The sequence below is a fragment of the Anolis sagrei genome, chromosome 2, assembly GCF_037176765.1.
Source record: "Anolis sagrei isolate rAnoSag1 chromosome 2, rAnoSag1.mat, whole genome shotgun sequence".
Lineage (NCBI taxonomy): Eukaryota > Metazoa > Chordata > Lepidosauria > Squamata > Dactyloidae > Anolis > Anolis sagrei.
In genome coordinates this window covers 268496275-268640453 of record NC_090022.1, presented here as the reverse complement: position 1 = coordinate 268640453, position 144179 = coordinate 268496275, and the positions used below count along the sequence as shown (strand labels likewise).

The window sequence follows — 144179 nt, the reverse complement described above, 5'->3', positions numbered from 1 at the left end:
AATCATTGATATAGCTATATTTAGAATGTATTGATTCTCGAAAGGGTTTATGGTTTTCTGACACAACAATCTATTACATTAGTGTTCATCCATCCAATAAAGACATGAGAATAACAGATTTTTTAAAAATATTTTTTATAATCTCACTATATCTACAGTAACAGTATTATGGGAATCCCAGCTCTTTATGTAATTGAACTACCATCTGTGAAAAAGAATGGAAAATCTAATTTCTCATCCTGTCTACACAATCCTGTGACTCAGGCAACCTATGCAAATCTGTACAAGAGGTATTTACATATTGGATTTAAAAAAAACCTGAGTTCTATCAAAGAAGCTTCCACAGCTCACATCTAATGCAAACAGTTTTCATCTTTGCACATTTTGCAGACAATATATTTATTACATGCTCTGCAGATGACAATCTCTGAGTTCTGCAGGTTATACCTCTCTGCTATGTATTAGATAAAGATTTCTCAGAGGACAAAATGGTTGACTATATGTAACATAGCAAATGCCAAATTTCAGAGGATTCCTGTGTCCAACTGCAACCCCAGCATGATAGGGTGAGGAATATATGCCACCCTCAAGTTGTTCAAGAGACCATCAACAATGCAAAATTATAGCAATATGGCACCACTTTTAACTGCCATGGCACCACCCTATGGAATCCTGGGATTTAGTCGCTTGTGGAACCGGAGCTTTCTGACAGAGAAGGGTAAATGTTTAAAAAAGAACTACAAGTCCCAGAATTCAAGAGCATTGAGTTGTGACTGTTAATGTGGCTTCAAACTGCTATACTTCTGCAGTGTCAATGTTGTTGTTGTTCATTTGTTCAGTTGTCTCTGACTCTTCGTGACCTCATGGACCAGCCCACGCCAGAGCTCCCTGTCGGCCGTCACCACCCCCAGCTCCTTCAAGGTCAGTCCAGCAGTGTGAATACTACCACAAATAGCTTGAATAAATACTATCACTTGAAAATAAATACGTTCTTTAAAACACACACATTTTTTAGTCAAGGTAAAGATTTTCCACAACATTAAGCCCAGTCGTGTCCAACTTTGGGGATCGGTACTCATCTCCATTTCTAAGCCGAAGAGCAAACGTTGTCGGTAGACACCTCCAAGGTCATGTGGCCAGCATGACAGCATGGAGCACCGTTACCTTCCCGCCGGAGTGGTACCTCTTGATCTACTCACATTCAGGCATGTAGCCGGGGGGTGGGGGTTTGGGGGGCTTCAGCCCCCCCCCCCCCGAAATTCTCATGGTGGTTTGCTAAAAGGCCTTACTGGTGCATTATTTAAACTGTTATGTTTATTCATATCATGATCTGATAACCATACTCAATATATCCCATATGCATGGGGGTATTGGGTTAATGATACAAAAGGTTTGCTAGGCTAGACCCTCTTTCACTCAGACTCAGCCCCCCCCCCGAAACTCAGCCCCCCCCGAACCCCCCCTGAAAAAAATTCACACCCCCCCCCCCCCGAAACGAAATCCTGGCTACGGGCCTGCTCTCATTTGCATGTTTTTGCAATGTTGGCAGAAGCTGGGGCTGAAAGCAGAAGCTCACGCCACTCCCCGGATTCGAACCTGCGACCTTTTGATCAACAAGTTTAGTAGCTCAGCGGTATAACCCACTGCACCACAAGTTTTATAGTTTTATGGTTAACCTATTTAGGAGGAAGAATGTGTCTCTTAGCAATCAGAATTACAAATTAAATCCATATTTACCCTCACAAATCAAACCACAGAAGCAGAAAACAAGCTTGCTCCCTCCTCCCTGTGGCTTCCTCTCACATATTTATACATGGCTATCATATCTCCTCTCAGCCTTCTCTTCTTCAGGCTAAATATGCCCAGCTCCTTAAGCCGCTCCTCATAGGGCTTGTTCTCCAGACCCTTGATCATTTTAGTCGCCCTCCTCTGGACACATTCCAGCTTGTCAATATCTCTCTTGAATTGTGGTGCCCAGAATTGGACATAATATTCCAGGTGTGGTCTAACCAAAGCGGAATAGAGGGGTAGCATGACTTCCTTAGATCTAGACACTATGCTCCTAGTGATGCAGGCCAAAATCCCATTGGCTTTTTTTTGCTGCCACATCACATTGTTGGCTCATGTTTAACTTGTCCATGAGGACTCCAAGATCTTTTTCACACGTACTGCTCTCAAGCCAGGCATCACCCATTTTGTATCTTTGCATTTCGTTTTTCCTGCCAAAGTAGAGTATCTTGCATTTGTCACTGATGAACTTCATTTTGTTAGTTTTGGCCCATCTCTCTAATCTGTCAAGATCGTTTTGAATCCTGCTCCTGTCCTCTGGAGTATTGGCTCTCCCTCCCAATTTGGTGTCGTCTGCAAACTTGATGATCCTGCCTTCTAGCCCTTCGTCTAAGTCATTAATAAAGATGTTGAACAGGACCGGGCCCAGGACGGAGCCCTGCGGCACTCCACTTGTCACTTCTTTCCAGGATGAAGAGGAAGCATTGGTGAGCACCCTCTGGGTTCGTCCATTTAACCAATTACAGATCCACCTCACCGTAGTTTTGCCTAGCCCACATTGTATTACTTGACTGCCTTTCTTATTGCCTTGTCCACTTCTCCCCTAATTCTTACCATTGGTGTCACCCCTCTGATTCTCGCACTCCCCCTGCACTCCACTAGTGACACCGCTACGCACACAAAGCACAGTTTTCTGTTTGGCAGTGAAGACAGAAAGTAGATACAGAACAGAGGGTGAGTCGTAGGGCCAATGGTTCCCCTTTCACTACCAACAGTTGGGAATGAAAGAGGAAGCTAAATAAGCAAACGCATCAGTCACCATGAAACTCTTTGTAAGCTACAGTACTTGATTAATAAAGCCTTGTAAATTTGAGCAAGTCTGGTGCTCAAGCTTTTCCCTCTTACCTGGAGTTGACCTGCCAAACATGTCTGACCCACAAAAACTGGAGAATCTTAGGCCAGGACATGAGGTCTAAGAAACTTAACACATCAGAATGTAAGGTTCTAGTCCAGGCTGATCCCAACTGTGATCATTTTTCTGTTTGCAGGAAGATTTTCCATGAATTAGCGTTAGAAAATGTGCTTGATGAAATTAGCTAAATCCATTTTGGATTGTGGTTTTTTTGGGCAATATAGCCATGTTCCTGAAACATTTTCTCCTGACGTTTCATCTGCATCTATTGCAGGCATCTTCAGAGGTTGTGAGACCTCACAACCCAGTGATTCCAGCCATGAAAGCCTTCGACAATACATTAAATCAATTTTATCCCTTCAGGTCTCTACTACTTCATTCGTTAACTATTATTGCATTATACGTGCAAATCCAGTGTGTGGTTAATGTCTTCTAAGCATATACTACTTTAAAATTAAAATTGGGGCAATAAAAATCTATAAAAACAAGAGATAAGCCTTCATCCCTTTTTTGTAGAGTATTCTCAGATCTTTAGATGAAAGAGTTCTTTTAGGATTGCACAGTATTGCACATCGATTGGTGTACTAATCCGCATAGCAAGCAATTATTTTGGCAGGTATAACTGAGCTACCATTACAAAATGAAAAGTTATAGCCATCCAACTATGCACTCACAATGTTGCTGTGATTTAGGAGCACAAAATCCAGTATGATACATAGCTCGGTTTTCCAGAGATTGTAGTTTTGGATGCAACTTCATGGTTGTTTTGAGGCCAACAGAAATGAGACAAACAACTTGTTCTTTTTGCTTGCTAAAGATGAAGTCTGTATCCCATCCCCACCCCCTTCTTTTAACTCTTTTAAAAGGTGAAATAATTTTTAAAAAATAAAACACCCTTTATAATAAAAATAAAAATCAGAAATATGTGAAAATATTTGAAATTGTATTTCCATCCCCATTAACCAAAACAAGGAAAGCTGTATGACAATGCTTCTAAGCTATCAGATGTGAGGAATCAGCAGGGTTTTTCTTCAATGTGTCAGGGATTGTCACCATATTTGTGCCCATTGACTACGATTATTTCTTTCTTTACTGGAAATTTGGTCAGGACTGGTTGCCAATAGCCCATGGATTGATCTGCGTCTGCAGCAAACAGGTCATCAGAGCTGTTTCGGGTTGTTGGAGAGCTCCTTCACCCACCTGTGGTGGAGGAGATCTCTGACGACCCAGCAGCTCGGTGTTGCGATTTCGCACACCATTTTGCAGGCAAAGTTGCCCAGATACGTCTTGAGCTCAACTCCAATTTCATCGCAGTTCCAGAGGAGGTGACTGAGGCATCTGCTTGTGCAGTTTTGTGGGATTCTTTTCGGCTTGTTCTTCCTGAGACCGTGGAGGAGGTCCTTGGGGCTGTGAGGGCGACCACTTCGGCCCTAGACCCTTGCCCATCCTGGCTTATCAAATCTGCCAAGGAGGGTTTGGTTGATTGGTTTGTGTGAATTATTAACGCATCATTGGAGCAAGGGATTTTTCCATCTAATTTGAAGCAGGCTGTGGTCCGCCCACTCCTTAAAAAGCCTTCCCTTGACTCTATGGTGCTGAACAATTACAGGCCGATCTCCAACCTCCCTTTTTTGGGTAAGGTGCTGGAGCGGGTGGTCGCCCTCCAGCTCCAGGGCTTCCTTGATGACATCAATTACCTAGATCAGGCACAGTCAGGTTTCAGGCCTGGTCACGGCACCGAGACAGCCTTGGTCGCCTTGGTGGATGACCTCCGTAGAGGACTGGACAGGGGGAGTGTGACCCTGCTGGTTCTCTTGGACATCTCAGCGGCTTTCGATACCATCGATCATGGTATCCTTCTGGGTCGCCTCTCTGGGATGGGTCTCGGGGGCATGGTTCTGTCGTGGCTCCGGTCCTTCCTGGAGGGACGAACTCAGATGGTGAAGCTGGGAGATGCCTGCTCGGATCCCTGGCCCTTGACCTGTGGGGTCCCGCAAGGCTCTATTCTTTCTCCCATGCTCTTTAACATCTACATAAAACCACTGGGAGAGGTCATCCAGAGTTTTGGAGTTGGGTGCCATCTCTATGCAGATGACACACAACTCTACTACTCTTTTCCACCCAACTCCAAGGAGGCCTCTCGGGTGCTAGACGAGTGCCTGGCCGCTGTGTCTATCTGGATGAGGACGAACAAGCTGAAGATTAATCCCGACAAGACAGAGGTCCTCCTGGGTGATGATGAAGGCCCTAAGACAACAAGTACTTGACCGTGACAGAACTGAGACAACCGAAGATGAATCAGAAGAACCACGAGAATCTGAAAGTGAAGGAATTAACTAAACAAATAAAATGTATCTCTTTAAATGTGAATGGTTTGAATTCTTCTTCTAAAAGGAAAAAATATTTAATCAAATTAAGAAAGGAAACTACGATTTAGTAGCATTGCAGGAAACACACATTTCCCACAGACATGTAGCCCATCTCACCAATGAGAAATTAAGCAAAGCTTTTTACTCCTCTACAGCGGAAAAGAAAAAAGGGGTAGTAATATATGCTAAAGATTACCTAAGAGCAGAACTAGCCTTCAAAGATTTAGAAGGCAGGATTGTAGGAATATTAATAAAACAAGAAGAACAAAACTTACTAATCTGTAATATATATGCCCCAAATGGCCCAAAATGCAAATTTGCCTCGGAACTTAAAAACAAAATTGAAGACATAGAATTCGATCATTTGATTATCATGGGAGATTTCAATGGTGTAATAAATAAATATCTAGATAAGACAAAAATCGCAAAAAAACATGGAAAAGATTGCATAAGCACACTACCCCAAAATTTCTTGAAACTAAAAGGAGAATTCGACTTAGAAGATGCATGGCGAACTCATAATGGAAACAAAAAAGATTTTAGCTTCTATTCCCATAGACACCAAAGCTGGTCTAGAATAGACATGATTTGGACGTCAAAAACACTAACACCCAAAATTGCAGACATAAAGATATTACCAAGAGAATTATCAGACCATGGGGCTCTAGAGATGATTATAAACAAGAGGCAGATTCCGAAAAGATGGAGATTGGATGATAACCTTCTAAAAATAGAAGATGACATTGTGAAAAATAAAAAGTTAATTAAAGAATTTTTTGAAATCAACAACACACAAGAGATAAAAGCAGAGATTCTTTGGGACACATGTAAAGCAGTGATGAGGGGGAACTTCATCCAACAACAAGCAATCAAAAACAAAATAAGAAGACAAGAAATGAATAGAATTGAAAAGAAATTAGAAGAAACAGAGAATAAATTAAAAAGGAACCCAAAAGATGAGCAAATTAAGAGTCAGATTGTAGAAATAAAAAAACAAAAACATCACCTAGAATTAGACCGATGGGCAAAGAATTTAAAATTCTTAAAACAGAAAGAATTCCAAAATGCGAACAAACCTGGGAAATGGCTATCAAGAAAGTTAAGAAAGAAGAAACAAGCAAATCAAATCACAAAAATCCTTATAAACAACAAATTAAGTACAACGGACCAAGAAATAGGGAATGATTTTCATGACTTCTACAAAGACTTGTATGCAGAAGATCTGACTGGAATAGACGAGATAACAGAATATATCGGTAGGCAAAAACTAGAAAAAATAACTGATCTCCAGAGAGAAATTTTAAATAAAGAAATAACAACAGAAGAGATACAGAAGGCAATAAGAAAGCTGAAACCGTCAAAAGCCCCGGGCCCTGATGGCTTCACAGCTATTTTTTATAAGACAATGATGGAGGAGATTACTCCTTATCTGAAAATTTTGATGAATAAGATCATGACAGATCAGAGCATACCGGAGACTTGGAAGAAGGCAAATATAACACTTATACATAAAGAAAATACAGATGAAACAAACATCAAAAATTATAGACCCATATCACTTCTTAATTTGGATTATAAATTTTTTTCATACATATTGGGGGAAAGACTCAAAACCTTCCTGGTGAACTGGATAGATGAGGATCAAGTTGGTTTCTTACCAGAACGACATATAAAAGAAAACATAAGAAACATATTGAACGTAATTGAATATTACGAGACACATCACGAAAAAGAATTGGCCTTAATGACAATTGACGCCGAGAAGGCTTTTGATAATCTAAATTGGAATTTTTTTAAAATTATATTCAAAGAATTAGATATTGGCTACAATTTTCAAAATGCAATTAACGCAATATATAACGAGCAAAAGGCGACAATTTGGGTGAATGGAATGCCATCTAAAGAAATCACAATTAAGAGAGGCACAAGGCAGGGATGTCCCCTATCACCCCTCATTTTTATTATGTCACTGGAAATGTTATTGAGAAACATTAAAGGAAATGAACAACTCCAGGGACTGAATATTGGTAGACAAAAATACAAATATAGGGCATATGCGGACGATTTGATTTGCATAATGGAAGATCCAAAAGAAAACATACTAAATTGGTTGAAGGTTATTGAAGAATTCGGAAGGGTGGCAGGCTTTAAAATGAATAAGGGAAAGACAAAGATATTAACAAAAAATATGTCTAAGGAAAAGCAAAAAATATTGGAAGACCTGTCAGGAGTCCAAACCTGCACAAAAATAAAATACTTAGGAATTTGGTTAACGGCAAAAAACTCTCAACTCTTAAAGAATAATTATGAAGCTAAGTGGTCTGAAATAAAGAAAGACTTGAATAATTGGAAACACTTAAACTTATCAATACTGGGGAAAATTGCAACAATAAAAATGAATATTCTTCCAAAAATGCTTTACCTCTTCCAGAATATACCTATAATCAGAAATAACAAATTATTGGACAATTGGAAAAAAGAGATCTCAAAATTTATATGGAATGGTAAGAAACCAAGGATCAAACACACAAATATGATAGATCAAAGAACCAGAGGAGGAATGGGTCTACCTGATTTAAAACTATATTATGAAGCAAGCGGACTCTCATGGGTAAAAGAATGGATCTCATTGAAAAAAGAAAGAACTTTAACAATTGAAGGTTTCGACCTCAGATTCGGCTGGCATTCGTATTTATGGTATAACCAAACATTAAAAGAAAAGAACTTCAATAATCATTTCATTAGAGCTGCGCTAATAAAAATCTGGAATAAATACAGAACAAGAATGTATTCTAAAACTCCACTATGGGCGTCTCCGTTAGAAGCGAAACAAAGAAGATTGCTGGGATGGACCAATTGGCCAACTTACAAAGATGTAATAAAGAAAGAAAACAATGAACTACAACTCAAGACGAGAGAGGAGATAAATATTAAATTTACAAATGTATCATGGTTCCAATATATACAACTTAAAGAATACTACAACTTAGACAGAAAAATAGGCTTCATGATAAAGGAAGATATGTGGGACCAAATTTTAGGGAAAAAGAAGAAAAACATAACAATAATATATATCAAATTATTAGAATGGGCTACTGAAAAAGAAACAATAAAAGAATGCATGATTAAATGGGCCAAAAATATAGGAAGACAAATACAATATAAAGAATGGGAAGAAATTTGGAAGAAAAAGATTAGATATACCTATTCGACCGACATGCAAGAGAACTGGCTAAAGATGTTTAACAGGTGGTACATGACCCCACAAAAATTAGGCTTGATGTATAACTCCGCAAGAAATAAGTGCTGGAAATGTGAACTTCACACTGGAACGTTCTACCATGCCTGGTGGACATGCCCCATGATCAACACATATTGGAAAATGATAAATCAAGAATGTGAAAAGATTTTAAAAACAAAGATACATATGAAGCCAGAATATTTCCTATTGGGAATAACGGACAAGGAACTGGAGTTAAATCAAAACAAGGACATTCTATTTAACTACTGTGTTACAGCTGCAAGAATAGTTCTGGCAAAAAAATGGAAACAAAAGGAAATAGCTACAAAAGAGGAATGGACAAGTAAAATGAATGAAATCAAAGATATGGACAAATTGACGTTTGCATTAAAAGATTCATATGGAAAGCCAATGAGAAGAACGGATTGGAAGCCATATGAGGAATATCTAATAGAAGAACAAGAAAAGAAAGATTAAGGGGAAAAAAAAAAAGGAGGAAGAATGAATTTGAAGAAGGAAGAAAATAAAAAGATAGAACCAAAGAGAAGGAGATTATGGAAGTCAAAAGACCCCTTTCACCCCCCCCTCACCCCCCCCCCATCCCTATCCCCTCCCCCGGATCCCCTCTATACTCTCCTCCCCCCTCTCCCCCCAACCCTAGTTCTCACCCCTCGCTCCAACCCAAACTACCCTACCAATATCCCTAGCCTTACCTAACCCTTTCCTACCCCCCCCTTTCTTTTTACCTATACACTTGTATGAATATACCTCAATAAAAATTATTTTAAAAAAAAAAGACAGAGGTCCTCCTGGTCGATCGTAAACCAGATCGGGGTATAGGGTGGCAACCTGTGCTGGACGGGGTTACACTCCCCCTGAAGTCACAGGTCCGTAGCTTGGGAGTCCTCCTGGATTCATCGCTCACGCTTGAGGCTCAGGCTTCGGCGGTGACCGGGAGGGCTTTTGCACAACTGATACTTGTGCGCCAGCTACGTCCGTACCTCGCTAAGGCTAATCTGGCCGGGGTGGTCCATGCCTTAGTCACCTCTAGACTGGATTACTGCAATGCGCTCTACGTGGGGCTGCCCTTGAAAACGGCTCGGAAATTCCAGTTGGTCCAATGGGCAGCAGCCAGGATCTTAACTGGGGCCCATTACAGAGAGAGGTCAACCCTCCTGTTTAAGGAGCTCCACTGGCTGCCGTTTATTTTCTGAGCCCAATTTAAGGTGCAGGTGCTTACCTACAAAGCCCTGAACGGTTTGGGACCACCCTACCTGCGTGACCACATCGCTGTCTACGAACCCACACGCTCACTCCGGTCATCTGGAGAGGCCCTGCTCGTGATCCCGCCCGCGTCACAAGCACGCTTGGTGGGGACGCGAGACAGGGCCTTCTCCGTGGTGGCCCCCCGCCTCTGGAACGCCCTCCCAAAAGATCTCAGACAAGCCACTACACTGGCAGTCTTCAGAAAGAATTTGAAAACCTGGCTGTTCCAATGTGCCTTTTCAGATTAGGAATCTCCCACTACCAAATCCCAGAAGCACTTTAGTACCAAATCACCGCACACTGCACACCACACTTATATCATAATCCCACACCCCTCCGATACATCAGCACTTTTAACCTTGTACCCCTACTCCGGCCAACTCAGTTTTTAATAATGTCTTGTCGTATTGCTATTGTTATTGTTTTTTCTGCTTAATTTTTTTATTTGCTAGATATTGTATTGTTGTATTGTGTTGGGCTTCGGCCTATTGTGAGCCGCATCGAATCCTTCGGGAGATGCTAGCGGGGTACAAATAAAGTTATAATAATAATAATAATAATCCTGGGGTTTTTTTCTCATTGTGTGTGATTATAAAGAGTTTGCCTTTGCCTCCTTCTGAAGCTGAGAAAGACTAGCTGAATATGTTCAGAAAGAGCTTGCATTTACCTCTCTCTAAGGTTGAGAGATTTGCCCAAGACCACTCAGTGAGTTGCCATGACAGAGGACTTCATCAGATAAGGGGAAATTAGCATCCTTGGAGGCTTTCACCCCTCTAATGGACGGAACGCCACGCTGGCTATCACATGATGCCATGTGACTTCTGATGGAGGCCTGGCTCCCAACTAGGGTGAAAGTGTCACTGGACCCTTTCCTCACAACACAGGAAGCTTCCCGTGTTGTTTTGGTTCCAATGGAGCCAGCATGGGGCCTCCCCAGGAGAACAACACTTCCCCCATGTGATGGGGAAAGCATTGCTGAGAGGGAGCTGAGCGTGGTGCAACAGATTCGGCCCACTGCCACTCTACCTTCTCAGCAAAGCAGCACATTTGCTTGGCTGTTGTGATGAGGCCCTTAGGTACAGATTCAAACTCTGATTTCCCAGTATTCTAGGACCTCTTCATATGGCCCAAACTTAGTATCGGCAATAGGTTTTTTTCTACTTCAGGCATGGAGCCCGCCGGCTTCGATTACACACTGGAAAAGTACCCATCATATACTAGCTGAACTGCCACAGAAACCCTGCCACTACTGAAAAATTGCCGGTGGCGCACAACGGGGGGGGGGGGGGGGGTCCCTATATTTCCATAAGGAAAGATGGATCAAGATGGCTTAAAAAATCTTCCCTCCATGTGATGAGATAGGGGGGAAGCTGGGACGGTGCAGAGTGACAGGTCCCAATGCCCCCTGAATGGGTGACGCCAGGATTGCCACAATCCGCTTCGATTCCGGCAGTGCATGTGAAAAGGTCCAAAGTCTAACATTCAAACCATTTTACCACTTTATCTCCCTATCACTTTGGCTAGCACCATTCTAAAGCACTCTTCAATGAGGTGCGCAAAACTCTTTGCTCTAAGACTATGGTATGTCCAGGCCAATCAATATGAATTACAACTCTTATCAGTCATTTCTAAAATAAAACATCTGAAAATTCTTCAACCTCTGCTCCTTGGAACTGTCGCCAGTGTTCCTTCATGTCCTGTGAAACATGATGTACCTTTTTGTCTCTACACCAGCCACTGCGTAATCTGTTCTTCTTCATCTTTTTTTCCAAAGGCTTGAAAGAAAACCAAAAAAAGTGAATTCAAGAGAGAAGAAATATTTAATGTATAAAATAGTCTCAATGAGCATTTGATCTTATGCAAGTTTTTACCTGTTGCAATGACACTCTCCAGATTACATAATCTGTGGTCTACAAACAAATCAAAGAAGGAGGCTTTTGTCCCAATCTACCTCAAGATAAAATATGCTGAATTCCTGAATGCCATGGTAGATTTTCCAGTAGATATGAAATATACTTCTCTTGGTCCCATGTTCTCACTATAGATTTAGTGAGATTAGAAAAACAGTTGTTGATAATGTTAATCCCAAGAATCCTTTCTGGCATAACAGCAAACCAGGAGTGTCCCTGGTTTACCAGAAAGGTGGAGACAATTAAATGAGTAGAGTTGTAAGACAAATGAGACAAGTTTCATTCATTCAAAAGCATATTACCTCCTTTGTGATTATGATGGTAGTGAAGTTACTTTAGTGATATCCTTTTGAAAGTACTTTTTCAAACTATAAATAGGCTCTTACAATTAGATTCTTTAGAAGGATACCTATGGACAGGCCCGTAGCCAGGATTTTGTTTTTGGGGGGGGGGGGGCTGAGTTTAGTTCGGGGGGGGCTGAGTCTGAGCGAAAGAGGGTCTACCCTAGCAAACCTGTTGTATCGTTACCGCAATACCCTCATGCATATGGAATATATTGAGCATGGTGATCAGATCATGATATGAATAAACATAACAGTTTAAATAATATACCAGTAAGGCCTTCTCGCGGACCACCATGAGAATTTTGGGGGGGGGGCTGAAGCCCCCCCAACCCCCCCCCCCCCCGGCTACATGTCTGCCTATGGAGGTCTTTGATGTTAATTGTTATTGTCAGCTTTCACTTATGCATGAGAGGCCTTTAAGATTCCCCGTTATGAACAGCCCTGCTTAAATATTGCGCACTCAGGGCAGTCATGACTTTCTTGCATAAGGTCCTTATCAGATGCAATCTTCTCTGTGTCTTTTCTCCATTTTCAGACGCTGGCAAAAGAAAGTCCCACAGTGGCCATCCCACGACTCACAGCCACTTCCGGTGGCTGGTGGCAGGGATCTATGTTGCCAGCACCTGAAAATAGAAAGAATACTTGCCAAAAAAAGGGGGGGGAAGAAGTGGGGAAAACATGAGAAACTAGAGGAAACTATGTGGGATGGGAGGCCATTCCAGAAGAGGGGGTAAGATGGTAAGGAAAGAAGAAGGTCAGTTCCCTCTGCTTTCTCCCACTTTCCCCCGCTTTCCTCCTGTCCGTCTGATGAGGTTCTAAGTCAATAAACTTATATCATGCTCTTCTTCTTTCCCTACTGCCTCATCCTTTACCAAGCATAATTGTCTTTTCTTATTAGTCATGTTGTCTCATGATATGTCCAAATCCTCAGTCTGATCATGTTGGCTACTAGAAAGAATGCAGACTTGATTTGCTTTAGAATCAATTTATTGGTCATGTTGCCAGTGTATGGCAGGGGTTCTCAAACATTTTCAGCTGTAGAACCCTTTTTGAAGCAAAAGTTTCCCACAGGGCCCCAAGAAATGTTTATATATTATAATTATATAATTATATATTATCGGTTTGTATGAAATTTTTATTGGTTTTATTGGTTTTAGCAGGTATAGATGTAATGTATTGTTGTTAATTGCTAATTTGCGCTATTCTGTTTTATTACTGCTGTATGTTACGGGCATCGAATTGTGCCTTGGATGTGTAAGCCGCCCTGAGTCCCCTTCGGAGTGAGAAGGGCGGGGTAAAAGTAAACCAAATAAATAAATAAATAAAATAATATATTATATATGATATTATATATAGTGTATATATCAGGCATGGGCATACGTTTTAATGCATTGCATTTTAAAATTTGACAGATGGGCCGGGCCAGTGGCAGATGTATGGACGTGTTTGTATGAACTAATTGAAAAAAATGAATAAATTCCTTTGCACACTGCACATATCTTATTTGTAATGCAAAAGGAAGGAAGGAAGGAAGGAAAAGAAAGGAAGAATTCAAGATGAAGAACAATTTTAACCAACATAAACTTAAAAGTTTATTCAGTGGAAGACCCCCAAAAGCCATCCAGTCCAACCCCCTTCTGCCATGCAGTAAAAGCACAATCAAAGTACCCCCAACAGATGGTCATCCAGCCTTTTTAATAATAATAATAATAATAATAATAATAATAATAACTGCAGAAACTCCAGGGGCATCCAGTTCAACCGTATTCTGCCATTCAGGAAAAGCACAATCAAAGCACCCCCTGACTACTGGGAGGGAAATCGGGTTTTGGAAGCAAGGAATGTGAGGACGAAAGTATCTGGGTGGTGAGGGAGGTGGGGGAAAAGAGTTTTGGTGGAAAGGGGGTGGGGGAGGGGAGGAGCAGAAAAGAGGAGGGAAAGCCATTGCCACGTGTGCTTGGAGGAGGAGGAAGGGGAGGTGCAGAGCCCCTCAGCATCCTTTGCGGACCCCCAAGGGGTCTACGGAGCACTCTTTAAGAACCACCGGTCCGGTGTATAGTATCTGTGGCTCTCCCCTCCAGTTCCCCATTTCATACAAATTGATCCTTTGGAGACTTAATGTAACAATAGTTACTCAAATGCTTGTGTTATTGCTTTGACTTGAACACTCTGTAAGAAATTTCTTTGAATTGATATGATCTGAGGATTAAGATAAGGCAACCACCTGTATACTTGACTCTTGCCTATCCTGCAAATTTGAGCCAAAAGGGATTGGTAGGTGGGTTTAGCAACTTATTAATACATTGTTGATCCAGCAAACTATTTTTGCAGCCACTATTATTATTTGTCCTGAATAAGCAAATGAAATACACTAATATAATGAGTGTGTACCTAAAATTTACTGTAGTAAGGAAAAGAAAGATGGCAATATGTACCATCAAACAAAAATCGAGTAATTCTTGATTTATGTTAAATAAAGTGAGGTGTAAAATGTTTATGGGCCATTTATATAAACCACCAGCATTTGCTTTCTACTTATTTGTGCCCTTTGCTCAGTCCTGCTGCTTGAAGATAGCTTCTAAATTATTTGGTTGATTATAGGTTTACAAAAGCCAATGTCATCCTCACAAATCTCCCCGTTTATATCAACGTAATAGTCTTTTGAAGGAAGAGAAGTGTGAACTGAGCAATATACAACTACAATGTGGAGCTGTTTTTCTACATGCCAATGGGATTTCCTAACACAAAATTGGTAGTATTGAGAAGATACATTGTGAATGAGCTGGCTCTCAGTGGTACTGGTTTCAAAGAATTCGTTCAAATCCTTCCCTGTATAAGTGATTCGGGAATGGAAGATTTTGAAGTATATTTGTTTTTTAAAGGAGGCTGAGCCTTTAGAGAAAAGAATTGTAAAAGAGAGAAAAACATTGGCAACAGTCCCAGATGTATCAATAATGCTTGCAGGAGGATGAGATGCCAAATAGCAAGAAGCTGAGGTTTGAACCATGCATTTATATTTCATAGTGATAGAGAACAATAATTCATATTCCATTAGTTCCAGCAATTATATTAGTCCTGGTACAGAGAACCGACAATAAATTCTAGGAAGACTCAGCCTAGCATCAGTGGATTCAGTTCACCACACAAGAACAATCAGAGCCTTGGAGATGATATAAAGAAATCCTATATCCTATTGAGATTAACTGAGACTATCCGCTTTCACGGGATTCAGCACATTTCACCAGAAACAGGAGTTCTAAAAAATACTCACCAGGATGGCTGATGATGGAGGGGGAGGGGTCTGAAAGTTGGAGTCCAAAACATCTGGAGACTCACAAGGGCCATCAGTCTTAACCCATGCAAGAATACACAAAGGGCTCCTGTATTTGTTTGAAACCTTCCTAGAAAGAGACTCCAACACACTCCAAAACAGCTTTGCTCCAGATTAAACTTTGCTCCTCCAGATATTTTAAACTTCGGTTCCCAAAACTCTTCACTATTGACCAAGCTAACTAGGATTTTTGGTCTGAAATACTTGGAGGGAAAGGTGGTGAACCTTTGCTCTAAATGAAGGCCTACTAGAACTACCGCTCAAAATATATTACCCAGTATGATGTTATTTTTATAGTGAAAATATTATTGCAAATGTTGATAAATCATGGTAAAATGGGGGGGGGGGGACCTGTTTCTACGGGGTGAGAGTATGGAATGTCGGGACTAAATGGTGATTGGCTGAATGTATTGTCGAAGGCTTTCATGGCTGGAATCACTAGGTTCTTGTGGGGGGTTTTTTTCGGGCTATATGGCCATGTTCTAGAGGCATTTCTCCTGACTTTTCGCCTGCATCTATGGCAAGCATCCTCAGAGGTAGTGAGGTCTGTTGGAATTAGGACAATGGATTTATATATCTGTGGAATGGCTGGGGTGGGGCAAAGAGCTCTTCTCTGCTGGAGCTAGGTGTGAATGTTTCAACTGACCACCTTCATTAGCATTTGAAGGCCTGGCTGAGCCTGGGAAAATCTTTTGTTGAGAGGTGTTAAGATGTGCCTGGTTGTTTCCTCTCTGCTGTTTTGCTGTTGTAATTTTAGAGCTTTTTAATACTGGTAGCCAGATTTTGTTCATTTTCATGGTCTCTTCCTTTCTGTTGAAATTGTCCACATGCTTGTGGATTTGAATGGCTTCTCTATGTAGCCTGGTATGGTGGTTGTTGGTGTGGTCCAGCATTTCTGTGTTCTCAAATAATATGCTGTGTCCAGGCTGGTTCATCAGGTGCTCTGCTATGGCTGACTTCTCTGGTTGAAGTAGTCTGCAGTGCCTTTCATGTTCCTTGATTCGTGTTTGGGCAATGCTGCGTTTGGTGGTCCCTATGTAGACTTGTCCACAGCTGCATGGTATATGGTAGACTCCTGCAGAAGTGAGAGGATCCCCCTTGTCCTTTGCTGAACATAGCATTTGTTGGATTTTCTTGGTGGGTTTGTAGATTGTTTGAATGTTGTGTTTCCTCATCAGCTTCCCTATGCGGTCAGCGGTTCCCTTGATGTATGGCAGGAACACTTTTCCTCTGGGTGGATCTTCATCTTTACTCTCGTGGCTTGTTCTTGGTCTTGCAGCTCTTCTGATGTCTGAGGTGGAGTATCCATTGGCCTGGAGAGCCCAGTTGAGGTGGCTCAGTTCATCTTGGAGGAGGTGGGGTTCGCAGATCCTTTTTGCTTGGTCTGCCAAGGCTTTAATGGTGCTTCAAAGAAGAGCTCTTTGCCCCACCCCAGCCATTCCACAGATATATAAACCCATTGCCCTAACTCCAACAGACCTCACTACCTCTGAGGATGCTTGCCATAGATGCAGGCGAAACGTCAGGAGAAATGCCTCTAGAACATGGCCCTATAGCCCGAAAAAAAACCCACAAGAACCTAGATTGGCTGAATGTTTGGATGTTCTTTTAGAAAAGCCAACATCTGTAGCAGTTAGAGTTAGAGCTGGTGTAGGGTTCAGCCTGTGATTGTCTCTCTGCCACAGGATTCAAAGGAGAATGATCATGACCATTCAGAGATTCCCATGTCTGACTTAAATGATCAAGTTTCTGCTTATTCCCAGGGGTTTGTGAATGCAGATGATGGCCAAGAGGATACAGTTAGCCAGAGTGAAACTAAGGATTCTGGGATCGTTGGTTGACAAGGCAAATTTATCAGGATTGCCACCTGGATTTAGGAAGGAGGCGCTCAGCAAGATTGAGAGAGAAGAGGGGTCAGGGAGCGGTTTCCCAAGGGAAACGGAATGCTTTTGCTATGGCTTTCTGAATAAATATAGGGCCTGTGAATCTATGCTCTTCAGTGAGTCCAACGTTTGGTTTTCATGCCTGCTCCATGCCTTCTTGTTCATACCGAGATTCATGTATAATCTTGCTTTGTATTCATGTTCATGCTGAGATTTTTGTAAGTTGTTTGTTCTGATTTCAAACTCCTGCATTTGGATTGTTTGGTTCAAGTTTGCTCCTGTTTCTCCAAGGGACTTTGGTCTTTGCAACCTTTTGGAAATGAAAGACTTTTTTCCTCTGGACTTGTTTATTGGATTTTGGGACTATTCTGTTTCTTGACTTGGATTTAGCCTGGATATCATTACATTGCTCTATGGATTATTTTGTGGACATTTCCTTATTCCCTTTTTGAATGCTTTTTTTAAACCTTTTTGACTATTGCTATATTAATCTTCAATAAACTTCTTTGCTTATTAAAGAACATTGGTGTGTTTTTGGGTTCAAAGGTGCCAACCGCAGCCTTGGTGTGTAACAGTTGGGTCTGTCAAGGTTAGGATTGGGAATCTGTCAGAATTAGGATGATTTCGAGATGTTAGAGGAGTTATAATCAGAGTAAGTAAGAAAGTGAAAGTTGTAAGAGTTAGTGTCAGAGAGGAGATGCTTTAATAGATTTATTTGATGTTGTGCTCAAGTTGAATATTATATACTTGTGCCTATAAGAACAATACATAAGGGTTATTAGAAAGTTTGATTTCAGACACACAATATCTGATAGAAGCAGTTCATCAAAAGTGGAAGAAACTAGATGAATTGAAGAAACTAGATGAATGTAGTCTGACACAAGAACCATAAGGGCATGTAGGAGCTCCCAACATCTGATGCCATAGAATGGAACAGAAGGGTGTCCTCATATTAATGACAGAGTGGAAGACACCCACACAGCTATTTTATCTTTTCTCTTTGGGCCAGGCTTTAGCACAGCGTGTTAAACTGCCCATTGCAGAAAATCTTGCTGATCAAAAGGTTGATAGTTCAGGTTGGGGTGAGCTCCCATTGTCAGCTCAGCTTCTACTCACCTAGCAGTTTGAAAACAGCAATGTAAGTAGATAAATAGGTACTGCTTTAGCGGGGAGGTAATAAAAGGTCCCCATATGGACATAAAAATCTGGAGAGCATTGAAGGACAACAAAGCTTCTCGGCATGGAAGATGCTCCTGGTGGCCATAGTCAAGCACAGCCTCCAGATGCCAGATAGGAAGCCTTTACCTCTGTTTATGTACTGTCTGTCTTTGTTTAAAAGATGGGAAGCCTTTACCTCTGTTTATGTACTGTCTGTCTTTGTTAATTGTATAACGGCATTGAACGTTTGCCGTATATGCGTACTGTAATCAGCCCTGAGTCCCCTCAGGGAGGAGCAGAATATAAATAAAGTTTATTATTATTACTATTATTATTATTAACTTTTTTCTTTTTTATGTGGACAAAAGGATAGAAAACATAAGGACACAGAAAGATTAGAAAATGATAACATCTATAACAATTCTTCATTTACTAAGGCCCCATCTACATTGTCAAATAATGCAATTTCATAATGAGGTTTAACTACATTGAGCTGCATTATATGGCAGTGTAGACTCATATAATGCAGTTCAATGCAGTTAAACTACAGTATGAAACTGTATTACATGGCAGTGTAGATGGGACTTAAATGCCATGAATTGCACAGTACAGGTTGGGTATCTCTTATCCGAAACACTTGGGACAAGAAATGTTCTGGAGTTTGGACTTTGGTGGTACATATGTACATAATGAGGAAATGAGATAAAACCCAAATCTAAATACAAGATTAATATATATTTCATATACCATTTATATGCATAGGTAATTTTATACAATATTTTAATAATTGTGTACATGAAAGAAAGTTTGTGTACACTGGACCATCTGAAAACAAGGTATCATTATCTCAGCTATCCATGTATGTAGTTTTGGATTTTGGAGTATTTCCTATCTCAGAATTCCTGACAAAAGATGCTCAACCTGTACAACTGCACAGTAAAAGCGTAGTCCAAAAAGCACCAAATGTGTGCAGCTCATTTGGTGAGTTTAACCCACCAGGCCCCCAAGGTGATGTATGATGAAGAAAAGTGTTAAATGTGTGTATGAGTAAAAACGTTTTGAAATAGACTAAAATAATCTTCAGAAATCATTTTCAACCAAAGTTAGTTGAAAAGAAACAGTCTGGGTAGCCACGCCTGATCTGAAGAACCACAGGCTGTGCAAAATAAGACAATCTGCCAAAAATCAAAGCAGATGGAGCCTGTCTGACTTCCCTTAAAAGTTTCTACTCACTTTTCTACAGATATTGCTTATATATCAAGAGGCTTTTAAACTAAATCCTTAGGGAGATTGGAGATGATACCTCAAACGCTTGCCCAAAAGCAAGCTCTAAATACAAGATGTGAATTCTAGAGGCAAAGATGAGGAAAAGGATGAGAGCCACAATGAAACTGAAGACGTGCACAAACAAGATTTTAGATGTTTATATTCACAGAGTGTGGGAAATAAAACAAATGTGAAGTCCTAGTGCAGGGTGGTGAATGGGTATAACAGAGACTTGGTAAGAGGACTTCCATGATTGGAGTATCACAATTGAAGGATTATAATCTGTTCAAAAAGAATACGTGGAGAAGAAAAGGAGGGGGTACCATAATATGTCAGAGACAAATAATTTGTACTGAAATCCACATGAGAGAGCAGACTAGACCAGCTGAGAGCATTTGAGAGAAAATTGAGAAAGGAGTAAAGACAACACCATTATAGCAGTTTACCAAGTCGAGGTGGTGGGTTATGGTTTTTTGGGGGGGAATTAAGTACTAAATATTTTTAAAATATTATGTAATAATAATAATAATAATAATAATAATACACTTTATTTATATTCCACTTTATCTCCCCGAGCGGATGACAATACACATATGCGGCAAACATGCAATGCCTTTTACGCACAGTGAACAAGCGGTTGGTGGGGACGAGGGAGACGACCTTCCCGGTGGTGGCCCCCCGGCTCTGGAACTCTCTTCCTAGGGAGATCAGTCTGTTATCTACCCTGTCCTCCTTCAGCAAGAACCTAAAAACATGGATGCTCCGTTGTGCCTTTGATTAGGCAGTTCCAAAGAATTGGCCCTTTAATACCTACGTTCTGGCACTTTAGCATGGCCCTCCACTCTACAATCCTGACATTATAAAGCCCAAAGATATTACTTTCCCATCCCTGCCACTGAATTTTGCACTTTCCCTTAGCTCTATCTAGGAATTTTGCACAAACTCAGAGCCCTCTGAACTCAGCACTTTTATTGCTCCCATGGTACTGTTTTCATGCTGTTATGTTTTATTGTGATATGTTTCTATTTGGCTATGTTTTGTTTTTATTTTATTGCACTACATTTTAACTCTGTGTCTTCTGGGCTTGTCCCTTTCTAAGAGCATCCGAGTCTCTTTGGGGAGATGGAGGCAGGGTATAAAAATAAAGTTGTTGTTGTTGTTGTTGTTGTTGTTATTATTATTATTATTATTATTATTATCAGACAACACAGTTAAAGGTAAAGACCTTCCCCTTTTTTCCATCTTCAGAGACCGGAGGTGATGCTCAACTCCGGCCCTGGGAAGATGCTCTTGTTCTATTTTTCCATGGCGAGGAGCCTGTTATCCTGTGTTGCCAGCATGTCTGCATATCTGCATGGTGCAACCTTTTACCTTCCTGCTGTGGTGGTATCTATTGATCTACTCGCATTGCATGCTTTCAAATTGCTAGTTTGGCAGAAACTAGGGCTGACAGTCAGGAGCTCAGCCTGAATCACGGCTTCGAACTGCCAACCTTCCAGTCAGCAGATTTCCTGCATAACTGTTCTTTCCCTAGTATACTACATAAATGAGACTTGCCCAGAAATTTGCAAAATCTACAAATATAAGCAGCTAAATATGTATTTAAAATGTAACATTTGATTAGGTACAGGGCTATAATTTGGAATAATAATGTTATGATTTACTTACAGTCTATAGACACTAAACACTCAAATATGTCCAGTGCAAACATTAGGATCATGTTAGTCATACAGTAAAGCTCTCTGACTCCTTGCCATTAAAACTGAATATTCACATAACGGCATTTAGCATGATCCTTTCATTTATTTTAAGTTGTCTGATCTCACCTTTAGTTCTGTGTGTAAACTGTACATTAAGATAAATCATTAAAGGGAAAAAAGCATTGGAAGCATTGTAAAGCAGTGACACAATTCGATTAAAAGGTATTTTCAAGGAAATCATTAATTGCCCTGATGCCTGATAACGTAAGCTAGCCATTGGTTTCAAGAACTTTCAGTCCCACATCTTTCCTTCCAAAAACAGAGAATTAGAATATTGATGCAATGTGATCTACTAACACTGTCCCCTCTATGGCTCTTAGAAGTTGGAGATTCTTTTGGTTCCACACAATTATGGTTGTTGTTAATTATTGTCGAGTCAACTTTGTCTGGTGGTGACTCTATGAATGCGAGACCTCCAGATTGCCCTGGTATCAACAGTCCTGCTAAGCATTTGCGCATTTAGGATTATACTTTCTTGACCGAATCTGCCCACAGGTAATGCAGTTTCCTTCTACCTTGGCAAGCATTATTGTCTGTTCTAATGAGTCCTGTTGTCTCATAATGTGTCCAACGTATGGCAGCCTCACCTATCTTCTTGGCAACTTGAGAGAGTTCAAGCTTGATGCACCCCAAGTATTTTAACTTGAAGTCAACTATTTTGAGCCTTTCAAAACAAGGAAATAAGCCCAGAAATGCAAGTAGTGTTGCTGTAGGACTGCTCACATATTATGCACATTATTCACACATTATCTGTATAGGCTTTTACAAACACACATAGGTGTCTATGTAAAATACTAATAATATATTATTATTATTTTAATCCATGTAGGACTTGAACTTTACCAAATGTAAAATACAGATTGTGTGCCCTTGCATTGAGTATATTGGATGATGGTTGTTTAATGTGTTCTGTGGTGAAGCAATGTATGCTTTATTGAAGTAAGCAGATTTTTTTTCCCCATTAGTCCGTTCAGGAACAGCATATGGGGATTAAAAACAATGCTAAAATACTTCCATTTGCTAATTCTTAGTAAAGCTGAACATTACATGTGCAAAAGCAGAATGCTGGATGCAAAATTATCCATCTGCTTGCAGCGGTTATAGGATGATCCAATGCCAACCATCCACATATTATAACGAGCACAACTGCTGATTTTAACCCATTTCATTTCCTATTCGTTCCATTTTCTTGACCCCATTCAGCTCTATTAAAATCTTCTCCAAAATATTAATTAAGCTGTACAGGTTGAGTATCCCTTATTTAAAAGGCTTGGGACAAGTAGAGTTTTGTTTCTTGGATTTGTCTGTATTTGTAAATAGCTGCATTAGTATATATGAGACGTCTTGGAGATAGGACTTAAGTCTAAATACTTTATGTTTTATGTGCATCTAATACACACAGCTTGATGGCAATTGTATATAAGATTTTTAATCATTTTGTGCATGAAACAATGTTTGTGTACATCAAACCATCAGAAAGCAAAAGTGTTATTATTCCAGCCACCCATTTCAGAATTTGTAGTATTTTGAGTTTTTGAATTCTGGATAAGAGAAGCTCAACTGGTATTAACATCAATAATTAAAATGTATTGTCATCTTTTCCCATATATGCTTCTATCAATTTACCTAGTGTAATAGTTTGAGTATTATATTTGGACTCTGGGAGACCAGGGTTAAATCCGTTCTCAGCCATAGAAACCAAGTAACATTGAGCAAGTCATACTCTCTCAACCTTAGAAGAAGGTGACAACAAACCTCTTCTGAAGAAATCCAATCATGAAAACCATTTGACAGGGTGACTGTAAGTTGGCGTCAACCTGAAGGAACATAACAACAATGTAAGCGGAATTACACCAGTGGTTCCCAGCCTGTGGTCCGCGAACCAGCAATGGGTGTAAGAATGAAAATATGGTTCGCAGCCTCACCATTACTACACCGTCGCCTCGAAACCACGTGGCAATGAGAGCAACTGGTTTTTGGCTCTTATAGTGCCAAGGTAACAAGGATGTCAGGAGTGGGAAGGCGGACTACCTAATAAAGGTTACTACCACCACATCAACTACAGATTAAATATGGTTTTCTATGGACGAGCAGATGGTGACTACTGGATGGCAAATGTTCTGTATCAGAAACTAGAACTGATGTGATCTATCCAATGCAATTTTCTGAATCAGCACCCCAAATAACCAAACCAGATTTAAAGTTGACCAAAAACTGATTTATAACCCTTTTGGTACTAATGTTGAACAGTGGTCCCTGGTCAAAGTGACCCCTGTTCAAGTGGTCCCTGGTCAAAAAAATAAAGATTGGGAACCACTAAATTAGACTGAAGTGCAGATAACACAGTTAATGGATTCTTCATGTTAGTTGATTGCTTGCATAAAATAGAAAGTTAATGAAGAAAGAAAATATATTCCTGTTGTAGGTCAAGTAGCAAAGAATGACTAGCTGAAGATCGCCCAGTGAGTTTTCAAGGCTGTTTCAAGTCTAGATAATGGACACCCTAAGTTTTAAGTCTGACAATCTGTGCTATTTCTCAATGTTCTTTACTTGTGGCATTGTCCCAATATATATTAAGAGTACTACAAGTGCATTAAATGTCAATGGAAATGGATGAATATTGACCCTTGCAACATTAAAAATCCATTTTAACAAGAGTTCATGGGGGAGATATAAGTGCCTTGTTAAAAATACATTCCATACTTTGCATCAAGAACTGGATATCTACAAATGCAATTTTAAAGAGTTCCCATCAGTTGTTTGCTTGCCACTCTCTCTGCCAGAAGGGCATAGATGATGGGGAGTAATGTATAGTCGAAAGGTCATACATTGTAAAACCTCCTGCTGGGTGTACTCTATTTGTATGTGTTCCTATAACAATCAGTGTGAAATCACTCATTAAAATTGTAGCATAGCTTTCTGAAACTGAACTGATAAGCAATTAATGAAATTGTCTTTTTTAATGGCAGGTACATTCTACATAAATTCTACAAACAGAGGGAGGAAACATGGAGGCTGTGACAGACTTTGAATTTCTAGGTGCAAAGATTACTACAGATGCAGACTGCCAGGAAATCAGAAGACACTTACTTCTTGGGAGGAGAGTGATGACCTGGATAAAATAGTGAAGAGTAGAGACACTATACGGGGAATGAAGATCCACATAGTTAAAGCAATGGTATTTCCCATAGTAACCTATGGATTTGAGAGCTGGACCATAGGGAAAGCTGAGCGAAGGAAGATAAATGCTTTTGAACTGTGGTGTTGGAGGAAATTTCTGAGAGTGCCTTGGACTGCGAGAAGATCCAACCAGTCAATCCTCCAGGAAATAAAACCAAATTGCTCATTGGAGGGAAAGATAATAGAGGCAAAGGTGAAATATTTTGGCCACATAATGAGAAGACAGGAAAGCTTAGAGAAGACAATTATGCTGGAGAAAATGGAAGGAAAAAGGAAGAGGGGCCAGCCAAGGCAAGATAGATGGATAGTATCCTTGAAGTGACTGGCTTGACCTTGAAGGAGCTGGGGGTGGTGACGGCCAACAGGGAGCTCTGGCGTGGGCTGGTCCGGAGGTGAAAAAGAGTCGGAAGCGACTGAACAAATGAACAACAACACATTCTACATACTTTTGAGAAGGACTTTGGAATTGCAAATTTCTACATCCAAATGTTTACGGATTTTGTATTTTCCTACCCCATTGCTAAATGCAGTGGCAATTCCCCATGGAAAACAGCCTCATGGGAGTGAACATGCCTTGTAGCTATATTATCATCGCCCGGCTATTCTCTGTGTAGGTCATTGGGTCTCTGCCAACAGACAGATGGGTTTTAGAGTCGTTAGAGTCGTTATTATTATCTGTTAAAGAGAAGTACAAAGAGCTACTGGGAATGCTCTACCTGGAATCCCTGCATTGAACATAGAGCCCTTCCAGCTCTATGGTTCTGTGACTCTATAGCCAAATAGTGTATAGAAAGTGTCATTTTTCATTACTTTGATCAATACTTTTTGCATTGGTTTGGCAGTTAGAAGTTGGGGAAAATATGAAGGCTGGAAACAGATTGGGAGAGTGAATTTTCTTTTCCTACACAACGACTTGCAATTTTTTCACAGCTATGGTGTGGCAAAAAAAAAAATAGGCCATGCTTGTACACTTTGATTCTTTTTGTTTGTTTCTGCACCATCTTCCCTCAGTTTATGAGCTATGGAGACTGAGGCATATTAATTCTTGAGGATAGTCTGAGCAAAATTAGTTGTTTCTACCATTGTCCTCCTAAGCAGTAGATATTGGACCCCATTAGCTAAAGACCTGGAATACTTTTCTGCTGTGTACCATCTGCTGCACCATTTACTATAAATAAAATTTAGCTTTTGACAGTACAATTAACAATATATGTAATGCACAATCAAATGTAATGTACATCTCAAATTTAGCTAAGCAATTAAGCCTGGATCTGGCACAGAATTGCTGGCCTGTGGGGATTGACTCTCGGGATGTGTCATGTGTAAAGGTCCCTTACCTTTTGCAGCCAGGATTGCAGGGCCTAGAGTAAGTCTGCCAGCTAGTTTGCAGATTAGGTGGGCCTGGCGAAGCTGCAGTAGCCATTTTAGATCAGGGGAGGCACCATCTTAGAGAGAGTTTAGAGAGGGGGCGTGTCTTAGGCTTGAGTCAGCAGAGAAGGGCCAGGATTGGTTTAGGAAAGGGGGCAGAGTCCAGAGAGGCTTGGAGGGAAAAAGAGCTTTTTGAGTCAGAAAGAGAGAGTTGAAGATTAGAGTTTGAAGAGAAAGGATGTTTTAGAAGTTCGTGGGTTTTAAGAGTTAGGAGAGGGCAAAGTTTGCCAGTGGTTTGCCAGCAAGTCAGCTGAAGCAAACTGTCAGCTATTAGGGATATAGCTGGGTTGTAGCTAGATAGGACTAGGTTAGTGTATCTGAGCTACAGAAGAAATCCTGACAGAGATTTAGTTCCTGTTAAGTTTTCTTGTTGGTGAAGAGAAGAAACTCTTTTTATTGTAACAAAGACAGAACTATTATTGTAACCGCTACGCATTCAAGACAAAAACAAAAATTCTCTGTAACAGCCAAGATATTGAACTGCACTTACTTTCCTGTTTTCAATCAATAAACTTTCATTGATTATTTAAATTTTAAAGCCTGAGTCAAGTGTGCCTTTGTGGCTAAAGTTTCTTAAACAACCTCAACTCTTTTAAAAGAAGAAATAATAGGACACAGTGCCTGGTGGTCTCAAAAGATCTTTAATATTTGGGCAGCTAGAGAGTTCCCTTACATTACAGTTTGGTGGCAGCGGAAGAAACTTAAAGTATACCCCTCAGACATCCTTATTAGTTCCAGGGATGTGGGATTGATTATAGTATATCCCCATCTTTATAATTGGTGTACAGCGGAGTGGGATCTGATATTGATTGATCCCGAAGCAATCGTTATATCATGCATTTCCCAGGGGCCAATTTCCACAGGCATTTCACACCTTTGGGTTCCTGGAGCCCAAAGGTGTAGGAGAGCACCCATCCTCTCCTCTCAGCCCCTGATTTCCCCCCTAAAACTTACTGAAAAGGATCCCTGGCCACCATGGAGCCTATCCTTGCATCCTCGTGATGCGAGAAAATGACACCTGAGGAGACGGGGGAGTAGGGATTTTCCTCCTCATCCCTCCCATCTCATCAGGCATAATTTTCTTGCCATGGCAGCCAGGGATTCTTTTCAGTAAGGTTTAGAGGGCTTTGGGGTAGTTTCACATTCTCGTGATTTCAATCAGGATAGCCTTTGGCTACCCTGAGAGAGAAATCCCAAGGTTATGGGAGGGGGTGGGGACTAGAATCCACTCTGAAGCAGGTTATTTTAACCCATTTCAGCATGGATATTAAGGATGTGTGGAAGCATCCCCAGTTTGGCAGGAACAGTCCCAATCAATCCTCTGGATCCTGATTTTTCAGCGTTTTTTTTTTAAAAAAAATACAAGTTCTGCTTTTTCTTTTCCTTCCTTTGTCCTTTCGTTGGTGCAAACTGAATTCAAGGTACAAAAATAGTTTACCCCCAACTCAGCAGGGAGAAAAGGTAGTACTGGGCAAAAATAAACTGCTGAAGCCCCTCCTAGCTTTGCCTTCTGCCTCAATAACTTTTGCCATCTTGACCACACTGTGATAGTCCTTAGCCACCCACATCCAGATTATCATCTGTGAAATGTTGGAGGGTATGTTAATTCATTTCAAAATAGCAAGTCTGGCTACAAGTTTGTTGAATTGTAATTGGGCCAGGCTTAGCACAGCAGGTTAAACTGCTGTGCTGCAGAAAAATCCTGCTGATCAGAAGGTCAGCAGTTTGAGCCCGGGTGAGGTGAGCACCCACTGTTAGCCCCAGCTCACCTGTCCACCTAACAGGTCGAAAGCAGAAATGCAAGTAGATAAAATAGGTACTGCTTTTAACGGGGAGGTAATAAAGGTGCCCTTAAGGATCGGAGGAAAATTTTAGGGTATGGAAAATGGAGCAACAGCACCCCGACACCGCCCCCCCCCCACCTCCGGCCCCCGGTGGCTGGAGTTGAGCACAGCCTCCAAGATGCTGGAAATAAGATGGGAAAAACTGCCTTTACCTCTGTTTGTGTTTGTCTGTCCTTGTTAATTATGTAATCAGCACTGAATGTTTGCCGTATGTGTGTTCTGTAAGTTATTCCGAGTCCCCTTCAGGGTGAGAAAGGCAGGTATAAATACTGTAAATAAATAAATAAATAACAATATGAAAAGGTCACCTGAGATAAGCAATGCTATGTCAATGTGTGATAGCTTTCAAAAACTGCACTGATTGCCAGTTTCCCCAAATTGCTTTCCTTTTTATTTCAGTGTTGTGACACACCCATGTAAATCAGTATCAGTGGGGCAGACAGCTTCTTTGAAACATTTCTAGCACCGAAAGGTGCTCTTTACTAGAAGTTAATTGTCCACCCTGCTCTTTGGTACCAGCTGCTAGAGAATATGAATGAGAAGGTGTCATTGTACTGATACTTTGCTTGTGGACTTTTCATCAATTGGCCAGTTTGAGTAGGCAGAGTTCAGTGAGATCCAGCAGTAGTTCTCTTAAGTTATTCTCACCTCCTCAACGAACTGAGCTTGAATGGCCACTGGAGATGCATCAGACCTCTGTAAAAACCTTTGTTTTAACACTACTTTCCATTAGTATAACATCTAGCCAATGTAAGCAATCATCATTAAATTTTATTAAGCTTTCTGTCCTAATGGAAAAAAGATAACGGAAAGAGAAATGAATGTATTTGCAAATACTGAGCCCTGTGATTGACTAGGAAACTTCTTTCCAGAGCTAAAAATGTGTACTGAGGCTGAATGGCCATCAGTCAGGGGTACTTTGTTTGTGCTTTTCCTGCATGGCAGGGAGTTGGACTAGATGGCTCGTGTGGTCTCTTCCAACTCTATTATTCTATGATTCTATGAATCCAATTTGTCTTTTCCTTTTGCCAGTGGATTCGTATGTGTGTGCACAAGTTTATTTGTGTAAAATATCTAAAATCAGATATAGATTTTGGCAGTCTTCATACCATTAACATTTTAAAGCCCATAATTATTTTCATGTCCTTCTAGAACAATGGCAGGCATTCTTTATTGCACTTACAGATTTGTGATGTAGAGATACTCTCAGGTTGCATCTTCACTGAGCAGATTAGGCAGGAGTAAATCTGCCCTCAGAGCAGCACTGGACTCAGAAATTATGTGCTGTTGTCCAGATGGCTTAGGGCCGAATCTGCCCTTTGAACTGTCATGGTGTCTCCATGACACCAGAGCTCCTTGCCAGCCATGGAGCTCCAGCCATGATCCTGGCCTTTGTCCATGCCTCTGCTGAAGTCAAAATGGCACACCTGGGTGATCAATGCAGGACAAGGGTGATGTTGGCATCGGATTGGGCCAAATCAAACTGGATCCAGCTGGTGACTCAAGATTTTCCAGCAGACTCTAAAGTATCCCCTGACTTTGCCAAAGACTCAAAACCCAGCAATACACACCAGAAGTCGCTGTACATCATGAAGACAGCCAGCACTTCAATTCACAGTGAGTATAGGGTTTGCAATCAATGTAGATAAATCCTAGGTTATGGATCCATAACTATCCCATGTTCATTAAGACTTCATTGCCATGATCATTGCACTACTGCCACAATCATAAATGCCTCCAAAACCCATTTTAACAGCCAGTAGCCACATCAAGCAAATATCTATTGAGCTTCACAATGAAGATGACAGTTCCAAGCTGGTCCATCAACGAGCAAGATTGCAACAAGCAATTCTGAAAGAAATTCTGCTTACAATTGTCATAGCTTCACTTGCAAATGAGAGGAGGCTGGAAATATCATCCTCTTGCATCCTTGGGTTACTTAAACTGTAAAATTAATGCAATCTGACACTCACTACTCTAGCTGCCTTGGCTCAACTGCTGTGAAATCCTGGGAGTTGTAGTTTTAAACTGATCTTAGCCTTCTCTGCCAGAGAGAAGTGCCACAGCAAACTACAACTTCTAAGATTAGATGCACCCTAGGCAGCAGCTGCACAGACATTCCTCTTTCACTGCAGCAGCTGACTCTTAAGATGGACTTGGGGGATCAGGCCAGGAGATGCTATGCACTCATAACTAAGTAACTGATAGTTTTTCTTTCCATATTCTGTACAATTTACACATCATGAATTCATTTCATGTGGCTCATGGCAATTATAGATGGCTCAATGACAATTTTAACACAATATAGGGTAAGGTTGGTCTGTTTATTGTAGTTAATGAATCAATCAGTCTCTCACAATCCAATTTTCACACCATTCAAGGTAAATTTATCCTTTACACTACTTAGGAATCACAGAAACTACAATTGTCTTCTACGGGTTCATAGAAAGAGATACAGTCCTGCAGATAACCTGAAACCAAGTTCAATAGGGCTTTGTAGGTCAAAACCAACATTTTGAATTGCGTCTTGAACAAAAATGTATTGGCAGCCATTGGAGCTGTTGCAACAGAGGGGTTTCCACTCCCTGTAGTCAGCCCCAGCAAGCAATCCTGTTGCTGCTCTTTGGACCAACTGAAGTTTTTCAGCACTTTTCAAAAGCAGCCCCATGAAGAGTGCATTACAGTAGTCCAACCGGAATATAACCAAGTCATGTACATAAGAAGCATCATTTCCCATATAGATATATTGTATTTATAGTTCAAATGATCTGAATTAAAAGGATAGGTGTGGTTTTTTTGGAGGTGTGTGTGTGTGAGTGAGCGCGTGTGTGTGTGTATGCTATGGTATTCACATCAAGGTTTTTGCTGCTTCTGAGTGAAGGGAAAGTGCATGAACTAACATGTCTGAATAAAAGAAAGCAGACTTTTAGAAATACTGATCAAAACATTGTAAAGGATACTCTGGGTGTACCTAAAATTAGAACCATAGGCTTTTCTTTTGTTAGCACACTTAATGATGGGTTTAAAGTGTCTGCTGAAGATTATAAAGGGATTCAATAGGCTGAACTTTCTTTGTAGCAGTGGAAAATGTACAAGACAAAAATGTCAGCCTCATCTCAGTTACCATGCTGAAATTACCACGCTGAAATGGGGTCAACCCACTGGGAAAGCCAGGGTCTTTTGGGCACCTGTGGGGACTTTAACCCACAATGAAGCGGGTTTCTTAAACTCGCTTCACTGTGGGATTAAACCCTGTCTGGAAGTGCCCTAAGTGATACAAACTGTTTTTGGTGCACTCTAGCATAGCTTGCAAATTATCCCTACAATGGGAGTATTTCAGAAATTCACCTGAGCAACCTTTTCAGGAAAATCATGATCATTTTGAACGTACTGAGTTTCATATCTTTGAATTTAGTGACCTTTACATACTGGTGAACCTATTGTTTTATAAGATTTGTAATACATCTTACACAAACAACATATATAGTTGTGGTATAATCTTACTGGACTGCAGCAGATAGTTTTTCTAACAATCTGTAGTCGTATAGGCCATATATACCATGGTCTTAAATGACACTTAAGCAGTAGTGCTGATCTGTTAAGAAAACAATCTTTGTAGTTCCGCAGCAAGCACTGATACTTCTACCCACTATCCTGCTTTTCCCAGGCTCATCTGTGTTTAAACATCACAATTTAAACTCAACTTCATAACAATGAATGACTATGAAATTATAAATATGCTGTATTCTCAACTCGTCATCACACCGTCTCCTATAAATCAAGCCTTTTTCTATTCTTGTTGTTTGTTTTTCAAAATAAACTGCATGCCATTGCCCTGAATCTTGTTAGAGGTAGCTGTGAAGTCTTGGCTCTGCCTTCTCCTCTCCTCTGCTTTAGTTCCCTCTGTTTATAGGCCTTCCCAATAGTGGAGAGACCTTCCTTTGTATTAATTTTTGGGGGGAGCTTAAAATCCCCCCAAAGGCCAGTCTTAGTGGGTCATTCCATTTCCCTGTATAGGGCTCTTGCTAGACTCCTCCTTTTTCTGCGTCAGAGCTACAGTTAACAGAGCATCAGATTTTCTGGTATCCTAGACCCAAGCAATCCAAACAGGCATTCTTGGCACCTGCATTTAGCAGTATTTTTATACCACCAGTCCAAAGGACAACAGAAGCTTTTGGTCAGCCTAAGTTTCACATAGAAGAATATTACGACAGTTTGTAACCATCGCTTTGCACCAGAGACAGGAAAGACTCCAGAAAGATGACTGCAACCAGCAAATCTTCCTTTTGTAATATATTTTTTAAAGTTATCCTATGATGGTTCTGGGTGGAGTTAGCCCTTTATTCATCTTATTTCAGTAAACTCGTTTGGTTATCTTTTCACCTTGCCTAAAGTGCCTCTGTCTGCTAAGGGTCTTAATCTTAACAGAAGGTATCAGATAGCCCCCAAGAAAAGCCAGACAATATAGTTTTCCCAAAGGCTCGGTTGTGCCATCACAGTAGCAGTTGTTTTAGGGAATCCTGGCACTTTAACCACAGCCTAAGCCAATTTACCTGAGAGCTCTTATTATTTTTTACTATTTTTTCAAAAAAAATCTGTGTATTTCACAAGCAATGTGCCCTGCCCTAAAACAGCATCTGAACAAAAGAAGATATTTTTATGAACATGCAGAAAAAAAACAAGACTAAAAAAAAAATGGAAAATTAGGTATGGAGCATTCTGCAAAATTGCTGCCTAGACAACATCTATTGCTGTTTTGAATTATAGAAGTTTAGTGCTCTTTGGAAAACAGGGCAAGTGAGGCTCTTGGGGGCTATCACTCTTCCCCTGTCTCTCTGCCTAGTTGGAGGGCATTCATACAACTGAAATCAATCTTGCTTTCACTGCCCTTAGAGTGTATGTTGTCTATCCATGCCAGAATCCAGTAATGGGGGCAGAGAAAAGGCCAATGCAGACTAAGAGGTTTGGAATGGAAGCAACTGTGCATTTTGTAAAGGTCTCTATAGAATATAATAGAAGCATCTAATGATGAAGACTCGTTTCTGAGCTACACCCTTGTATCTAACTCCATCTTTCCCTCTGTGCTGGGTTTGACTGTTGTTACCAGACATATGATTTTTAGAGTCAAATGTTAATAGCTGTCCCATGGCATAGAAAAGGCAGCTTCAATAGATACTTTGCTTTAGTTTGGTAATTCAAGTTAGAGAATAGAGCAAAAAAGTAATTCTCTTTTGTTACTAAACACCTTGCACAATTCTCAAAGCTTTTGGGACACAGGATGCACCACATCAGTGTACTTCATATATTATTTTTCTTGCTTTTTCTCTATATAGCCCATGGAAACCCATATTTGATTAGTCTCAACCAAATAGAGGTCCACACCAGCCCAAGGTTCTCATTTAACCAGCCACAAGGACCTGGATTTCCATCCTTGGGATCGTCTGGGTAGAAAAGGCTTCCAATTCTACCACTGTAAATGAGGGGATGTTGAACCCATCAGTAAGTAATGAATGTCAGGACAACAAATTATGGAGATTGCCCAGAACTGCCAGTAGTTCCCTCCAAATGTTTGGGTTGGCTGCAATCACTTGGAGATCCTGTTAAAATGCTGAAATAATATAGTGCTGCAAAATATGCTAGGGTTAAACGGTAGTGAGACCTGGTTGGATTAAGCTCTGGAACCATCAAATATCTGTTACTGATTGAGGACGTTATCACAGAAGGAGCCCAAGACACTATTATCCTTGCTGTAATTGCCATTTTCCTGTTTTGTGTGATAAGATCCTATAGCTCTGCAGATGGTTGTCTGAGTTCAGTTAATCAATTTACGAGAAAATCCCACTGGAGGCTAGGGTCAATGGGACAATAGATTCGTTCTAGATTATAGAATGTTATCTAAGGTGCTAAACCCTCCACCCTCTCTTGAGATAACTTTTTAAAATTCAGATTAAGAGCCAGAGTGAATTCACCACCCCTGTTGACACCAGAATCACCAGCCTCCACTGGGAAAACCACCAGACTCTTTGTCTTACAATTTTAAACAGAGTCTGAAAGTGTGTGTGTTTCTCCCAAGAGGCATGTGATGACTAACTGTGCAATCCTACACATTACTAGTCAGGCAGAAGGAAGGCCAACTGAGAATGCATAGGACTGAAGCCTCAGTCTGCAAGACTTTCAGTGTTCATGCTTGCTTTTTTAATATTTCTGTGTGCTTCTAGGGAACTTTTATAGAATCAGAGAATCAGAGAGTTAGAAGGTAGTTTTACTTGCTTCAAGACTTTTTAATTTATTATTCACGAGTTGCATTTATATCAGCTTTGTTCAAACATCTCACTAGGGTACATATTGTTCTCTTCGGTCCCATTTTGTCCCATCAACGACCCTGTGGAGGAGAACACAGATCGGGCTAAGTCACCCATTGTGTTCTATTGCTCTCTAAGACTCTCCCAAATCCCAGCCCAAACCACTGTAACATGCTATTTCTCTGAAAACACTTTAAAAACTTAATTTAAAAAATAGGAGACGCATAAGCTAAGAAATACATATTTATTAAGACTTTTATTGATTTAGTTGTTAAATATTTATAAATAATGATAGTAATAAGTCCTATTTATAAATAAATAATTATCATATAAATAACATTTGTAAATACATTGTGATCTATAATAAATTGTTGTTCACTGAATCATAGATTCATAGAATCAGATGAGACCATAAGGGACATCCAATCCAACCCCCCGTCCAAGGACTCCCAGCAGGTGGCCATCCAGCCTCTGCTTAAAAACTCGTAAAAGGAGACTCCATCACCCTCTGAATAGCATATTCCATTGTCGAACAGCTCTTCCCATCATGACAGGCATGCAGCCGGGGGGGGGGGTTTAGGGGCTTCACCCCCCCCCCCCAAATTCTCATGGTGGTCCGCGAAAAGGCCTTACTGGTACATTATTTAAACTGTTATGTTTATTCATATCATGATCTGATCACCATGCTCAATATATCTCATGTGCATGGGGGTATTGGGGTAACAAAAGGTTTGCTAGGATAGACCCTCTTTCACTCAGACTCAGCCCCCCCCCCCCCGAATCAAACTCAGCCCCCCCCCCACCCACCCCACCCCCGAATCAAAATCCTGGCTGCGGGCCTGCATGATGATATTCTTCCTAATGTCTTCCTAATCTTTTTCCCTGTAATTTGAATCCATTGCTCCATAGCATTTCTTCTAATGATTTCTAACTTATGGCAACCCTAAGGGAAATCTATCACATATTTTTACACGTGTTATTATTATTATTGCTATAAATATTATTATATACCTTCTTTATAAATAATTTAAAATGTGGTGTTGTGTGTCTGAGAACTGGACTAGGATTCTGGGAGTTCAAAACTCAACTCAGCAGTTGAAACCTACTGAGTCGCCTTGGGCAAGTCACACACACAAAGCCTCAGAAGGCGGCAAAGACAAACCTCCTCTGAACAAATCTTGCCAGGAAACCCCTGTGATAGCCTTAGGTTCACCATAAGTCAAAAATGACTTGTAGTCACAAAAGAAGAAAAACAAAATCACTTAAATGATGACAATGTCAAAAAAGACATCACAAAAGCAGACGTGCTTTAAAACTTATCAGTCTAGAGTCTAGACCAGGGGTCCTCAAACTTTTTAAACAGAGGGCCAGGTCACAGTCCCTCAAACTGTTGGAGGGCCAGATTATAATTTGAAAAAAATATGAATGAATTCCTATGTACACTGCACATTTCTTATTTGTAGTGCAAAAAACACTTAAAACAATACAATAATTAAAATAAAGAACAATTTTAACAAATATAAACTTATTAGTATTTCAATGGGAAGTGTGGGCCTGCTTTTGGCTGATGAGATAGGATTGTTGTTGTAGTTGTTGTGTGCTTTCAAGTAGTTTCAGACTTAGGTTGACCCTGAGCGAGGGCCGGGTAAATGACCTTGGAGGGCTGTATCCGGCCCTCGGGCCCCAGTTTGAGGACCCCTGGTCTAGACTAACCCAAGAAAGATCTCAAGATGTATTATATTTTCACATACTGTATATACTTTAATATAAGCCTAGTTTTTCAGCCCTTTTTTCAGGCTGGCAAGCCCCCCTCAGCTTATACTTGAGTCAAAGGTATTTATTATTTTTTTAATTATTATTATTATTATTATTATTATTATTATTATTATTATTTGAAATACAACAAGTTTAGTACACAGCAAACAAAATCACTATGCTGGTTATTGTATTGGATCACACGTTGGACATTTCCCTAGTGTCTAGGACTATGTGATGTATTGGTGAATAATGTGTTATAATTATAATTATAATTATAATTACATTTATTATTTTACTCTATTATTATTATTACATTTAAATTTTTTTACTCTGTTTATTATTGTTATTATTACATTTATTATTTTACTTTATTATTATTGGAAGAATACATAAGCACATTTACATTGAAGGTTAGAATAATAGTTTAATCAGAGTTGGGATAGACTTATCTTAAATTACAGTTTTATGTAAATATTCAAAAACATTTACCCTACTGATGCCTCAATTAATGTAATTTTATTGGCATCTATTTTTATTTTGAAATTTACCAGTAGCTGCTGCATTTCCCACCCTCGACTTATACTTGAGTCAATACGTTTTCCCAGTTTTTGTGGTAAAATTAGGTGCCTTGGCTTATATTTGGGGTCGGCTTACACTCTAGTATATATGGCAGTGTTTTAAAATATTGTATATTTTAAAACGTCTGTTACTGATTCTTCTTTTCTAGATTCTACCTCACAGAAATCCCTGAAACAGATAAAGATCAGATTGCTCTGGATCTGCTACTAGGCTTCTGACATGGCTTTTGTGATTTTTAACCTATCCTCTGATGTCTAGGGAAAGGAACCGTGGACTTGTTTCTGGAAAAGAATGTAAAAATCCTGGGGAATGGGGCAAATGCCTTCTAAACATTGATTGTTTATAATTGTTTTAACTGTTTAATTGTATTTATTATTTTTAATTGTATTGTGTCAGTATCTAATGCTTGCCTGTTGTAAGCCACCTTGAGTCCCTCTTCGGAGGTTGAGAAGGATGAGATATAAATGCTTGAAATAAATGCTCGAAATAAATACTGAGAACAAGATGTTATGGGATTCACACTGGCCCCATTCACAGTAGATTATTATATCATTTTGATGCAATTTTAAATGAGATAGCTACACCCTATGGCACCCTGTGATTGGTGATTTGGTGCGCCATTGGAGCTGTCTAGATGCGGATTAATCCTCCCTAAACGGGAAATCCCAGGACTGAATCATGAGTGGAATCGTAGCGCTATATATATGTGTAATGTAGAAGGCCTATGATCTGAAGAGAGGGCCATGATGGAAACAAACTGTGAGAACTTGAGAAAGGAAATGCAGGAAGGATAGTATGGGGTGCGTGTCTTTTATTTTTTGAGCAGGGGTGAAAAATAATAAATCCTGGTGTTTTGCTGTGGATCATCAGTCATTAATGTTTTTCCCTCTCAGACAAATTTCCCCATAAATAATGTCTCACTGGAAAGGACCTTGCTTCTGTTCCTTCAGGCAAACCATGTTTTTGATATTTCCCCAAAGATAAGCAGCACACAGGGCCCTAAATAAAACAGCTCTATGCAACGTGATTCAGAAACCATAGCAACAAGAAATCACAGACCTTCACAACTTCATAATGGCTGCAGCCACACAAGGAGATGGCAAGCCACGGCTAAATGCCACAACGTGAACCTGTCTTTCTGGGGTATGTGTGATGGCAAGTGTCTCGTTTCAAAACAAATGATTTCACATCAAAGTATCCAAGGGTGCATCTGCAATGTAGAATTAATGTAGTTTGGTGTGACTTTAACTGCCATGACTCAATGCTATGGAAGCCTGGGTGTTGTAGTTTTACAAGGTCTTTAGTCTTCTTTAGCAAAGAGTGCTGAGGCCTCACAACCTCACAACATTTCAAAGCCTTGAGTGCTGGTGCTTCATCCATGGTTCCATAGTATTGCATCTATGGAAACCCTCTTATAGTGCCGAGGCTGTTTAAATATGGTTTTCTGTGGGTGAGCATATGGCAACTCATAAATTTCACACCCCAAGATGCACCTCAAGTGGTTTCACAATGGTGTTTTGTTCCATCAAAATTGTGATAGCACAATATTGACAGCGAAAGACACAATTCTGTTATTTATTTATTTCACATATTTGTATCCCGCCCTTCTAAAAGGGGACTCAAGGCGGCCTTACAACAAGCAGCGATTCAATGCCAATACGTGGTTTGCATGAAGGACTCTATTCTATCATCCCACCGATAACAGAATGAATTTTTGTTATCATGTCAGGAGCGACTTGAGAAACTGCAAGTCACTTCTGGTATGAGAGAATTGGCCATCTGCAAGGACGTTGCCCAGGGGATGCCCGGATGATGTTTTTATCATCTTTGTGGGAGGCTTCTCTCATGTCCCCGCATGAGGAGCTGGAGCTGATAGAGGGAGCTCATCTGCCTCTCCCCAGATTTGAACCTGCGACCTGTCAGTCTTCAGTCCTGCCGGCACAGGGGTTTAACCCACTGCGCCACTGGGGGCTCCAAGAGAATGCATAAAAAGTATAGACTCCCTACGAAAGAAATAAAACTCCCAGCTATCAAATATTAAAAGTATTGGGGAAGGCAGATTTAAAATTCATTAGGTGTTTCCAGAATTAAATACTAAAAACACCCTTCATAGGATTGCAAATTATTGAACATATTCAATATATCCACATTGATATTTGTCTGTAGACTAACTTTTTAAAAAAAAAATGGGTTTCCCCCCATTGGAACACAGATAATTATATCATTTCGTTATTGTTTTACCATCTAGTACAAAAATGCTGCTGATTCAGATATAAGTTTCTTGTCTGACTCAGTAGACTGCATAAGTACAACTACTTATGCAGTCTACTGAGTCAGACAAGGAACTACTGCAAAATATATTGAAGTACATTTTTCTGACAGTGTTTTAACAATAGCATGGCAGGAAGCAATTCAACAGGTGCTGCTTTTTCCATTGAAGGATGTGAAGAAAGCTTTGTCTGCTACATTTCTTCCTGTTAGCAGCTGTGAAAGTTCTGACACTTGTCAAGAACATGAATATAGGTTGAGTGACCTTTAACCAAAATGCTTGGGATCAGAAGCATTTTGGATTTGTTTTGGATTTTTGAATATTTGTATTCATATATACTGTACCTACCTACATAATCTTGGAGACAGGACCCAAGTCTAAACACAAAATTCATTTATGTCTCATGTACAGTATATGCATATACCATGAAGGTAATTTTATACACAATATTTTAAATAATTTTGTGAATTAAAAAAAGTTTGTACCATCAGAAAGCAGGCGTATCTCTATGGCCCCATCTACACTGCCATACAATGCAGATTGAATTTGCATTATATGGTCGGTGTAGACTCATATAATGCAGTTTGATGCAATTAAACTGCATTATATGAGTTTACACCAGTGGTTCTCAGCCTGTGGTCTGTGGACCACCAGTGGTCTGCCATAACTAAAATATGGTCCATGGCTTCACTGTTACTGCACCATTGCAATGAGAGCAACTGGTCTCACGAAACCCTCTTATAGTGCTAAGGCTGTTTAAATATGGTTCTCTGTGGGTGAACATATGGCAACTATTGGGTGGCATATGTTGTGTATCAGAAACTAGAGCTGATGTGGTCCATCCAATGCAATTTTCTGAATCAGAACCCCAAATAACCAAACCAAATCTAAAGTTGAACAAAAACTTATTCATAACCCTTTTGGTGCTAATGTTAGAGAGTGGTCCCTGGTCAAAGTGGTCCCTGATTAAAAGAAAGGTTGGGAAGCACTGGTTTACACTAACTAAATTTTAAACTGCATTATATGGCAATGTAGATGGGGCCTCAACCAACCATGTGGACAATTGTTGTGTGTTTTGGAATTCTTAACCTGCAGTAGAAGACAAGGTGAAGATTAGGACTGGAAACTGGCAGTATTCCAAATTTATGACTGGTAATGTTAATAGGTATGAACGGAACCTGGAAATATTCCCATATATTGTGCATCAACATTTATAGTTGTGATCGTATTCTGCACTGTCAGACTGGGCCAGCAAAAAGGAAAGGAGAAGCTTCACAGCATGTGTCTTCTCTAATGGGCCTTTCCATGCATACTGTAACAACATATTATTTTCTTCTAGTAAATATTTTATAAATACTATATATCTACAGAACTGGAGGAGGAGGAAAACTCCCTCTTAGATCAACCTGAAAAATATTAAAATGTTCACATTATAACTAGAACCGTTATTGGAAAGAAAGAAAGAAGGATGGTATTTCTCAGGGGGTTTTGTTATTAAAATTACTTGTTGAAATTAAAACTCTCAATCCCAAACCTGTTCCCTTTTGAATAAATATCAGAACGTTTAAAAGACTTACAGTTATCTGAAAATTTATTCTAAAACAACAGGATGCACACAGAGAGACACACGGACACATATTTCTTCTTCTTTTCATGAATTCCAATTTATCCCAATAATTGTTTTCTAATTCATGAATTAGCTTGTGGTCCAGATCCCTTATTAATTAGAAGTGCAGTGGATGAGCATGAGGGATAGGACATATTTTTGTTTGGTCCCTAAGGGGCATACTTCCGCCCCCATCACTGCTCAAATAGAAAGATGAGTTCTGTTCCAAATAGCCTTATAGAATGGTGCTTTAAATGCCTATCAATGGGAACTTTTTTAATCAACTCTTGTATAAATTCAATTGATTCAGTGGATGTACTCCGATTGTGACCTAGGGTGGCCAGGGTGAATACTAAAGGAGGCTACTGTATTGTTAATGGCTATGTGGAAGTGGAAATTTCAGCAGGTATTGATAGCAACATGATCAGGTAACAAGCAAAATGTGCTAACATTTTCACTTTCACACAACCATTAAAAGTACAGATGTAATCTTCAGTTTTCACTCTAGCAATCCAATGGCTAACAACTTACTTACTTTACTTAGGCGATCCCACGTTGTCCGAGTAAGATTGTCCTCCAAGTTCGGTATCCTGGCAGTGGGTACGTAGGTGACTGTGAAGCCAGATTCTTGACGTGCATGTTCTCCTGCAATGAGGGCATTGGTTTCCAGGTGGAAGGTGATCCTGGTCGGGGTTGGCTTGACGTGCCTTCCTCTTGGCATGTTTCTCTCTTTCGCCCTCCATTTGTGCCTCTTCAAATTCTACAGCACTGCTGGTCACAGCTGACCTCCAACTAGAGCGCTGAAAGGCCAGGGCTTCCCAGTTCTCGGTGTTTATGCCACAGTTTTTATGGTTGGCTTTGAGCCCATCTTTAAATCTCTTTTCCTGCTCACCAACATTCCATTTCCCATTCTTGAGTTTGGAGTAGAGCAACTGCTTTGGGAGATGGTGATCGTTCATCCAGACAATGTGGCCAGTCCAGCGGAGATTATGGCGGACGACCATCGCTTCAATGCTGGTGGTCTTTGCTTCTTCCACCACGCTGACATTTGTCCACCTGTCTTCCCAAGAGATCTGCAGGATTTTTTGGAGGTAACACTGATAGAATCATTCCAGGAATTGCATGTGACGTCTGTAGATTGTCCACGTCTCGCAAGCATATAGCAGGTTTGAGAGGAGAATAGCTTTATAAACAAGCACCTTGGTATCCCTACGGATGTCCTGGTCCTCAAACACTCAGTGCTTCATTCGGGAAAAATGCTGCACTCGCAGAGCTCAGGCGGTGTTGTATTTCGGTGTCAATGTTGACTTTTGTGGAGAGGTGGTTGCCAAGGTAGCGGAAGTGGTCAACATTTAATAACATTACACCATTAAACTGTACTTCTGGCATTGAAGATGGGTTGGTTGGTGCCTGCTGGAAGAGCACTTTGTTTTTCTCAGTGTTCAGTGACAGGCTGAGCTTCTCGTATGCTTCTGTGAAGATGTTTAGAGTGGCTTGTAGGTCTTCTGAATGCACACAGACAATGCTGTCATCAGTATATTGGAGTTCTATAACACATGTTGTTGTAACCTTGGTTTTGGCTTTCAGTCTGCTGAGGTTAAATAGCTTGCCATCTGTCCAATAGATGATGTCCACTCCGGTGGGAAACTTCCCATCAACAAGATGAAGTATCATAGCAATGAAGATGGCAAATGGCTAACAAATATTTATCCCTCTCATTATAGCGTATTGTGCTTGTTGTTTTTCATTGTGTACCTTCAAGTCATTTCCAACACATGATAATGCTAAAGTGAACCTTTCAATGTTTTCTGGGTGATATTTGTTCAGCACCCATTTCCATGGCTGAGCAGGGATTGAAACCCTGGTCTCCAGAGACATAGTCCATGCTGGCTCTTTAGATTAATTTTAAGGTGTGTTTATTTGATAGTACAATATAATCCTAATATTCATAGGGAATACTTTCCAAAACCCTCTGTGAGTACCTGAAACCATAGGTAATATCAATTCCTGTATTTGACTATACTTGGGCTGAAATCATACTTGAGGACCACAAACAGAGCTAATTTCTTTTGGAGAGTGGGTTTATGAAACCATGGAAATCAAATCTCTGGACAAGGGGATTGCACTTTACTTTAAGAATTTCAAAGTATAGTCTGAGTAACCAAAAAGAGCCAGCATGTCACAGAAGTAACAGGAACAGAGACATTTTGTTTTTTGGCAAAACATCTCCCGCACATGCATAATTCAATATAAAGCAAAAGAAATGCAAATTCCTCTCCCTTTCCCACCCAGTATCATGAGCTTTTGTCATTGCTTACAGTTTTGGCCATCCACACAGATCTCAAAGATTCTGCTCCCTGCATGGAAGTAGGTGTAAATGACAGCACTTGGCATTTCACTAACAAGAAACACTTCTTTAGATCCTTGCCAGCCTGTACCCCTGAACTTGTCATCAGAGTCTTTAAGATTAAGGCTACAGCCCTATATAACCTTACAGAGTAACAAGGTCCATTGAACTGAGACTTACCTATAACTAAACATACTTGTATTGGGTCCCATACATCCCCTTTTTTCCACAGAAGTCAACCATTCACTAATGGGTTGCTGTAAGTTTTTCAGGCTCTATGACCATGTTCCAGAAGCATTCTCTCCTGACGTTTCAGCTGCATCTATGGCAGGCATCCTCAGAAGTTGGGAGGTCTGTTGGAAACTAGGAAAATGGGGTTTATATAGCTGTGAAATGTCCAGGGTGAGAGAAAGAACACTTGTCTGTTGGAGGTAGGTGTGAATGTTTCATTTGGTAAACTTTATCAGCATTTAATGGCCTAGCAGTTTTCAAGGTGTGGCTTCTTACTGCCTGGGGGAATCTTTTGTTGAAAGTTGATTAGCTGTCCCTGATTGTTTCTTGTCTCCATCTTTTTTGTTCATAACAGTAAATAAAGAAAACATTCAAAAACAGGGGAACTCCAGACAAGAAACATTCAACTGAAACATTCACATCTACCTCCAACAGACAAAAGTTTTTTCTCCCACCCTTGACATTTCACATATATATATAAACCCCATTTCCGTAATTTTGAACAGACCTCACAACCTCTGAGAATGCCTGCCATAGATGCAGGCAAAATGTCAGGAGAGAATGCTTCTGGAACATGGCCATACAACCCAGAAAACTTACAGCAACACAGTAATTCCAGCCACGAAAACCTTTGACAATACATCCACTAATGAGTTTGTTGGGCCCACTTGTCCCTGGATCCCCTATGAAACTGAAGAGCAGTAGAATCATAGAATCATAGGGTTGGAAGAGACATCATGGGCCATCCAGCCCAACCCCCTGCCAATAAGCAGGAAAATCACATTTAAAGCATCCCCAACAGATGGCCATCCAATTAAAAATACATAAGGGAGGGTTGGCAAATCTTGGGCATTAACATTCCAGAAGTTTCGGATGACGACTATCACAGTCCCTTGACATTGGCCATAAGTGGATTGATGGGAGAAGTCAGTCAAAACATATGGAAGGCCAACTCTCTCTTACGTACAAACTCTTAGTGCCTGTATCCCCTCATCAGAAGTCCTACATAAATGTAAAGTTGGGGTGAGTGGGCTTGAAGTGGACTTAAATAGTTCAGCACAGCTGAAATAGTGGAATGACAGGAGATTAATCCCATCTCCCCAGTTTGAAAGGGTAATCCCGATTAATCTTCTGTCATCCCACTTTCTCAGCAGCTTTTAAAATATCCCTGTTTCTCTCCCACTCTTCCTCCTGCTTTCTCCCTACTTTCTCAGTTTATTTCAACTCATGCAAACTGATAATGCAAAAGCAATTTGGACTCAATAAACTTCATGGTAGAAGAGAAGAGGAAGGGGAAGAATCTCTCCCTTTTAGGTTCAGGCATGAACAAACTAGTGCAACCTTTCCTAGCCTGTGTGTTCTTCCTTCTCAACAGCTTGTCATCCTGCCCACACTCTACTCTGATGTTGCCTGGTCACGTGTGTCCCAGTTTTCATCTGTGAAATGTTCGAGAGCATTGATTGAATGCAAATAGAGTGTACTTGAAAGAACACTAATCACAATGAAATTACTGTGAGGTTTTCACTCTCCACCCCCAAATGCTTGGATCTTTTATACTATAAAATGATAGTACTATACTGTACTGTGTTCCACTTTAACTGCCATGGTTGCATCCTATGGTATCCTGGGATTTGAAGTTTTGAAAGATGCTGAAACTCTTAAACTAACAAATCTAAGTGTTCCTCCACAAATTGCAAATTATAGGATTCTATAAATGGTTGACATAGCATTTAGAATGGAACTATAATACTGTGGACCTTATCTCTCTCACGCACACACACACACACAAGGTGCCATTTTGCCGGTAAACATGGTGAAACGGCAGGCATGCTGACACTTCCCCCATCACATGGGCAAAGCATCACCCAGCTGGGGCAGAAGTGTGCTGGCTCCACTGGAACTTCACCGGAAGTTGAGGGACATTGTGTGATGGGCTGAATGCCCATCCATGCCTCAACTGGCAGGCAAGTGTCCTGGGATGCTTAAATAAGTAAGTGTGTTGAGGTCCTAAAATTGTCAAATGTGAAAGGGCCTCAAGTCTGAAGTAGACTAGTGGGGTCTACCATTGGAAAAGACTGAAATATGAGTCCTATTCGATCCCTCAGATGGGACTGTGAGCTTGATTGAGCCCTGAAACTGAGCGGAAAGACAAACCGACAATAAATGGCTTTGGCTAAAGTATTCATCAAGACTCAGCATTGCTTTTAGTCCACTAGTTGGGTGTATTTCAAGCACCAGTATCTAATACATACAAGCCGCACCGAGTCCTTCGGGAGATGTTAATGGGGTACAAATAAAGTGAATAATAATAATAATAATAATAATAATAATAATAATAATTTATTTGTCGTGTCAGAGCAACCAGTCCATATGTGGCTGGGCTCATGTTGCATTGCAGCAGGTGGTCAGTGGTTTGCTCTTCTCCACACTCACATGTCGAGGATTCCACTTTGTAGCCCCATTTCTGAAGGTTGGCTCTGCATCTCGTGGTGCCAGAGTGCAGTCACATGAGGGAAGCCTCCTCGCAGGATTGCAAGACATCCGGGCGTCCCCTGGGCAACGTCTTCGTAGATGGCTGATTCTCTCACCACAGAAGCGACCAGCATAATAATAATAATAATAATAATAATAATAATAATAATTGATCAGGCTCACTAAAACAGATCAGCATACAGTTGAGTCTTTAATTCTTATTTTTTGCCAGCACTGCCACAAGTAATTCCAAATGAGACATTTATTTTGTAATTGCTCATCCCCTAATTTACAGGATTTCATAGGAGACCCAGGTATCATTGCCTTCCCCTTGTAATCCTGCTTTGTCCAATCATCCCACCTTTTTGTGTGTTGTTTCTTTCCAGAGGAAATCCATTATTGAGGGAAAGATGCACAATACTTTTTGATTGTCAGTACTAAGAGCCATTTGCATTTTATTCCAATGCTGAGAACAGCCAATCAGGATAATAGTGTGGGGCACATAGACATGTTGCCTAAGAGTGTAGGAACAGGACATTTTTAGAATGTGAGATCAGCATCGGGATCAAGTTCATAACTCTGTTCTTGTAAAAATCTAGAGTTTTTTCCCCTCCCCAAATCATTCTTTTTCAACATCCTGTCTACCAAGTGTGGACTTTTTGATGCTGCTATTACGGGTAGGAAACATTATTTGTCTGTCTACCAATCTGTCTATCTATCTGTCTATGCAATCTACCATCACCATCTATTTATTTTATACCCGCCTTTTTTCCAAGATGTGAGCCAAGGCAGCGGACAATCTACTGCAAATCTATCAGTACATTCTGCTTTACTGTCTGCCTGCTCTTGATCATTTCTTTACCACAGGCCTTTTCTTTTGTTACCACTTAAGAGTGCATCAATTATTTATTTAAAGTTACTTGTGGAGAGTCTTCAAATTTGGAAGAAGAGAGACATAGACAAATGCTTAAGGCTATAAAGCAAAACTCAGAGAAGTTACATTTCTGGACTTCAACCACCAGCATCCCCCAAGTCAGCTATGCTGGAAGATAATGGGAACTGTAGTCTCCTAGCAATCAATATATTTATTTTCAATCCAGATGGGCCTGCATTTGACCTTGAGATGGTAGTGGTACAGAGGTGTCAAGCAGCAAAACGCTTCTGCAGGTTGTCAGGATTGGTATTAGGCACCTTGATGAATTTTTCAATCTTATCCCACTCTAAATTTCCCATTTTCTGACTGTCTTTTTACACTTGCATAATGGTGTCCAACTGAGGTCTTTCCACAGTTCACAGCCACTTCTGGTGGTTGTGTGTTGCCAGCATATGAAGACGGTCAGAGGAGTCTGCTTTCAGAAGTCGAATATTCCCCTGACTCCTGATTGAAGACAGTGGCAGGAGGTGAAGGAAAGCCGGAAGAGGATGGGGAAACATCATGGGATAGCTAGCCATCCCTGAAGACAGACCTTGCTGGGGTAAATCCCATCCCCATTCTTAAGGACGCTTTCCCTAGCTTTCCTCTGCATCCCCCCACCCCTCTTCCCTCCTGCCTGTGGGATAAGGTCCTTTCTTTCTCAACTCTAAAAGCTCATAGCATTTCTTCAAGCCTTCATAGATTCCTTCTGAGGACATTATTATCTCCTGAAAGTTTGTGGACTTCAGATTAAGAACTGCTGACCTAAATCCTTTGTTTTTCTTGGATTTTTGCAGCCAGCACACACTTTGCACATATCTATTTTTAGGCTCTAAAGCAAAACTCAGATATATATGAATGAGAGAGAGAGAGAGAGTTTCCAAGAGCTATAAAATTTAAAATCACTTTCACAGACTGAAAATGTTCATAGAAAAGTCAGAGTGCAAAGACAAATACAGGGGAATATAAAGCTAGAACAATTGACACGTTTTCCTCAGAACATTGTTTAGATAAATAAAAGTTCAGAAGCAATGGTGGAGCAATCTCAGTAATTATAAGCCTTTTAATAAGGAACAGCTGCAGGGCTTTCACTGCTCCTCTTATGTCTTTGTTGCCCACGCAAAGCAATGAGCATAGTTTCTTCCATGAGATCCATGGGCAAATGTACAGATCTTTTGGAAAACTACTATGCCATGTGTAAAAGGGATACACAATTAGAAAAAAACTTTTAAAAATATCAAACCACAGTAACTTGTAGACTATTTTTTTAAAAAAAACATATTCCTTATTATTCTATCATGCCTTCCAATTGTCCCAGTTTGGCAAGGATGGTCATGCTTATTCTTCAGTCATCCCACTTTTCAAGCTACTTTTAAAATGTACTGGTTTCTCACACCTGCTCCCATTTTTCCATTACATCTTATATTACATCTTAGTTGCTGTTACTTCTAGTTTAGTAAAAAGTGTGTTTATTTTTAATAAAAGTATATTTAGTTGCTCTTTAATAATAATAATAATAATAATAATAATAATGTTACAGAAAATGAACAAGTCAAACTACTCTGGGACTTCTGAATATAGACAGAGTTTTGGAGCACAATACTTCTGACCTCACGATCATATTAAAAAACAAAGTATGGATCGTTGATGTTGCAATCCCAGGTGACAGCAGGATTGAAGAGAAACAACTGGAAAAGCTGACACTATATGAGGATTTAAAGATTGAACTGCAAAGACTCTGGCACAAGCCAGTAAAGGTGGTCCAAGTGGTGATCGACACACTGGGTGCAGTGCCTAAAGACCTTGGCCTGAACTTAAAAGCAATCTGTGTTGACAAAATTACCATCTGCCATTTGCAAAAGGCCACCTTACTGGAATCTGCATGCATTATTCACCGATACATCACACAGTCCTAGACACTTGGGAAGTGTCTGAGGTGTGATCCAATACAACAGCCAACAGAGTAACCTTGTTTGCTGTAGACTCATCTTGTTCTGTTTCAAATAATAATAATAATCATCATCATCATCATCATCTTGATTTATACCAGGCCCCCATCTCCCTGAAAGGACTCAGGGCGGCTCACAAAAGCACTCTAGAGTGCCGCACATAAAATAAACAATACATAAGCATAAAAATGATAACATAATTACAACAGCGAACACACATAAAACATCACATAATAAAACTTTAAAATTCATAAAACGCAGTCATGCCTGCAGATAAAATGGGCTGTCTTCAATTAACAAGCCAAAGTGCTGGAGTGAAGCAATCACTAAGTCCTCAAGTCTAACCATTAAAATCTACTCAAGGTCAACAGACCATTTAAAAAGCCATGTTTTTAGACTGGAGCAAAAAGCTTAGAGAGTTGGGGCTAATCAATTCTCTCTAAAATGGGTATTCCAGAGCCGGGAGGGCACCAATGAGAAGGCCCTCTCTTTCGTCCCCACCAACCATATTTGGGACGATGGTGGGACTGACAGAAGGGCCTCTCTGGTAGATCTCAGATCTCATGCCAGTTCATAGAAGGAGATGCAGTCTCAAAGATAGGTTGGGCCCAAAGCATATAGGGCTTTATAGGTGATAACTTTCACTTTGAATTGGGCCCAGAAACTTGTTGGAAGCCATTGGAGCTGCTTTAATAAGGACGTGGTGTGCTCCCTATAGCTGACCCCAGTTAGTAATCTGCCTGCCGATCTTTGCACTAACTGGAGCTTCCAAGCCGTCTTCAAAGGCAACCCCATGTAGAGTGCATTGCAGTAGTCCATTCTGAATGTACGAAAACGTGGACCACCATGGCCAATCAGGCTTTTCAAGGTACAGTCGCAGCTGGCGCACCAATTTTAGCCATGCAAAACCCCCTCCCCCCACACAGACACCTCCGACACCTGGGCTTAAAATGTCAGTGATTAATTACTTTGCATTACTTTGTAAAGACTTTATTTTTCATTACTCTGTTTTCTTTTTTAAAAAATCACTCACCACAAACCACATTACTTCATTAATTGTTTTGAAGTAATATGTAAACATGAATATGAAAATTAATCTATTATGACCTGGTTATGCTATGAATTAACTCAAGCAACCAAAACTCTCAAGCAGCTGGTAAAAAATCAAAGAAATTATACTTTAAAAATAAAATAAAATTAATTTTAGCTCTATATCTCTATTTTAGAGCATTAGCTTCTCATACATCTCAAAAAGCTCGGAAATTACATATCTTTAAAAATAGGATCACAAAAGAAAATTAGATAGAATTATTGCCAAAGGGCAGTTTCATCAGAATTTCAATTCAATGAATGCTGGTGGTAACACTCACACATCAATTATTTTCTGTCTACATTATACTCTATTATTCTATCTCTATGGGGAGAGAAACCCATGTTCTAGGCAAAAAAAAAATCCCCATGAAAGCCCATGATCTCTTAAAGACTCCAGGACTCACATTGATATGATTATGATATAAATTATGTGGCAATGTATGACTCAAACCTAGTAAGTCCTAGTTAATATTATGTATTGGTTTTTCAACCACAGGGTATAACTTTATAGAAATTGCTCCCCCCTCCCTTTTTTTTTTTTTTGCTTCTTTTTCTTAATCATCATCAACAACAATACTTACATTATGAAACAAAACATTGCAATTCCTACATGCTTCCTTCTCTAGGAGATATTTCTGAAATTCCAGATGGCTTCGTTTTCTCCATCTGTAGTCAGACCTTAAGAGGGATTGTTTTGAAAGGAGAACTCCACCATTGTAAGACAATGTGTTCTGGAAGTTTGTAAAGGACACTTACTACAATTAAACATCACAGAAAGTTGTTGTTGATGTAAACATATTATAAACGAAATGAAAGACAGTTCCTGTTTCCACCCATCCATCCATCATCCCCTTAGTCTACCTTTCCCTCAGATTGGGACTCAAGGTAACTTATAACAAAGGCAGAGAATACTGGGCTGTGGCGCAGCTAGTTAGTAGCCAGCTGCATTAAATCACTACTGACCAAGAGATCATGAGTTCGAAGCCAGCCCGGGTCAGAGTAAGCTCCCGACCATTAATAGTCTAGCTTGCTGTTGACCTATGCAGCCCAAAAGACAGTTGCATCTGTCAAGTAGGAAATTTAGATACCGCCTTATGCAGGGAGGGTAATTTAACTAATTTACAACACAATAAATCTTCCAGCAGCGTGCATGAGAATAAAGAAGTATACTTATGTCATAAAAAAGATGTTGAACAGGCCCATCAAGGCTTTAAAGCAGGGCTCCTTAAGCTTTTTAAACAGAGGGCTAGTTCACAACCCCTCAAACTGTTGGGGGGCCAGACTATAGTTTGAAGCAAACATGAATTAATTCCTATGCACATTGCACATATCTTATTTGTAGTGGAGAAAAAACTATGAAAGAACAATACAATATTAAAAATGAAGAACATTTTTTTCACCAACTTGAAGCCACACAGTATCAGAAGCAGCAGCAGCAACAAGGAGCTAGGCCCTTGGAGAACCAACAGAAATAGCCCTGTGCTGTGTAATCCTATCCTTTCCTAAAACATTGCTGCTGTCAGATGAATCAAGCTCCAGCCTACTCAGCAGACTTTCTCTGTGTATATGTTTCGCCTTCATCAGTGCTACAAAGGCAAATGGAGTTTGCATCTTTCTGCCTCAGTCTATTCAATTTTTCAGTCTAGAGTACTGGTTAGAGTGTTTGAACTGGGGCATGGGAGAATTTGGCTGTACTTCTCACTGAGCCATGTAACTCACAGGATGACTACAGGTGCATCTATTATTATTATTATTATTATTATTATTATTATTATACTACAGTTATACCCCGCCCTTCTCATCCCGATGGGGGACTCTGTGCGACTTACAGAGCATGGCATACAATGCCGCATTACACATATAATAATGAACATGACATATCAATTTCAACAATTAGCATAACAATTTAAACGTACAGTAATAAACATGACATATCTGTAACATCCCAAGAAGTGAGAGAATCTGCGTATGGGGAGAACAAACAGTGGAAGATATCGAACATTTCTTAATTGACTGTCCAGCATATACTGAACTGCGATACAGATATTTATATACAATATTATCCAACTGCAGGTCCCCCAACAGAAATGATCTTCTGACATTCCTCTTGCAAGGACAGGAAAGATCCACCATAATCAGAATAAGCCTTTTTATTCTGAAAGCTATCAAGAAAAGAGCGCATTTCCTGAAAGAAGAACCAGGAAAATAAGATTCTGACTGTAAATAGAAGGTCAGCTGCTGTCCTTTCCTTCTTGCCTTGTTTTTATTTGTGTTGTATTTTGAAATGGTCATATGACTGGTCAAATAAATGTGTTATTATTATTATTATTAATCACATGACATATCAATTGCACCAATTCAAGTATAAATACAATAAAACACTTAAAAGAAAACATTCAGTCCCAACCAAAGTGGGCTGATGCATATCAATTAAACAATCAATTAAACAATTCAAATATAAATACAATAAAACAACTTAAAAGTAAACATTCAATCCTCACCAAAGTTGGCTGATGGAATAACAAGGATTTGACAAGGAGATGCTCACAACAATGTTTTTAAGGCTTTGTACGGTTTTTATATTCTTATATTTTATGCTAAATGTTTTTAACAGTATTTTATGATTGTTTTATTTGTTTATAATTGTTGAGGCATCAAATCGTTGCCAATTGTGAACCGCCCTGAGTCACCTCTGGGCTGAGAAAGGCGGTACATAAATGTGGTAAATAAATAAATAAGCGGCCAGAAGCAGCAGGCAACAGGTGAGGCAGGGGGAAACCTGAAAACGAACACCCGCACAGGTGTTCCAATATCTGGATGATTGTCAGCGTGGCCATTAAAGTAGCCACATGGCAAGGCCATGGAGGCACCCTATGCAGGTGTTTCGGCAGCAGCGCGATGGGCAGTGCGGTCATTAAAATAGCTGTGCAGCTAGGCTGCAGGGACCATGTTCTCTCCTTGGAGACTGCTGGGTCAGCTGGCTGGACTGAAGGTCTGGCTGCAGGTCTCCTCGTGGGTAAGCCTAGGGCTGAGCACGCAGCAAAGCTGGATGGCAAGTACTCAGGCCCCAGCATCTCTCCTGCAGCAGGGCTCAACAAAGCTCTACAGTGTAGAATTAATACACTTTGACACCACTTTAACTGCTGTGGCTCAATGCTATGGCATCCTAGCATAAGTGCTATGGCATCCTAGCAGGGGTGCTTTGAATGCAATATTCCTGCTTCTTGGCAGGGGGTTGAACTGGATGGACCATGAGGTCTCTTCCAACTCTATGATTCTAAGTAGTTTGGTCAGCAACCAGAACTCTTTAGCAAAGAAGGCTAAAGACTTTGCAAAACTCCACCACCCATGATTCCTTAGCACTGAGCCGTGGCAGTAAGGTGGTATCAAACTGTTAATAATTATACACTGTAGATCCATCCTTTGCCTCATCATTCTCTCTTAGCCTGAGAGCTAAAGTAGGTACAGCTAAGGCAGAGTTGGGGCGGAGGCAGAGGTGAAGAATGCCATACTGAGTTAACTGGACAAAAAGCAGAATATCAGTATTATTAATAAATAAACAGATATAATAAAGGAACAAACAAACTCCTTCACTTGACCAGTTACATGTGACAAGGAAGCTGAATTTGTATGGCATTCTAAGCACAACACAGAAATAATTGTTTCCAGGAAGGCTATGAACTGTGGCTCATTCAGGAAGGCATAACAACAAACATTTAACGAGGCTATGTTTCATCAGCAGAAGACTATAATTTGAAGCATAGGAAAAACTTGTCATGTAAACAGTCCCAGGGTAAGTCCAGATACATGTGTGCGCATGTGTGTATGTGCCTTCAAGGCACCTGTCCATTTATGGCAACCTCATAAATTTAATAGAACTTTCTTTGGCAAGGATTACTCAGGGGTGCTTTTGCCAGTTCCTTCCTCTGAAACACAGCCCACAGCACTGGTATTGGTTGCCAGTCTCTCACTTGCTAACCAGGGCTGACTCTACTAGTGATGCCTCTCAACTTACGGCAACCTTGTGAATTTCATAGGATTTTGTTTAGGCAAGGAATACTCAGAAGTGGTTTTATCAGTTCTTTCCTCTGAAACATACCCCACAACACCTGGGATTTGTCAGCAATCTCTCATCTAAGTGCTAACCAGGGCTACTGATCAGTAAGGCTTTTGTTTGAAGCCTTGGAATAGTTACTGTTGCTAACACAACCATTGGCCTCATTCAGGCCCCTTCCACACTGCCCCCATACCCCAGAATCTGATACCAGATTATCTTCTTATCCCAGATTATCTGGCAGTCGACTCATATAATCGGATCCTGGGATAGAAGGCAGTGCGGAAGGGGTCGCAGAAGGCACAATGTTTTGTGTTTCCATTTCAGAACCCAGAGCAACTGTTTGGGAGCACTGAAGGGAGGGGGGGGGGTCCTCCTTGCCAGCATAAAGCTCCTGCAATCCCCCTCCCGTAGGTGTTACAAGGAAGCACAAGGAGGTTATGTCCAGGTATGTATATGTGTTTCAAGGTGTCTATGGACTTACAGCAACCCAGTAAGCCACTAGTGACTCTGTGAAGATGAAGATATTGATGATACTTGGAATACAGCTACTGTTGCTAACATGACTGATTAGACAGACCAGCTGCTTCATTCAGAAAGCCCACTGTGGAGGCAATAGCTTTATAAAGCTATTATCCTCCCAAACCTGCTATATGCCTGCAAAAAAGTGGACTGTCTACAGACGTCACATGCAACTCCTGATACGATTCCATCAGCGTTGCCTCCGAAAAATCCTGCAAATCTCTTGAGAAGACAGGCAGACAAATGTCAGCATGCTGGAAAAAGCAAAGACCACCAGCACTGAAATGATGGTCCTCCGCCATCAACTCTGCTGGACCGGCCACAATGTCCGAATGCTGGACCACCATCTCCCAAAGAAGTTGCTCTACTCCGAACTCAAGAACGGAAAATGAAATGTTGGAGGGCAGGAAAAGAGATTTAAAGATGGACTCAAAGCCAACCTTAAAAACTGTGGCATAGACACCGAGAACTGGGTATCCCTGGCTTTTGAGCACTCTAGCTAGAGGTTAGCTGTGACCAGCAGTGCTGTAGAATTTGGAGAGGCACAAATGGAGGGCGAAAGAGAGAAACATGCCAAGAGGTTGGCACATCAAGCCAACCCCGACCGAGAACGCCTTCCACCTGGAAACCAATGCCCTCACTGCGGGAGAACATGCAGGTCAAGCATAGGGCTCCACAGTCACCTACATGCCCACCGCCAGGACACCAAACTTGGAGGACAATCTTACTCAGAGGAGGGATCACCTAAGTAAGTAAGTGTGGAGGCACTTTTTAAAGAAATGGTCAGATCCCTGAGCTACTGTTTGGGGGTGTAGGTCGAACAGGTGGGTTCCTCTATGCCAGCACACAGCACCCCAAATCCTCCAGATGGCACAAGGAGCCTTCAACTCACGGTTATGTCCACCATCCTGGTATGTATAGGTGTCTTCAAGGCACCTGAGGACTTATGGCAACCTTGTGAGTCCACAGACACATTATGATGGGGAAGGGGATTGAAGCGGTTAGGAATGGTGGGAGTTGAAGTCCAAAACACCTGGAGGGAGGGCCCAAGTTGGCCCATGCCTGGATTAGATACATCACTGGGAAGCACTGCACTAATTTTAGCCTGATCCCAGTTTGACTGTTATTCCAGCCTATTGTTTTAAGATGTTGTTCTGATTGCGTTTATGTTTTTCTTTGATTGTTTCTAATGCTGTTTTATCTGTAATGAGGGCTTGCTTCCTTGTAAGCTGCCCTGAGACCCTTCGGGGCGATGGTGGCTGGGTATAAGAATAAAGTTGTTGTCATTATTATTTGAAACACAACAAGATGAGTCCACAGCAGACACTCTGCTGGCTGATGTATTGGATCACACGTCGGACACTTCCCAAGTGTCTAGGACTGTGTGATGTATCGGTGAATAATCCGTGCAGATCCCAGTAAGGTGGCCTTCTGCAGCTGGCAGATGGTGATTTTGTCAGCGCCAATTGTGTTTAAGTGCAGGCCAAGGTTTTGAGGCACTGCGCCCAGTGTGCTGATCACCACCTTAACTGGTTTGTGCCAAAGTCTTTGAAGTTCAATCTTTAAATCCTCATATCGTGTCAGATTTTCCAGTTGTTTCTCTTCAATCCTGCTGTCACCTGGGATTGCAACATCGACAATCCATACTTTGCTTTTTTAACATGATTGTGAGGTCAGGAGTATTGTGCTTCAAAACTCTGTCTGTCTGAATTTGGAAGTCCCAGAGTAGCTTGACCTGTTCATTCTCTGTAACTTTTTCAGGCTTGTGACCCCGCCAGTTCTTTGTCGCAGGCAGAAGGTATTTGTGGCACAAGTTCCATTGAATCTTGAGCAATGGTGTTATGCCTCTGTTTGTAGTCTGTCTGCGCAGTCTTCTTGCAGCAGCTGAAGATGTGATCTATTGTTTCATCTGCTTCTTTGCTGTCTACATTTGGGATCTGCCCTCCACTTTTCAATTCTGGCTTTGATGGCATTTCTTCTAATGGCTTGTTCTTAGACTGCCAGAATCAGGCCCTCCGTCTCCTTTTCCAAAGTTGTTGCTGTTGTTATTCAGAAAGGACATTGTGGGGGGTCTTGTTTTGTTTTCTTATTTCTGACCCCGTTTGGGGGACTCCTCCTCAGGAGCAGGCAGCACCCCGAGCCCCTTCTTCCCCTTAGCGACACAAGGAGCCTCTGACTCAAGGAGCCAAGCTTCTTGGGAACTGGGGAGAGCTGTTCCTTCTTCATCCCCGGAAGCCTTCCTGGCGCCGGGCTGCTTCGGGGCACGGGCTTCGAAGGGAGCAATTAGGCAGCCCAGGGCTCCCAATTCCCTGAGGTTGGGGGGGGGGGGGGCACGGGTGGTGCGCCTGCGCGTTCGCTCTGCCTTGGCTTGTCCCCATTCCCACGTGCGCCCGCTCCTTCCCTCCCTCCCTCCCCGCCCCAGGAGGAGGAGGAAGAAGAGGAGGAAGAGGAAGAGGGGGGAAAGCAGAACCCGGCGCGCTGCGCCGAGGACGCACAAAGCATTAGGAGGCAGCCGCTTTCCAAACGAAGGGAGGAAAGAGCAAGAGAAGCGGGGAAAGAGCCTTCTCCTGGTTCTCCTCTAGGTTCCCCTCCAGGTTGGAAGGGCCCATGGGTCGGCGTTGCCCCGCTCCCTCGGATTCACCCCGCTTTGGATCCGCGGGGATGAAATGGTGCTGAAAGGAGGACCGAGTTGCACCGCATCCTTCGCCCCATAGAAGAAGACGAAGAGGAGGAAGAGGAGGAGGAAGGAGAGCGATGCCGCAAGGCACGGCGGCGCCCGGATCCGCCACTGATCCCCGGTTACAAGCGGGAGGATCCCCGGAGCAGGAGATCCAGCCTCTCCTCCGCCTTTGAGAAGAGAGAGGAGCCGCCGGAGAGGAGGGCAGCGGCGTCGGGGCTGGAGCCTCCTCCCTGGGCGCCTCTGGGGCGCTCCTTTGGCTCGGATCTCCTGCCTGCCTGCCTGCCTGCCTCCATCCCCGCCGCCGTTGCGTTTACTGGATGCGTATGAATGAGTTCTGCACCGAATGGGCGCAAAAAGCGCCCCAGGTCGGCGGGCTCCATCTTCCAGATCAGCAAAACGCCGCTGCAGGGAGGCCGGGAGGTTGAGCGCCGGGGAAGCGCCTCCGAGGGAGCCCCCAAGACCCAGAGACTGGCCCTGGACGACTGCAAGATGGTGGGTACACACAGGCAGGCAGGCAGACACGCAAACACGCAGGCAGACAGGCAAAGCCAAACACGCCAGGCAGAGCAGACGAGGCGGGAGACTCCTCCCGTCCTCCCCAGTCGGGGCTTCTTGGTTGCTCGCTTTGGAGACTCGCTTCCTGCCCCTCCATCCCTCTTCCCATCCTTCCTTCCTTCTTCTCTTCCTCTCTCTCTCTCTTTCTGTTTTCTCTTTCCCTTCCTTTCTCCATTCCGATCACGTGCAGTTGCACTATTTTTAAAACTGCAGTCCGCATTTTGAGTTGACACCTTCCTTCTCTTCTCTCCCCTCTTGAAAAGAAGGCAGATAACTTCATCACACTAGAGAATCAATCCACTTCAAATCCGGTTCCTGCCTCCTGCAGAATTCTGAGGTTTGTAGTTTAGGGAGGCTGTTCAAGGCTCCTCCCTAAACTACAAACTCCAGAATTCTGCAGAAGACAGAAACCAGATTTGAAGTGGCGCAGTGGGTTAAATCACTGAGCTGCTGAACTTGCTGATCGAAAGGTCGCAGGTTCGAATCCAGGGAGCGGGCTGAGCTTCCACTGTTAGTTCAAGCTTCTGCCAACCTAGCAGTTCGAAAACATGCAAAGATGAGTAGGTCGATAGGTACCGCTTAGGCGGGAAGATAACAGCTCTCCATGCAGTCATGCTGGCCACATGACCTTGGAGGTGTCTACAGACAACGCGTGCTCTTCAGCTTAGAAGTCAGACATGACTGGACTTCATGTCAATGGAAAATCTTTACCTTTAGCTGTTCTTTGGTGTGATGAGTAGCATCTCATCTCATCCCCTCTTGAAAAGGAAAAAGATAGCTACATCACACTAGAGAATGAATCCACTTCAAATCCGGTTTCTGCTTCCTGCGGAATTCTGAGGTTTGTAGTTTAGGGAGGCTGTTCAAAGGCTCCTCCCTAAACTACAAACCCCAGAATTCTGCAGGAGGCAGATATCAGATTTGAAGTGGTGCAATGGGTTAAAGCGCTGAGCTGCTGAACTTGCTAATTGAAAGGGTTTGAATCTGGGGAGCGGGCTGAACTCCCATTGTTAGCCCCAGCTTCTGCCAAACTAGCAGTTCAAAAACATGCACATGTGAGTAGATCAATAGGTACCTCTCCGGCGGGAAGATAACAGCGCTCCATGAAGTCATGCTGGCCACATGACTCTGGAGGTGTCTACGGACAACGCCAGGTCTTTGGCTTAGAAATGGAGATGAGCACCAACCCCCAGAGTCAGACACGACTGGACTTCATGTCAGGGGAAAATCTTTACCTTTACCTATTCCCTAGTGTGATGAGAGGCAGAGACTGGATTTAAAACCCCTTCCTCTTCTCCTGTGCCCCAAACTTGCATCTGTCAACAAGTCTGGACTGCTGGGAGGGGGCATTGGGATGTGGAGAGGGGAGAGAGAGGAGGAGACTAGCTTCCTGCCCTCTTTCCTTCCTTCCTTCTTCTCTTCCTCTCTTTCTCTCTCTCTCTCTCTCTCTCTCTCGCTTTCTCCTCCAATATTGTCCAGGGAACAATATTCAGCTTCCTTTGATGTTGGGGAGCCTCCACAATGTGTTTGCTCAATGAGACCAGTGATCTATCTCATTCATACCTGGGCCAGCTTGGGCCTTCCAGGGTTTTGGACTTCAAATCCCACCAGCCACAGGCGTCTTGCTGTTGGGGAGGTCACATAGTTGGGTACCAGGAACTCAAGGCTGCACAAAAGATCTAGCATCAAGTGCAGGTAAAGACCCAACCCAGGTTGCCAAATAGAGAGGTGACAAGTCGGGTTTTTATGGCACACATGGATTCTTTATGACATATCAGGGCTAAATGACTCACCAGGCAGAGAAGCAGGCATCTCTAGGCTTGGTTTGGCTTAAATCTGCCCATTGGAAAACCAGCAATGGTTCAAGCATGGGCCAGCTTGTGCCCTCTAGGTGTTTTGGACTTCAACTCCCACCATTCCTAACAGCCTCAGACCCTTTCCTCAGCTTAAGCGGCTGAGGGGGAAAAGGAAGGGGCCTGAGGCTGTTAGGAATGGTGGGAGTTGCAGTCCAAAACACCTAGAGGGCACAAGCTGGCCCATGCCTGGCTTAGATGCTTCTGCAAAGTCCCAACCAGTTGAGTTCACCACTTCATAGGTTTCCAATCACAGGTTTTCTTGACAAGCTTTGCTCTTCCTCCTCTTCCTCCAAGGCTGAGAAAGTGTGGCTTTCAAAAGGCCGCCCTGTGTGTTTCCAGGATTCAGAACCCTAATTTCCAGAGTCTGAATCCAATGCTCAAAGTACTACATACACCACACTGGCTCACTGTGCAGGGAAACTACCCACCGTGAGGGATGATGCTCAAGCTGTTTATTTAAGAGGAAACATTTTGTACATCACCACCCGAGACATTGTTGTAAAGCATTCAGGGAGAGAAAGTTAAAACACAATGTAAAGAATCTTATTGTATCAGAGTAAGAAAGGAAATAAGCCTTCGACAATACAATAAGCCTTTAGGTTGTAATTTGCTAATTTCATGTCTGTTCCTCCCCTTTGGGGGACTTTGTGTGTGTATATATATGTTTATAATATGTGTGTGTGTGTGTGTTTATAATACATATATCTGTTTATGTGTGTATGTATGTGTATATATATATATATATATATATATATATATACACACACACACAGAGAGAGAGAGAGATCTGATATATATATATATGAGCCATGGTAGCACAGCGGGTTAAACCGCTGAGCTGCTGAACTTGCTGACTGAAAGGCCGGTGGTTCAAATCCAAGGAGCGGGCTGAACTCCCACTGTTAGCCCCAGCTTCTGCCAACCTAGCAGTTCAAAAACATGCAAATGTGAGTAGATTAATAGGTACTGCTTCTGAGGGAAGGTAATGGTGCTTCATGCAGTCATGCTGGCAACACGATCTTGAAGGTGTCTAAGCATAACCCCTGCTCTTTGACTTAGAAATGGAGATGAGCACCAACTTCCAGAGTCAGACATTACTCAACTTAATTTCAAGGGAAACCTTTACCTTAACTATGTATATTACTTTTTATAGTGAGGATAATAACATTTAACACCACTGTGATCTTTGAAAAGCTGGGTATCAGCTGGAAAAGAAATGTTTAATGAATGTTTACAGAGAACATTTAGTCTGCAGTCTACACAGCAGGACCTACTTTTGAAAAAACACCTAGGATTTCACAGCTGCACTCAGCTTTTCATTTCTCCTGAGTCCTGAACAGGTTACAAGTAACTGTCCTTGAGCTGAAGTTAGAGAAAAATCTGTTCTTCACATTTGAGCTTCAGGAATTGCGAAACTGTTGTTTTGCCCTTGAGAAATAATATTATTATTTTTTTAGAAATAGAAAGAAGCCATTTTATCTTGGAAAAATAGGCTCTTTTTTGAGTTATTACAGTCTGTGTGGGCTACTCAATGTTTCAAATATCACAGTAGACATCCTACTCTGTGCCAAAATTGGAAAATCTCAGTGGTTTTATTGGTGACGTCCAGTTCTGGAATACTGGGCCTGAAATAGCATCTTTGTTCAGCAGCAAAATATAAGGGGCTTAATGTAAGCGAATTTTTAAATTTGGGATATATTATAATTAGGGATTATAATATTTATATAATAAATTTGGAATATATTATAATTATATATACATTTTAATTTGGGATATATTAAAATTAGGGATTATAATATATATATATATATATATATATATATATAAAATAAATTCGGAGGTATATTATAATTATAAATTCTTAAATTTGGGATATATTATAATTATAATATCCATGTTTTGGTGCCACAACAAAACTGTTGCACTGAAATTGAAGTGCTCTTAAAACAGTCTTATTATGTTTGTTTCCTTAGAAGCAAATATTTCAGTGAGCTTATTCCCACAGAACTATGCAGATATGAGAAGTCTCATTTGTGAGGGGGAGGGAATTGAATTAATCCCAGAAAGGCCTCAATAATATATGGATTTAATATTTATATTTGACTTGAGCTTGAAATCAATACTCACCTCTTTATCCCATTTCCAACATTTTTTTAAACAAACCCCTTGGATAGTAAAAGCTTCTTTCTGCAAAAGGCCTTCATGTAAGAGACCACGAAGGCCAGAAAATAAATGTTTACTGTTTTCAGAAATGCAGCCTGGGATTCGCAGGGTTTTCTCAAGGCTCTCCCAGCTTCCCAGAAGAGCTTTTGATGCTAGTGTTGCTGAACCTTGGTTTGGGCAATCCGTCAAATGCGATTTTCTCCTCCCTCCCCTCCCCCTCTCTCTTTTTATGAGGCCAAAGGATTTTTCCGATCTGAAAGGAAAAGAGATGGAAGATTAATTTTCACTCCACAACACTTCCACACAATAATCCCCTGGGACCTTAATATATTGGGTGGATAATCCCACTTTGCAGTAAATCCTTGTAATTTCTTTGTGGAACAGCCACAGTTACTACCAGATCTGGTAGATATGTGTTGATATTTTAATTAAGTGCAGTTAACAGCAATGATTTATAATATGCAGTAGGAGCAGGACTGTTGAGATAAGGAAGTCTGGGATTATGGTCCATCGCATAGCTAACATTCAGTTTGAGATTTCCTTTCTGGGGAATTTAGGATCCTTACACACTTGGAAGTGATATACGGTAGTTAGTTTCCTCTTTTATGATAGTTTTAGAATTGAATTTAAGTCTAGCTCTGGCACGATCTGTCTTGTTCCTTCTTCCCCAAGGAGACATTTTGAAACTGGTAATGCTTTTCCTTCCTCGTGTGTATTCCTTGGACAGATTTTTTCCATCTGCACAAAATAAAGGTTCAGCAATGACAGTTAAGCTGAAGAAAGCAATAATCGCCTTGATGAGCACTGGGCTTGTAATAATGTTTCTGAGAAGTGCAAAAAGGAGTATTCTGCTTTGATCCTGGCTTCACTGAAGGGTGCTTGCCTATTTGTCTGTTTTATTTGACAGAGTCCAAAGTGTTTGCAGGAACGCTAATTCAGAGGGACTTTTTCCTCATATATGTCTCTTTATTAGCCAGGAAGTCTAGATTTTTTAGTCTGTTGAGAACTGCATTGGAACTAGAAGGAAAATAATGCCAACATCCATTTAGCAGAAACCAGTGCAGAAAAGTGAGTGGCACATTCCACTCCCTAGAAGGCCGGCAAGTTGCAAATCAGTGGGAAGAAAATAGAGAGAACTATTTATGGAAATGTTATCTTCTTTCATGATAAAATAATCCTTTGCTTCCAGAAGCAGAAAAGCTGGGTTTTATGCCCGGTGGCAATGTTTTAAATTCATTCCCAGTGATTTTGAAGCTAGTAGGACATTCCTTCTCCCCCGTAATGTATACTCTTCATATACAAAGGACAACACCAACATCTTTGATCATCATATATATCAGCGGTGGACCGTGAGACCTAAAATAAGGTCCGAGGCTCTAGATTATTAAATATGAGTTACTGTGGGCGAGCAGATGCCAACTACTGGATGGCATTTGTTCTGTATCAGAAACGAGAGCTGATGTTGTCTATCCAATGGAATCTTCTGAATCAGCACCCCAAATAACCAAACTGAATCTAAAGTGGACCAAAAACTGGTTCGTAACCCTTTTGGTACTAATGTTGGAGAGTGGCCCCAGTCAAAAAAAGATTTGGAACCACTGATATATATCATTACAGTGTTCCCTCACTTATTGCGGGTGTTATGATCCAGGACCACCCGTGATAAGTGAAAATCCACAAAGTAGGGATGCTATATTTATTTTAATATTATTTTAATATTTATACATTATTTTAGTAGTTATACACTTTTTAAAGTCTTTATAAACTTATAATAAATCCTGATTCTGTTTTACTGAGTACTCCTCTTCCTCCCCCCCCTCCCCCGTGGCTCCCATCCCCACCCTCGCCTCCCTGTTAGTGTGGTGGCTGTGAAGGAAGGAAGGAAAGGAATTAAGCCCTCCTCGCCTTTCCTTTCATTGGGCAAAGAGAGAGAGAATGAAGGAAAGGAAGGAAAGGCCCTTCAAAGCTGGAGGGAGGGAGGACTGAGGGGGGAAAGTGCCTCGGAGAGCGGCAAAAATACCACAATATACATTTTAAATTAACATTTATTGAAAAACCGCAAAACAGCGAGTCCACTAAAAGCGAACCGCAAAGTAGCGAGGGAACACTGTACTGAGGCTGATGTTTGTTCTGTTTCGAGTCTAAGATTACCAGCTGTGGTGGATAAGGATGTGTTAGAAATGCTGGTTCATCTTACAATGCAGTGAAGTCTCTTATACTAGTAAGCAGCCTTCTTCATTTTTTTCCAGCTTGTCCAGGATTTCAACACCCAGGTGGCTCTGTACCGTGAATTGGTAATTTCCATTGGGGACGTTTCCGTCAGTTGTCTATCTTTACGTGCTGAAATGCATAGAACTCGAACCAAAGGATGTGAGATCGCCTACCAGGCACACCAAAAGCTGTCAGCAATCTCTGGGTAGGAATCCCTTTCTCTCCCTTTCTCTATTTCTAGTCTCTATGGTATGAGTTTCTGGGTTACTTAAAAATGCTCGCTGAGGCCCCATCTACACTGTCCATTCAATGCAGCTTCAAACCAGAATCAAAGAAAGTGATTTCTCTGGGCAAGTAATTCAAACTGAGAATCAGTTTGAGTCCTGGATTATGAGAAGTACACAAATCAGAGAGCACTGATGCACATGAAGGGCTTTCTTTCGCACTCTTTTATGGGCGTTTGTTGTCTGGCTGTTGCACTTTGCAGCTAGCTTCCAACTGCATCTAATGCTCAGTATAGATGGGGCTTGAGACTAGCGGAAATTGCATTAGCTTATGGCATTTTATGTAGCACCTTTGTTACTTGTTTAATTCCTCTTTTCAGCAGTTCAGCACTTACCTTTGGTATATGTGAAGATAATATCAAAGAAAAAAAATGTGGTTTTTAAGTTCTACCTTAATATACAAGTGACTAGTTTGGGTGTGTGTAGTAGTGAAGGTACATATCAGTTCTCATGTATCAGAAGTGTATTTCATACCACTTTCCCATTTCTCCAACACATCTGTGAGTGAAAGAGGACAATAAGAGCGTGTCTGCATTAGCTCTTGATGTTTTACATCTCTGAGGAGACCCTAAGGGCCCTCAGCACAGGGTTTCCAGGGTTATTTAGAAGAAAGCTGATTCATTTAAACTGATGTAAAATGGATATATATCAGAGGTAGGAAGTTAAACTGCTAATTAGCCTGAGGGTGCTACTTTGTGAATTGATGGTGATCCCAAAGAGGAGTGAGATTTGATTTTAAAGTTCATAGGAAGCTATAAAGCACTGCTTCTGAAACCCCCTTTAGCCCAGTGTTGGGGTACGGGGAAAATCGGCAACAGTAAACGTTTTCTGAACGTCACCCTAGTAGCTGTTGTAGACATTTACTCAAATCAGTTGCACGTTGTTTACAGTGGACTCTGCAAAAGATGCTTGAGCTGTACTGCATGAAAAGGAAAATAAGCCTGTTTAGCAAGCCTTGTAACTGCTGGTTTATTATCAGTAGCTCTGGCACCACAAGATGCAGAGCTAACCTTAAGAAATGGGCTACAATGTGGAGTCCACCACATGTGAGTGTGGAGAGGAGCAAACCACAGACCACCTATTACAATGCATTCTGAGCCCTGCCACATGCATAATGGAGGTCTTTCTATAGCAACACCAGAGGCACTTCAAGTGGTCAGCTACTGGTTAAAGGTTACTGTAATGCCAAGTTTTAAAATTTTGTGCTTTATAAATACATTACAACTGTACCCTCAATTCACTTTTGATACAATAAATAAATAAAACAGTAGATGTTTGATTTTTATACCTGTTTTATGTACCTATATGCCCAGTGTCGGACAAAATTTCTCAGGTGGAAAGTGATAACAAGTGGGGAAAAGTTTAAAAAGTCCTGCTATAAAGCATTGGTGGGCAAAAGTGTGATCTTGCAACACGTGGGATTCCCCTCCTCAAATTGTTTTGGGGGTCCTGCCTTTACCAGGTGGCCCATTTTCTTGCCCAAAAAGGAGAAGGTGCCTTTTCTGGAGTCACCTTTTATAAATATATTAGTCTGCTTTTCTCTTACTTGAGGACACAATTAAAAAACTATTTTCAAAAGCTGTAGTAGGCTTTTAGGATGAGGAGTGTTGTTAGCAATATGTACGGCCTCAGGGTTTTGAGGAAGTAAACTGGGCACCAAATGTGGCCACACTTACTCCAGAGCAATGTTATTTGACTGACCTATGTGTGCCTTTTCATAGACTTTGGCTGTTAACTAGGCTGTGGCAATTCAGATAAAATCATTTGCTTCAAACCAGCTGAATCTCTGTTTCTTTTAAAAAGCAATTACAGCTGAGACAGCGAATCACATCCAGCAAATACAAGACCTATTTGAAAAGGCAATTTGCAGATACAGTTAGCGCTTGTAAAATCTTCACCTTTGTTTGCTGTACTGACCACTTACTTATCTCTGAAGTGCAGACAGAATTCCAACACATCCGTTTTACTTGGGCTGTTCATTTTTACGCAGGGACTAATTGCACCTGCAGAAAAGGAAGTATAAATCTATCCTTTTGAAATTGTATTCCAGGTGAATAGTGAATATTCAAAACATGGTATGCTAGATCCCTAATGTCCAATAGTGTCTTCTTGGTGAGCTGATTGAAACACTCCCTGTTTCTACAGGTATTGATACTTAAATTTACATGTTTGGTTGTGCAATGGGTTAAACCCTTGTGCCGGCAAGACTGCTGACTGACAGGTCAATGGTTTGAATCCAGGGAGAGTGGATTGAGCTCCCTCTGTCAGCTCCAGCTCCCCATACGAGGACATGAGAGAAGCGTCCCACAAGGATGGTGAAACATCAAACATCCCCTGGGCAACGTCCTTGCAGACAGCCAATTCTCTCATGCCAGAAGCGACTTGCACTTTCTCAAGTGGCTTCTGTCTGACATGAAAAAAAATCTTTGCTTAGTGGGCAGGAGTGTAGGCGTTCCCCATCGGATTACATCAAAGTAAGTAGAAAACAGAGGAACAGTAGAGTGATCATGCAAAGGCTCTGGCTGGCTCTGCACTGCCAAGTAAGGCAGTTTCAATTGCATTAAATGGCAATGTAGATGGTCTGGACAAGGAGGGCTGCTCGGAAAGCGACCTCAATTGATCTATCAGCATCCTTTTTGCTGCATCTAGGTTTCAAATGGCGCAGGAATTACTGAAGCAATGGATGAGGGACATTGCCCTGGGAGAGCTCAGAGCCCACTCAAATTCATCATGTTCCCCTAGATCCTTGAACTTACCATACACTGAGACATTCAAGTTATGCAAATATCTCAACAATCTCACAGTGTCTAATTACTGCAGACTCTTCACAAAAGTGAGACTAAATGCATTTCCTTTAGAGCTGCTAAATGGCAGACTATCGGGCATCCCCTACTCCCAAAGATTATGCCCATGTGGTGGTAATAAAACAGAACCATTAGAACACATCTTGTTGCAGTGTTGCTATTACTCAACTCAATGAGGCCAACTCCTGCACCCAATCCTGCCCCAATTGTCTAACCATCTCCCGCAAGGGAAGGTCAGACATCTTTTGGAGGACAAGCACCACGGGGTGACTCTCACGGTGGCAAAGTTCCTCACAATGGCAGCAAGGCTGAGAAAGAACCTAGTCTCTGACCAGGGTATTACCTGACACTGTGTATTATGTGCCTGTATAGTATATTTCCCCGGAAATGAGTTATCTATTTGATAGATGCAGGTCCATGGATCGTTATAAAGTTTGTATGTAATGTAGATGGGGCCATAGACCCATATAATGCAGCTCGGTGCAGTTCAAACTGCATTATTTGGCAGTGTAGATCCAGTCTCTCTCTCTTTCTCTCTTTAGAGGTGAAAGGGCAGTAAGTTCTTAGACACCAGACGTGTGCAAGATCATTGCGGTTTTTTTCCTGTTTTTAAAAGTTGTAGGAAATGCAGAAAGGTTTCCATCATCCACATATTAATTTCTTCTCAAAATTAACTGTTGCATGGGGAAGAAGTGGCATAAGCCACAGACTATTGCAAACTCGGTGCAGAATTTGCCACAACCGGTCATAGCAACACCTGGTGACATGTATAATTAACACATTATTCAATGCTTTGGAATAATTGAAATTGCAGTTTTGCAAGGTCTTTAGCCTTCTCTTCCAAACTGCCAGTCTGAGATTTCCATAGCATTGAGCTATTGCAATTAATGTGGTGTCAAACTGCATTAACTCTACAGTGTAGATGCAGCCATAGTGTGAAATGATGACAGTTGTGGTCAAACAACATATTGAAGGCCAAATGTTCTACATCCTTGATCTAGAGGTATTTGCATTTCTGAAAACTAAGTGCAACGTTTTCCCCATCTTTGAAATTTCTTTTCACATCTTACCTATCTCTCCTAACTTAAAAAAAATAGAAAATGCTCCTTAGAAATACTCAAGATTTTCTAGCTTGTCATTTTGGGAACCAAAAATAAGGATGACTTTGTTATCTGAGCAGTGTCAAGACTGTCTGGAAGATATGTTCTCTGCGCAAGACACCTTGCCTCTGGGGCCAGCACTTTTCATATGCTCAGAAGTAATGTTTGTCCTAACCACTGTTTATCAAATTCATGTTTTGCAGTGCTAGCATAAAGGTGACTCGCATGATACATTTATGTTAACCCTGCTCAGTTAGTGAAAAATATATCATTCTTAGGTATATCACTCTTAGAGAGGATCAGGGCATTATAGCATATACTAAACCTAAATTACACTTTCCTTTGGCATGTAATGTTACACAGAAAAGCTGGAATTTTTAACTGTTCCTTTCTTAAGTTGTACAATATGGCCCACATCGCTGCAATATCAGAATTCCTGGTTTCATTTATCCTCATGACTCTATAGTATCTTCGTCCAGAAGAACTAAATTTTTGTATAGTGAACTATTATCTGAGGTTTTCCGTATTTATGTGAAGTCTAGGAATACATCCCCAGTGGATAGAAGAAGGCCTTCTCTATTAAAAAAACATATTGTACATTTCTAGTGAAATGTTCTGCACATTTTGGGAATGGTATGGAAATATACAGAGTGGGCCAAAAGTCACAAAAGCATCTGATGTTTTAATGATTTTTTTGAAAATGTTTTTGAAAATATTTTACATGTAATGTAATGTAGTTTTATTTCCTATATATACTGTATATGATGCTGTGGTGTTGTAAATTAAAAACAAAAAATAAAGGAGTTAATACATTTTGAAATTCTTTTGTGACTTTTGGCCCACCTTGTAGATCAGTGGTTCCCAACCTATGGTCTGTAGACCACCAGTGGTCACCAAGAGCTAATATGTGGTCTGCGCCCTCATGGTTACTACACCATTGCAATGAGAGCAACTGGTCTTGCGAAACCCTCTTATAGTGCCGATGCAACAGGGATGTTGGGAGGTGAGAGGCTGGTTATCCACAAAAGGCACAACAACAAGCCTCCTGACTGCTGCTTTTCCTTTTCCTCCCTTCCTCTGAGTGGAGCCATTCCATGTGACGCCTGGAAGCGGGGGGCGCATTAGTGTCTGTTTTTAGGCCTGTTCCTGGGGTTATTTGGGGTGCTGATTCAGAAAATTGCATTGGATAGACCACATCAGCTCTAAATTATTAAATATGATTTTCTGTGGGTGAGCAGATGGTGACTACTGGATGACATATGTGCTGTATCGGAAACTAGAGCTGATGTGGTCTATCCAATGCAATTTTCTGAATCAGCACCCCAAATAACCAATCTAAATCTAAAGGTGATCAAAAACTGATTCATAACCCTTTTGGAGAGTGATCTCAGGTCAAGTGAACCCTGGTCAAGTGGTCCCTAGTCAAAAAACATTTGGGAGCCACTGCTGTAGATGAAAGATGGATGAAATGTTGTGGATGGATTGGGAACCTAAAAGGGCTTTTAAGAACTTCCTTTTATATATCAGTCAAAAAGAATTTTGCAGTTTTAATTAACAGTCACCACCTTTTAGACTATAGGAAAGAGCAGGAAGGCACAACAAGCAAAAGGGTTTAGATGACTTCAGGAAATATATCTCATGAAGGTGTAGGTTGGGGATGGATGTTTCACTTTCTCTCAGGTCTAGATGTTTTGAAATCCCAAATCCTTTCCAGTTTATGAAGACTTAGGAAATATTGATAAAATCTTGTTCAAATAAGATTCTTAACCTTCTGCTCTGGCCTAATTTAGTATTACTGGAATATAGTTACTCCCAATAGAGATAATATCATGCTATGTCTGCCTGCAATGTCACGGTTAAAAGATGAGGAACCTGCCCAAAGAAGAAAGGTGGCAGCCTTATTCATTACTACAAATGTAGATTAAATCACAAAAATTCAAATACAGATATTTAAGGATTAAGAACTGAAAATCATCTTCCAGAATGAGTTTGTCACTTTCCCATTCTCTCACATTTAACTAACTACGCTTTGCAATCCTGGGTTTTTTCCATTGCATTTATTTTTAAAAACGTATAAACTTGAGGAAACTTTCCTGAAATCAAACACAATTCTCATCTATCCTTATTTTACTTTATGCAGTGTGGTTATGTAAGAGGACTGGAGTTTGCTTATTACAAGGTCTAGGATTATATTAGCAGCACAGTTTGCCTGCTTCAGGGAAAAGCCACCACCCCAAAAATCTCATGATGAGCCTTCATATGTGTCATCCCCTTTTTCTTTTTGTTCTGCCAACGATCCTTGATCAAACTGTATGAAGTAAATTTGCCATGAAATACTTGTAGAGGTTGCTACAAATATACCAGCCATACTTACATCTTGCCTTTTTTTGTGACAGGAGTGATTTGAGAAACTGCAAGTCACTTCTGGTGTGAGGGAATTGGTCATCTGCAAGGATGTTGCTCAGGGGATACCTGGATATTTTGATGTTTTACCATCCTTGTGGGCGGCTTCTCTCATGTCCCCACATGGGGAGCTGGAGCTGATAGAGGGAGCTCATCCATACTCTCTCCAGATTCAGACCTATGACCTGTCAGTCTTCAGTCCTGCTGTCACAAGGGTTTAACCCATTGCGCCACCGGGGGCTCCCATGTCTTTGCCATGAAATCTTGCTAGACTTCTACTCTTCTTCCATTCTCCCATGTCTTTGGTCAAGTCGTATTTCCAGTAAAACAAAAGCAGTATTTTTAACCATTGCCTTAAAATTCGCCAAATAATTTTCAGCGGCCTTTATATGCAGCACATTTTCAGACCCATTATATTGCCTTACATGGGCGACATTTTTCATAGTTTTAGCACTAAGGAGGAAAAAACACACACTGTTATCATCAAGCAAACACTGTTATCATCATATACTGGCAGCAATTCCATTTGCTTCTCTGGGTGCTTACTGAAGGCATGCGAGCCGCAATAAGATGAATAATAATAATCTTCAAAACTATGGAAATGAAAAAAATAGTGGTGTTTTGTAGCAAATGAAAAGTAAAACCACGGAAACCAAGATGTGTGTAATGGAGAGAGACAAATAATGAGATTGCCTGTGCAATACAGATAAGTATAGAAAATGTACGTTAGGAAAAATATGTGTTTTCTCTGATTAACGTGTTTTTTTCTCACACAACAAGTTCTCTCCAGAGAGACATGCTTCAGCAAGCAGGCTTGCAAATTAAATCTGTCTTTCTCTAATAGTGACCATACAGAATAAATAAGCCAAATGGAAGGTAGTGTGCAGCTAACAACAGTGATGTTTTATGAAAAAGAGCACTTCCTCTAACTAGGTGCTTAAAGTCATCATCTGATTTGGCCTTCTGTTCTCCAGGAAAAATGGGCCTCTGTAAAACAGATCCTCCAAAGTCCCAACCCAACAAAGGAGCCCAGAAGAATACCATGGCTGATGGTGTCAGAAGTCACTGAGATGTCCCCATAGAACAGTGGCTCTCAACTTGTGGGTCCCCAAGTGTTTTGGCCTATAACTCCCAGAAATCCTAACCAGTTTACAACTATTAGGATTTCTAGGAGTTGAAGGCCAAAACATCTGGGGCCCCACAGGTTGAGAACCACTGCCATAGACCCTTCAGGGTAATGCTGTCTATGTCTGGTTCTGAGCTGAAGGCATTCACCAAGTTGACCAAAAAATTATTTTGAAATGTATCGGGAGAATCTGTTTCTTCCTAGAAATGATAGACCACCACACATTCAATGCCTTGTCCAAAAGTAATATGTTAGATTCTGAATATGATGTTGTTTTTATTGTGTTTTTGTTTTATTATTTTATTTGATTGTGATTAGTGTGTTGTATTTTATCTGTGATTTTTGGGCTCATGCCCTTTGTAAGCCGCACTGAGTCCCTGATGGTGGCAGGGTATAAAAATAAGGTTACTTACTATTATTTATACATTATAGAGTGATATAGGAAAGGCTGTTTCAACAGAGGTATTAGGAATGCCCTCTTCAAGTATGTTGGAATGATGCCTTATTGTAAGGCAGCACTAACTATTCCCTTCATAATTCAGCCAGTTCTTTTCTAGTTTTTGTTTAATGAACCAAGGAAGGTAGAGGACTATCACACTTGTAGTGGCTCTCAATTCTCCAAAGTTCCTGTCATTATCCTAATACTGTAAAAGGGGGAACAGTCCATTATTGTTGAATAAATAAGTCCCAAAGTAATGTCCACAGGGACTCTAGTAACTATAGTACCCAAGTTAGAATAGCTCTGAGAGAATTTTTTTTTTTTTTTTTTTTTGTGAAATGCAGATTCTTTACTGTGGTTGTTGAATAGTCTGCTTTCTCATCTCAGGTCTTCTCTGAGCACTCCTAACACCATTTCAGATGTAATTGCACAAAAGTGGCTTTCCACAAGTCAAATAGCCTCAAGTCCAGGTTTGTCTAGGTCTTCCTCCAACATTGTTGTAGTCTCTGGCCACCTCCACAACTGACCACTTAGGTCAGTGTAGATGAGGATCAGCCCCACATCACAGACCGATACAGGATAAGATGAGGCAAGGCGAGCTTAAGACCCTAGAAGCTGAGCTTTCCTCCAACTTAGGACCAATGGAGGCTGTTGTCCCAGTTCCTAAAAGGCACCAGACCCAGCTGCCCCACTACTGTCTTGCATTTCCCAGGCTCGGGCAACCAAGGACATGGGATGGCCCTTTATTTTCCCCTCATCCAGCCATGATATGGGTCTTGCATGTTATCTCTTGCCTCATTGACTGAGGTGACAGGGAGCACTAGGAAGGGGAGGGAGAGAGGATGGCAACCCATCATCCTGGCTGATGTCACAGCAAGTGAGAGTGAACAGATAGGATCCATACTGGGCAGGAGACTGACATGACATGGTGGAGAGAGAGGGACAATTAGGGTGGCCACCCAGCAGTGTCAAACTGTTCGGCACCACTGTCCAGTGGAGATTCCTTCCTGCTTCCATGGTGGCAAAGGGAGTCCTTATAGGAATAACACCTGGGGGACCACTTTTTTGTTCGGTGTAGATCCACCTCCTATTTCACTGCTGCCAGTTAGAAGAGTCTGGCTTCACTTCAAAAGGGAATACCCAGAAATGATTATATCCACTACCCTGACCATTTTCCTTTCTATTTTCCCACTCCCTTTCACTTAGGCTTTTGAGAGAATTGCCCAACGCAGGGACAGAAAAATTCCCAAGCATCCATGAGAAAACATCTGGATCCATCAAATCCACATGAAGATACTTCCTAGGCTTTATAGGGGACAATTAAATTACTTTCGACAATGTGATTAAACTATACATTGATAGTTTCTTCTTGTGTATATTTCTGTTGTAAGGTTACAGTATGTTTCCTCCAGCATTATGATGCTACACTACTGGGGTAAAAAAAAGCCAAGCACAAATTCTCTTCAGACTGTTTTTTGAACTGGAATTTCTGTGAGCATTTTTATACACACAATTAAAGCATTTAAGAAGAATTATTACATATATAAAGCAAGAAGGATAGCTATACATGATGCCTCCATGTTCCAGTTCCATGTACAGAGATAATATTTGTTGTTTTACTGTATTCAAAACATTTCTCAGAACATTTTTGAGCCACAGTAGCCACAAACAGGTTTCCTGAGCATCTTAGACATATCAGAATGATATGATCACTGACTATAGGCTTAGAGTCTTAAAAAACCCAGTTCTCCAAGCCCTGCATTGCAACCCACTACAGTTGCTATGCCGCTTCCCGTTCTCCCCCACGTCTACCAGCTTGGCACCACTACTGTCTTTTTTGCCACTGCTGTTTTTTCTGGGATGACCAACAGTTTTTCTTTCCTTTGCATCCATAACCATTATGGGCCTCCAAGACCTGTGCACTCCAAAAGCAGGTCCTAAATCATTGTACACCAACACAGCTGGAAAGCAATCATTTGGGGGAAGCAGTTGTAATGGAAGGGTCAGCTGTGTAGTTGGGTTCGTATTTCTCTTCTGATCAGTAAATGTAGTGTTCTTGTCTTGTTTAAATATAGAACTCAGACTTTTGGTTTCCCTTACAGGGTCTGTCATCATCGGTTCTTCTGTCCTTAAATCTCGTGCAGGTGTGAATATGTTCACATTCATTTTAGTCATGATTCATTCATTTTTTTTAAAAGCGAGGCATTCATTTTATGATAGCCATGATGATTCATTCATTACTAGTAAAGAAAGAAACTCCACAGTCACGAATCAGTTCCAAATATCTTATATTCTTTGGGGTTTATTTGTTTTCTCCTAGCAACCAGAATGTGTCAGATGAAGATTACATGGAGAGAGAGAAAAATCAGAGAAAGTGGGGTTGACACTATAAAATGCCCAGGCATTAGCTCAAACACATTCTATTAAGTCTTGTTTCACATGAAACCCTTCAGCCACAGATAGAGAAGGAGTGAATATTGTGAAAGAGATAAGTGAATTTTGTCCAGCAGGGTCGATTCTTTTTCCATTGAGACAAATAACATGCACAGATATAGGTTGAGTTTGCTTAACAACACGCTGTGATAAAGGGATCTACGAGTCTTGATAGACCACAGACTAAACATGAATCCAGCTAAAAGAGCCGACACTAGACACTATACTCCATTGATGTAGCCAATCTAGGCTGCATCAATAGGCGTATAGCAGGGGTCCTCAAACTTTTTAAACAGAGGACCAGGTCACAGTCCCTCAAACTGTTGGAGGGCCGGATTATAATTTGAAAAAGCATGAATGTATTCCTATGCACATTGCGCATATCTTATTTGTAGTGCAAAAAACACTCAAAAACAATACAATAATTAAAATGAAGAACAATTTTTACAAATATAAACTTATTAGTATTTCAATGGGAAGTTTTTTGTTGTTTTTCTTTTGTCGTGTCAGGAGCGACTTGGGGAACTGCAAGTCGCTTCTGGTGTGAGAGAATTGGCCGTCTGCAAGAACGTTGCCCAGGGGACGCCCGGATGATTTGATGTTTTATCATCCTTGTGGGAGGCTTCTCTCAAGTTCCGGTATGAGGAGCTGGAGCTGATAGAGGGAGCTCATCCGCCTCTCCCCGGATTCGAACCTGCGACCTGTCGGTCTTCAGTCCTGCCAGCACAGGAGTTTAACCCACTGCGCCACCGGGGGCTCCAATGGGAAGTGTGGGCCTGCTTTTGGCTGATGAGATAGGATTGTTGTTGTTGTGTGCTTTCAAGTCGTTTCACCCTGAGTGAGGGCTGGGTAAATGACTTTGGAGGGCCGTATCCGGCCCCCGGGCCATAGTTTGAGGACCCCTGGCGTATAGAATCTAGAATCTAGATCGAGGTAAGTACTGTAATACAGTGTTCCCTCACTTATTGCGGGTGTTACGTTCCAGGACCACCCACAATAAATGAAAATGCATGAAATAGGGACACTCCACCCTCTCCTCTCTCCCCCTCCCCCTTTCTCTCTCACTCACTCAATCCCTTCGCCTTCTCTTTCCTCTTTCCCCCTCCCTCCCTTCCTTCCTCCCTCCCCCCTCCCAGGATCTGGCGCTGCTGCCTCTTCAGGCCCTCCTTTCACCCCAGCAGCATCTCCGTGTGGAGGAACATCCAACCTGCCGACCCTGGCGGGTAGCTGGTCCTGGTCCTGGTCTTGTTCCTTCCCTCCCCGTTCCCACGAGGCATCCCTCAAAGGCCTCCCCAAGGCCTAGGAGGAGGAGGAGGAGGGAAAGGAAGCAAGCAAGGTTCAGACCAGGTACTGGAGAGGCTGCCAGTGGAAAGCCCCTCTTTCTTTGCAGGCTAGGAAGGAGATGGAAAGGGAGCAGGAGCTGCACTGCGCTCACCTTGCTCCCCTCCTCCTCCTCCTCCTCCTCCTCCTCCTCCTCCTCCTCCTCCTCCTCCTCACAGCAATGAATTCAAACTGCAGGAAAACAATTCCATCTAAAAGTTAGGAAGATTTCTTGATGGCAAGGGGTGTTCGGTGGTAGAATACACTACCTTGAAATGTGGCAGAGTCTCCCTCTTTGGGTTTTTTTAAACAAGCTCTATGCCCATCTGTCAGGAATACTTTGTCTGTGTGTTACTGCGTGGCAGAGGGTTGAACTGGATGGCCTTTATGGACCTTTCCAACTCTATGGTTTCAATTAATCTAACATTCCATAGTTTGTATTTTTTTTTTAATATTATAGAAAACTGGTTCTCGCTGGGTCACTTTTTATAATCCTTCCAGGATTCTGAATCCATTCTCTATGTTTTCTGTACTGTATCCCATTTCTTGATCTTACCTCTTTATAGCATGTAATTAATGTATTTTAGTTAACAGACTTGCCTTCCCCAGCCCAGTGTTCTCTAGATGTCTTGAACTACAAATCCTGCAACACAGCATGGTTTCATTCATGGTGACTGGTTTGACAGTTTGAGCTCAATGCAGCTAGGAGCTGGAATATTGTTATTCATTAAAGCATAGTACTCTGTGTGTGCTTCCTCAAAAATTACTCATACAGTGGGGACTCTAAATTATCTACTCCAAATTTGGCAGGTGCGAACCTCTGGAGGAATGTCAAATGTTTGAAGCTGAATGGAAATCTCACACATTAACAGTAAAATAGGTCCATCTCCCATTGAAAGGAGAGAGAGACGAATGGGAGCAGTGAACAGCTAATCCGATTTTGATAAATTAATATCAAATCAAATGAAGTTTTAATAATAAAAATGTTGGCTTACTAATAAAGTAGAGAAAATTGATTGTGCTGTGTGATAATGTTTGTTTCTATGCTGTGAAGGTTTTCTATTGATGTTACTAAAGAGGAGGTTAAGTTAGCTACCTATAAGCAAACATATACTTTTGGGTTTGGTTGTTTCTGTAAGCTAGGCGTATGATAATATCCACAATGTCAAGTTTTGTATAGGTATAAGGGCGCTGTTTGTGTATTGACTAGGTATTCTGTAAGTGTGAAATTGAATCCATGCATGTATAAATAGGCTGTATTAAAAACACGATTGTGCTATTTAAATTTGGAAAATTATCTTGCATTTCCTTCATGTTTTATCCATGAGAATACTTGGGTCAAATGTTTTTTGTGTTTCCCATTTAGAAAATGTGATTTCCCCAAGTGTGATTGAGTATAGGCTAGAAAAACTGAGGAATCTTCCATTCTCCTGAATTCATCCATCAGTATATTATGACTGGCTTGCTTTCTGAAACTGAGAGTGAATCTATATGAGTGAAAAAACCAACACACTCATTGTAGTGCCAGCGTTAGCCATTTTCATGATGCATGGTGACTTCTGGCATAAATCCAGACTCCGGCATGAATTCTTAACCCAAACTTGCCACTTAGTAAGCAAAGTCAAGAGATACTCCAGCATTTGCAGAAAATTCTGGAGTGTCTTCAAGGTGTGTGCCATGTGGACGTTTCATGTACGTTTTAGCCTGGTCTATTGTCCACATACGCAGACCACTGCCATTACCCTTTTCTGAATCAGCACAGAGAAGGGATTGGCCAGCGGTGCTGGAGGAGCTCAGCCATTACCTATTGCATCCAATGAGATCATAATTTAGGCACCCAGGGCGTCATTCTCCTCTTCGTTAGATGTGATAGGCATCTACCAGGTTCTTCCAGAGCTGCTGGCCAAGGAGGAGTGGTGATGGTGACAAGAGGACAAGAGATGAGATGGACTGTCTGGATTCAGCAAGTACGTCCTGGATTTGGGGCAGCTCCAGGACGCAAATGCCCTGGATTAACTTGCTCCATGTAGACACATCCAAAGTCTCGCTCATCATTAATGGAATTACAGAGCAGCAAAATGTACAGAATCTAGCTCTGAAGTTATGACACAAAACACAAACTTCAGCTCTGTGTGTGTCTTTTAACAGTATCAAGCATCAAATTGAGCATCATGCCACACAGTTCTAGTCAATCCCTGTGACTGATAGGTACCTTTCAACAACATCCATGACTTTTTCAGTCTTCAGTGGAAGACCTTTATCATTGAAACTCCTGTTCACAGAGATGTGAGACATAAGCCCCTTCCACACAGCTGTATAAAATCCACATTGAACTTGATTATATGGCAGCATGGACTCAGATAATCAAGTTCAAAGCAGATATTGTGGATTATTTGCCTTGATATATGTTATATGGCTGTGTGGAAGGGTCATAACATTTGCATTGGCCTGATTTCACATTGCATAAAATTAATAAATGATTTTTATTATTATGGTTACAGGCCAGGAGTTTAAAACATTGAAATCAGAGGTTATTTCAAACATTTTTAAAACACCAATTGCATAGCAATTTACCTGAGTTGTTTTCAGACTCCATGCCTCCAGGCTGGAATTTACCTTTTGTGATTGGTTCAGACTACTGCAGGAGCAGTCTGGAACTCTCTTCTGTTTCACCTTATACCCACTGCACACCTTCCTGCACATCTCTCTTTACATATGTGTTGGGCATTCTATGTCCCGAGTGCCAGGACTGCTGCTAGAGGTATACCAAAGCCCATATTGTTATGATATGGCAGAGCTTTCCAAATTGTATGTTGCGGCACATTAGTGTGCCGGCTGTAGTGTGTAGGTATGTCACATCAACATAACAAGACATACCTACATGCGTGTATATGAAATAAGCAATACATCATATATTTTAAAATGTAGTGAAAGATATTCATGAGCTATGTTGTGTCCCTGTACATTTCATTATTTCAGTGTATATGTCAGTGTCTCTGTCATGTAATACAATATAATACGAATACTAATAATAATGCAATATAATAATATATAGTAATAATATTGTAATATAATAATACTGATAGATTAAATATAATACTACTGATAATATATAATAATATATAATGATGGATAGATAAAGTGGGATAAAAATATACATAAATAAATATAATTAAATAAAAGTATCTCTTGTAAGGAATTGGTTTAACCACTGGTCCGCTGGTAAAACTGAGTTACTACGTTGCAAAATGATGCATGTTCAAAAAAGTCCCGCAAACATGAAATATTTGGAAAGTTCTGCTATATGGCAATTCCTCCTCCATTTCTCCACCAGCAGGACTGTTGACCGAAAGGTCAGTATTTTGAATACTGGGAGCGAGGTGAGCTCCCATCTGTCAGCTCCAGCTTCCCACTTGGAAACTGACGGGGGGGAGGCATTGCCATATAGCAGAACTTTCCAAATGATTCATGTTCGTCGAACCTTTTTTGGACATGTATCATTTTGCAACACAGTATCTCAGTTTTACCAGCAAACCAGGGTAAAACCAGGGGCTGAATACGGCCCTCCAAGGTCATTTACCCAGCCCTCGTTCAGGGTCAACCTAAGTCTGAAATAACTTGAAAGCAGACAACAACAACCACAATCATATCTCATCAGCCAAAAGCAGGCCCACACTTCCCATTGAAATGCTAATAAGTTTATATTTCTTAAAACTGTTCTTCATTTTAATTATTGTATTGTTTTCAAGTGTTTTTTGCACTACAAATAAGATATGTGCAGTGTGCACAGAAATTCCTTCATGGTTTTTTTTTTCAAATTATAATCCGGCCTTCCAGCAGTTTGAGGGACTGTGACCTGGCCCTCTGTTTAAAAAGTTTGAGGACGCCTGGGTTAAACCAATCCCTTACAAGATATATTTTTATTTAATTATATTTATTTATTTATATCCTGCTTTATCTCTCCATACGGAGACATGAGAGAAGCCTCCCACAGGATGGTAAAACATCTGGGCATCCCCTGGGTAACCTCCTTGCAGATGCCCAATTCTCTCACACTAGTAGCAATTTGCAGTTTCTCAAGTCACTCCTGACACACACACATACACAAATCTTCTTTAGGCTTTACATCATTCAGGTTACTGAGGATAAAACCATTTTCTTTTCAATTGTACTTGTTTTTCCCCTTCATCAATTACCTCCACCCCTAATCTTCATAAAACACCTAAATTTGTAACCCTGCCTTTAACTACCTACTTGTCACAGACAGAGAAAGGTGCTGCACTGCACTTTCGTACTGCACCATTAAATCAACAGGATGTAAGGGAAAACAAGCTGAAGTCATTCAGCAGTGACAGTGACATTTGCTGTTAGCTGCTGAAAATCAATCTGATTTTTACTCAGGAATAAGGGTGATTTTGAAATGTGGTTCTTGTTTCAGAACAGCTGGGCAATTTTCACAACAGACACCTTAGTCACTATCATATTGCAAGGTGAGCAGGAGACGATAGAAGATGGAAAAGTAGTATAATCCGAGAGCCTGCTTTGTATTTTGGGTAACCTTGCCAGTTTGTTCGGTGACCTCATTGACCAGCTGGCTACCCTGAGAGCTGGCAGGCATATCCCAACAGACCTTAGGCTGTCCAATAGTTGCAAGGGTACATTGATCTTCTCACATCTCTTTGAAATTTACACAAAGAAGATCAATTCACCTTGTCATTAAAGGTAATATTGCTAAAAGGACCTGAGATACTTAAAGCTTTGAGTGGCACTGATTTCTCTAAACAAGAAAAGCTCATATCTTTTGTTTTGCTTATTTCTGCATAAACACTTAATTTCAAGGGGACACTGGATACCTGCGATATTGCTCTCTTTAAACAAAAGCTGGCATAAACCGCTATCAGCAAGAGCCACTGAGGCTATTGAATGCAAGTTTTTTTCAGAAACTCTTTTAGTGAAAATATAGTAAATTGCTTTAAGGCAATCTAATAAGGCACAGAGGACTGGATGTGAAATCTGACATTACTGATTTTGTTAAAAGTAGTTATTACTTCTTCATTTCTAGAATGAATATTGTAACAATTGCATTAATTCAGTAATGCACTACAATATTGCTGGTTTGCTTGGGGTGTGTGTGTTTGTTTTTTTATTGTGCTCAAAATCATCATATTACCAAAGCAATTTTACTAAAGAATATAAGATTTATTTTATACCATTCTAGATCAGGTTTTTTTGTCATGTCAGGAACGACTTGAGAAACCACAAGTCACTCCTGGTGTAAGAGAATTGGCCGTCTGCAAGGACATTGCCCAGGGGATGCCTGGATATTTTGATGTTTGACCAGGCTTCTCTCATGTTCCTGCATGGGGAGCTGGAGCTGATAGAGGGAGCTCAGCCATGCTCTCCCCAGATTCAAACCTCTGACCTGTCGGTCTTTCGTCCTGCCGGCACAAGAGTTAACTCACTGCATCACCGGGGGCTCCTAGATGAGTGATAGAATATTAGCTGTATATGCAGAGGATTCCAGGCTTAGCCATGATATTTCAGGTTGAAAGATCATGGGGGGAAAGGCAATTTGGGACATCTCTCTGAGCTCTTGCACACCCATGTTAGTAAGAACAGAGCTCCCCATTTCCACTTGTGCCAGATTCGTGGCTGGATGCAGGGCTTCTGCTGCAAATCCAGTGGTAGATCGTGTGGTCTAGGTATGGGCAAACATTTTAACTTAGGGGTCAAATGGCAGGCCGGGGTAGATGGGCAAGGCCTGGAGAGAGGGGGCGGGGGGGGGGGGAGGCTGAGGGCAATTGGAGCGGGGCAGGGAAGCCAGGAGGTTGGTGTGGGAGGAGGGTTTCACTTGTAGTTGCTTGCCTTGTCCAAGACTGTGCCCACACCTGAGCTGTGCCTGAGCTATGCAGCCTCAGCACCATTTCCATCCTCCGAAATAGAACTATAGCAACTATGATTCATTAACCATCTCCCATCCAAGAACCCACCAAGGCTGATCCTGCTTGGTATCCAGGATCGGACGGGATCTGGTACCCTCCTCAAGGGCAAGTTCTCACTCTGAAAGAAGAAGAAGAGCAGGAGCAGAAGGGAAGGAGAGCCCTAGGCAGCTGCCTGTCAAGAGGAGGATTTGACACACCATGCAGGTAGACATGGCAGCCCCTTCCTTCTTGCTCCTACTCTTCTTCTTTCCAAGACAATGGCGAAGGAGGAGGTGGAGGAGGAGTTGCCCTCCTCATTGCCAGGAGTGGAGGCTTGGAAGACAAGAAGACAAGAGGTTCTGCCCAGGGCTGGTGCTGAGGCTATGTGTGACTGCCCCAACCCTCAGTATGAGAATGCAGTGGGCCACCGCGTCCTTATGCTGATAGGACAGTGAGAGAGAAGGGGGCCTGGGTAAAGAGCCTAAGGGGCCAAATCTGGGCCTGGGTTTGCCCATACCTGGTGTAGACTCTCCACAGCAGTTGAAAGGTGTACCTGGTGTGTTCAAGACACAAGAACACATTATTTTCCCTATGTAGGCTCAGGCCCCTTTTGCACTCAACTGGTCGCAGCGTTTCCTATGTAATCATCTGCACAGTAAAAACAGTTTCTTCAAACCAGTTAGTATGTCATGGACTTGTACCTGGTGTGTTCAAGACACAAGAACACTTCCATGAGTTCACAGCTAAGGTTGAGGAATGAAAACAGAATGAAGGAGCCTGATAACACAAACCAGTTAAGACTGGAAGGCCTGGAGACTGGACAGGAACTTTTGGAAGTTGAGGGGGTGGGCTTTTGGGGTATTAAACCGAGAAGTTTCCCGTGGTTTTCTATTTGTAACTTTGCTGTATAATAGTAACCTAGCACATTATTTTTCCTATCATTCCCTATTATTTTCCTAGCATTAAGGAAATTTCCATGATTTCCTTGTGAGTGAATTTAATTGCTGTCACGTTTCTCCCATCATCACATCAAAACTGCATTATATTGTAAGTGTTGATTGGGCCAAAGTGTGATTCTTTTTATTGTCAAAGGCTTTCATGGTTGGAATCACTGGGTTGTTGTAGAGTTTGTTTGTTTTTTTGGGCTATATGGGCATGTTCTAGAGGCATTCTCTCCTGGCATTTCGCCTACATCTATGGCAAACATCCTCAGAACTACAACAACCCTATGACTCTTTTTTTTTTTTAGCTGAATCATCCTTAGTGAGCCAGATGCTGCTAATAAGAAAGGAAGTACAGGAGACAGTTGGCTTGCTTCTCACCTTAATTGCTCTTTGGCCCTCAGACTCTTGGTTAGGATAACAGACCCTCTACTGGAAAAAAAACAGCATTGGTGGCTGATTCCAATGAAATTTCAATCAGGGAAATATTCCCTTCCTCCACTGGTTTCATGCTGGCTGCTGATAACATCTTGGTCAGCTCATTTCGTTCTTTATATTCTCCTCTATGTATTTGTGAATCAGCAAGATTATTTGAGATATGCTTCTGTCAGATTTGCTTACATGCCACAAATTGCATTTTTTCACTGACTTTGTGTGAAAAAGCCATTTTAAATTTATAATGCAATGCATATGAAAACCATACAAGTAAAATTTAGGCAGCAAGTGGTAGATTTTACCCCTAAACTAGATGAATCACTGTTCAGATATATTTCTGTGAGTTGGTCCTAAAACAGAACCAAAATCTTAACTTGCCTCTCTCTATCAAATGCTTTTCAGAGCTCAAACATGAATGAGTTTTTCTTGGCCAGTCTTATGTTGCAGGAATGAAAGAAAAACAACCCAAAAATAGCCATCTGTGGTTTCAGACACTTTAACGGTCTGTCTCCAAGTCTGGAATCTGGGGAAGCAATTAATGAAGTAGAAAACAAGGTCACTCACATATAACTAGTGTTCTCAGAATATCTGTCCTCTGTGGATATGCTTTCACCTCTCCCTTCATTTCTTCTCTTGGGGGACCTGCCTGGAGGTCGGAATATGAGGGCGAGGAGTACTAGTGCCTCCTTTTTAAAAATAGATTTTCCCCCAAACAAGTTCTAGCTTGCCTAATTCTGTCTCTCGCAGGGATTTTTTCCCTTGATATAAAGGTGTGTGGAGAAAGGCAAAAATACAGATATCCTAGCATAAAAGTAAGATGGCCTTTAACAGCAGGTGGAGTTGAAAGGTGGGAAAAGTCACTTCTCCAGCATTTAACACCCATCTGTTTGTCCCAGGAAATGCTTCTGAATCCAGGAAAGTGGCAGGTTACCAAGTAGAATGTCATGCCTTTATTACATTTTCTCTCTGGGCCATCTTCACGCGTACTTGTTATGCAAAGATGTATCACTTTGGTTAAATATTGTAGCTTGGGAACCCCAAGACATGTAGTAAGACATTTTAAAAACATTACCTTATAAGGCCAATCTTCCTTTGAAAAAACATAATAGCTTAACAGGTATAGAACATGCCTAGGAAACTCAGAAGGTTGAGTGACAGCTGAAACAGTGCTCAGGGAGCATACAACTCCTTTGCTACGTCAGCTCCACTGGCTGCCAGTTTGCTTCCGGGCACAATTCAAAGTGCTGGCTTTAGCCTATAAAGCCCTAAATGGTTCCAGCTCAGCTTACCTGTCTGAACATATCTCTCCCTATGAACCATTTAGGAGCTTAAGATCGGTTGGAGAAGCCCTGCTCTCAGTCCCACCTTCTTCGCAGGTGCATCTGGCGGGGACAAGAGACAGGGCCTTCTCAGTCGTGGCCCCTTGGCTATGCAACTTCCTCCCTAGGAATATTAGACCGCCCCCCTCCTGCCTGACCTCCCAGAGGAAAGTAAAAACCAGGCTTTTCGAACAAGTCTTTGGAAACACAGTGCAATAGACAAACACGGAACTATTTGGAAGTGAATTGTGGAACAACTCAGGCGATGTTTTTGGACAATGAGATGAACAGTGAAGCCATTGGTTTTATATGTTTTTAAATGGTTTTATTGTATGTAGATTTGTTTTAAATGTTTTAAATTATATGTTGTATATTGTTAAAGCATTGAATAGCTGCCAGGTGGTAAGCCGCTCTGAGTCATCTTCAGGTTTGAGAAAGGTGGGATAGAAGTATTGTAAATAAATAAATAAATAAATAAATAAATAAATGGAGTGTAGTGTGCTTTCAGACTGCATAATTATGGCAGTTGCTTACCACTTTAACAGCCTATGGAAACCTGGCATTTATGGTTTTGAAAAGTACTTCTCTACCATACAACTCAAGTGTTGCAGTTAAAAGAATTGTACTAGAGAGAATTCTAAGTGCTCCATCAAATGACAGTTCTCAGGATTCTGTGAGTTTTAGCCATAGCAATTGAAATACAGGGTGTTTAAAAAAAGATGGACCAGATTTGAAATCACTATTATGACTGAAGCCACAAATGACCCATGAATAAAACTCTTGAAATTATTGGGCATAGAGTTTCAAATAATTACTGCCAGAAGCCTCCCCCAGCGCACAAACAGCCCCTATCCTCCGTCATTTGCAAGATAGCAACCCCACAACTTCAGACATGTTGTGTTCAACTGTTGTCTCAAAATTGTCCATCCGGCAGATGAAGGACACATAAGCCATTTATAAATTGGTTAGTAAAACTTCGTAACTCATTGAACTGTTTGTATTTCTTTATGTAACTGTGACATGTTGCCATTTGAAATTGGCTCCATCATTTTGAAACATTTTTATTGTACTACTAGAAATATCCAGTATGGAAACACTTCAAGAAAACATGGGAGAGGAAAATGGAATCTGAAGTCTATAGTAATTTGGAAATTTTAACTTCCACAAGATATTTACCATTCAAAGATCCCCATAATAGTCCCTGTGAATTTGAAAACCAATGCCTTCCTTTGTCCTTGTGCAAAAGTAATTAAATACCCTAAAACACTAAATTTCTTCTCATCTTGGAAGTTATGCAGGATGAAGTGTTATAGACTATATATCAGAGGAAGGAACTGTCAAAACCACCTCTCAGTATTTGCCTAAGAAAGCCCAATGAAATTATGGAGTTGTCATAAATCGACAGGGAACTTGAAAGCACATGCACACACAACTGAAGTTACTAAATTATTTTTTAAAATCTATAATGTTAGACATCTCTGGCATAGCTGTATAGTGAGATCTAACCCTTCCATTATATATGTAACTAAAACAGTGACTGCAAAGGGAGTGGTTAACCCTCATTATATATAATTGTATTGTAACTGAATGTATATCCTTTCATCAGTCAGTGATGAAAAGATATATTAATTATAAGTGATTCATTGCTTGTAGCTAATTACCTCCAAGTTCTGGGAAGAAGTCATAGTCACCTTGCTGGATCCTTGGCAAGAGTATTTCTTTTAGTAAGTGAAAATGAGCTGGAGTATTGTATCCCACCATCCTGCTTGGTGACTTCCATAACTGATCTGTAGTTGTAGGATAGTGTTCTCATTTGCTCACATCTTGCAAAATCTTGTGTAGAGTGCGACTCCATGTATCTGTGGGACCGGAACCCATGTTTTCATTTATCCACTTCCAACAAATTAGGTCCTTTCTAGGTATTTTCTAGGTCCAGTGTCACTCAATGATCTACTTGGGCCAAAAGTCCTTCATTTCAATAGGGTTTACAATTATCCATAGTTTCCCATATCCACAGAAAGTCCGGGAATATATCCATGGGGAATACATTCTCAGACTGTGTGAATATGTGAGACCCAATAACACAGTCCAACAAAACATATTTGTGGTGTCTTGGTTTTTAAGCCTGTTCCTTGGGTTGTTTGGGGTGCTGATTCAGAAAATTGCATTGGATAGACCGCATCAGTTCTAGTTTCTTAGATATGGTTAATAATAATAATAATAGTAATAATAATAATAACAACAACACTTGATTTGTACCCCGCTACCATCTCCCGAGGGACTCGGTGCGGCTTACATGAGGCCAAGCCCACAATACAACAGTAAACAATAACAACAATAATACAAAAGCAATACATAAACTCATAAGCAAAATAAACAAAACCAATAACAATAACACGACGCATTTAAAAACTTATGGCTGTGCCAAATGTAATAATTAAAAATTTAAAAATAATGCTGGGCATGAACAGGTAACATGTAATTGGGATAGAAGTTTTGGAGAGGGAAGAAATGTGCAGACAATCTAAAGTCATTATTAAAGTGCGTTTAAGGACATATTGCTGGGAGTTTCCTTATTCTGGGAAGGCACACTGAAACAGCCACGTTTTCAGGCTCCTCCTAAAGACTGCCAGAGTTGGGGCTTGCCTAATATTCCTGGGGAGTCAGTTCCAGAGTCGAGGGGCCACCACCGAGAAGGCTCTCTCCCTGGTTATCATTTTCTATGGATGAGCAGATGGCAATTACTAGTATATGGCATATCCTTAGTATTTCAAAAATTAAATCTGATGGGGAGAAACTGGTACCCTTTTTGGAATCAGCAGATCAAATTTATCCAGAACATTTGAGGCACCAAAATGTGAGTTGGTCAATATAATAGCAGGCCCCATTTCCAACCTACGAATACCATAAAGTTGCTCTGAGGACCTAGAAAATACCCAGATATTTTGTCATATGAGGTACTAGTCTCGTATATATGGAGGTCTTATTGTACTACACATGTTTAAAATTGCAAGGCAAAGCTTTTAATCTAATCCCTATGGAATATAAGGATAATTTTTTAGGAACCAGTATATCCTATATTTTATGGTAGAGAGATCATGAGAACTCGAGGCTCACTGTGGATCATCCTTGTACTCCACTTTATCTGCAATCTCATTTACATCAAGCAGTCAGATCTGAAGCTTTTGCATTCTATTGTAAGTGTTATTGAAACAGCAGTCTTTCCAATTATGGATCTTTCAGTATTTAAATGACAGCTTCTGAAGTGCTTTAAATATTTTGAAGGTTTGAAAATTTTGAAAAATGCTCCTCTTTCTCTGCACCTCAGAATCTGACTATTACACATAATTGTCTATTAAAAATGTAATAATAATTGCATCTCAGCCAGAGGTATTGTGAAAACTACTTAGTACTATAAAACGTATTTTGAGCCTTGGAAGAAAGACACAATTAACTGCTAAGTGATACATTTTTATTATCATTACAGTTCCTACATAGGACCAACTGAGTTGTCACTTTTATGATATTATCCCTGACGAGGCAAGTAGGCTGTATCAATCCAATATCATCCTGTTAAATGGAGCGTGGGTGGGTAAGAATAAGCTTTAAGTCTATAGTCCCAACTTCAAAGCTCTTCTTTGTTTTGTGAGAAGCAGTTACAGTTGGTAGTTAGAGACAGATTTTGTGAAAAGTACTTAGAGAAAAAAGGATAGACGAGAATCCTATGCAGCCAAAGCCAATTCAGACATTTCTAAAAAGGATTTTGAAGTCAATCAAGTGTTACATTTCAAGGAAGTCTGGCATACTGTGAATGTTTCAGTATTGAGATTTACAACACCACAAGGACTTGCCTTAAAGTACGTTGGAGGAGGATGGGGTGATCTATGCCCTGGAACCGAAGTGTAAACAAATCCAACTTGATTGACTTAAAAAATGAAGTAAATTAATATACCCACCAAAGTAATAGGTTTCAATTTTGGGGATCTGAATATTCACCTATCTGATTAATATGTTCTTTCTAGGAATGTCTAGGTCCTCCATCAAGACTGTATGGTCAACTTCCACCATAGAGTCCATCTCCCCCTTTGAACCACCACAGAGATTAAGATCTTCTGGGGAGGCCCTGCTCTCGGTCCCACCACCATCACAGGCGCATTTGTTGGCAACAAGAGACAGGGCCTTCTCAGTGATTGCCCCTTGGTTATGGATCTCCCTTCCTAATAAGATGAGGTCAGCCCCCTTCCTCTTGTCCTTTAGAAGGATGATAAAAAACGTGGCATAGGACTGAACCTTTGGGACTGTGTAATAAGGCAGCGGTAGTATGCCAACCAAATTAAAAATGGTTGTTGAGACAGTTTTGACTAGAGGACTTTAACGTCAAGATAAGTGATTTTAATGCTATGTATGTGTGTGGTCTAGTATGTTTTGGCATTGAATGATTGCCGTATATATGTTGTGCTCTGCCCTGAGTCCCCTTCGGGGTGAGAACGGCAGAATATAAATGAAATAAATAAATAAATAAATAAATAGAGTTGAGCTGGAAGACCTAGAAATTTCTAGAGAGAACAGTTTTCTAGTCATTTCACAAGATGCTTCCTCAACAACAGAAAGGTAAGTGACTTTTGGGTATCCATGTGATGGGGAAAGGACAGCGCACATTGCCACCCTTTCCCTCATCTGATGGGGGCTGGGCAGCGCACCTTGTCCTGATGCCCCATGTGATGGGGAAGGAGGGAAGGTGTGGGGGGCTCTACAAGGCACCCCACATGCCTTTTGTTTATCCGGCAATCACCAAAGAAACAGATTAAAGTAGAGAGGGGGATGTCCATTGAGAGGCGTTCTCTCAGGTGAAAAAATAGCTTTTTTATTTGCATTTCCCCCCATTTTTGCAGGAGTCCTGTACCCCTAACCCCAACAAGTGAGCTCCCTGTTGTTATAGTATATATATATATATATATATATATATATATGCGCGCAGTCCCAGTCCAGCTTTGTGTACCCTTTTGGGGAAGACTAGAATTTACTAGAGAGATAGCGGGGAGGCATTTATTCCAAGACTCCTTCCCTTTTTACTTGTACAATTCTTGACTGAAGAAGCCAACATATAGCCCAGGCATGGGCAAACTTAGTCCCTCCAGATATTTGAACTTCAACTCCCACAATACCCAACAGCCTATGAGCTGTTAGGAATTGTGGGTATTGAAGTCCAAAGCACCTGGAGGGCCGAAGTTTGCCCATGCCTAATATAGCCCATTGAGGATTGGCCTATCGCCTGCATTATTTCTGTTCTTTGTCCCTTTCCCTCCAGTCTCTAGTGAATAGCAAAATCTGGGCACTTACTGAAACCTGATTCTGGTATTATACAGTTTTGCTGATGGGTTGTGAAAAGCTTGGTGGGTACAATTTTTTTCAGACCTGTTCTGAGTGAGGCAGGGCAGCCAAAAGCAGATACGTATCCATGGAGCTCATTATTAAACTGTGGAATTTGCTACCACAGGATGCACAGAAGGTCATCAACTTGCTGTCCTAAATTACTTTGTGAAATGATAAGACACAGCTAGCATTGATCATTAACAGTCTAAGGTCAAGAAGCTGAGAAGTCAGTCAGAAGCCAGGAAAACAATCAGATAAAGGGATGCACAGTAGAATAGGCTACATTTTTGGGTGCCAAAGAACACAAGACTAGTTCTTCAGGCTGGCAAGGGAACATGTCCTTCCACGAGGAATGACAGATACTGCTTCCAGCACCCAGAGCTTGTATGCAGCTCACCTTTTCCATGGAGACTAATGACCGAGTGAGGATAGGCAGGACTCCAACTGAGCTGCCCATGTCTTGATCACTGCCCAAACACTCTTTCTGTGCTTCCACTGGAAAAAAAATTGAGCAGCTTTGAGTCCCCTTTGGGGAGATAAAGCTAGGTATAAATAAATAAATAAATAAATAAATAAATAAATTGTGAATCTCTAGTATTGTAGAGAGTGAGGCATTGGTTGAATACATATCTGCAAAATAATTTATCATAGAGCTGGACCTCATGGGCCATCCAGTTCAACCCCCTGCCAAGAAGCAGGAAAATTGCATTCAAAGCACCCCCGACAGATTGCCATCCAGTCTGTTTGAAAGCCTCCAAAGAAGAAGCCTCCACCACACTCCAGGACAGAGTTCCACTGCTGAACAGCTTTCACAGTCAGGAAGTTCTTCCTAATGTTCAGATGGAATCTCCTTTCTTAATTCCTGGTGCTGGTGAAACACAGTTCCTCCATTTTATTGCATTAATGGTTCTTTTTTAGGCATTAATGCAATAAAAAAACTTTTGACTCTCTATATAGAAAAAAAACCCAGATTTTTGCAATGTGTGTCTTGCATCTCATATAAGGATTAGGGTGGGGTGGTTGAAAGATGGATTCAGGTTCTTTAGGTCTGTAGACACTAGTGTCAGCTTTAAAGAAAACACAATGCATTTTCGAATAACTGAAAGCTAGCAGAACATGTGAAACATTCAATGTATGTATGGATGTGAGATGGGCAAAGTTCATGGCAGTAAGGATTCCATCCTTGGCATCTACATTTTTTTAATGTGGATCCCAAAGTACCAGTAAGCCCCTTTGGAATTCTTTCTGCCATGAACTTTGCCCACCTATGAGTTCTGAGATTCTCTGCTTGCTAGACTGTGTGTGCATGTTGGTTAAGATTGTATTATTTTTATTAATTTTTGTAACAAACAATCATTTCCACATTTGCTGAGATAAGGGGTGCTTGCCTTCCCCAGTTTGAGCTGCCCCAGTCAAATCCCTCAGGTAGGAAAGTGGGAAGGAAATCAAAGTGGGGGGGGGGGGGTTACTTTATTTATACCTTTCCTTTTTCCCTGAAAGAACTCAAGGCAGGTAGCAAACCCACACTTCAGTCAAGTTTAAAAATTGCAATAGAAAAGTTAAAAATAAACAAATAGTTCAATGTGGTAAGAACATGTTTAAACAGAATAAATACACTTAAAATAGCATTAAAAACTCACAGTCCTCTGCCCCCCTCCCCAAATCAGTCACATCACTCACTGGGGTGGATGACTAGGAAGTGGAACAGAAAGGGAACAGGCAAATGGACACTTAAGTCCTGTCACTCACTTGGGCTGGAGGCCAAGAAGATGATCGGACAGGGGAGAGGATGCTCATGCTTTCCTGATCAGTAATGTTATTATATGTTGTCAAAGGTTTTCATGGCCAGAATCACTGGTGTGCTATGAGTTTTTTGGGCTGTATGGCCATGTCCCAGTAGCATTCTTATCTACAGGTGAAATGATAAAAAAGAATATTACTGGGACATGGCCATACAGCCTGAAAAATTCACAGCAACCCAGTCATATTAGTACTCATGAGGGAGACTGTGAAGGGATTGGAGAGCAGCAGAAAGAAGGGAAGACTGGTGGTGCATAGGTCTCCAAGGTAGATGGAGGGAGAATTATGGGGAGCCACTGAAAACTATTGAGGTATCTCCTTTATAACCTCCACTGGGAAAATTCTCACAAGAATCCCTGCAAACTGCCTTCTACCTATCTCAGAAGACATCCTCCCAGAATGCCAGACTTACTTCCAGCCCTCCAGAGGAACAGTGGATATTATCTTCACTGCATGACAGCTCCAAGAAAAATGCAGGGAACAAAATCACTGTACATGGCATCCATTGACCATGCAAAGATGTTCGACAAATTGAATCGCAGTGCTCTCTGGATCATCCTCCAAAAAGTTGGACGCCTTGACAAATTTGTGATCATCCTTCATCTTCTCCATGATGAGATGATGGCAACAGTCTTGGACAGCAGTGGCTCCCAAAGTGACCCATTTAAGGTGGAATCAGGTGTCAAACAGAGATGTATTATTGCCCCAACCTTATTTTCCATCTTCATTGCTATGATACTTCATCTTGTTGATGGGAAGCTTCCCATCCAAGTGGAAATCATCTATTGGACAGATGGCAAGGTATTTAACCTCAGCAGACTGAAAGCCAAAACCAAGGTCACAACAACATCTGTTATAGAACTCCAATATGCATGACAACATCGTCTGTGTGCATTCAGAAGAACACCTTCGCAGAAGCATATGAGAAGCTCGGCCTGTCATTGAACATCGAGAAAACCAAAGTGTTCTTCCAGCAGTCACCAGCCAATCCCTCTCCAATGCCAGAAATACAGCCTAATGGTGTAACATTACAAAATATTGACCATTTCTGCTACCTTGGCAGCCACCTCTCCACAAAAGTCAACATTTACACTGAAATACAACACCATCTGAGCTCTGCGAGTGCAACATTTCCTTGAATGAAGCAGAGGGTGTTTGAGGATTGGGACATTTGTAGGGATACCAAGATGCTTGAAAATAAAACTGCTGTCCTCCCAACCCTGTTATATGCCTGTGAAATGTAGACCATCTACAGACATCACATTCAACTTCCGGAACAATTCCATCAGCATTGCCTTCAAAAAACACTGCAAATCTCTTGGGAAGGCAGGTGGACAAATTTCAGCATGCTGGAAGAAGCAAAGACCACCAGCATTGAATCGATGATCCTTCGCCATCAACTTCACTGGATTGGCCACATTGCCTGATTGCCCGATCACCGTCTCCCAAAGCAGTTACTATACTTCCAACTCAAGAATGTAAAAGGGAATGTTAGTGGATAGGAAAATAGATTTAAAGATGGGCCTAAAGCCAACCTTAAAAATTGAGGCATAGACACTGAGAACTGGGAAGCCCTGGTCCTTGAACATTCTAACTGGAGGTCAGCTGTTACCAATAGTGCTGTGGAATTTGAAGAGGCATGAATGGAAGGCGAAAGGGAGAAGCACATTGAGGAAGGTGCATCAAGTCAACCCTGACCAGGTCTGCCTTCCATGTGGAAATCAGCGTACTCACTGCGAAGAAACATGTGGATGAAGAACAGGTCTCTACAGTCATCTACGGACCCACCGCCATGACCCTGCACTTGGAAGGCAATCATACTTGGACAAGAGTGATTGCCGATGATGATGAGGAGGAGGAGGAGGAAGAGAGGGGAATCAGGCAGGATAACCATCCAAAAGACAAAATCATGGAGACAAACACTATTAAGAAAAATATAGTTTTATCCATGCTGAGAAGGAAAAAATACCAAAGTCGCAGTGGTCACATGACCAGAAATAATCCAATACAATTAACATGCCAGAAATACTCTTTTGTGTCCAGCTGACTTCCAGGAGGGGGATTGTGTGGCTTTTTTTCTAGACCAATTTGTGTTGGATTAAAACAGGTGACCGACTTAGTTGGGGTCAAACTGAGGCAGGATAATGCTCACTGGAGCTGGGATGTATTACTTGTGTGGATTCAGCCATTGGAAATCATATACACCTTTAACATTTGTTTTGTTTTGAATCTCTTAGTAACTTCATTTGCCCCCTTTACTTGCTTCCAGCCACCCACATGGACATTTTTGGATTTTGGAGTATTTCAGAATTCTGGATAAAAATGTTTAACCTGTACTAGAGACTGCAAATAGGAAAATACTAATACATTAATGTTTTGCTTGTGATTTTCACATAAACATCTGCTGGCCACTGTGGAAGGAGAATGCTTGGCTCATTAAGCCATTGCTCTGATCCAGCTGCTCTGTTTGTTACAGAACTATTGATTTGTCACATATAGGGCGAGATCTGACATAGGAGAGACAAAGTAATAGCTTTGCATTTGCAGAGTTATACATTTGCTGTGCAACACTGCGTCATAAGTGATTTTTTTCACAGTTGAAATTACAACCAAATGTGCGCGCTCATCTTCATATGCAACATACATTTCCAATTTGCACGTGCAGTGTTAAGTATGCATATGCAAAGGAGGCACATGTCCATTTCTGGTTCTGCAACCTTGAAAATCCACCCATTTCCACAGGTGGAAATGCTTTTTATACATGCTTCAGACACCAATCAAGTTCTGGCCACTGTGTGTTACCATTGAAGAGGGAAGAAGAAATATGGAGCAGCAGCAGCCCAATTCCTGTCAATTAGGTTTCTCCTAAGAGCTATTTCAAACAAGATTTCTTTCTACATGTATAATCATTCTATATAGGAAAAAGTATGTGAATGGAAAGCAATTGGTGCGTTAAAAAGTTCCACTGCTTCCGAGAAGCACAACTATATGTACATTATTGTCCTGTGTAGCAGGGTTGCCAGGTATCAAAGATGAAAGTAAGGGACACAAATAAAATAAAATGCAAATCAAAGCATGCATAATTAAATAATTTGGATAATATGTAAATTAGACAGATGGATTTGAGAGTCTAGAATCTGACATGGTGAAGTTCAGGTCCATTGACTAGTTCTGACCTTTAATTCCCTTCATGGCCTGGGATTAGGAAATCTGAAGCAACTCTGAGGGGCATGTAAGGAGAAATTTGTAATCAGAGGCTCTTCCCAGAAGGAAGGGAGACCCCTTTCCCCTCCCCTTCCCTTGTCTCCTGCCTCTCATGACAAAGAAGGAGGAGGGCCCCTCGCCACAATAAGGGACAATTGACACCTTGGCCTGGGATGTAATGGGATGGACACAGGACATTTTATGTAAATACGAGACTATCCCTTAAAATGTGGGGTGCCTGGCAAGGCTGCCCATAGTAATGTCCATGAGTTTTATATATTCTGCATATAAAAATTGTCTGGTTAAGAGCCATGACATCTTTGAGCCAATGGAACAGTTTTTTCCACACTCTGGTCTTCTGGGTGTTTTGATTTCAGTTCCCAGAAACCCTGGTGATTGACCAAAACAACTGAAGCTTCAGGGAGTTGAAGTCCTAAACATCTGTGTGACTAGAGTTTGGGAAACACTCTAAAAGAGGATTAGAAACAAAAGAACTCACAACCTCTACCATAGATTCAGGTGAAACATCAGGAAAAAATGCTTCTGGAACATGACCATACAGCCCGAAAAATTTACAGCAACCCAATAAAATCTCTTATAGCATTGTCTAGCATTTTCTTTGGCTTAAGTTTTTGTGGACTCCAGCTCACTTTATCCTCTGTGGGCTAAAAAATGTGCAAATTGGATGCAAAATAAAACTTGTTAGCCTTCTAAGTTCCAAACTTTTGTTATTTATACTGCAGTAGACCTCTCGTCTGCATATTTGTGTTTTCTGAAAGTGATTCTCTACCCAGATTTAAGGCAGTGATGATGTGTGGTAGCATTTTTGAAAATACAAGTGTGCTGTAACTTTAGAACACTATGCATTTTTGGCTTCTCTGTTTTGCATCACCCTCAGGCAAAAAAAAAAATTCCAATTCTCAAAGGGAAACTCTGTTTACAGCTGTAGTTTGGAATGTCTGTCAGTTTATCATTCTAGTCATTTGCTCATCATGAGTTTGGCAGTTGTTTTTTAAATAGATTATAATTTCAGTTGCCTTGACTTTTATTATATGGGAAGATAATCACCTACAATCTAAAAGGGAATTACTATTAGTTTGCTAGTAAAACACTTGGATAGACAAACACTTGGTCAGAATGGAGTTTTATTAAAATCACAGTGGGCACTTGGTATCCACTGGGGTTTGATTCTATAACCACCACCACCACAACAGTGAAATAAAATTGTGTCCCTTATATAAAATGGCAAAATCAAGGTTTAGCTTTAAAATTATAAACATATTAAAGTTGCAAAATGCTAAATCTGAGAGTACAGAAACCATGGATATGGAGGATTGACTGTACCACAATTTAAGCCTGGTTGTAGATGTTCTCAAAGTAGCTCATATAAAAGAATATGGCCCGTGTGTATCTAGATTAGGAATGGGAAAGTAAAAAGGAGATACGGAACCAAGGTGTAAGAAGTTTCTGTGTAAGACACACAGGAAAAGTATTAAAGTAATCCTTACTATCTTAAGAAAACAAGAGTATTTCAAAATTCTCCCTCATCAACACATTGCAAACTAATATGAGATAGACACATTCTGGTTCAATGTGCATTGTCCTTTAATTGCATCTAGCACTTTATTGCACAGAAGCGGCAAACCAGCATTGAATGATTGCTTCATTAACAACCACCATGTGGACCCTGTTGCTGATCTTGCTCCTCCCTGCCACGATTAACTAGCAAAACCTTATTATTGACAGGAAAAACCTGTCAACAGCTGCCAATCCTACTATGTTCCCCTCACCAGCCTGATGTAATTGGGGTTGAGTTAACTACTGCTGCAGTTGCATAATTGCAACAACAACAACAACAACAACACCTGTGACAAAGAACTGGTGGGATCACAAGCCTGAAAAGGTTAGAGAAAATGAACATGTCATACTACTCTGGGACTTCCAAATTCCGACTGAAAGAGTTTTGGAGCACAATATTTCTGACCTCACGATCGTTGGGTGGGGGGGGGGGGGTATGGATTGTCACTGTTGTAATCCCAGGCGACAGCAGAATTGACAAGAAACAACTAGAAAAGCTTACACAGTACGTGGATTTAAATATTGAACTGCAAAGACTCTGGCACAAACCAGTAAAGGTGGTCCCAGTGGTGATTGGCACACTGGGTGTAGTGCCTAAAGACCTTGGCCTGCACTTAAAAACAATTGTCAGCTGCAAAAGGCCACACTATTTGGATCTGTACACATTATTTGCCAATACATCACACACAGTCCTAAACTTTTGGGAAGTGTCCAGTGTGTGATTCAATATAAAAGACAGCATAGTGATCTTGTTTGCTGTGTATTAATCTTGTTGATTATTGAATAATAATAATAATAATAAATTATGGAGCAGTGGAAATTTGGGAAGACTGAACAATGAAGATAGGCAGAAGTACTACTCAGGGACTATGGATCGGCACAAATGGAGAGAGGTGCAATAACAAGGGTGCTCATGCCAGTATATACCCACTATCAGTGCTTGTGTGACTGCCATAGAATAGCAGCTTTATGTTATTAAAAGCCCTAGTTCTCTAAAAACACTTTGTGCTGTCCAGTTTGGATTACTGTTTTGTACTGGATATTCTTCATATATTACATTTAGCTAGGAATACAACACCCCAGAAGGCAGGGCACTCATGGGATCATACTATGCACACCTTACAAGAGCTGCACTAGTTGCCTTCCTAAACTTTGGGCACAATTCAGTATGTTGTTAATTACCTTTAGAGCTCTAAATGGCTTAGGAGTAACCTAACCTACACAAATAGATATAAATAACATCTAAAAAATTTCTCATCCTTGATTAGGAGGAATATCTCAAGATTCCACGACATTTAAAAATGCCAAGCACTGTGCATGGTTTGTTGTTATTTTGTCTTTGAGTGAGGATGGAAAAGAACATACCGCCCAATATTTTGTTTAAAATGTTATTACACAAAATATTGATTTGTTCGGGGTTTTTTTTTTTTTTACACAAATACATTTTATTTTGTAAATAAATGATTTTGGAGCAAAAAAAAAAAACCCCTCCAGTGATATGTGAAAATAATATTTTTGCAAACAAGTCACAAAATAAAAATAAATATGTGCAAAAATTATTACAACCTCTCCAACCAGGGACAAAAGTTTTGCAAGTTTTCATTGTCATGTGCCAAAATAAAAGAAACTGAGATTTTGCTTTTTGCCTGTTACCTTATATTACCATATGTGGGGTTTTTCTTTTGTAATTTGAGTTTATTTCATGGTTGGTTTTAATAGTTCTTCACCTCCATGCATCGTGTATAATTTCTCTATAGTATCTTTTGTAGAGCTAGAGGCATATTGTTTCATGCTATTGTGAGTTCTTTGTCACTATGGCTGCCTTTGCAATTTCAACATAATCTTATATCTGATACTTTTCTCGCAACTGAATACATGAGAAAATATAGCCATGAGATTGGATGGCACACAAAGATTTCTGCAGGCTCTGATAGTACTGCATTCAGCTAATTATTGCTAAAGTCCAACGGGCAGATTCTGTCCAATTTAGTGCAGTTTCTCTGCCTGGCATTATCCATACTGAAATCAAAGCCAAAGCTTTTTGAATTGGCCTTATTCTGCACATTTAATTAAATAAGTATTTCAATTTTACAAAAGATGGTTGGGCTCTCCTAGTATTGGCTGTATAGTTGAGCAAGTAGCAGTCCAAAAAGGTAAATGTTCAGGCTCTGATCCAGCTGCATGAGCCCTTCCCCACTGACCCATAGAGTTTGGCTTGGTGGATCCTGAACATTGATGGGATTCATTTGTGTCTGTGAGTAAGTCACAGGCTGCAGATACCTGATACTCAGCAATTGAGAATACGTTATCAGTCTTCCTGCCCTGACACATTTGTAAGTCTGTCCCAACAAGATTTTAAAATGAATCCAAATTGAAAGTACTGGATTCTGGATGCATTCCACAGACCACTCATTCTGGTGTCAGTCCACTCAAATTAATGGAAGTGTTTCCGAATAAGTGGCTTTTGGCTAATAGCCCAGATCTTTTAAGGGTTTTACAGTAACAACTCATATTTCATCTTCAATCAGTAAGCGGTGGCAATTTTGCTAGGTTTTTTTGTCCTTTCTTACATGGAATGTAATCCTATAAGAAGAGTATTGTAATTGACTATGTAACAGTGTAAGCAAACCTTTGCTTATTATAGGCTGAGCACTTCTCATCCAAAATGCTTGAGACTAGAAGAATATGTACCTAATGAAATATATGTACATAAACTTACATATAAGGTAGATTTGTGTGAAGTCCAAAGGAGTGGATCAGAGACAAATCAGATAGGGTAGGGTAGGGTAGGATTGGATACTTACATAATGATATACCTTTGAGCTGGGATCCAGGTCTAAACCCTGCATTCATTTGTGTTTCATATGCATCTTATACAAATAGCTGAAAGTAATTTTATACAATATTTTAGAGCTTTGTCCATGAAACAAAGTTTGTGTATATTAGACCATCAAAAGCACCCATGTGGATGCTTTTGCATTTTAGATTATTTCAGATTTTGGGTTGAGGGATACTTAACGTGTAAGGCTAATAATAATAATAATAATAATAATAATAATAATAATAATAAGATAAGGACTGCCCCATCCCTTCCAATTTCCCCACCATCCCCCCCTTCCCAGTAGATAGGTACCTCATCCATTCCCTCCCTCCCTACCCCCACCCACTATACCCCCCCTTCCCTAGTTTTTAAGATACAACCAATATGTCAATGATTAACATCCGATTGATGTGTTAATATCAAAAACTACAATAAAAAGAAAATAATAATAATAATAATAATAATAATAATAATAATAATAATAATATAGTACAGAGAATGAACAAGTCAAGCTACTCTGGGACTTCTGAATTCAAACAGACAGAGTTTTGGAGCACAATACTCCTGACCTCATGATTGTGTTAAAAACAAAGTATGTATTGTCGATGTTGCGATTCCAGGTGAAAGCAGAATTGAAGAGAAACAACTAGTAAAGATGACACGATATGAGGACTTAAAGATCGAACTGCAAAGACTCTGGCACAAAGGTGGTCCCAGTGGTGATTGGCACACTGGGTGCAGTACCTAAAGACCTTGGCCTGCACTTAAACACAATCGGCACTGAAAAGATTACCATCTGCCAGCTACAAAAGGCTACCTTACTGGGATCTATTAGCAGTAAGAGCAACAACAACTTTATTCTTATATCCCACCTCCATCTCCTCGAAGGAACTCAGGGCGTTTACATGGGGACCAAGCCCAATATCAACAAAGTTTACAGAGTAACACAATTAAGGCTTATTACGGTTTATTAGTCCATTAGCCGAGGTATGAACAAACAAGAGACAAACAATTTAATGACCCTGCAAGAGTCCTCACAACTACACTAATAACAATAACAACAACAATAATAATAATTTTATGACCCACCTCTCCCTGCGGCTTGAGGCGGACATAACAAAAAATAATTATTCAGAGAAGGACTTGGCTCAAGGGAAATGAATTTTTGATAATGCCACACATCAATACTAACAAATTACTTTAGGCTACTACCAGCCACTTGAAAGGCCTATAATATTTTGCATAGGTCTTTGAATATTTATGGTCGGGGAAAATTTTTTACATCTTTCTCAATCCATTCTATTCCCACAACTGTGCAACTTTGCTTAAAAACCTGTGGTTTTAATATTCTGTCAGGGCATCTGAAGTGCTGGATTGAGATCCACAAAAGCTCATGCTACAATGGATGATTTAGTCTTTTTAGATTCCTGCCTTTCCTTTCCATTTTCATTCTGCATTATTTTCAGTTGACACTATAGGTTCCAGAGCTCCTGTTGTATTCAGCAGAGCAAGTTTCTTCCACAGCAATCAATGGTCAATCCATCGCTGCTGTGGAGGAGGGAGGGAGTCATTTTTTATGCCTGGCCATCGATTCCTTTCTCCCTGGTGACTGTGAGCCTATTCTTTGTTTCTTTCCTTTCCTTTTGTCATTGTTACGCCATTAAGAGTCAGCGACTGCTGCTGAATTACTGCTAGAGATCTATTAGTAGATCACACTTTGCATTCTGCTCACCTTTGTCCTAGAACACTGCGCTCTCCAAAACAATTCTCTATAATACACCATCATTTCTTACAGAAACGTTGATGTGGGAACACTTTCTTCAACACAGAAAGTTGAAATGCCTCGATTAAAGGCCACACCACTGTATGTTAAGCATTCTGCCCTTTACAATTGGAAATAGGAGAACCTAATTGTCAGAATCCAAGACACAACCAAAGACCTATTTCTTCTGCCAAGCATACCTAGTCAATTTAAAATTGTGATTTTTAACCTGCATTTTATTGGTATTGATGTTGGTCATTGTTGTATGTAGTTCCCGTTTAGGACTGTGTGGTGTAGTTTCGAATGATGCGTGCAGATTCAACTAAGGTGGGCTTTTGCAGTTGACAGATTGTGATTTTGTCAATGTTTATTGTTTTCAAATGCCGGCTGAGATCTTTTGGCACGGCACCCAGTATGCCGATTTCCACTGGGACCACCTGTGCTGGTTTATGTAGGAGTCTTTGCATTTCGATTTTGAGATCCTGATCACGGCTGAAATTTTCCTGTTGTTTTTCATCAAATTGACTGTCCCCTGGTATGGCGACATCAATAATCCAAACTTTTTTCTTTTCCACAATCATGAGGTCTGGTGTATTGTGTTCCAAAACTTGGTCAGACTGAATTCGAAAGTCCCACAGTATTTTTGCGTGTTCATTTTCCACTACCTTTGCAAGTTTATGATCCCACTAGTTCTTTACTACTGGCAGGGGGTACTTGTGACATAAGTTCCAATGAATCATTTGGGCCACGTAGTTGTGCCTCTTTTGTAGGCCATCTGTGCGATTTCCTTGCAGCAGCTGAGGATATGATCAATGGTTTCATCAGTTTGCTTCCACAGTCTGCATTTTAGATCATCAGCTGATTTTTCGATCCTGGCCTTAATGGCATTTGTTCTGATGGCTTGCTCCTGGGCTGCAAGAATCAGGCCTTCTGTCTCCTTCTTCAGGGTTCCATTTGTGAGCCATAACCAGGTCTTCTCCTATCAACTTTTCCTTCAATTTTGTCAAGGAACTGCCCATGTGATGCTTTGTTGTGCCAGCTGTCAGCTCTGATTTGTAGTGAAGTTTTCTTGTACTGATTCTTTGTGTGCTGTGCTTTGAGAAGTTTCCGATTATTGACTTCAATCAAAGCAGGTTTTTTGCTTTCCTTTGCATATTCTGCCAGGGCGTGTTTTTCTTCCTAGCTTCTTGTTTTACTTGTAAAAGTTGTCTTTCACCAGACCTTCTAGGCAGATATAGCTGGTCAACATCACTGCTAGGATGCAGTGAATAATGAATGGTCATGAGTTTTCTTGATTTTCTGTCCAAATTGTCCAGTTCTGCCTGCGTCCAGTTTATGATGCCAGCAGTATATCTTATGACAGGCATGGCCCAGGTATTTATGGCCTTGATGGTATTACCTCCATTGAGCTTGCTTTTAATAATTTTTCTGACCCTTCGAGTGTGTTCTTTGCTGATCACAGTTTACACATGTTCATGTTTGATGTTGTTCAACTGTAGTATGCCCAGATATTTCTAGGCTTCTGGCTGCTGACACATCGCTTGGCCATTAGGCATATTATTATTATTATTTTATTAATGTTGTTTTCCTCCATTTCCCACTAGTTTTAGGTAGGCTGGCCAAAAGCCAAGAATCATTAGAATCAGTACTCCGTTTACATCTAGAAGGTCACAGTTTCTGTAGTCCTGGCTTAAGTATCATAACAAATCAGTGAGTTGTTTAATCCTCACTTGCTTGACACACAAGCAGTATGGAACATGTGTGAGTTTTGCAGTCCAAAAAGTAACGTTACCAAGCTCTGCTCATCAGAGAGACTTCCTAAGCGCTTTCCTTATTTTCCACGCAGAAGCCGCCCACAAAACAGGGTTTTACATTTAGCAGCACAGCGTTTTCCTTATCTTTTAATTCTGGCCTTCCTGGAAAAGCACAGGCAATTACTTTGCAGCGCATTAAAGGGAATCTGCTACATCCACAGGGAACACATTGGGAGGGTGGAAAGGGAGGGAGGGACAGATAGATATAGCAGCAGCAGAAGCCTGCTCATTTTCGTTATGCTTGTACTTCTGAAGAGTTATTCAGCCTAACAGACAAACGTGCTACTGCTTTGGTTTTGTTTTCTTTCATTCACAAAATGGTATTTTCCTCTTTTGTTGTATGCTGGAATTCAGATGGGTTTTGCGCAGCATCAAGAGTCTGCGACTGACATGCACTTCATTACTTCATTTTTTATTTCATTCTTTCAAACAATCCTGCACCCATTTCTCCCCTTGGGTAGAGGAAGTGTGAAAGTGAGTCCTGCCACTATCCTTGGTAACTGAGGCCAGTTCCAGACAGGTCTTTAACCCACATCCAATCGGGTTTAAGAAACCCGATTGGGCACGGGTTGAAGTCCACACACCTCCCCCCAAAACCTGCACTTTCCTGCAAAGTTACCTAGATACCTTGACGGACCTTCGGGCAGGGCCCCTAGACACAAATGACCCCCCCCCCCAAAGCTTTAAAAATTAAAAATAACTTACCCAGCCACTATTATCCTGGTGCTGGAGCTCTCCTTACACATAGAAATGATGTGCCAGGAGAAGGGGGAGTCAGGAGAGATTTTGGTCCTGGCCCCTTCCTTCTCCTAGCAAATCATTTCTATGTGCCAGGAGATCTCCAGCACCAGGATAATGGCAGCCGGGTAAGTTATTTTTAATTTTAAGGGGTTTTATGGGGTTTTGTGGGGAGGGGATTACAGCCCTCTGGGTTTTCCAAGTTGGTTCAGCCCGGAAAACTTGAGGGGGCTATGTGGACTGCCCCCTTGGTAGTCCCAGGACTACCCAGGGAGCAGTTCACACAGATGCAATATTGGATTAGACCCAGGTCTAATCTAGTACCTAATTAATTTGGGACAAAGCAGGATTTTCCTGCTTTGTCCTGAATTAATTCACTTTTACCTGAGGTGTTGTTTGGATGCCTCAAGTAAAAGTCCGAGAGGGACCCGAATTTTGGGCCCATTGTAGATGGGTTCAAGTTCAGAGCTGTGGGCTAAGTTAGCAAAGGATTAATGATATTAAGGTTAGATTCCAGTTATTAGGGTCGCCATTAGGTAAGGTGAGCAAAAACCACAAGAAACAACCATCCAGTGGAGATGAACTGCACCTAAGTTGTATGAACACTTCCAGCTTTGAGTATGAAAGGTTGTTTAACACAGTGGCATGAAGCATGAGAGAAATATTGGGGTCTAATGGAGGAGAAGAAGAGGTATTGTCAACCTAGCTAGGAAAACTTGATCATAGGCTTTACAAGATGGTACAGGCTGACCATTTATTTGTGAGCATCCAAAGACCCGGAATTCCAACTGTACTGTGAACAGAATAAGAATATTTATTTACTTGCATTAGGGCTTATATTTATTTCTAATCTTGGCAAAACATGGCTTGAAATTGATTTTGTCACTTTGCAACTACAGTTGGCCCTCCACATTTGTGTGATTAACTTTTGCAAATTTGATAAATATGTTCTCTCCATTAACCTAAATTGGCCATTGAGTCTTGCTGGAGGATTTATAGAAAAGTGTTCTCACAGGTTAAAAAGGGGTTCATGGGGGTTTTTTTATTATTATTCATTCTTTTCCCCTTTTTTAGCAAACTTGTGCCCCTAAGGCCTCTGAAAATGGAAGCCCTGGTGTCTTCCTAAGTAAATGGTACCCTTTGTTAATGTAAGGCTTTCTTATTGTATTAAAATTTTCCTTATAAGCTTTCCTCCTTCCTTTCCAATCTTTCTCCACATTCTTTACTTGATTTGTGAGTATATGTGTGTGTGTGTGTGTGTGTGATTTCTGTCTTTTGTGGGATTAAACTAACAGAACCAGAAAAGAAACCTTTCCACGATTTCCCATTAAGGACCTATCAACATGGGCCACAAACTCAGATCAGGCTAGAAGTTCCTCCTGGGCATCTGGACAACATCCAGAGATTTCCAAAGCTTAATGTTAGGTAAAACTGGTTAACTTCAAGGAAGCTCCAGAGCATTAATGCTCCTGAGCTTCCCTAAAGTTCCTGATCATCACCGCACTTCAGAGTTGGCGTAAATCAGGGGTCCTCTAACTTTTTAAACAGAGGGCCAGGTCACAGCCCCTCAAACTGGTGGAGGGCCAGATTATAATTTGGAAAAAGCATGAATAAATTCCTATGCACACTGCACATATCTTATTTGTAGTGCAAAAACAATGCAATAATTAAAATGCAGAACAATTTTAACAAATATAAATGCATAAGTATTTCAATGGGAGATGTAGGCCTGCTTTTGGCTGATGAGATAGGATTGTTGTTGTTGTTGTGTGCTTTCAAGTCATTTCAGACTTAGGTTGACCCTGAGCAAAAGCCAGGTAAATGACCTTGGAGGGCCGTATCCAGGCCCCGGGCCTTAGTTTGAGGACCCCTGGTGTAAATGAACAGCTGGGCCAATTCTGATTTGGAACCAGTCCCGCTGTTCTCATGGGCCAGTGCTGCCATCCCATTTTGCCTGCAGTCTTCACTTAATGCTTGTCACCGCAGCAGTGGCTACAGAGCTCCAGAGACCAGTGATGACATCTTTCCCATGACGGATCACTCCTGTAATAGCAGTACATGCATATTTCACGATTTCTTCTCCATCTCTCCTTTCAGCTATTCTGGTCTTATACAACTTTTCTGGCTGAGCAATGTTTTCCAGGAGGCAAATATGTGACAAAGAGTTCAGCCCTTGTCATTTTTTTTGTTAAGTGATGCATTCAAGGTTGTTGAAGAAGTTTGGATTTTTCCCCCTCAAGGAGGCATTTTAGATTTGCAGAAGGAATAGTTTGATCTTTTCCCCCTTTTAATGGCATTAAAACTTCTTAACCTTCCCATTGAGTCAGGTCAACTAAAGGAACAGAAACTTGGCGAGGCAACACATGTATTTCATTGATTCAATGGATTTAGTTTAGTTGAAAGGCATTAAGCTCCAGACCTCAGAGATCTTATTTCCTCTGGCAATATATAACTACCATAATGGGGGTTCGATAAGCAGTAACAAGCATCCTCTCCTTGGATGCTCTTTCAAAGCCAATGCCAGTTTTAAAATGTGGGTTGCAAGTAAAAATGAATATCTTTATTAAAAACCTTTGGGCTTCACTATTTTATCTCAAAATGTTATTATCTAAAAATTAAAATTATTTTATTTTTTCCAAATATTGTTTTATTAATAAATCTGAATAGCCATGCAATGGCTACAAAAATAACATAAAATATCTGGGGAAACTGTTTTTTTCCACGGCTGAGAATGTCTTGTGATACACTCAAAGAACAGCAAATTAAACCAGCAGTTACAGAGAGTAAAATCAGGATTGGCTTTTGGGGAAAACATATATTTTTTACTTTAGGTGTCAGAAAGAAATTTCAATGTACCGAAATAAGTAGTAGGCAGAATAATAATAGAATATAAAACTGAAATGGCTTCTCCAACAGGGTTTCTCTCACACCATAAAAGTAATAATAGTATGCTCATATACAAAGAACTGTAGCTAGGTAGCTGCAAGGATAGAAGTCGCAATATAATGGAAATCTGATTAAAAATATCACTAACACAATTGAGAAAAAGCTTTTGTTCTTCAGAATAATGGCAAAAGGTAATTAAATGACTGTAATCATCATGGTACTCTCATAGAGAAAATGGCTTTTATCAAATATGGCACAATTTATTTCATACTTTAATTGCAGTAAGGGCACAGCTTGCTCACCACACCTTCAGGTGGCCACTGGAAAGAATGAGTGGGCTAAAAGACCAGAAATAGGATTGCCATATGTACTTATGTATAGGTTGGCCTCATCTATAAGTAAATAGCAAGTTTTAAGGGAAATATTATGGATTCTTATATGACCCATGGATAAATCAAAGGTTACTTCACAGAGAGGGGAAAGCATCAATGCCACCTCAGGGCACCAGCCATCCCTGGCACCTGCTCCATTTCACCTCCCAGGTATTTAAAGAAGGCCAAAAGCGACACCATGGTGGGGAGGATAAAGGGGATCTGTACTTCTTTTAGGTTGTCCTGGGGGCACTTACCTTTTGTCATTGTTCTGAGAGAAGGGGATGACTTCTTTTTTGATAAGAGTAGTACTCACATCGACCCATGGATAAGTCGAGCCAAGTTTTTTTGGGTTATTTTATGTTTACTAAATTTATACATTGCTTATATAGAGTAGATGTGAACTAATTCTCAAATATGCATGAAAGACATACAAATGCATTAATCATTTTTATTACTGGGTGCAACAAGAAGCAAGAAATATATTGTCGAAGGCTTTCAGAAACGTCAAGAGAGAATGCCTCTAGAACTGGGGTCAGGAACCTTCGGCCCTCCAGGTGTGGTGGACTTCAACTCCCACAATTCCTTGAGGCTCGGCATTCGCCCCAAAGGCTTACCTTGGCCTCAAGGAATTGTGGGAGTTGAAGTCCACCACACCTGGAGGGCCGAAGGTTCCCCATGCCTGCTCTAGAACATGGCCATATAGCCTGAAAAAACCTACTACAACAATCCTACAACAACCCAAACAAGAAATACCTTTTCTACTTGTGGCCCTTCCAAATTACAATTGAACAGAATTTGATATTGTGTAGTATTATCAACAACAGTAAAAGTATTTATTTACCAAATAAGAATCAACCAGCAAGTTGCCCAGATGTTCATTTCCAAGTGATAAAGCATTGTACTTCCCACTAGGCTTGTGCGTGGATTCGTTATGGATGCTTGCCTAAAGCTGGTCTGGTTGGTCCAGAAGCCTGTAACGGCATGGGCTCCACCGCCATTTTTTAACCAGCCTCAACAAAACAGTGGCTGCCAAAACCATCTGCTTTCGGTTACACGTGGAGTGCGGGAAGGAAGGCAGCCACTAGAAGAAAAAGTGCAAGGGGGAGGGGAGGCACCACTCCAGCACCTCCAAATCAAGAGAGAAGAGAGGGCTTTTTAAAGGAAGTCCAGGGTATGATATCTCCGGGTCAATTCCTCTTCCTTCCCTGGTAAATGGGAAGCCTCCTTATAATGCCTTGAAAAACTGCCTGCTACAGGGAGAGTGTGTGCGCGCCTGAAGCTCCTGTCTCCTCTAAAGTAGAAACAGAGAAGGGAAAGAATTGCAGAAGAAGTGGTATCTTAACTTTAATGCTTTAGTCCAGGTCTTAATGAAAACTATCAGGACAAACGATGCCCAAAATGACTGGAAGGGGAGCCTGTGGGAAGTCCCCCTCACACACACATTGCCATCAGTGGGCTGGATAGAAAACAAATCTTTTGGCTTCCCAAATCAAAAACAAATTTATCTCCTCCCGGATTTGGTAGGCTCCCGATTCAGTACGCGGATTGAGTAGGCAGATTGGGACCCCCCTCGAAATCCGGGAGACTGAAGCGGATTGTGCTTTACCTGGATTGCACAAGCCTATTGCCCCCACATGTTTGTCCCTAGGCAATTTGCTTGCATATTCAACCCTAGGTGATAAAGTACTATACTATTAATGTTTGGTACATGTCAGGGCTTCAATTCTTGCTGCTGGAAGTGTCTGATATAGTTGTTATTTGAGTCTTTGGCATTTATAAGCAAGACTATTTGAGAAGTCTCACTTTCGTGACATTTAGTAGCTGTAGGCCAAGTTCCAAAGAAGTGCAGAATAAACTGTATGGGAAATTCACGTCGTTTAGAATCATAGAGCTGGAAGAAACCATAAAGACCATCCAAGACCACCTCCCATCTGTGCAGAAATTGGTAATGGGGATACTTTGATGCCTTCTTTACTTCCATCTTCAAGTAATGTCATAGGATAAGAGTGTCTGTTCAGACATGCCCAGTGACACGATGTATCCTTATTTTTAAATGATGCAAATCCTTCATACTGTAGGAGAAAACTGTTGATAAGAAATACTTCTAAATAAAAAACTGAAAGCAGCTAAAAACAGTCAACTAACACTTGTTTTTCTCTCAGAAAATCTGTGTATTCCTCATTATCTGAGAATTCAGGACCTATTTGCAGCTTCTCCAGACAAATGTAGTCTAGTACAATTCACAGTCTATAGAAAACATATTGCATTATGCAATCATAAGTAGTAGCCAATATTAAAGCAAAAAAAAAAACCTCATCCTGTGAGTGTAAACAAACCAAATATGAGATTTTGATTTTCAGACAGGAGACAACCAATCTCAATGTAATACCTTGGAAAGGAAAGTGTCTTGTAGAGAAAGCACAAAAATGAATTGCCCAAAGTCCTCTTGATTTACAGAAATTACGTGAAGCCATTACGTGCTTCGTGGAAACTTAATAGGATGTCTGGCCCCTTCTACAATGCCTTATAAAATCCGTATTATCTGCTTTTAACTGAATTATATGGCAGTGTAGACTCATATGATCCAGTTCAAAGCAGATAATGCAGATTATCTGATGCGATAATCTGGATTATATGATAGTGTAGAAGGGGCCTCAGAAGTGTCCACAAGATCTCAGCACTGAGATCATGAAAAAGGTAGCCAGCTTCTTCTGCAATCATGCAGATCCACATTATACACAGAAAAGACATTTGGGAAGCTTCAGAAACTGTAAATTGAGGGGATGGTTTATGGCTCAGGTCCACATGTGGATGTACTATGCTGCACTGAGCTATGCAGGATTGTGGTATATGTGTGTTTCAGAAACAAACAATTGGCATTCAAAATTACCATATATACTTATGTATAATTAACTGTGGGCACAACGGGTTAAATCACTGAGATGCTGAATTTGTGGACCAAATGGTTGGCAGTTCAAATCCAGGAAATGGGGTGAGCGCCCACTGTTAGGCCCAGCTTCTGCCAACCTAGCAGTTTAAAAACATGCAAATGTGAGTAGATCAATAGGTATTGTTTTTGCAGGAGGGTCATGGCACTCCATGAAGTCATGCTGGCCACATGACCTTGGAGATGTCTGTCTACGGACAACTCTGGCTCTTCAGCTTAGAAATGGAGGTGAGCACCAACCCCCACGATTAGACAATGTCAGGGGAAACTACTCAGGGAAGGGGATGATTCCTATATATGTCCTGAATCAATATCTGGTGTGTTTAGGACACTAGAATACCTCCATGCCACGAATTTCATAACCAGATTTGAGGAATGAAAACATCTGGGGCCTGATAACATGAACTGGCTCAGACTAGAAGATCTGGAGGCTGGACGGAGGAACTTTTGGGAGCTGAGGGAGTAGAGCTTGGGAATTGAAACTGTGAAGTTGCCTGCATTTTCTTCATTTATAACGTTGTTGTATAGTAGTAACCTAGCATCAGGCCCGTAGCCAGGATTTTGTTTTGGGGGGAGCTGAGTTTGATTCGGGGGGGGGGGGGCTGAGTCTGAATGAAAGAGGGTCTACCCTAGCAAACCTTTTGTATCATTACCCCAATAACCCCATGCATATGGGATATATTGAGTATGGTGATCAGATCATGACATGAATAAACATAACAGTTTAAATAATGTACCAGTAATGCCTTCTCGCAGACCACCATGAGAATTGGGGGGGGGGGGGGCTGAAGCCCCCCAACCCCCCCCCCCCCCCCCAGCTACAAGCCTGCCTAGCATTAAATAATGTCCAATATTTGCTTGTGCGTGAATTTAACTGCTATCGGGGTTCTGTAATAATCACAATTACGTATGTATGTATGTATATATGTACGTATGTTTAGAAGTTAAGGTACAGTACTCACCTTGATCTGTAGATAAATCAACCCAGGTTTTGTGAGTTGATTTTTAAACTCAGATTCCAAGAGTTATATATGAGTTATATATGCAGGCATTAGAAATAGCTCCTGGAGCTTAAGTCCTTGTTAAAACCTAACCAGAGTGACCTTTCCCCCTCAACAGACACACACTTTTTATATGCTAGATGTACCATCTGCAAGAGAATGCCTCTGGGTGTTTGGCACTGTGAACTGAAGTGACAGGATTCTTCTCTGAAGATAATGTACTTTAATTAATTGCCTACAGATCCAGAAAGTTGGACTGCCAAATATATCCTTAAAGTAGTACATAGAAGTAGAGAGAAGTTTTCAATTGTTAACTGAACCAGCTGTGTTTTACAAGTACAGTCAAGTGACCCAACATTTCTTCAAATGCTTTTGCACCATATCCTCTAAAGGACTCTAAAAATATGGTTGAAATTAAACTTAATCCATTAATTACATCAGAAGTCAATGCGCAAACATATGGCAATCACATTACCTTTACTTTTTAGAAAAACAAAATTTAAATCTAGGTTAAAAAAACTGTTCTGCTCAGAATTTTAGTTATTTTTAAAGTTTTTCCAGATTTCTGCATTTTTGTAATTAACATACTATTAAACATTTTTTAGCTATTTGGGGCCTGTACATCTGGAGATAAATGTATTTGTTGAAAGTAGAATTCTAGATTGTGATCGTTGCAAATAGAAGATGTTTTTCAGGAGCTGTTGTGTTAATGTCACTGTCAGGATCCTGAAGAAAATGTATAATTTATGATAATATGCATAGTATAACTTTATACTACATCTGTCTAGTTGCTTCAATAATACACCTTTATTTTTTACCAGAATAGATTTTGTAATAAAACACCTAAGAGTATTTATGATAAAACTACAGAATTGAAAACGCCATTTAAATCCATTTTGATTCCAGATTGTAACATAACAAAACACCGAAAAAGTCAAATAGTGGTGGTGAATATGCTTTAGCCTAAAACTTCAAGGATATAGAGTGGCTGGGAACAAACCAGAGGAATAGGATCATATTGCTCTCATATTTGTTATGTATGAAATACCTGAACATTTCGGTTTTCTTTGTTTATGTCCTATATAGTCCTGCAAACTCATCTTCCTGGCAGAGAGGTACCCTGCAATTTTAGAGACCCATTAATTCAGTCACAGGAATACATAGTGAAGGTCCTAAGATAGTCTGGATAGAATCTGTTGTTTAGGAGACTGATTCTGCTACTTGTTTACAGAGTTGCTAAAACGTATCCACTCAAATGCTTTCAACATTAAAGTCTTAAAGAGACCTGGAATGAAAATCTGTTGCAGCTCTAAACAAGGACCACTTTATGGTGGGAGTAGATTCCAGGATTGCTAACTGGTTTTACTATAGACAGCAAATGAACAGGAAAATGGGTAGGCATCCAGAACCCTGCTTAAGCGCTTTAAAGGGAAGCACAATGCGACTTAGCTCAGGTATTAAAGTTCAAACAGCCAAGACCCAAAAGGCATCAACAAAGAGAGTGAAACCCCATGACAGCAGCAATTCTCAGTTTTTCCCCACTACATTTAGACAGACAACTCTAGAAGAAAAGATGGAAGGAGCATCTGGCCACGAGAGGGAGGTTTTCTATAATACCAGCAGATCACAACCAAATGCCTTAAAGCACTGCTTCTTAAACTATGAGTTCCAGCCTCAAATGCGGTTCCCTTCAACTTAATGTTGGGGTCACATAAATTTGGCAGCAGTAAAAGTTTTCTGAATATCATGAAGAGACTGTTTTCAACATTTACACAAATCTGTTAGCTACAACATGCAGTGCTTACAGTGGACTCTGCAGAAATTATTCAGCTGTACTCCACAAAAAAGAAAAACAGACTTTTAATGAGCCTTGCAGATGCTGAATTACTATTAGTAGATGTCTGATAAAGATAGATAGATAGATGGATAGATAGATAGAGTGTGTACACACACACACACACACACACACACACTGTATAAGGTAAAGGTTTCCCCCTGACATTAAGTCCAGTTGTGTCTGACTCTGGGGGTTGGTGCTCATCTCCATTTCTAAACCGAAGAGCTGGCATTGTCCATAGACACCTCCAAGGTCATGTGGCCAGCTTGACTGTCTTCCCACCAGAGCAGTACCTATTGATCTACTCACATTTGCATGTTTTCGAACTGCTAGGTTGGCAGAAGCTGGGGCTAACAGCAGGAGCTCACACTGCTCCTCGGATTCGAACCTGTGACCTTTTAGTTAGCAAGTTCAGCAGCTCAGTTTAACTCACTGTGCCACGGGGGGGGGGGGGCTCTCTCTACACACACACACACATACATATATATATATATATATATATATATGCGTGCGCACACACACACACACACACCTCGGGCCACGTAAAAATTTCTCAGGTAGAAAAAGTTTAGAAGCCCTACCTTAAGGTGAGGTCAGGAGAACTCCAGTTGGACGAATGGTAGAGCATCCCCTTGTCATCACCTCCCCACTTCTTCATGATCCATCATTAAATTGCACTACTTGTACTGTTGGTAGAATCATGCAAATCAACCATATCTAATCTGTCATGACTTTAGTTTGACCAGTTTATGTGGCTGATACTCTAATGAACAGTGTTAGGACAAGATCAGGATGGAATGCGGAGATTAAACTGTCAACAGCTTTTAAGAAATGTTTTTAGGAAAATAGCAAATTTTACAGGTGCCAAACACATATAATAAAATTACTCATCTCAAATTTGTCTGGCTAATTTCCGTCTTTCAGAGTCTAATTACACCTCCAAATTCTGTGGAGATTCATGAAAAATAAAGTTATAGCCATTTGTGGTTTCCATGACTAACAATCTGTAATCTCAAATCTTGATTCAGATTTGCAGCCCAGATCAGAACATATTGTGTCCAGACAATATGTTGGAGGAGACAACATTCTGCCTCAGTTCAACACTTTTGAATCGGCAGTTATGTGCACATCTTTCTGGAAATCGCTGCATTACTCATGCTTTTGAATAAATGTGCATTGGATTATTTCATGCTAGATGTTGAGGAAGAGATTATATTTAGAAAATGAAATTGCTTGTGAAATGAATACCATCAATATGCCAAATAGCATGATTATATACCTATGTATTTTATGTTGTCAAAGCTAGAAAATGTGTAGGGAAGATATAAACACTAAGTATTACACATATTCCATTTTTACTCCAAAATGTCAACCCCCAACACAAGAAGCAAGAAGCAAACTTCATGGCCTTAACATTTCTGGAAATTGTACATGACTAAGTTCCCATATGGTGTCAGGATGAATCAGACAGTATTTTCTGCCTTTGTATTTGGATTTCTCCAATGCCATGCTTTTTTCTCAGGCAGAAGCTCATGGTGAGGACTCTTGAGGTAAGAGCAGGAGGTCAGAGAACTGGATTTCCGTGTCTCTGATGGAGATAAATCTTCCCTTCTCAGTGGTGGACTCCTGCAGGGAAAGATTTAGACAAAGAAGCAGCGAGAGATGATGACTTAGGTGGAATTCCATTAATCATCTCCTGTGGAAATGCCCTGTTAGAGAGGAGTACATTTTTTAAAATCCCTGATTTGCCCATTTTGATCATATGTCTTTAAAATGTGCTCACAAACCATTCTAATTTTTAAGTAACTTCAGTTGTATGTGTATGTGTGTGCTTTCACGTCACTTGTTGACTTATGACAACCCCATAATTTCATTAGGTTTTCTTAGACAAAGGATACTCAGAGGTGGTTTTACCAGTTCCTGACATCCATTCTGGTTTCCAGTCCTAATTCTAACCAGTACTAACCATTTTCTTTCCCTATGTTTCCTCTAGCAGTTTGGATGTTTTTAACAATTTATCATTACACTATATCACAGGTTAAGAAGAACGTAGCATCTATTAATAGTAATTTATGCAGGCTTGTCTTTTAATCATTTTAATTCTGCGAATTATTTACTTGCATCTTAAGAAGAACTTATTTTTACTCGATTTTTAGAACTGTCTTGAGTCCTAGGACTCTCACTTCTTTCCAGGATGAAGAGGAAGCATGGTGCTTACCAATACAGCATGAATCATAGTTTTTATAAACCACATAAACTGAGTAAAACATCAGCTTAAAAGAACATTTAAGATCAATTTGTAGATGTTATCAGTGTCTACATAATGTAAAATCCAGCATTAAACATTTATATTTTTTCAAAGAAAGGATTTTTCACTAGGCACAAGGCCTCTGCTTCCACCAAATGTGAAGATTTCCACAAATCGCATGGTTACCACTAAGAGTTAGGGCTTTCCACCAATAGGGCTTTCCTCTGCCACCAGTAGAAGGACCTCTTCGTGGAACACGCTCCCCAGCGAAATTAGGTCAGCTCCATCCCTCCTTTCCTTTAGGAAGTGCTCAAATCATGGTTTTGGGATCAGGCATTTGGTTAACAGTCTTGACAGCAATTCCAGTGTTTTTGAGAAATGACTATGGACAGGCTTTGGACTGGGTCGTGGGTCGCTGAATAGGACTTGGATGTGGCTATATGGCTGATAATGTTTTAAATGGATTTTAACCTAATGTTTTACCTACTTTGTAATGCCATGCTGTATTGTGTTTTTGTATGTGTTGGCATCGAATTATTTCCATTGTAAGCCGCCCTGAGTCCCCCTAGGGTGTTGAGAAGGACGAGATACAAATGTTTGAAATTAATAAATAAATAATTATTGTCATAGACAACAACCGTGCAGACCTCCGAGATGTCCTCAAGATACTTGTGCAAAATATTACGCAATGTATATCCCTACAGACATAAGCCATTTTTATTCACTGCTGGAACGAAGTGATGAGTGGAGTGCCATAAGCTGGTTCCATCCTGGGCCTGGTCTTGTTCAACATCTTTATTAATGACTTAGATGAAGGGTTAGAAGGCCTGATCATCAAGTTTGCAGATGACACCAAATTGGGAGGGATAGCCAATACTCCAGAAGACAGGAGCAGAATTCAAAATGATCTTAACAGATGAGATATATAGGCCAAAACTAACAAAATGAAGTCCAACAGAGGCAAATGCAAGATACTCCACTTAGGCAGAAAAAATGAAATGCAAAGATACAGAATGGGGGACGCCTGGCTCAACAGCAGTACGTGTGAAAAAGATCTTGGAGTCCTTGTGGACAACAAGTTAAACATGAGCCAACAAGTATAGTGTCTCGATCCAGGGAAGTCATGCTACCCCTCTATTCTGCCTTGATCAGACCACACCTCGAATACTGTGTCCAATTCTGGGGACCGCAGTTGAAGGGAGATGTTGACAAGCTGGAATGTGTCCAGAGAAGGGCAACTAAAATAATGAAGGTTCTGGAGAATAAGCCCTATGAGGAGCGTCTTAAAGAGCTGAGCATGTTTATCCTGAAGTAGAGAGAACTGAGAGGAGACAGGATGACCATGTATAAATATGTGAGGGGAAGTCATATGGAGGAGGGAGTAAGATTGTTTTCTGGTGCCTTGGAGACTAGGAATAATGGCTTCAAACTACAGGAAAGGAGATTCCGTCTGACCATTAGGAAGAACTTCCAGACTGTGTGAGCTGTTCAGCAGTGGAACTCTCTGCCCCAGGGTGTGGTGGAGGATCCTTTTTTGGAGGCTCTTAAACAGAGGCAGAATAGCCATCTGTCGGGAGTGCTTTAAATGCGATTTTCCTGCTTCTTGGCAGGAGGTTGGACTGGATGGCCCACAAGGTCTCTTCCAACTCTATGATTCTATGATCTGATGACTGGGAAAAACGCAGGATCTATATAAAACACACACTACTTCCCTCTCCCTCTTCTTTTCTTTGTTTCCCAGGACTGCCCCTTCTATAACCCCAGTGTTCTGGCTTATTATGTTGTACTTGTTTGTCACTTTGAATCTTATAGTCCCATAGGAGTTTTAGATTGTGAAATATCGAGATCTACAAATTGAGATTCAGCGCTTCTGGGAATCGCTGGGAACCGTGGCTCCAGTGGAGATTAGGCTCTCTGGGAGCGATTCCAAATGGACTATCAAAACATCTGAATGCAATCGACATAGATAGGATTGCAGTCGCACAATTACAAAAAGCAACACTGCTTGGAACATGCCCCATTATCTGACAATGCCTCACTAATTCCTAATCTTGGGTAGAATCCAAATCATGATAGATTTTGAAAAAAAGATATTATATAACAACAATAACAGGAATAACAGAGCCGCAGTGATACATTCCTATTTTTTCAAGAACAGAATCCTATTATCCCATATTTTTTTTCTCATTCACCTCTAATTTCTTTTTTTTTCTATATTGATTTAATGGAATGCTGGGAGCAGCCTGTGGTCAGGTGCACGTGGTGCTAAATCCTGTAGATAATGTCCAGTATTAGAGCTCCCTCTATAGGCAGTAAATTAAATCTCTTTGAAGCTAATCTGTCAATAATGTGTGTGTGTTTCATATGTTTAATATTGGTGCTAATTATGTGTCATCTTGGAACATCTTCAAAGTAGTGTGGCTCTGAAGAAACAAACTGGCTTTCCTGAGTGCTAGAAGAGTATGGTAACAATTTTAAATAAATTACATAGATGGAAATAGCCCATCACTGTAGCAGGCAAAATAAACACTTGAACTCGATTGGAACAATGGTGTACAGAAAACACTGGCTTCTATAATACTAGTTGCAAGAGACAGACGTAGGGATTTGGCTTTTATATTTGGAGGAGGGATGTTACAGCCTAATAGGCATGTTGTTTCACAAGAGTGGCCAATATTTAATCCATATGGCTTAAATAAATATGTGTAGGAGATCTTTGTGGATATTAATATGTGCAAAGGAGAGCTTGATTGTTTGAGGATGGACATAGGAGAACAATAATACTTTAGACCAGGCTATAGCATCATGATGTTACTCTCCCTCAACATGACTTTGTCCTGGGCATCCGGCAACTTCAGTAGTAAACCTAGCTTGTTTTGACCTATAAAGCTCTATACGGTTCTGGCCCAGCTTACTTGTTCAAATGCACCTCGTAATCTAAGATGATCCGAGGAGGCCCTGCTCTCGCTCCCATCAACAGCACAAATGAGTCTGGCAGGGATGAGAGATAGGGCCTTCTTGGCGGTGGCCCCTCACCTATGGAACACACTCCCAAATGAGGTAATATCCACTCCCTCCCTCCTGGCTTTTAGAAAATAAAATAAAATCATGGTTCTGGGACCAGGCCTTCAGACAGTAGATGTATGTAGCATTTTAGAGGGACATTGACTGGAATGGCGATTCGACTGATGAGACTGTTTTGTTTTAATGCTTGTTGATGTATTGTTTTAATTGTGATTTATGTTTAATTGTGGTTTTACCTATTGTAATTGTTTGTATTGGCATCGTATCGGTGCCCAACATAAGGCATTGAATCTTGCCATTATTTATGTGTAAACCGATTTGAGTCCTCCCAGGGGTGAGAAAGGTGGTATATAAATACTGTAAATAATAATAATCTGTCCTGTCAGTCTTCAGTCCTGTCAGCACAGAGGTTTAACCCACTGCACCACCTTTCATACTTGGTGATGCATAACTATATGTTATTTCCGCTATTAGAAACAGTATGCATTTATATAAATGGGTGGCAAAACACTAGTATCATTATGACCTGCTGCAAGTTTCCACAGAGTTATGATTAACCATTGTACAAAGAGAATGCTGCCTTTGGTGTGGTCCAGTACTGCTTTCCTAATGTTCAAAGGTCTAACAAATATACATGACCACATCATAAGAGAGATATTTGAGAAAGGGTCTTTTTGAATGTCCAATAAATGGAACTTCAGTTCTCTTTTCTGCTCCCCGCCACCACCACCAATTTCTTGTGTAGACACAGGAACACTCTTGTCTCCAGAGTCCACCTGTTTCTGTTTTCACAAGCTGGAAGGGGGGGAAACCAGTAAGAAGACTTGACATTTGCATTGTCATGAACCAGCTGTCAAAACACAAGTAATAATATTGTAACCTCCTCAATTATGTCTTGGACGTGCTCCAGATCCTCAAACATTTTAATCCAGCCTTGCAAATATGTTTGTAAATATTACTATTTTTTTTAAAAAAAAGAAAACAAAATATCTTTTTCTTGATTCCATGAGCTAATTACAAACTCGGCATTAAAATGCCACCAGAAGCTAACCTGTACATGTCTGATACTCAAAGAAGGATTCTAAAACATCATTCAAGCAGTAGATCTAAAGCAGGGGTCCCCAAACTTTTTGAACATAGGGCCGGGTTGCAGTCCCACAAACTGTTGGGGGGCCGGATTATAATTTGAAAAAAAACATGAATGAATTCCTATGCACTCTGCACATATATTATTTGCAGTGCAACCCCCACCCCCAAATCAAAAAACAAAGACCCACACTTCTATATAAATAAAAATGTAATGTTCGTTTGTGGGATTAACAGAACTCAAAAACCACTGGACGAATTGACACCAATTTTAGACACAAGACACCTAACAACCCAATGTATGTTCTTCACACAAAAAATGATTTTGTTATTTGGGAGTTGTAGTTGCTGGGATTTATAGTTCACCTACAATCAAAGAGTATTCTGAACCCCACCAACGATGGAATTGAACCAAACTTGGCACACATTTCTCCCATGACCAACAGAAAATACTGGAAGGGTTTGGTGGGCAGTGTCCTTTGGTTTTGGAGTTGTAGTTCACCTGCCTCCATCAATCACTGTGGACTCAATGATAGATCTGGACCAAACTTGGCACTGATATTCCATATGCCCAAATGGGAACACTTGTGGAGTATGGGGGAAATAGAATCTTGACATTTGGGAGTTGTAGTTGCTGGGATTTATAGTTCACCTACAATCAAAGAGCATTATGAACCCCATCTAAGGTGGAATTGAACCAAACTTGGCACACAGTTCTCCCATGGCCAACAGAAAATACTGGAAGGGTTTGGTGGGCAGTGCCCTTTGGTTTTGGAATTGTAGTTTACCTGCCTCCTTGGAGACCAGAGCGGCCGGAGCAAAGGGTTCAGGCAAAGGCTGGAGCAGCGCCGGGTGGGCGTGGCCAGCGGCGCCGGGTGGGCGTGGCCAGGGAACGCTGGCGTTCTCTGGCCACGCCCACCCGGTGCCGCTGACCACGCCCACCTGGCGCCGCTCCGGCCTTTGCAGGAACCCTCTGCTCCGGCCGCTCTAGTCTCCAAGGAGGCAGGTAAATTACAAAAGGCTTCTCCCTGCCACACGAGAAGAGCGGCCAGAGCAGAGAGTTCCCGCGATGGGCGGAGTGGCGCTGGGTGGGCGTGGCCAGGCCAGGCCAGGCCTCGCGGGCCGGAGAAATGCCCTTGGCGGGCCACATACGGCCCGCGGGCCGTAGTTTGGGGACCCCTGATCTAAAGTGTATAACCTCCAGGGAGAACTTAATAACATTTTTTGGTACAAGTTAGGGTTTGAAAATGACATTTCCCTCTCATGAGGGTGATTTCAAAAGAAATCAATGGAGATAAAGACCATACATTTGAGAATGGTAGTCAGTGGCAACCTAAGAAGAACACGACAAAAATAGCACGTTAGCAGAGGTGCTGTAGTGTAAGGGCACTAAATCCACATTAGATCATATCTCCAGAGGTTGCTGGTTGAAGCAGTAGGGGGAAAAAGGAGTATAAGTGATTGTTAAAGTTAGGAACTACTCTAGATTTATGGAACATTTGCTGCTATGAGCAATGAGTTTAACCCATTGTGGAATTGACATTTGATATAAAACAGATGTTATAGTGCGTAATCATTTCTCTTTTTGGTCCAGTAGCATTTGCATTATACCTGTTGATTTTCTTAAAGTTTATGTGGCCGTATGGAAGAAAGTGCCATTATATCAAAATTGTTTCTAGAGTTCCCCAGAATCTGTTGATCACTCTGCAGCAATTGGATTTTAATGCTGGGGGACAAAACACCAACGCCTGAACCTATGAGGGCTTGTACTTGTTCAAAAGGTCTTCTTCTGTGTTGAAGAATTAGCACCATTGCTCTCTCCTGACATGTATAAGACTAGGTTTCCATTAATTTATTTTAACATGAATATACTCTACACTTTTTTAGTTCACCCAATTGCAGGTAATAGCAGTGTCACCCCATGAGTCACCCCAGAAATATGGGGAGAACTTTTCTGGAGGGCCCTCAGACCAGACCCTAACAGACCCTACCTTCAGTTAGGTTATTTTATTTAGGCCCACATGCACACACACCAGGAGCCTCTGGAAGGAGATTCCATCTGAACATTAGGAAGAACTTCCTGACTGTGAGAGCTGTTCAGCAGTGGAACTCTCTGCCCTGAAGTGTGGTAGAGGCTTTCTTTGGAAGCTTTTAAACAGAGGCTGGATGGCCATCTGTCAGGGGTGCTTTGAATACAATATTCCTGCTTCTTGGCAGAGGGTTGGCCCATGAGGTCTCTTCCAACTCTATGATTCTATGGTGGCACAGTGGGTTAAAGCGCTAAGCTGGTTGCAGGTTCGAATGTGGGGAGCAGCGTGAGCTCCCACTGTTAGCCCCAGCTTCTGTCAACCTAGAAGTTTAAAAACATGCAAATGTGAGTAGATCAATAGGTACCCCTCCTGCAGGAAGTAATGGCGCTCCATGCAGTCATGCCACATGCCCTTGGAGGTGTCTACGGACAACTTCGGCTTAGAAATGGAAATGAGCACCACCCCTCAGAGAAGGACACAATTAGATTTGATATCAAGGGAAAACCTTTACCTTTATCTTATGCACACACATGCATGCACGCGCGCACACATGAGAATTAAGCCAAAGCACCAAAATCAGTGTAACAAATTCAAGACAAACTCTGGTAATTAAACAGTTATCAAAAGTAGCCTGTTCCTGTGGATTGTTATCTCTTGGCTTCCATTCACTCAAATTCAAACATTTCGTTCCATGAACAGAAAGTGTTTCTTTGCTCACAGAAAAAAAAACATTAAAAATGTAGTGAAATGGGAGAAATGTGACATCTCTCAAGCAGAGTAAACAAATTAGCAAGGCAGAATCTGAACAACCAGCCCTACACCCACCAGTATTAATGGTGTATTAGACAAAAGAAACAAGCTCAAAACCCCTTTAAACTTCAATAGTAACTTTACTTATTTCATTTGTCTATAATAAAATGGATGGTTTTATGGAGGAGTGAAAGAAAAGAAGGCTGCAGATTATAGTGAAGAGGAAGCAAATTAATACGGAAAAGCCATCACAAAGGAAATAAACAGACATGCAGAGTAACAGTGGCTATAGTGCCAATTCAAACAGAAATGTAGGATTAAATACAATGTTGTATGTGTATGTGCTTTCAAGTCACCTGTCAACTTCATAGGCAAGGAACATTTGAAACTTTATCCCACGAGACACACACACACACCGTTTTGAAACATTTAAATCCATTTTCTGAATGAAAAGCGACAAATCCCATCCCATGACAAAAGAGAACTTCTTGTCTGTGCCTGTCACGATTTGTTATATAATCATTGAAAACAATATCAAAAAAGGGAGTGGGGAGAAGATGATCAGAAATCATCTCAGGAGCCTAGGATGTATTCATTTCCATTTCTTAATTGCCAAAAACACATGGGATGGGAGCCATCAATCGTCCACATTGAGTCAAACATTGATTCAAATGGGATCAATAGGACTTTTCCCAAGGAAAGAAAGAAACCACATAGTGGCAGGTAAAGAAAAAAACACCCTACACCAACAGGTAAAAATAACATTAGTTCACACTCCCTCTCTACCTTCTGGCTTCCTGTCTTCTCCTTGGCAGACTAGAAAAACACACAGCTGCAATCTAGTAGCAGATCCAGTCAATTTGTCAACACATTCAGAGGCTGTGAAATGAGACAAACTATTCACTTTTAATATATGAATCTGAACTGGTTCCAACTGTCACAAGACCTCCCAGAACACGGACAGTGAACGTTGTATTACTGCTCACGTGTTGGTCAAGGGTGATGAGAATTGAAACCAAATGATATACAGATAGTCTCAGAATGGTAAAGGGTGTAAAATACAGTAAATACCAAAGAATAAAAGATGGGAGCAAAACTAGCACCAGAGCAGGCTGAGAGTTCAAACTCTCGCAATGTTGAAGTAAGACCAATTGTGGGGGGGGGGGGGGGGGGGAGGACAATCCACTCACTCATGGGATAAGGATTAAAACTGGTTGGCAACAGAGAAACCAGCAAATTCTGAAGACATGTGATAAGCAATAACTAATGGAACATTTCAATTTCTAATGATAATGGACTAAACGCCATGATTTCATGACCTCTCCCCCCATGGGATAAGATCCTTGGATGTGATTTTGCCAGTTCCTTTCCCTGAAATACAGCCTACAACACCTGGTGTTTATTACCAGGATCCTATCAGAGTATTATTGATTGTATGTGATATTACGGTTGGAAACAGGTCTGAGTCCCTCAAGAGAGGTGAGAAGGCCGGTATACAAAACTTTTAAATAAACAAACAAACAAATAAATAATATTAGAGGTTAGAACTGCCCCTTCTCTCCTGACTTTTAGAAAACAGGTGAAAACCTGGCTCTGGAAACTGGCATTTGACAAGTGAGTCAATAACTCGTGGCTATATGGATGGATGGTGATGAACAACGATTTTATTGTGACGACTTGGCCATTGTAATTATATGATTATATTTTTTGGTATTTTAATGTTTTAGTGTATTATGGAATGTGATGTTTATAAACGATTGTTTGTGATATTGTTGTTGGAAACCGGCCTGAGTCCCTCTACGGAGGTGAGAAGACCGGTATATAAAAGTTCTAAATAAATAAATAATATTAATCAGAGTTAATACCGATTAATACAGAGCACCTGGTGGCACAGTGGAGTAAACCCTTGTGCTAGCAGGACTGCTGACCAATAGGTCAGTGGTTCAAATCTGGGAGAGCGGGTTGAGCTCCCTCTGTCAGCTCCAGCTCCCCATGCAGGGACATGAGAGAAACCTCCCACAAGGATAGTAAAACATAACAAAAAAAGGGCATCCCCTGGGCAACGTCCTTGCAGACAGCCAATTATCTCACACCAGAGATAATTGGCTGTCTGTTTTGCAGTTTCTAAAGTTGTCCCTGAAATGAAAAAAAAAAGGAAAAGAAAACTAATTAGTTTCTTTAGGCCCTTCCAGACAAGCCCTGTATACCAGGATCTGATCCTAGGTTTCCCGCTTTAATCTAGATTATATGAGTCCCCACTGCCAGATAATCTGGGATAAACAGAAAACATGGGATCAGATCCTGGGATACTTGGAAGAACCATAAGACAAAGTCTGCTGCCTTTAGAACTAACTAAATAAGATCTACCAAAATTAATTTGACGTTTTAATAACAACTAATTTGAGTCCCATTGATTTCAGGGAATCTTCACTAGGACTGATAATGCATTTAAATCACAGGAAGTTATTTTTAACCCCAGTCTTTTCATCAGACCAGGCTTCATACAATGCTGAATTCAGTCCAATAGTGTTTTCCCAGGGTCTCAGACAGATGTTTTCTTTTGATCACCTGATCCTTTGAGTGGACTGACCCTGCAACTTTCTTATGTGGAAAGCAGCTGTTTTCTACCAAGTGACTACAATCTCTCCCCTTGTGATCTGTGACAATACTCTGTAAACGAACACTTCTGTACCTCAAGTTATGCAACATTCTTTCAGGCTACAAAATACTAACACATTTGTGTGGGATACAAAAACAGCACAATATAAGCGAAATGATAGATACGTGTCATCAAGATATACACGTTAATAAAGCTAAAGCTAAATCGAATCTACAAAAACTTTGGAAAACAAGAATAATAACATTTTGTGTTTGTTTCTTTTTATTTCTATATTGTTGCAGCCCAGAAGATGGGGAAATTCATCCTGAAATCTGTAGACTGTTTATCCAGTTGCAGTGTTGCTTAGAAATGTATACAACAGAGATGCTAAAATCCATATGCCTACTAGGATCGCTTCAGCTTCATCGGAAAGGTATTCATCTACATTATAAATCACCTTGATCTATTTTTCATTTAGTCACTTTTGGCTGTTGGTGAAACAGGACATTTGTCATTCTTACTAGATCTGTCACTCTTCAGCCAGTCTGAACATAGGATACAATGGGATTCTTCTATTTCGTTTAGGTTAAGTATATTGTATAGGTGCATCCTTATTCACTCTTACAGTTCAGTCAAGATCTCTTTGTCCATTCCGTGTACATCAAGAGAAAATTTGTGCATACTTAGGCTGTTCTGTTGGTTTTAGTGGATTGGAATTTATATATGAATGTGTCTGTTATTGAAATGAGAAAAAAACAAGGTATTATGTTGTTCATTCGTTCAGTCGTCTCCGACTCTTCGTGACCTCATGGACCAGCCCACGCCAGAGCTCCCTGTCGGCCGTCACCACCCCCAGCTCCTTCAAGGTCAGTCCAGTCACTTCAAGGATGCCATCCATCCATCTTGCCCTTGGTCGGCCCCTCTTCCTTTTACCTTCCACTTTCCCCAGCATGATTGTCTTCTCTAGGCTTTGCTGTCTAGCCACAGGTTATTATAAGTTTTAAAAATCAAGTAAGTAATTCAAAATAATTAAAATGTGACATCAGTCTGTCAGATTGCTGATTATATTGATATCATATATTTTCTCCAAGAAGCTAAAGACAGTGACCAATTTTTTCCTACACCCAATTTATACTGTTTCTCTTCTTTTCTACCATTATATGATAAAACTCATATCTGTGCCAGAATCATATAAAGTAAATAGCAATAACAACAACAGCAACAACAGTAAGGGTGGTCCCAGTGGTGATCAGCATACTGGGTACAGTGCCTAAAGACCTTGGCTTGCACTTAAAAACAATTGGCGCTGACAAAATTATCATCTGTCAGCTGCAAAAGGCCATCCTACTTGGATCTACATGCGTTATTCACTGATAAATCACACAGTCCTAGGCGCTTGGGAAGTGTCCGACGTGTGATCCAATACAAAAGCCAGCATAGTGATCTTGTTTGTTGTGTACTAATCTTGTTGTGTATCAAGTAATAATCATAAACATAATCATAATGCTTTTCTTTCCCGCGTCTCATCGTTGTACTTTTCACTTGCAAAAATAGTTCTTTATCCATTGCCCCCATTATCGGCTACACCAACTTCATTTCATGCTTGAGTTCTTCTTTAGTTCTGCTATCTAAATATGCTTCTGGAGATCAAATAATTTCATACAAAACTGGAAGTAGCTGTGAGAGCCACAACTATTACCTTCCATTTCTAAGAGCTGATTAATTAATTAATTAATTAATTAATTACAGCATTTATATTCTGCCCTTCTCACCCCAAAGGTGACACAGGGCAGATTATAGAACACATACACGGCCAACATTCAATGCCATTAAACAGACAGGACAGACAACAGATAGAAGTATTATGTTGGCATTTTTCCCCAACTTCAGCATCCTGGAGGTCGTGCTCGATTCCAGCTACAGGAGGGTGCTGTTGCTCCATCCTCTATGACAAAGAGCCTTGATCACAGACTTCCTCCTTCCTTTGATCTCTGGCATTTTCTGATATTTCTTTTGTGGGGCCATAAAATCCCCCCCTGCTTAAGCGATGCCTAATTTCTCTCTTCACAGCTCACAGCAGTTTTCAAACTGCATAGGTAGACAGTACTCTGGGCTGAAGGTGAGGTTCTCACCCCAACCCAGGCTTCAAATTGCCAGCCTTTCAATTGGTAAGATGTATTGCTGCTGATTAACCAGCTGTGCTAAAGCCCACATCAGTTTGGCTCCCACATCAACACTGAAAAAAGAAAATCAGATGGCAAAGCTTGTATGGGACCGGCCAATCATGGTCATAAATCTTTGAGTACATCATGGTTTATCTCCACTTTCAATGGCTCTTCTATTCATATTCCAGTGTTACGTTCACTGTACAAATTGCTGCAATCCAGAGCTAACGTTATATTTTGAGCTTTGTTTTTTGGAATGCCTATGGGATTCTGAGAGATGTAATCCAAAAAGTACGTTTTTGCTATGATTAAGGAGTAAGGTATGTTCTGTAACTGTGGAAAAAGCAAAGAACTGAATTGTTATGGTTTACTTTCATATGAATTGACTTTTAAATTTTGGACCTTTGTTCTCACCAGCAAGGCCCATCTTGTTCCTGAATGTCTGGTATCATATTGGCCTTATGCAATTGCTTATCCTGGAAGAGCGGGCAGATCTGGCGTGCATCACGGAGACCTGGTTGGATGAAGCGGGGGGCGTAAACCTCTCCCAGCTCTGTCCTCCAGGTTTCTCCGTGCAACACCAACCAAGAGCTGGAGGACGGGGAGGCGGTGTCGCAGTGGTCTATAGAGATTCCATCCATCTAACCAGGAGCCCCATCCCGCAGACCACAAATTTTGAATGCGTCCACCTGAGGGTGGGTGACCGGGACAGAATAGGGATTCTGCTAGTGTACCGTCCACCTCGCTGCACTACAGTCTCCCTACCTGAGCTAGCGGGGGTGGTCTCGAGCCTGGCGGTGGAGTCCCAACGGCTTCTTGTGCTGGGGGACTTCAACATCCACGCCGAGGCAACCCTCACAGGTGCGGCTCAGGACTTCATGTCCGCCATGGCAACCATGGGGCTGTCCCAACGAATAACTGGCCCCACCCACTGTGCTGGACACACATTGGACTTGGTTTTCTGTCAGGGATGGGAGCAGAGTGGCGGTGTGGAGGAGTTGTCTATCTCTCCGTTGCCATGGTCCGACCACTTCCTGATTAGATTTAGGCTCACTGCGCCCCCTAACCTCCGCAAGGGTGGAGGACCCATTAGGATGGTCCGCCCCAGGAGGCTAATGGATCCGAGTGGATTCCTGACGGCTCTTGGGGAGTTTCCCGCCGCCGCGGCAGGTGATCATGTCGAGGCCTTGGTCGCTCTCTGGAATGGGGAGATGACCAGGGCTATTGACAAGATCGCTCCGGAACGTCCCCTCTCGAGTAACCGAGCTAAACCAGCCCCTTGGTTTACTGAGGAGCTGGCAGCGATGAAGCGAAAGAAGAGGGTTCTAGAGAGCGTGTGGCGCTCAGACCCAAGCGAGTCAAACCGAACACGGTTTGTGTCCTTTTTAAGGGCATATGCCGCGGCAATAAAAGCCGCAAAGAAAACTTTCTTTGCGGCCACTATTGCGTCTGCAAAAAACCGTCCGGCGGAGTTGTTTCGGGTTGTCAGAGGTCTGTTAACTCCCCCTACTTCAGGTGGGAGCCCTGACAACTCGGCAGCGCGCTGTGAAGCATTTGCTCGGTTCTTTGCAGACAAAGTCGCCTTGATCCGCTCTGGGCTGGACGCCACATTAAATGCAGTCTCTGTGGATGTGACACAAGCACCTGCTTGTCCGATTTTGTTGGATTCTTTTCAGTTTGTGAAACCCGAGGATGTGGACAAGATACTTGGAGGAATGAGACCCACCACGTCCATCCTAGACCCCTGCCCATCCTGGCTTCTGAAAGAGGCCAGAGGGGGATTGGCCGAGTGGGTAACGGTGGTGGTTAATGCCTCCCTTCGGGAAGGCAAGATTCCAGCGAGCCTCAAACAGGCTGTTGTAAAGCCGCTGTTGAAGAAACCATCACTCGACCCCACTAAATTGGACAACTTTCGGCCTGTTTCCAATCTTCCCTTTTTGGGCAAAGTCATGGAAAGCGTGGTGGCCTCACAACTCCAGGTATTCTTGAGAGACACGGATAATCTAGATCCGGCACAGTCTGGTTTCAGACCGGGACATGGTACCGAGACGGTCTTGGTCGCCTTAGTCGATGATCTGCGCCGGGAGCTAGACAGGGGGAGTGTGTCCCTGTTGGTGCTCCTGGACCTCTCAGCGGCCTTCGATACCGTCGACCACGGTATTCTTCTGGGGCGCCTTGCAGAGATGGGTCTTGGGGGCACTGCTTTGCAGTGGCTCCGGTCATTTCTGGAGGGTCGTACTCAGAAGGTGTTGCTGGGGGACTCCTGTTCAGCGCCACAGCCGTTGATCTGTGGCGTTCCTCAGGGCTCCATCTTGTCCCCCTTGCTGTTTAACATCTACATGAAGCCGCTGGGTGAGATCATCCGGAGTTTCGGGGTGCGGTGTCACCTGTACGCAGATGATGTCCAACTCTGTCACTCCTTCCCACCTGCTACTAAGGAGGCCGTCGAAGTCCTGAACCGGTGCCTGGCCGCTGTAATGGTCTGGATGAGGGCGAACAAACTGAAACTAAATCCAGACAAGACAGAGGTACTCCTGGTCAGTCGCAAGGCCGAACAGGGTATAGGGTTACAGCCTGTGCTGGACGGGGTCGCACTCCCCTTGAAGGCACAGGTTCGCAGCTTGGGTGTGACCTTGGACTCATCGCTGAGCCTGGACCCCCAGGTTTCAGCGGTGACCAGGGGAGCATTTGCACAGCTTAGGCTCGTGCGCCAGCTGCGCCCGTATCTTGGGAAGTCTGACTTGGCCACGGTGGTACACGCTTTGGTCACATCCCGCCTCGACTACTGCAACGCTCTCTACGTGGGGCTGCCCTTGAAGACGGCCCGGAAGCTTCAGCTAGTCCAACGCGCGGCAGCCATGTTGTTAACGGGAGCAGGACGCAGAGAGCATACAACGCCCCTGCTGTCCCAGCTCCACTGGCTGCCGATTCGCTACCGGGCCCAATTTAAGGTGCTGGTGTTATCCTACAAAGCCCTGAACGGTTCCGGCCCAAAATACCTTGCAGACCGCATCTCGGCCTATGAGCCCACGAGGGCCTTGAGATCATCCGGGGAGGCCCTTCTCTCAGTCCCGCCTGCCTCACAGGCACGTCTGGCGGGGACGAGAGAGCGAGCCTTCTCGGTGGTGGCCCCCCGGCTGTGGAACACCCTCCCGGTTGAAGTTAGACAGGCGCCCTCCTTGATGGCCTTTCGTAGGGGCCTGAAAACATGGCTCTTCGAGCAGGCCTTCAACTAAGTTACCTTGAACGACACTGGAATGGACTAGGAATATGAATTTTGGCTATGACCCCAGAACTTCGACGAAGCGGATTTTTAGCATAAGTATATGTCATGTTTGTATTGTCTCGTCTGTATTGTCGGAATTTATTGTACACTGTTCTTTATGTTGCTGTTCACCGCCCCGAGTCGCCCCCGGGCTGAGAGGGGCGGTCAATAAATGCAAAAAATAAATAAATAAATAAATAAATTATCCATATGGTTTTTTGAAGAACATTTATTATTATATTGTCTTCGTTGTCCTTTTTTATTTTTATCTGCTACAACTGTTGCTAAGATCTTTTAAACCTAAAGGTTGTATCATAAATCCAACTAATAATGTCAACAGTAACTATGTATTCAAATAATGCATCTGCCTTAAAAGTATTTTTCCCCAGTGAAACACCAACATATAATGAACTATTTACTAACTACAAAGGGATATTCTAATCTAACTTGCAACCCTTTAGCTTTTTCCAAGATTGTAAACATTTTACTGCCAATTTTGGTGGCCTCATTAAAAAATAACTGATGAAGAAGATGCGAAAGCCAAAGACTTTGAGGGTTTATCTCATTTAAGCATTGGCTCTCTCTGCTTTCTCACAAGTCAGGCCCCTTCCACAGAGTTGAATAAAATCCCACATGATCTGCTCTGAACTGGAATATATAGCAGTGTGGACTCAGATAACCCAGTTCAAAGTAGATATTGTGCGATTTTCTGCCTTGATATTCTGGGTTTTATGGCTATGTGGAAGGGCCCTCAGAGTTAACTTGGGGTAAGGTAGGGCTAACATCAGCATACTTCGTTTTAGCTTTGTGCCAGAACACATGGAGAGACATGTGTCCTCACCACTTACTGCAATGAGTAACGGTGCAGTAAAATAAAGAGAGGTATTCAAGGCTCCTTCTAAATGAGCCATGTGTTTATTTATAATGCTAGAGCTTTTTTTTTACTCACCCTTAAGTCCCAGAGGCTCCCAGAGTAGGTTACAAAGCAGTATAAAACAAAACAGACCCCACTTTCAGGCTTGCAGGCACAGCATGAAAGGAAAGGGCGTGCAGAGGGAGGAGAGGAAAAAAACAATCCAATATGCTAGTCATAGGGCCCTTCCACACAGCCCTATATCCCAGAAAATCAAGGCAGAAAATCCCACATTTTCTGCCTCAGATAACCCAGCACAAAGCAGATATTGTGGGAATTTCTGCCTTGATATTCTGGGATATAGGGCTGTGTGGGAGAGTCCATAGTGTGATAGATAGCCAGCTGGGATGAAAAACAACAGGGTGATACAAAAGTCTTCTGACTGTAAAATTGCCTTACCCGGAGCCCATTCAGACAGCCCCTTTATAGAGAAAACTTGTGCAATAAAAAGGGGGCTTTCCAGATGACGTTCTGGCCAAGCTGCATTGAATTTGCCACAAACCAGGAAAACCCTGGTTTGTGGTGAATTAATTAGATAGTGGATTTATTCTGCACCTTCTTGGAAGGCGCAGAATAAACCCACTACTTCCAGTGTCTGGACTGCAGTCCAGACACCATTCCCACAGTTTTCTTGACTAAATTCGTCTGGAAAACTCTGGGAATCCCACCCACTCCCCCAAAGCCCCCAAAGCCCTTTTAAAAGTAAGGAAAACTTACCTGGCCTCCATTACAGTGTTGCCGGAGCTCTCCCGGCATGTCATTTCTACACACTGGGAGAGCTCCGGCAAAACTGTAATAGAGGCCGGGTAAGTTTTCCTTACTTTTAAAGGTGGCTTTGGGGAAGGGAGATACGGTCTCCAGATGTTCTGCCGGGCCAATCTGGCAGACAGGCCCCCAGGAACACCCGCGTTTTTTAAACGCGGATGCTCCTGGGATAGCCACTATCTAGAAAGGCCCATGGTATGTAACAGCATTCTGTGGTATTTTGTTATGTTCTGACCATTGAAGTCCAGTTGGCAGAGAACGGCTGCTGATGTCATCATTTGCAGAAACCGATGAGGCCCTAAATATCTCACTGGCCAAAATCCTACATCATCCATCATAGCATAAGAATCCAACAGTTGGAGTTCCGTTACAGCTCTTTAAGGGGATGCACACCATGTCCCAGTCACTCTGAATGGTTATTCCATGAAAGGTGGCAAGAGGGGAGGACTAGGAAGATAGGAGAAAGTCCTGGTGGTGCTTCATAGCCTGGCGGTGCTACCTGGTGTTTCTGCTATAGTCCCCCTGAACAGCCATTCCATGCGTGATGGAAGGGTAGGTGGGGGAAGCAGAGGATCAGAGAGGATCTGCCTCATAGCCAGATGCAGACCAATGGCATATTCCACTGAGATCCTCCAAAGGTCTCAGGACCTTTCCACACAACCATATAACCAAGAATATCAAGACAGATAATCCACAATATCTGCTTTGAAGTGGATTATCTGAGTCTACACTGCCATATAATTCAGTTCAATGTTTGGAAGGGGACTCAGTGTATGATGTAATCATTCTGCATCTGGCTGTGGGAACATAACCAACCATTTTTCCCATTCCCCTATTTTCCACCAGACAAAGATTGGCCATCCAGAGTAACTATCATAGTAAAACAATGCGTCCTGGTGGGGTTTTGATTATTTTGACTTGGAAGTTTTTCAGAATTCAGAATAATGAACTTCCACAATGACCAAGCCAAGACATAAAAAGGTAAAGATAGTCCCCTGACATGAAGTCCAGTCATATCTGACTCTGGGGTGTGGTGCTCGTCTCCATTTCTAAGCCGAAGAGCCAGCGTTGTCCGTAGACACCTCCAAGGTCATGTGGCCGACATGACTGCATGGAGCGCCGTTACCTTCCCGCCGGAGCGGCACCTATTGATCTACTCACATTTGCATGTTTTCGAACTGCTAGGTTGGCAGAAGCTAGGGCTGACAGCAGAAGCTCACACCGTTCCCCGGAATCGAACCTGCGACCTTTCAATCAACAAGCTCAGCAGCTCAGTGCTTTAGCCCACTGCACCACCGGGGGGTCCAAGACATACGTTGGACTTTTATTTGCATATGTCAGCAAGACATAGACATTATTACTTTGGATGGCCAATGCAATATTTTTAAAGCCTCCATTCATTGCCTTTATTCCCCTCAGTGCTTTTTTGTATAGTCCTTTGGAATAGCAGCTAGTACGTGAGGCAACACAGACTGGCACCTAGCAAGTTCATGACTATATTTCACAGTATTTTTTCTAATTTTGGTGGAGCACTGGATGCGTGCCATCTGGCTGAGCCTTCTGTGCAGTTTTCCATGGAGAGCTCCACCAAGCTAGCCTCACACTTCAGTGCACAACTTGCTCATTCAGGGATGTGTTCCTGAGGGCAAAAAAGGGCCAAGCAAATGTTTGCACTCATGGATGCATACAGAACAGCCAGACCTATGCTGGCAAAGAAGTGCGTGCGGACAGGTGCTTAGTAGAAGGAGACAGCAGTTCAGTGCTTTATTAACTTTACCTGCCTCATGGGTATAGAACAACCTTGCAGAATCAAAGCCTACGGGGACCTTTACTGCTTTTTATATCTCTGGTAAAGTTCAGAGAGCTCTCCAAGTTCAAACTCTTCCTGCAGGGAGCTGCCCTACAGGAGGAAAGTTAGGGTGATTTTTGTACAGGGCAGTAAACATCTCCAAATGAAAATAGCTCCTCTGAGGAACAGCCCTAAACCAGTGTTTCTCAACCTTCCTAATGCCGTGACCCCTCAGTACAGTTCCTCATGTTGTGACCCCCATCCATAGCATTATTTTTGTTCCTACTTCACAACTGTAATTGTGCTACAGTTATGAATCATCATGTAAATATCTGATATGCAGGATGTATTTTTATTCACTGGATCAAATTTGGCACAAATGCCCAATACTCCCAAATTTGAATACTGGTGGGGTTGGGGGAAAATTAATTTTGTCATTTTGGAGTTGTAGTTGCTGGGATTTATAGTTCACCTATAATCAAAGAGCATTCTGAACTTCCACCAACAATGGATTTGAACCAATCTTGGCACACAGAACTTCCATGACCAACAGAAAATACTGGAAGAGTTTGGTGGGCATTGACCTTGAGTTTTGGAGTTGTGGACTCAAACAATGATGGATCTGAACCAAACTTGACACGAACACTCAATATGCACAAATGTGAACACTGGTGGAGTTTGGGGAAAATAGACGTTGACATGTGGGAGTTGCAGTTGCTGGGATTTAGAGTTCACCTACAATCAAAAAGCATTCTGAACCCCACCAACAATAGAATTGGCTAGACTTCCCACACAGAACCCCCATGACCAATGGAAAATACTGTTTTCTGATGGTCTTTGGCGACCCCTCTGACACACCCCTCATGATCCCCTGCCAGGGGTGCCAGAACACTGCACCAAACTGTTCTGAGTGGGACTGATGGGAGTTGATTATTCAGTAATCTTTTAAAAACCTGCTTGGTTACATAATTGAGACAAACATCTCTGACTCTTCCTGTATCCTAAATACAGTTTCCTAAATGTGTGTTAAAAGCAAAAACAGAAGGGAAAGTAACCTATTGATCCATAGTAACAATCAAAAAAGAAAGGAACTGCCAAGAAAACCTTGGATATCTTCTTTTCGACAGTTTGCCATTAGGTGTGCCCTGTTCTGGAGGCAGAGTATTTGCAAGGCATTTAGTTCTTTGTACACAGATGCCACTGCAGAGTTACTTCATACCCGTTTGTCTAGGGCTGGGCTGCCGCACTGGAAAATGTGGAACAACCGCCTGGAGGCAACCAAGTGCTTCTCAAGTGGAAATTGCTGACAGACAGCTGAGCGCCGAATTTATTGCTTTGTGCTCTTTGTGGGTGTGCAACTGGCACTGAAGATATCTGAAAGGATTCATTGTTTGACAACTGTATGCTCAGCTGTCTGTTAGGCTTGAATTTGCGATATTAATTCAATTAGGAGTCGCTGAGCAAGGGGGGCTTTTAAATTACCCATTGAAGTTCCTTCCTTCACTGCTTGTTACTCCTTTTTTTTTCTTTGTGAATCCGAAGGAATTAGCCCATCACTTTTCCATTTTACTCCTCTTGACTTAGGTTGTTAGTGCTAATATGAGCGTGTTCCCTCACCAATTAGACAAATTCTTCCGAAAGCAGAACATTTTGCTGAAAAGAAGCCACAAAAATCAATGTGATGTGTGGCTTGAAGAAATGTAACCAAACAGGTACTTTCAAGAAGCAAAGAAAGAAATGTGCCCATCGGGAGAAACTGTGTGCGTGCATCAAGGAGAAGAGGCTCTGCTACAGTGCTTTCCTGATGGAAATTCAAAATGATCTAGATGCGGTACACCGAGGACACTCCAAAGTAAATGCGGTGCTGCACATAACGATGGGCCAGGCACACTACAGTACCCTCAGAAATGGAAATTCACCACACATTTTATATTCTCTGTGTTGCATAAAGAATAAGTCCTTTACTAGCATCACTCTTATATTTTAGGCAAGCAAAGCAATCTGTTAAAATAAATCACCAGAATTCTGCATTACTTGCTATGTCTTGTCACTCTATGTATACCTGGCTGCAGAGCAGAGATGCTAGGAACTCCCTTTATTAAATTGTGAAGACGGGACACCTACAAGGGTGTCCAGTATGTGTGTATATGCAATGCACAACAGTGTGCAATGCACACCACAGTGCATCACACACTGATGTGAATTGCTTTGCTGGTTCCGCTACGTAGTACTGTAGCATCAGTCCAATTCTACATATGGATGATAATGCTACTGTGCAATTGTTATTCCTGCAAACGTAAGTCCACTTATAAAGTCTAATGGTCCTAATAGCATTCTGATCCAGATTTTCTCTTATTTACATTAGGAATAAGAAAGCTGGAGACATAGATTTTTAACTTAGTTCTCTCTAAAAATTATTACATGATATTGCTGTAATAGTATAATCACCTTGAAGAGAGGAGACCCAACATGTTCATTGATGAGATGATGGGACCATAGATGAGTCTAGCTTAGTTATTGATGAAATAAAAGGAGACAACCTGTAGCAAACTTCTCGTTTAGTGGTTCAGTTTTTCTGCAACAGTTCCCCACTATCTAACCAACATTGAAATAAAAAAAAAATCTTCCAGTATTTTTCAAGTTTTTGCAGATCCTAGCAATATACTCTTTATGCAAAACATTTGTATTTTACCTTTCAGAAATGATTAATAATAATACAGTTTCTCTGATGTAACTCTTGATTAATTATTTTCTTTAAAAATCAATTACCCTATTCCATTTTCCAGCAATGCAGCCTCATGATCTATCACATTATTTGCAAAACAATGCTACCAACTATACCATGACATGTTATTATTTATTTTATCATTTTCTTAATTTGACTGTGTGTTGTACGGTATTCCAGTTAAAACATATTTGCAAATTTATCAGGAAGATAAAGATATAGCCTGATTCCAATGGAGAATGGAGATTTTATATATAGATATAGGGATTCATTATAGTTCTTCCTTTCTCTAAAAGTAAGCAATATATATTATGAACTGCCCTGTTTTAGCAATGATGAATGTATGGCAGATTAACTCTTAAGTTTTTATCTCTTGTGATGTCACTTCTTTGTCCTTTTTCATAACACATCTTAGTTGTAATTGTGGAGATAAATATAAACAATAGGAAAGCTAAGAGAGAAGAGTGTATAGGATTAATTATTTATTTTTAATGAGTAAATCATCATCATTGGTACAGATTCTGACACAGCTATGGGTTATTAAAGTGAGTGGTTTCAAAAAGCACCCATTTACCATTTTGCTAATTGCACACACGCATACACACACGCGCACAGGTCCTTAAGGGTCCCAAGGGGTTACGTATGCATGTTCATGTATATCCCCCTCTTTAAGAACTTATGGACTGGTATCCAAAATTTTGATTAAAATATTAATTAATTAATTAATTTGCTGCATTTGTACACCGCCTTTCTCAGCCCGAAGGCAACTCAAGGCATATGAAAGACAATGTGGACCATATTTTGACTCACTTTTTCAGAAACACAGCGAGTCAAAATATGGACTGTGCCATTTTATAAAAGGATATCAGCTTCATTCAGGAAACGTATATTGAGGACTATTCATTGACGGCATGTGAAGCCAGCTAAGGTTAACAAACTTTAAAAACATTTTTCAACTTTTTAAACTCTGTGCTGTTGTATTTGTGTGTTTTTTCTACATTTTAGTTATCGTAATTAGCTGAGTTTCTGTACAGGAGACTTAGCTGTGACCCACCTTCCCATCTGGCCCCTAAAACCCACCTTAAAAGGGCAACCCTACAAACTTTAGCCATTCTGAGGTCCTGGCAAGCAGCTTACTTAAGGATGATGCGTCCAGCTCCATTCCACAGTTAGAAGAGCAGCAATAGGCCCTCTGCAGACTCCCATCTTGTCACATGTGAGATCACTAGAAGGAGAGGGCTGGATTGGTCATCCTTCAGCAAATGGCTTATCAGTGTCCCAACATGCCTTTGGATGGTGCAGCTACCTGGCTTTGAACATGAGTTTTAGGATTTATTTGAAATCTTTGCAATGGCGTCATAGTTGTAAATGTAACTAGCAAAATTTATGAGTGCATAAGCCTATCTTAAGGCATCATAAATGCTGAACAGCATGCCATCGAAAGTTTGTAAGCGTCATCTGTTTTATTCCTTGTTTTGAGCCAATTTGGATGCCATATCGAGGGGAAGGTGGAATATAATTAAAATCATTTCTAATGTTGCAGCTGATTGGAGATGCAAGTATACATTGTTTGTTTTTAATTAGATTTCTTTTGTTTTGTTTGCACATTTCAAAGGATTGGAGTCTTGTTCAGCACCCAAGGTCATAGACAGTAAACAAGAGGAGAGTTCAGAGGCTCCTATTTTAGAAGACACGTCATCTTCACCAATAGACATCCAGCAACATTTATGGCAGGTTTCCACAGATATTGAAAACACAGAGAGGTATGTAGTATTCATAAATTGCACCAATTAAAAATCTGTAATTTGATTTAAATAAAGATGATGCACACGTGTAAGTAGCCTTCTTTGTCAGTTCATCCCTTGTTCAGTGAAGAATGTGAGCTATACATCCAGCTTCTCTACACACTGAAACACAGATTGTTTCCGGGTATATCATTGCTATTAGCTGGGTTGTGTGCTAGTAGCCTCATTCAGATGACTGTTGATCAAGAGAAGAGTGGAGTTAGAAAAGACTTCAGTCCTTCATCTCCTACTCCCCAAATAGAGAAGCATCTCTGTTGCTGACTATGTAAGTCTAATGGCATGTATGAAGCTCCAGATGCCTGGGTAGCCATAGGGCAGCCATGGAGATTAGGCTGAATCAGTTAAAGCTTAATCAGAAACTAAGAGAATTAAGCCATTTTGGCATAGTCCGCAATTTCCCAAATGTGTATTTTTACAAATATAGTTAACATACTTAATACATTGATACATGTATGTTTAGAATCACAAATGGAGTACTATTATTTCTTTTGTAGGCTAGGGTGTCTATAGTCATAAATTGCTCTCGCATCCATTCTTCACCTCGACTTTACTTTTATTAATTGCTACTGTTTGAGTACTGACTTGGCTACAATTCAGAACTTGCCACCACACTTAATACAAGGAGTTGTCCAAGGAGTTGATCAATTTTATCAGATTGGTTTCAATATTGAGGCCTGGTGATGTAGATAAGATAGTTTGAGGCTGTTTGACCTACTACAAGTAAGCATGGCTCTTCCTCTTCTTGGCTGGTAAAATCTAGCAGGGGCTGATTGACCAGGTAGGTAAATGCTTTACTGTGTTAGGATGTCTTATCCTTTAGAACAGTGGTTCTCAAACTGTGGGTTCCCAGATGTTTTGGCCTTCAACTCCCAGTAATCCTAACAACTGGTAAACTGGCTGGGATTTCTGGAAATTGTAGGCTAAAACACCTGTAAACCCACAGGTTGAGAACCACTGCTTTAGATCACTCAGTCCTGAAGAAGACCTGCCTGCTACTAGAGGTTTATGGTAACTACTGTCCTGTCAGTGATACCCCGTATTGAGTCGAAATGCTTGGACATGTGGTGGCTGGACAGCTTCAGATGCCTTGTAGTATGGCCCCAAAACAGTCCTGGTTGCTCTGACAGTTGACCTATTCTGGAGGAGAGATGGGGAGTGCTACCCTGCTGATTCTCCTGGTTCTCTCAACATGTTTTGATACCATTGATCATGGCATCTTACTGGATCAACTCTGACATCTTACTGGATCAACTCTGGCAAATCTGCAAGATCAGTTCCAGAAAGTGGCTTTGGGGGAGTCCTGCTCAGCCTCATAGCCATTGTGCTGTGGGATGCCACAGAATTCCATATTACCACATATGCAGTTCAATATCTATATGAAACTGCTAAGTGAGATACTAAGATTGGTGGTGTTTCAGATTAGACCTACATCATTTGTTCACTAAAAAAATGGAAAATTCCTAACTCAATATACAGACAAATTTTTTTAAAAGGAAATTCGAATACTCTTGTAGCAAAATACAGGAAAGGTTTTTTTTATCTTGCTTAGCTAACATTGATTTTGTTTGATTAGTTCTTCGGTTCATTTCTACAGGGATATGAGAGAAATGAAAAACCTTTTAAGCAAACTCAGGGAAACTATGCCTTTGCCACTGAAAAATCAAGGTAGGCATTTCTTTTTATATGTAGTTATTGGCTATTAAAGTGGTCAAACTCAGTTTCTTCAGAAATGGAAAAGGAATGCCTGTGAATGTTAACTCTGATAACACAAAAAAGGGGTTGGCATGTACACATGTTCCCCGTAAACAATTAGACAGTTCCTTCCCATTCCAAAAATGTTATTCTATCCACTTGCATGTCACAATATGAAGATTTGCCTATTTTGTCCTCATGCAAAAACTTTAAAAAATCAAAACAATTTGTCTATGATGGGTGAGATGATGACTGGCATCCTGTTATTTTCAATTAGAAAAGACCCATTCAATAAATTGCTGAATGTTGAGCCCCACATAGGTACAGTGTTCCCTCGCTACTTCACAGTTCACTTACCGCGGACTCACTGTTTTGCAGGTTTATAAAGTTGCGAGGGAACACTATATGCCCCGGCGGCTACCACAAGGAGAGAGGTAAAGAGGATGAGGGAGCGGCTCTTCCTCCCCCCTCACCCTCTTTACCTCCCTCTTCCTCCTTTTGGGCACCTCCGCCAAGAGGAGGCGAGAGGCCCAGGCAGCCCTATTTTGCAGTTTTTCACTTATCGCAGGTGGTCCTGGAATGTAACCCCTGCAATAAGTGAGGGAAAACTGTAGATGCTATTGATTCACTGGGTCTATGGTAGTCAAGAGTAACAAAGGGATTTGTGTGCTTTTGCAATTTTGCAATTATTCTTCATACTTGTAAGCTGCCCTGAGTCTTTTTGGAGATGGAGCGGGATATAAATAAAGATGATGATGATGATGATTATTATTATTATTATTGAGGATTGTTTTGAAAAGTTTGAAAGGGGGCATTATAAATTTTGTTATTTTGTTTGAAACAACACTGGCTGGAATCCTGTGAGGGACATGTGTGCATATAGATGTGGCTTATCCATGTATGTCTCTTTTGGGACAGAGAAAAAGGATTTACTCTCTAGCCCTTTTGGCCCATCTAAAACCTGTATGTGCACAAACCCCGTCAAGTCCAGGGAGAGGCTGCCTCCACCGCTTACCTATGCGGAGGGGAGAAAATGGAAGCTTGCTGTGTAGGATGTGTGGCCTATGGGGATCTTAGGAAGAACATTATCACCATACACCCTTGCTGTAAGGCAAGATATCCAAGTGTAAGCCACCAATAGAATTTTGGCCACACAGCAAGTCCAATCACTCAGCAGTTCTTCTCAAAATGACCATAGGGTATCATAAAATATCATAGGGTATCATAAATGGCCATAATATCACTTCTTCCTTCCATTTTGAGAGGTTCTGTGGGGAAAACAGCAAAAAAATGATGGTAATGAGAATCCATTATTGAACTTCAGGTGATATCTACACCTTAGATGATTGAGTATAGTAAATAAATAAATAAATTAATTAATAAGGAGGGTTTACATTTTTTTAAAGTTACTGATACATCTATTCAATTAACAAACTTTTGCCGTACAAATCTTATCTCAATATACGTTATTCCAAAAGTCACTTTACCTTATAGGATGCTTCCCTAGATATGTATCATCCATTACTCATACCCTCCCATTTCCCCCCTCCCACCTAGAAGAGCTAGGTCATTGCATCAATTTTTTAAGCCTGGTTCAAAATGCTGTATCTATCATCTCCGTCTATTTTGTCATCTAGAATAGACCATTTCCTATACCAGTCTTGATTTGTATGACCATTTATATATTATTTGTCCTTTGATTAATGAAATAATTGATTATGTATTCATAGAGATAACCTCACCGAGTTTCTAAATCCCATTTTGTATTGTCTCTCCATTTTCTGGCTATCGTAGCCTGTATTGCAACTATCATACATTTTAAGATTTCTGTCCAATTATTGTTATCTAAGTAAGTAAGCAAAACTTCCTATCCCACCCTATCTCCCCATGGGGTGTCAGGGCGGTTTACAACATAAAATGTATTGATTTATTTACAATATTTATATTCCGCCCTCCTCACTCCTCAGGGGACTCAGGGCGGATTACAATGCACATATAATGGCAAACATTCAATACCATTTGGACGTACAACATATATAGGCAGACACAGAGCAGCTTTAACATTCCAGCTTTCCGGCTTCATAAGGATATGCTCAGTTCCAGCCACATGGAGAGCTGCCGCTTCACCGTGCACTTGTGACACCGGGTCCTTTGATAAAGTACTTCCTCATTCTTTTGCATACTGCTGGAAGGTTTTATGGCATTATAAATTAGTTAAATTAGCCTCCCTGCATAAAGTGGTACCTAAATTTCCTACTTGACAGGTGCAACTGTTTTTTGGGCTGCATAGATCAACAGCAAGCTAGACTATTAATGGTTGGGAGCTTACTCCTACCAGGGCTAGCTTCGAACTCATGACCTCTCAGTCAGTAGTGATTTAATGCAGCTGGTTACTAACTAGTTACACCACAGCCCAGTCAAGGCAAAAGGCAAACATTCAATGCCATAAAAGTACCAAAATAGATTTGACAACTCCATTAAAAATAAAAACAAACATTCAACAGTTTTAAAAACTCATCTGATAAGAACAATAATTAACAAATTACACAGAATTAAAATAAAAAATTAGAAATTAAAATACAGGTTGAGCATCCCTTATCCAGAAATCCCAAGTACTCCAAAGTCCAAAATTGCCCACATGGGTGACTGAGTAACTGATTAGTGATGACCTTTGCTTTTTGGTGGTTCAATTTACACAAACTCTGCACCATGCAGAAAATTATTAAAATATAAAGGGATACCTTCAGGTTATGCATATAAGGTGTATATGGAACAATAAATTTCATGTTTGGACTTGGTTCCTGCCTCCATTATGTGCGCAATATGCAACTATACGTATTTCAAAATCCCCTACAATCTGAAATCCAAACCACTTCTAGTCCTAAGCATTTTGGATAAGGGATACTCAACCTGTACCTCTATCATGTTTCCTCTGATTCTTCCTGTTCCTAAGTTAAATATTGCAAAAGTGATGTCTTTCCAGAATCCATGCTTGGTTGCTGCTTTGTATAATTCTGATTTCTGCTTTTTTTTTTAACCTACAGATGATAGCAGCCTCCTCAACTTGACTTCGACTCCTTATCCATTAGTGCGGAGACGGAAGCGGCGATTCTTTGGACTGTGCTGTCTTGTCTCAAGCTAGATGACCCAATACAAAAGTTCACAGACGATTACAGCCAATACAATTTGACCTTTATTGGGATAAGCCTAAATGCTCTGAGTGATCGTGTATGTTTTCTACACTGCCCTAATTATATTTCTTCCCTCTTTTTTGAGAGTTTTACAGTTTGTTGCCGATGAGAACCAAATCCAGAATCCAATTTACCATTCAAATATTTTTAAAGTTTTTTTAATGTCATACTGCATGTCCACTTTAAACCATTGTGTTATCAGATGCAAATATTATAATTATGAAATAAAACATTCAGAGGGTTTTTAATTTAGTGTACAAACCACCACTGATTGTGTACAGTACAATACTTATGACTGTAGCTCTTGCTAGTATGATGTTAAACTATTTGAACATAATCTATTAAGCAATCCTAATCCATAGAAAACTATTTAGAACAGCAAACCTGTGCTCAAGTTCTAAACGGCTAAAATAAACAGAGCCAGTATCTTAAGAGAACATGCACAAACTCTCCTATTGCTTTTTGTGCTCTCATTCATATTTAGTCTTCCACTCTGTATCTCAGCTTATACAAATCTCCATAAATACAATCTTAATTTCTAACTCGCAAGCAACATAACATTATTATGTTGTTCCTGTAAATATCAGATCGTTCTATCTACATATTGTACAATGCATAGAAATAGCTGATTTACTTTTTAACCCCTGCCTCCACAAATGTATCTATTTCTATTTTGGGAAGAAAGGACTGTAACATTTTAAAAAATGGTGTAGGAAACGATAAAATCTACAGATGTAAAGCAGATTATCCCATTTTGTTTCCATTAAAGGTTGAAGCATGGTGTCTGAACATCAACTTAGTGTTACTGCTTATAGGGCATGCCAGATGTAGCTCTAATTGTAAAATATTAAACATTTTACATTGTTAATAAATATTTTTTAGTTAAATTAAAGAGTATTTCTTTGGTCATTGTATTGCTAAATATCATGGATTTTTTTTCATGTCAGGATAAATTTGATAAACTGAAAGTTGCTTCTGGTGTGAGAGAATTGGTCATCTGCAAGGACGTTGCTCTGGGGATGCCTGGGTGTTTTGATGTTTTACCATCCTTGTGAGAGGCTTCTCTCATGTCCCAGCATGGGGAGCTAGAGCTGACATAGGGAGCTCAACCATCTTTCCTCGGATTCAAACAGCTGACTTGTTGGTCAGCAATTCTGCCAGCACAAGGGTTTAACCCATTGTGCCATCAGGAGCTCCTAATATTATGTATGAGTTCCCCATGTTCTATTTTTCTGGTTACAAGATTAATGATTTGGGACCTAGTTATCTTTTGTTTCTCTTCTATACATGCAGAGCATAAGGGATGAAAGTATCATTTCCAGAAAAGAACTGGTGAGAGTTGGAGTGCTTCATTGTTCTTTTGCTTGCCACCTTTCAGCTCCTCATACACACTACTCATGTTGACTTGGAATATACCAAACCAGTGAGTTACAGAAGAAAACTGGCTTATAAATAGCAAGTTGCCTTTCAGTCTTTGGCTTTGTAACTGTTAGATGGATATCAAGGTTACCAAATGTGAGCCTGTTGGTTGACTTCAAGATTAAACTGGAGAAAGGCTAATGGTTGGCTAACATCATATATTAGTCAATAGCCAAAATCAGGGAAGGGTGGCTCCAGCCCTAAGCAGTCTCGGGATGAGATCCATACCTGAAGCAAGGAAAAGTGAGCAGAAAAGAAATTGATGCAGAATACTGAGGTCAAGGCTTCATTGCTTTGGTGCTTGCTTAGCTCTGCTACATGGGAAAGGTGAGGGAGGTATAAAGTAGGCTGTACATTTAGCTGGCATTTTGTGGTTGAGGTTACCTCACTCCTCCTCTGCCTTGTCCACACACTGATGTACTTAATATAGAGCAGCACTGTCAAAGTAAGACTGAGTTCATGAAAATCTAGGGCAGAGGTGTCAAACTTGTGCCCCCCAGACTCTGCTCCCAGAAACCCTAGCCAACTTGTTCAATAGCAAGGAATTCTAGGAGCTGAAGTCCAAAACACTTGGAGGTTCACAAAGTTGACACC

At 41.1% G+C, this 144179-nt stretch overlaps 1 protein-coding gene across 2 annotated transcripts; it reads left to right on the top strand.

Moving 5' to 3' along the window:
• The first annotated feature begins 56410 nt into the window (after window positions 1–56410).
• On the top strand, window positions 56411–143058 carry RGS7BP (regulator of G protein signaling 7 binding protein). Of its 2 annotated transcripts, XM_060761547.2 has the most exons (6): window positions 56411–57166; window positions 63498–63664; window positions 124159–124289; window positions 137094–137241; window positions 138878–138948; window positions 142020–143058. In XM_060761547.2, the coding sequence occupies exons 1-6, from the start codon at window positions 57002–57004 to the stop codon at window positions 142115–142117; spliced, it is 780 nt and encodes a 259-aa protein (XP_060617530.2). In that variant the 5' UTR covers window positions 56411–57001; the 3' UTR covers window positions 142118–143058. The 2 variants fall into 2 exon arrangements, with proteins under 2 accessions (XP_060617530.2, XP_060617532.1); XM_060761549.2 differs by lacking the exon at window positions 63498–63664 and having other exon boundaries at window positions 56413–57166.
• The last annotated feature ends 1121 nt before the right edge of the window (window positions 143059–144179 follow it).

Bases quoted from the DNA above. Each gene is read 5' to 3' on its own strand.
- RGS7BP (XM_060761547.2), top strand. From the start codon at position 57,002: ATGAGTTCTGCACCGAATGGGCGCAAAAAGCGCCCCAGGTCGGCGGGC. The intron at 63,665-124,158 runs GTAGGAATCCCT...ATATTGTTGCAG, and splicing joins AAGCTGTCAGCAATCTCTGG to CCCAGAAGATGGGGAAATTC. The intron at 124,290-137,093 runs GTATTCATCTAC...CACATTTCAAAG, and splicing joins GCTTCAGCTTCATCGGAAAG to GATTGGAGTCTTGTTCAGCA.